At 38.6% G+C, this 144,179-nt stretch overlaps 2 protein-coding genes across 4 annotated transcripts in view; both read right to left on the bottom strand.

Annotated features, from left to right (window-relative positions):
- DNM1L (dynamin 1 like) overlaps positions 1 to 18,275 on the bottom strand; it is a 26,032-nt gene extending 7,757 nt beyond the window's left edge. The window contains exons 1-14 of one of the 2 annotated variants that reach the window (XM_018080478.2): positions 18,128 to 18,275; positions 12,293 to 12,331; positions 11,065 to 11,111; positions 9,940 to 10,011; positions 9,280 to 9,366; positions 8,506 to 8,668; positions 7,068 to 7,188; positions 6,314 to 6,445; positions 5,847 to 6,053; positions 5,527 to 5,647; positions 4,041 to 4,196; positions 3,845 to 3,934; positions 2,840 to 2,932; positions 997 to 1,053 (exon numbers count right to left, since the gene is read on the bottom strand). In XM_018080478.2, the coding sequence (XP_017935967.1) occupies positions 997 to 1,053; positions 2,840 to 2,932; positions 3,845 to 3,934; positions 4,041 to 4,196; positions 5,527 to 5,647; positions 5,847 to 6,053; positions 6,314 to 6,445; positions 7,068 to 7,188; positions 8,506 to 8,668; positions 9,280 to 9,288 (1,149 nt within the window). In that variant the 5' untranslated portion in view covers positions 9,289 to 9,366; positions 9,940 to 10,011; positions 11,065 to 11,111; positions 12,293 to 12,331; positions 18,128 to 18,275. The remainder of the gene's footprint in view (positions 1 to 996; positions 1,054 to 2,839; positions 2,933 to 3,844; positions 3,935 to 4,040; positions 4,197 to 5,526; positions 5,648 to 5,846; positions 6,054 to 6,313; positions 6,446 to 7,067; positions 7,189 to 8,505; positions 8,669 to 9,279; positions 9,367 to 9,939; positions 10,012 to 11,064; positions 11,112 to 12,292; positions 12,332 to 18,127) is intronic. The other variant, XM_018080476.2, reaches the window with a different exon arrangement.
- Positions 18,276 to 43,894: 25,619 nt separating this feature from the next.
- FGD4 (FYVE, RhoGEF and PH domain containing 4) lies at positions 43,895 to 108,939 on the bottom strand. Of its 2 annotated transcripts, none has more exons than XM_008922093.3 (17): positions 108,643 to 108,939; positions 80,437 to 80,601; positions 72,087 to 72,258; positions 68,507 to 68,993; positions 62,787 to 62,876; positions 60,576 to 60,721; positions 56,929 to 57,085; positions 55,680 to 55,818; positions 54,711 to 54,769; positions 53,954 to 54,100; positions 51,931 to 52,103; positions 49,880 to 49,910; positions 49,613 to 49,708; positions 49,078 to 49,203; positions 46,921 to 47,061; positions 45,147 to 45,287; positions 43,895 to 44,967 (listed from the first exon to the last, which is right to left on the bottom strand). In XM_008922093.3, the coding sequence occupies exons 3-17, from the start codon at positions 72,176 to 72,178 to the stop codon at positions 44,710 to 44,712; spliced, it is 2,283 nt and encodes a 760-aa protein (XP_008920341.1). In that variant the 5' UTR covers positions 72,179 to 72,258; positions 80,437 to 80,601; positions 108,643 to 108,939; the 3' UTR covers positions 43,895 to 44,709. The 2 variants fall into 2 exon arrangements, with proteins under 2 accessions (XP_008920341.1, XP_017936251.2); XM_018080762.2 differs by lacking the exon at positions 108,643 to 108,939 and adding an exon at positions 95,202 to 95,309.
- Between the last annotated feature and the right edge of the window lie 35,240 nt (positions 108,940 to 144,179).

Genomic DNA, 144,179 nt, shown 5'->3' with positions numbered 1-144,179 from the left:
TTCAAGACAGTTAAGAGACTTTTGAATTATCTGACCTTCAATTTCATTTCAGCTCCTACACTGATGATATAAAGATGAAGTCAATAAAAAGAAGGATCAAAGAGCACTGAACGCAATCTCTAGATAGCTACCCTAAATTCCCAGTTTGTCCATCAGTTGTCTTATACTGAATAAAGGCAGTATTAGATCCATTCTGGAACTTGGTCTCACTTTTAAAGCTAGCAACCTTAATGAACCAATTTCTGTCAGCTGTAGAAACTCCTGTTACAACCTTGTGAGGAGTTTAAACTATGCTCTGTATCTTTGAATACTAAATACTTCACATAATGTTAAATAACTGTCTAAAATTCCAGCTTATTGTCAGACCACTCTTCTACAGCCAGGCAACATTTTCCACGACACTTGGTTGGTTCTTCCACCCATGTATGTACCTGTCATTGCACTAATCCAAAACCTGGTAAAATTAAGCAAGCTCCAGAGATAGAATACAGAATACTGAAAATGTCACCTCCACCATCTTCTCCCAAAGAAAGCAAGGCTGCAATAACTTGCAGTTTTAAGGGTGACTTAAAAAAAAAATCAAAAGCAACCACGAAGTCATTATGCTGGCACACTGGATACTTTAAATCATTTGTTAATCTTTAGAAATCAGTGTATCTCAGCTATAAACTTAAACATGCAAGTTCTGACTCCATCTTTAACATCTGCAGGCATTTTACCCCTTACCTCAGATGACCTTCAAGTAGTAAGTGTAACATTAAATTTATAGACAAGTCTTCAGAAATGCCAGATTTAAAACCTCCCAAAAAATTGCATCTTTATAAGAAAATGACATTCTGCTTTTATCTTACGAAATTGAAGGAAAAAAAGTCAATACTTGGAAGCTCCCAAGACTGTTACTAGGGTAGCATATCAAAGTTTCCAATACTTAGATTGGATCAAGGAGAATGCATTAAACTATAAATAAATAACTAAAAAAATCCAACATTTACTTACCTTGTCTCGTGGCACAGCAGAAGGCAATTCCCGAGCTAACCTGTTACGCCTTTGTTCCTTTAAAAACAATCCAGCAAGACCTCAATTATGTATTACTCTGTATCAACACATAGGCAAGATTCATATTTTACAGACTTAACATTTTAGAGACAAAAACTAGTAATTTCATCTCGACCAGTGTCATGCAATAATACTATGGTCCTATGAAACCTTGGTTATTTGGATAAAACTACTTTAATTACCTGGTCGAAACAAAATTCTCATTATAAAAAGTTTTGCAAAAATTTTTGCAACACGCTCCATAATCAAAACCTGAGCCTTTAAAAAACAACATCAAAGCTACACAATTTGGCTCAGCATAAATACCCCTACAGCTCTCACTAAACATTAAATATTCAAAGTAACCTAAAGGATTTGATTCCGTGGCCAGCACATGATTAGCCCGAGGGAAGAAGGAGGCAAAATTCGCTTCATAGCAAAACAAGATTTGAAGCAACTAGGACAAAAAGATCTCATTTTTCTTGAAATTAAGAATTGATCGTCCAGTAAATAAGATTAGGGTGTTTTACATGGTTTGGTTCTTCAAAAATTCCATGTCCTGTTCAGAAAAATGTTAGGAAAGAACTAGTTTAAGTAACACATGATAATACAATAATTTTCTTGTTCAACTTCAGAAAGTCTTGACATTTGTACTCAAAGCAGTTTCCATACACATTGTTTCAGAACTAGATTAAAGAGCAGTCTATCAAGTCAAATTCAATTGCATACCCAGTTAAAAGAAGATTTATGCAGAGAAGAAAGTAAAAGATTAAAAATAAAGAGTTTAAATTTTAACAAACATTTAAAAACAGAACACTACAAGAGCATGTAGTGACAGAACAAGACAGAAAGGCTTCAAACTGAAAGAGAGTAAGTTAAAATTGTGTATTAGGAAGATATTCTTTACTGTGAGAGTGGTGAGGCCCTGGCACAGGTTGCCCAGAGAAGCTGTGGATGCCCCATCCCTGGAAGTGTTCAAGGCCAGGTTGGATGGGGCTCTGAACAACCTGGTCTAATGGAAGGTGTCCCTGCCCATGGCAGGGGGGTTGGAACTAAATGATCTTCAAGGTCCCTTCCAACCCAAACCATTCTATGATTCTGTGATATAAAAACAACGTGTTGGATAAACACAGAGTGAGTGAGCTCTTAGCCAGATGGATGAAATATTGCAACAAAACCAGATTGGAAGAATCAATCCAGCAGAACAGTTCTGGAACTGCTTGTACAGGATGATGACAGCAACAAGTATTATTCAAGCTGGGCTTGAAAAACAGAAGAACTACTGATGAGAGGCTGATGGAGAAAATGTCTTAGGGAGACTGAAGTTTGGTAACACAGAGATTAAAGAACAATGCCAAGAGCAAGCAGAAATTAGAATCTGAACAGACAAAACAATACTTGTATTATCCTTTCACGAATGAAAGGAACGTTATTGATACATTGTGTCAGAGACAGAATGCAGTTACTTCAACATTAGGTGGTAGTTCACAACCACAGTTTTAAATTTCCTCTTACAAAAATTTCATTTAATAGCCAGTACTCAATTAGGTGCCTGTCTTATTTTCCAGACTGAAAAACAGGCAGAATTCTTTCAATTAAACATCAACCACTGTTCCTCAATGTAACAGAAATCTAACAAATCCACAGATCACGAGAGTATACACCATATTTGTAATATATCACATTTTCATACCCCAAAATGTAGAAATGTGTTTCAATGAAAGAACTTGAAGCATTTGTTATCATTTGTTATTTTATCAATTTTGCTTTCATTTAAAGGAGTCAAAAAAATGTATTTTCTCACCTCTATGTTGTTATTCATTAAACCACAGGCATCAGCAAAGTCTGGATGTTTGGTATTGATATAAGCTAACTCAATGGCCACGAGATTATGAACCTGCAATGCAATGACATTCACAGTTCAAAAATTCTGTTGGCAAATCTAATGCTAGTGAGGAGCAATGATCTACAGTGCTGGGAAGTGTGGTCTAACTGTCCATAGCAAAAGCCATTCTCACTGCCCAAGGACACTTAAGTTCTGATCCAGAAGGCGAGAATTCATTTATTCATCACAATTCATTCAGTCCTTCAGCCACGTGGGATGTTACATCAGTTTAACTTGTTACCTTCATCAAGCTAACCCCTCTCCAGCAATAAAAAAACCAAAACTCAACAATCTAATGAGTGTAAACTATATAAAAACCACAGATAACATGTGAACCAGTGGGAGATGGCTCACTATGGGGGATAGTGAGCATACAAAGCAAATTTTGCTTTTCACATCAGAGTCAATAACTGAAACACTTTGTTTCCTCCCCAACAAGCAGCCCAAATCAGACTTTTATATTAAAACATTTTTTCTCAAAGCTAGAAGTTGAATTTTTAGTTCTCATTAGCTAAAGGGCACTACAAGTCCCCAAAACACACAGAATACGGTCTATAATTTAATTTTCATCACTGCATCCCAAACTTCACAGTTAATGCACAGCTTCTGTTACCAGGGAGAGAAATACACTATATCAGAGAGGCTAGGAGATGTAGAATTGAAGTTTTAGTAAAATTCTTTTTGGGAAATTGTCAAAGGGGACAATAAGCTGAAGAGGAATGCCCCCACCCCTTTGCTTTTTCTGAATCAATATTCTAATATAGAAGAAGTTTCAAATCATGTAGATGTTAAATAACTAGCTATTTAACAAATATAAGTTAAGATTCCTTTAAAGACCTGGGTTCCTGACACTACCAACAAAAGCAACAAGGCTCCAAAAACCACACATTTTTACCAGTAAAATTAGAGTAGATGGAAAATTACCATTTCATTTGTGACAGGAAGTCTTCTACGCAAAAGACAGGTTACTACTTCAACTATGGCATCGTGCAATTTAGGAAACCTCAGTAATTCCTGAAAACAAACCAAAAATTTGTTTGATATGACTTCCCAAAGTTCTTAAGCAAGTGGGGGGACAAACCAATGATTACAAACCTAATTCTAAAACGTGCATTTTTACCTGGGTACTGTAATTACTACAGTGCTGGATAATCCTCTGCATTTCTTCATGAACCAGCTCCACACAGCGCAGGCTGGGCTCTTCTAAACGTTTGATTTGCCTTTTTACCAGCAACTCAAATGAAACTTCAGGAACAAACAAGGCAGGACGGGGACCCTGGTTCAAAAGGAGGGAAAAAGCTGCTAAACTGTGAATTAAAACAAGATGTATTCCTAAGCAGCATCTGATGAAGCCCAGAATAAATCAGGTCACAGTGCTCACACCCAACACTCAGAACAGGTCTCAAGATATGTTACAAGAATAATTAAAAATAAAAGCTATAAAGTTGTTATCTTTAAGACAAACTCTGTGTTAAACAATGATTAACAAGCACCCTTACAGAATCTTGGGAGATTTCCAGCTACTCCTGTCACCCTAGGCTTACAACTCTGAACAATTCTTTTCACATTTGTGGATCCAAGTTTAATTGAAATTTATTATAAAGGCAAAGACATTTTCTTATTAATTTGAGAGAAATATTGCCATTATTTATTTGACACTCCTGGGCATACAATACCACACCAACAAGATAGATGGGTTTCAGTGTCACTGATTTACAGTGTTTGGGATAATTTCATTTATCACCATACAGATTAATGCTTAGCTACACACAAAACATTTTTTACCTGAAATTTCTTTTTTTAATTAAATGAGTTTAAGAAACACAAAGATGTTATATGTCACATAAAAACATGACTTCTTTCTTGTTACTAAACACTATTTTTTAATTTTAGATTTATAGAAGGATAGAATATGCACACAGATCATTGCTGCAGAGCACCTCACAAGCTCCAAGACCATGAAGAAACCTGACTGTCTATCCACACCCAACAGGACACAGGACAAAAGCAGACTGACATGTCTGACACATAAAGTCAAGCTCTAAGGAGTGAACATTCTATATATAATATTCTACAAAATTTAAAAGTGAGCTTACTATGTTAATTCTTAGCAATACCAATTCCCATATTCTCAAGAAACCAAATCTGTCATGCAAACACTGAACCATTGCAAAGTTGTGTGCCTTATACGGAATTAAAATATCTGTGTCCTAGCCCATACATCTCAGACTGAGCTGTCATAACTAACAGAAGTGCTAAATGCAATATAAGACCAGAGGCAGTCTTCCATCACCTTTTCTGTAATATATAACAGCTTCAGCACAGAGCTGCCAAAGCTGGGCCTGTGCTTTATTTCAGCCTGTAAATAAAAGCAAGAAGATGTAACCATTCATATTAAACTCATTCCATATAGAATAATGTCTCCAAATTTGGATATTGTAATTTTTCCACTTAAAGTACTAAAAAATCAGGATTCAGCCTCTTTATATTAACTCATTAAGCTGAGATCTTTAATTCACAGGACTGAAGAAGCACAAATTTGCTGAAACCTTATCTTCCTATGCAACATACAGCCACAACACTTAGATATACAGAAGAACACTCACGGTAGCATTTCTAATGGCAGTCAGAATATCAATTGTATTAAGGCCACCCAGCGGGTCAACAGATTCCAAAGTTCTTCCAAAGGTCTCATGAAAAATATAGCAGATTCTGGCTCCACCACATCTGAAAGAGTAAAATAGCAACTGAAGCAGTAAACAAGAAAAAAGTTCTAATTGCTAGCAGTTTTTACAGTTGCTTGGATTCAAAACATGTTTGAGTCTGTTATGCTCCAGTGTAATACTACTGCCAATGAAAGCCAGTAAGAGGCACTGGGTCAATCTAACTACTCAGTCAGTATTCTAGGAAAAGATTCGATACTTACAGCTCTGAAGTCTCTATGTACTTTGCTGTTCCTTCAATAGTGTTACAATATTCTGTGGCAAATTTGGTAATAAGCTGCAATAAAGTAGCACTTTTGTCTTCAACGGGTTCCCCATAGCTGTTCAGTAGAGACTGGTACTGAGCAGCTAAAACATTAATTCTGGTTTTCAGTTCTGGCAAGCAATCCCTGATATGATGCATCAGTAGTCTAAAAATAGAAAACAGTCCCTCATTAGCAGGAAGGAAAGGTTTCAGTATTATTATCTCCATCAGAACAGAGAAGAGACAAAAATAATCACCAAAGGAAAACATTTTCTCAGAAAAATTACAGTAAATTCAAAAACTGAGAATCAAAGTTTGGAATCAGAGTTTTCCTCAATGCTCTACAGCACCAAAAGAGAAACTAAAGGTAAAAAAGAAAGGTCTGCACCTATTTCTAACACATCAGTTTACAGGTTAGAGTAATACCTGTTCAGTGTTCTAGCAAGATACTTGGTTCCGTTTCGGTTGGCTAGGGAAGGGTACTTCTTTTGGAGAAAACCATACTCATCACGAATGGAATCAGCCACACTCTTCTTGTTGTTAATGTCCAACTGACTCCTGAAGGGAAAAAGCAGAGTTGCACACCGGTTAACAGATGCAAAGTAAAAAAATTTCACATTTCTGCTTGTCTGGACAGGACATCTAACAACTGATTTTTTTGCTTTACACACATAACTAACCTTCTTTAGACTTCAAAAGGTTTTATTTTTTTGTTCCATGCAGCATAGTCAACAAATCAGTATGGGGAGCAGTTGTACACAGACTAAGCAATGCTTTTACCAAAACCACATGAGATTTGGCCTTGCTAAAGCAAAAACTGAAGTGAGCAGTGCTGTAGCCATATGCAGTTAGCACTAATGTACACGGGATCTGTACTGGATCAGTGCTAATGTGAACAGCTGAGCAGAAGCATTCCTCAAGCTGAAGAACAACAGTGGAAAGAAATGGTGACACTACAGTTCTTTTGGAAGAAGTGTTTCTACTCCTTTCCAAATTAGCAGCTGGTTGAGTGGAAGAACAAAGGCTTTTGAGAAGTGAGCAACAAGCTCCTCGCTTGCTTATTCAGTTTATTTCAACACTCTCACCTTATTCTTAAAACTATGTTCATGGTTAAAAAGGTTGAAAGCATTACTTCATAGTAACACAGTTTTAAAAATAGCACCAACATGCCCAGACAGACCTATTCACTACTCCAATGATGCCAAGTTTGACTGGAATCACTCTTCCCATGAGGACATCCATAGCATCAGTGCCAGCATCCATGAGATCCAGCTTTGTGATAACAGCAAGGGTTCTTCGACCTACCAAAAGGAAAAAACACTCACAGGGATTCTTTGTTTTGATCAGAGTAACTAAAACACATAATACAGCAAAGTAAAGAAAAAAGTGACCTCAGTTCATTAGATAGGTAAATACTGCACATCTAAACCAGGAAGGAGGCTAATATGCACAGGATTTGTCTGGAACCTTAATATTTCCTGAGCTCTCGGGTTGAAAAAAAAGTGCCAAGAGCTTTTTCGTTAAAATATAACACACTTTTTGAGTCTAAAAAAAAAATAAACCAGCATCTCAGCGAAATCAGTAAGTTCTTGGGTCTTGAAACTTTCATGTGAGGCTAACTACTTTAGTAATTCAAGTTCTCCTTACATACCACTACTCCTACTGAACCTGCAACATGATCTGCCGCTCCAGACCTTTAAGTTTCAGAATTCTAGGAAGTGATCCAAAAGACACAGTCAATAATCTTTACAGGGATAAATTAAAAGAGGTCTGCTACCCTGAACTAGGAAAATTTGGCTAAGCAGACTGCCAGCAGAGGTTATGTGGCAGACAAGCCAAAGCAGATTTGGAATTTGAAAATAAACAATAAATGTTACACTTTATAGGAAGAAAAATTCGAGGGTAAAGCGTAACACTAAATTTTAGCCTAATTTCTGTATATCTATTTTCCAGGTGTACTATTCCCTATTCTTTCAAATGACACAGTGCCATTTGTTAGTCAATGGTGCTGACAGCACTTTCCAAAAGCAAAAAGCAGGCATCTAGCAGCTTCAGATCTGTTCCAAAGTAATTAGGAGGTAAATATAAAATGATAATCCTCTTTTTAGATTAAATCAAATCAGTCAGTTCTGTCACATAAATGCAGGGCATAAAAATGGATACTAACAGTATATATTAATCTTAATCTTACTAAAGTCACTTAACTGACAGCTAGAGAGTCAATTGCTAGCTGCAGAACAGGATGGTGTATTTTCTCTACTAAAATAAACAACACTGAACAATAAAACACGAAACTGCCCTAACAGACCTCTGTAAACTACTAAAACTCTGAAAACCCCCAATATTCTGTAATATCATTTGCTGCTGTGAAAACAGAAGTAGCTCTTATGACTACATGTTCAGAAGCCAGAAATCTGTCAGATATTAATTCATCCCAGCATTTCCTGAGTTGCAGACACTGCAGCAAAAAGCCTTTAAGAAAATATAAAAATCATATTTTCTAGGAAACCTGGTGACATTTGCTTTTCTTACTACATTTTGCCCAAACAACTTCAGTTTTACTTTAGGATCTAATTTAAAGAATAAGTTGAGTTACAGCATCCAGTTTTGGTGCTTACCATCTGGATCCACCTCACGTGCTATTTTAAGTGCTTCTGAGGTGGCCATGTCTGTGTTAGCGGCTGTGACTGCCAGGATAATCGAGTTTGGGTTGCTGATGAACTGAAGGATTAGCTCTCTTATTTGAAGTTCAATGTCCTTAGGCTGATCACCAACAGGCACCTAGAGAAAAGCAAAACAGAACTGTTCAAAATTGTGTGTTTATGCCTGTGTGAGACTTGGTGTCCAAGAACCACCTGCACAACTGGCAGAGTCGGGGGGGTGTGCGTGGGCAGGGAAAGTAGTCATCTTGTCATCTTCGTGTCACAGAAAATGATTCCATATAAAATCTGAACAAACAGGACCTCAACATTTCCTCTAGTGTATCCTCACTTTGTACAACTTCTTACACAAAACACACATGGCGACTTCTGGAGGAGCAATGTGGAAAACATTTTCAAGCTTGCCAAATGCTCATCTACCTGCAGGAACAGCTCTGAGACTTGGAGTGCTACCTCTATGAAAAGGAACATGCAGCCCACACAACACTTCCAATGGGTTGTATATAGAAAGAGGAAGACCTTAAGCAACTCTACTTCTTACATCAGCAAAGAGCATCACAGACCCAAATCTCACACCAGAAGACAGTGATGTGTTGAATTTATATAACACTATTTAAACCTGAGGAAAGCTGTCTATCTAACAATACAGGATAATGCCAAAGAGTGAACATGCACACCTTGTTCAAAAATACCGTTCACAGTGAGCCAGAAAAGAAGGATTCTGCACCCTACCTTTGTCATTCCAGGTAAATCCACAAGAGTCAGATTCACAACATTAGCTGAAAAAATCTTAAGATGAATAGGTTCAGGACTGATCCCCTAGAAATATATTAATAATAAAAATAATTACTGTACTGGGTTATTTAAATGCATCATTGAGAAAACCAAAAGCTGTAGTTACATACTAGAAAACTTTCTTTCATCAGACTCCTACATGGTAAGGAAAAGAAGCCAGACACATCTGTCAACTAATTTCTTTGTATTTGGCAGCAGCCCTGTTTTCTCCATCATAAAATGCAAAAAAGCTTTTATATGTGAGCGATTATACAGATATGCAAGAATAGAATACTCAATTTTATAATTACACATTAAGCCATATATGTGGAAAAATGAAAGCAAGTTTAACTAAAAGTTCATTTTTTGCACTATTATTACACAAGTTTAAAGTAAATTAACAATTCTCTGTCTTTTATCTGAAGTCATTTATCTCATGGACACAGTGAAAAAATGTCAAGATAGCAAGTAGCATTGCTTGCAGCATTGCATTGTTAAATGTTTTCACTTCTGCAAATGTTTTCACTTCTAGTTGCCAAAACTGTTTAAAAAAGGTTTAAATAGAAGTTTAAACAGCAAGAGAATTTATGGAAAGGCAAAGATGGACAGTACATTTACCTTATTATTTCCTGAAATCCTCTCCGTTTCATTTTCTATTTCCTGACGAATTTCATCAAAATCTGTATAGATCTGAAGTAAGGAAGAAACAAAATGTTTAAAAATCAAAGACAGCATCCAGTTACCTAATTGCAAAACAATGCTCTCTTCTCCAAGAGACAGTGAAAAACTCTCTTAAGTATACAGAATATGAGAAAAAATAAGAATTACTATTAGCCCTTAAGCTGATGTTAACAGGAATCATCAGAGCTAAAAATTACAGAAAATGGAATCTGTTAAACAGTATTTACTCTGCTGACTAAAACTGTGAGATGGCAGTTGTTAGCACTTTTATGCATCAGTGTCAGACACATTATTAACTAGTGTTCACCTAAAGAGAATGCAAACACTTAATTCCACTTAGAACCTAATTGCAATCATTTTAAGTTAAAAAAACATGTAGCCTCAAACCCTTCTCATCTTGAAGAGAATAAGGGCAGAGTTTCATTTTCACATTTTTCCACTCTTGTCAGAACTCTTCTCCTTCCACCAATCCAAAATAAGTTAGCACAGAGCTACCCTTGCACAGGTTCCCTCTGCAATCCTCCCTAGCTTTCCTTCCATTCCTAGCACTGTTTAAAGTAATAAACACTTATGTAATTCATCTCCCAACAAGAGTATGACTTTCTCCAAGCAAACAATTAAGCTTTGACTCTCTTATTTAAGTCCTTGGTCATCTCAGCTTCTGGTCCTCAACCCTGATGCACATTCCTTCTTTTTCATAGCTTTCTAACAAATCTCTGAAGTTGCCAATTCTTCAGTGGACTGAAATGACTTGTGATTATACATATCCTTGTCTCTGCCACGTCCGTTCTAATTTTGCCAATGCACAAAATAGAATAATCAACAAAATAACACAGAAGGTAAATAACTCAGCAGAATCAATGACCTACACAACAGATATTTTGTGTTTCCAAAAATTTTCTACTCATAAAAAGCAAAACACAAAATCCTCAATACTCTGCCATATAGTATAACAGGCAGAATAATCTCCTTTTTGGGAAAGTCAAGGAAAGATAACAGAATTACATATATATACGTTAACATATTTATGACAGTGCTACTCCATCATCAGAGTAAACATACCTTATTTTTGGTATGAAGAAATTTACCCCATTCTGCAGCATCTACCTCTGAAAACAAAGAATTGATACATGAGGAAGAGGAAGTAGATGTTTCAATAACATTTTTCCAAGAGCCTGACTGTTGAAAACTACAATGTGATTTTATTTTTTTCAAGCAGTAAAAGAAAAATTAGTTAGCTTTCTACAGTTAGATGTTAAATAGCTCAGTATAAATATATTTATGATTCTGCCTATTGAAATCTCATTACTATGTTTAATTTGTCTCTCTTACACAAGGTCCACCTTCCTAATTGTGACTGAGCCAATCAGCTGTCCTACAATCTTTCAGAAATGGTCTAGTTCAGCAAATATCAGCTTGTAACAGAAAACAAAAGAATTATTAGCAATAGCTTAAAAAACCTGGAAAAAAAAATGAGGGCTTGTAGCTTCTTTTCTTTTACCATGCAAGCGAGATCAAATTTCAGCTGAAAGAAAAAGTTAGAAAAACCTGTGGGACCAAAACCAAGCAAACAGAAAATACATAAGAATTCTGCATAACAAAGAAGCCTTAGGAGAACATGTCTCTTCCCAAATCTGTCAAGGACCAAACATCTTCTCTCTTGTCAGTCACCACATTAAGTCCAGAATTACTTGGAGGCTGTGCAAGAGCAGCCCCAGAAACAGCAAAGGAGGTTTTGTCAATTCTTGCTTCGTAGCAAAGGCAGCAGTTTGAGTCACACTGTGAGACAGTCACACTTTCACAATTAGGTTTCCAAGTACTAGTGGTAAGTTCTATTTCCAATTTTTAGTTTGTGGTCGTTTCCTCTCTGCTCCCTGACATAGCAATCTGCTCTAGAAGAGTAGTCTACTAGAAATCGGGCCATTTGGCAAACACACAGTTTACCTACAGTCAAGTCATCCTTTGAAACATTCTTTTCACTTAAGTTGAAATTCAAGATACTGATCAACAAAGATTTTTTTATAGGATTTGGGAATTCAAAGTGCAAGAAGCTCTATGAAGCAGCAACGGCACAGAAGAAAAGCAAAAATCATCTCATTCTAATGCAACAAGGTCAGAAAACTAAAAATCAATCAGATCACAAGACTCAGCAAAATAATCAATCAACACAGGAGCTGAAGTGTAAAAGGAAAAGTGTAATCAACAATAACGTGGCATGAAATGTACGTGGTTAGTGTATATAAGCATGCATTTTATGTGTAGGGAGAAAAAGCAAGTGGATAAAGGCAACCTTTAGAAAGGTGTCTTGGATTTTTCCATGTAGCAGGGTCTGCAGTTAAAAAGAAACAGCATTGAATGGTATTTAACAGTTTTTACATCATAATTAATATAGCATTTTATTAACTTTCAGTACCAGATTCTATTAGGAAGATCACAAATGCATGCAGACAGATGTAGATGCTATTCTAGTACTGATGAGAGCATGTAATATATTAACACTATGCACACAAATAAGATCTTAACTAAACACAGATCTTAACTAAACACAGATAAACGATGCGTATCAGATATTCTATACAACGAGTTTACTTGATGATGACTATTATTGCCATTCCCCTAATTCAAACAGCTCACAATGTATTTTATCTCAGCATAGAAAACAGCACCATTAGGGCTCCAAAAAGCTGAACTTCTTTGGTGAAATGTTTCTTAACACTTACTCATGGCAAGAACCAGAAAGAGTAAGAAAATATTTGTAATGTCCTGGAAGTAAGATTACTGTATGGGAAAGAAATCTGAGGTTTTGCATCAATATTTCTAAGATTCCATTAAACAATTACATCAGTTCTGAGACAGATTTAAGAAGAGACAACATAGATATGACCCTTCTCAACCTTTAATTTTCTCAAACTATTTATGGAAATCTCATTACAAAAAAAAATTATTGAAGGGTTGTTGATGAATTTACAGCTCTATTTTTATGTCATGTCTGCACAACTGCACAGAAGTGCAAGAATCAAAACAAGCTGGTGAAGATATTTTTCGTTCGTGCCTGTTTGGTACCAAATGCAAGTAGCACAGCAACAATCACCTCATCCATCTGGAAAGCTCAGAACATCTGGAGAGTTATTTTAATGTCTTGCTCAGATGACTAAGTCAAAGGCACGTGTATCATCAATGGAAATATGCCGATTCTGATGGACTGCAACTATCAAGGAAAAGCTTTTAAACCCCAAACTTTAATCCTCATGTTCCACAGGCACGTGAGCTATAAGAAACCATCCTTAGGAGGAAGCTTTTGTTTGTCTTGGTTGATAAAGAGCCAAAATTACATCTCAGTCTCCAAAGTGAGTGCAAAATGAAAGGGTTCCTTCATTACAGGTTATTGTACAGGTTTAGCTTATTTACCGTTCAGAGGAAATAAAGCAAAATGCACATATAGGAAGAAACTACAGTATCTTCAGGATTGTATTGCTCGTCTCCTCTTAAAAATTAAATCCAAGAGAGTAAAGAGAGGCATAAAGCCAGGAAGAGAAATATACAGCAATATACTGCCACTGTTACATTAGGAAGATGGACCAAGCACTCTCCTGTTCTGTCCCTCCTCAGGAGATGATGTCCTTCTCAGACAAACTGTTTCAGTCTTAAATTATTGGTTTTGTAGGAGTATAGGAATTTGCAGCTAGGTACTAGGTTTGGTTCTACGTATAAATAAATGAGTTTTTTCAGTATAATCTATCAACTTCTTAAAATATCTTCAAAGGAACAGAACAGGAGAGTGCAGTATATTGAATATCTCTTTTTTACTTGGCTTTGCAGAAGCACAGGAGAAAAAGTTTGCAATCCAGTTGGCGTCAAGGATAGAAAAAAATGGTCCAAGATGCATTTCAAGTCAGAGACACTGCATTTTAACTTGCTAACACCTACGGAAAAATTTCCCAATTGATCTAATTTAACACAAAGGATTTGCATTACTCTAAATGAAAGGATGTTCAAGGCAAGGAGAAAATATTTTAATTAGCCTACATTTGACAACTCAGTGTTCTGGTTTACATGCAGAACAATTTTTTTTATCACTAGTTTAACTGGTAAATCAGTCTTCCCCCAGTTATGTTACTTTCTGGAAGCTTTTCAGGCAAAACCTTGAGGTGAATTAATCATCTGATTACATCCAAGATTCAATGCAAGATAAAAGTGTGACATTTTGGTCATTATAAGAGTCAGTACTAGAGATTTTAAGAAATTAAGACAGCAGTTGTTAAGAATAAACAGATTCTGCCTTTGAGAAAAAAAACCCAAACAAACAACATAAAAACAACAAAAAAGAAAAAAACCCACAGGAACAAACAACAACCAAAAAACCCCCACCACATCTTCCAAATAAAGCAAGTGTCTTTATTTTTCTGGCTTTTCATATCTTGGAGTAAGACCTGAAAACCTTAATTAACACACAGGAAAACTAGACATATTACAGTATTTTTCTCAGGACTGCCATCCACCAAATTGTACTTTTTATGTCCTACGCTACAATACTCCTTTAAGAAGCTCAAATGCAGTACAAAGCTTAGTAACTTTAATTATTCATTTATCTCTTCTCCCTTTCTAAAGCAGTAGAAATGTTACTCATACACAATGGGAGCACAGAGAAACTGTTCAGGGTCATAAAAAGCCACCACCACAGAAGATTTCTTGCAGCATGAGAACTTCCCAATTACTAAATTCCTAGCTTTCTAGTTTCCATATCTTCACAGCTTCTGGATCCAGAAGGTGACCATCTGAACTCTCTTTCTCCCCTTACCCTATCACCTCATCCTTTCCTAGCTCTATTCCTCTAAATTAAAAATAAAAAGCCAACTTGTGAAAAAAAAACATGCACACATCTTCCAATCCCTTCTGCATGTTGGGCCATTTTTTCCATCCCTGACACCAAGTGGATTGCAAACTTTTTCTCCCGTGCTTCTGCAAAGCCAAGTACAACAAAGCAGGTCACACTGTTCTGCAGCTGGGGCTAAGAGATTCCTCTTTGATGTACAGAGCAAAAAAGCTGCCAAAACAGTGCTGATTTATCAAGCAACAGATCTGTATTAATTATTTCTGTGTTCCATATCAACTCTATCTGTCCAGAATTTGAACAATGTTCAGTTTCCTATCTTAGGACCAAAAAAAATCCAAAACCTATAAACACTTAACTAATTTACCACTGAATATGTTCCCTCTTTTTTTCTATTTCTGAAGTAGCGGGTCAACTACGAGAATAGGTTTTGCTACAAGACCAATTTATTATTTGACAAGACCAGGCCTAGTTCTCTGATTAAGTCCTGTTTCTCTTGCAATTGGATCAGAAAACACCCCAGTGTGGTATCACCACATCAAACACACCCTTTGTGCTGAATCACTAGAGCCTAATAATAAACAGCAAAAGCACAATGAGAACATTTCCTTCAGGCCAGATCACACACATCTCTGTGGAATATACATATCAGTCTGAAATATCATGTTATGAAAATAGAGAACTTTGTATTTAATTGAAAAATTATCTCTGTTATTTTCTGACTGTCTTGATTTATTGCAGTGACCACAGTACAAAGGTCTCACATCGCTCACCACTGACTTTGAGGAAAAAGCAAGGATGATCTTTAGTGCTGCATATTAAAAAATTAAAGCTAGTCCAACTGTCTGGCTGCAATTTTTCTCAACAATCTTTCCAATGTGCTCCCAAGAATCAAAAAAATACATTTTAAAAAATCCAAAAGCAAACCCAAAAAACTTCCCAACCAACCCAACAAAAACCCTAAATTCATACGAACTGATAGTCTTTGACAGCTCACATGCATCAGATGTCAAAATTAAGCCATTGGAGAGACACAATTTTTTTCCTCATAGCCATAAAGACAAGGTAATTGTCCATGCTTAAATGAATAGCACAGCAGTCAAAAGTGCTTTGTGTTAAAAACAGGGAAGATGCAACCACTCCAATAATGGTAAAATTTAAACTTGTAAAAATCACAGACTAGTACCTATTTCTAAATGGCTGTGTTAATATATAACACTAGTAGATATGTAGACCAAGCATTAGGATGGATAAAGGTGACAACCACAAAGCAGAAGTCACAGAGACAGTTGTATAAAAGTATCTGTACATACAGAGAGTTCAACACCAGCATTCAGAAAGCAGCATGGCAAGACTGATAGTCTCTTGTCCAATATTCAATTTGTAATGAATCATCTGGACAAAATCCTTTTCTGTAAGACTATTTCCCTCTGGGAAATCCCAAACACATATTCAACCCTATCTCAACATCCATCTCATACAAAGAAAATTATGACTTCTAATGGCATAGTGACTTATTAAAATGTCAGGCAGCACAGCCAGGATAAGAGGTTGTCATCCTTTTTCTTTCCAAGCTAATTGATCCCATCTTCTCAGGTCTAACAGGACAATCTGAACATACACTAAACCAGATCAGTGAAAAACCATTTAGACCATGATTTGCCTGAGTTTTGGAGAGAAGAGGCATTTCAAACTCAACTGGTAAATCATAAAGGTTTCTCTATTCTTACTAAACAAGCCCACATCTCTCTCACAGGAACAACAAGATGAGATTATAACACATACATCTTGCATATTGATTTTTCCCCCCCCCAAAAAAAATCTAAATGGGCCTCTTAAATAATAATTCAGTCCAACATCCTTATGCAGTATCCTCAGATCAAATGCAACCTCCAACAGAAAGGCTCTGCCTTGACTCAGAATACTTTAATTACAAAACCATCTTTTATACCTGTAATGTTGCAGAGCAGAACGAAGTAATATTTTACCCTACAACTCAGAATCAAAGCATTATGAAAAGTACTAGAAACTATACACTGCACAATGCAAGCAATGTAAAACCACATTTAGAGAGAGCAAATCTGCCATTTCTAAAAGGTTGCCCTGAGATTCTGATTCTCCACCCTTGGCAGTTTTCAATACCCAGCTGGATAAAGACCCAAGCAAACTGCTGTTGAGTTCAGAGCTGGCCCTTTTTTGTGGAACAGATTGGACTAGAGAGCTTCTGAGATAATTTCCTACAATTGTCCTACAATCTCTCCCATGGATTGCACACTAAAAGTTCTTAATTATTATAAACCCTAATTGTGTTCTCTGCTTGTTTCAATAACAAGCAGAGCTAGAGCTTAAACCTTTAAAAGGGCACAGTGTTAGTAACTGTCCTTCAGAAATCACACGCTATAAATATTGCAGGAAAACAAATACTGTACAGAACTTCTGATACCTTGACTTATTGTCACTAGAAATAAATTCAGAAAAATTTGAACACAATGAGAATTAATAATTATAGCCCCAAGTTCATCACACCAACAAAACCTGTGCCCTTTTTACAGTCTCCATCAAGGAGCTAAGATTTATCTTACAATCAAAAGGTCAATATGCCCCTGCTGCTCTTTCCTAAAATCAAGAGCACTAGTTGGTATAGAATGAGCACTGAAAGTCCTAAGGGATAACTGAGATCACTTTCTTGATCTGATGAAGGATAATATAGAAACACTACAGAAGACAAGCTTCAAACTGGACAGCCTCAGAACATTTAAAGTGCTGTTCTTGATGCCTTGGAATCCCAGTGTGGCCCAGTCAGGTGGTATCTGTAAGCTACAGAACATGCCTATTAAATCCTGTTTGCATCTACTACAAGTTTGTTTTCATTCCTCCTTCTTCTGCTCCATTCAGAAATTACCTCATTCCTAACCTCCTTCTAAAAAGTCACTCATCCTCTGAATGAAACACCTTATTTATACAGCAAAAGAGGAGGGGAAGAAAAACACACACACAAAAAATCATGTTTTCTACACTCTACAACAGTCAGCTTAACAACTGAAATGCTTTCTTTGGCCTATTTTTCTCAAAAGCATTTCCTAAGAACAGAAAAGCTTAAAACACTAAGGATACTCTGAATGTCCTAAAGATTTTGACTTCATGACATTTGCTAAATGGACAAAACAGATGTGACAACAGCTGTGTTTTCTTCCGAGCAAATTTTAAAAAATACACTTGAGTTTTAAGATGACAGCAACTGATTTTTCAGTTAAAGGAACAAGAAAGATTTTAAGTCTCTTGGATCACACTTACCATTTTCATCTCCAGCTCCTTTCCGACCATCCTCTGGGGAAACGTGCACCAGCTGCAGAATGAGGGGTCTCCGGGTGACAACTCCAGTACCTCGTGGGAGCAGATCCCTTCCCACGAGACTTTCCAACACAGAACTCTTTCCACTGCTCTGAAAATTGGAATACAGCTACGTTACTTTCTTAAACATAAAAATGCTGTGATATTTTAGTTTTAGTTTGCTTTCATCTAACCTGCAAACAGGTACTGAAGGATACAAGTCTGCTACAAATCAGTAACTGTCTAAACCCACTCAGGATATTTAAAAACCATGGGACACCTAAAAAACATGTAGATAGATATATTTTCTATCTCTTAAGGCTAAACCACATATGTAACAGTTTTTTTCAGAAAAATTAATATCCTATTTAGCATTTTCTACCACAAATATTGAACTCTCCAGATACAAAACAGAATTTCCTTCTGACCATTATAAAGCAAGCAAAATATATTATGCAACTTTCTAAAGTCTTGCAGTAAAACTTTATAAACTAAGGAATTTAACCCTCTGTTAGTATTTGTTAGAATTAACATGGGCTGACCCTGTTAGTACCAACAGCAGCATTACACAAACAGATATTATGTATACTTGAGTATATTAAGCTGTTAACAGTCTTATATTCCTTTCAGTTTGAGGTTTTGATTTTGTGGTTTTGTTTTTGTTTGGGTTTTTTTGTATAACATATTGTATCAGTTTCGTAAGTGTAGACGTTGTTTTATACTCTAAACACAGAAACAAACATTGTTTTGTGCCCTCCTACACTCTCTGTGTATATATTTAAGTATTTATAACTTAATTGACTGCAAATATCTGTCTATATAACAACAAAATGTAAGCAGTTGTGAAATACTTAAAGGCTGTGAAATTACAATGTCAACATAATACTTTGAAAGTTTGATTGAGAAGATTTTGTCTTTTTAATAGAACTGTATTAAACTCTTCCAGTTTTCTGAAGGAGGAAAGTCAAAACCTGCTCTGACAGTCACTGCCACCAGCTACGAAATGTTTCTATATTAATGCTACTACCAAGCAATTCTCTTGTTAAAAAAAAAAACCAAACAAACAACAACCAAACAAAACAAAACAACTGGAAAAAACCCACCCCACAAACCAACAGGTGCTTCTGACAGCTGGAATGTGCATTACTGCTATACAACCTCCACTCAGCCTGCCAGTTCTGAAATAAGAGACTTGAGATTTCAAGTAATGAGTATATAACCTCACATACGATCACAGAAAAGCAGGGATGAATATCTTTAAATCTCACACATTCAGTGACATTTTCTAAAAATTAAAAATAAAACAGAGTTCAAGCAACACATCACTATCAGACAGGACATTTCTACTAGTGCAGTAAGACATATATGAGAGCCTTATAACCTATTGAAATAGGACTTGTATGCAGAAATACAAAATACATATTAAAATATAAGGCCAAATCTGCAGAAAATTTGAACAACAACAAATTAAAGCCTTCTTTCATTCTATCACCTACAATATTGTATATGCTTTATGGAACAGAAAAAAAGCTATTTTATCAAAAATATCATTTGTCTCAACAGGTGAACAACAAACCAATGTGGATCATGTATATTTTTCAGTTTTCCAAATTTGACTGCAGTGAGGTCACTGGTCTAGGAGGACCAGGGAGAAGGGCAGGGTCAGATGAAAGAGAAATATAGCCTTGTAGGATTTTTTTCCCCTTTAAAAGTCTCCCCTAGAAAGTAATTAATCATTTTCTTCTTCAACTGACCTTCTCCAAATCAACTTTAGATACTTTCTCTGCAAGGAGCTTTTAACAGACCATTGGGCACTAAAGTCTTACCAAAAAGTAACTTAAGAACAACCTGACCAAAGCATGAATTAGCTCTGGAAACCTCCATGAGAGAGCTCCTGTCTGGCACACTTTTGAAGAATTACAGGTATTACAGACTGAAAAAACAAACTTCACAGTGACAAATAACAAACCACTTCTTAACTTCTTTAAAACAAGTGCAATGCCTGGTCAAAAAGATGAGGGATTATAAAGGTTCATTGGCTGCATTGAAAAAGCTCACCAAAACCAAAACCCACCATGGCTTCATTTACTAAAAACATCTTGAACATCAAGATAGATATGGCACTTGGGGATATGGTTTAGGGGTGATTACGGTGGTGCTGAACTGATGGTTGGACTAGAGGATCTTGAAGGTCTCTACCAACCTCAATGATTCTGTGATCTCTTCAGCAAGGTTTCTTACACATGGGTAAAATGATCACTCAGTCTCCAAGGGCTGGAGGTGAGATTTAGAGGAAGTGGCTTCTCCTGAACACATAATCCAAGCACATAATGGATATTAATAAATAGCTTGAGTCCTTACCAAGAACCTCATCAAGACAGGAAACCAAAATCCACGGGAGAAGCTGCTGCACTGCTCATTGGTCTTTCCAAAGAGTAGGAATGCGGGAAGCTAAAATTGGCACACACCAAACCACGTATAGAACTAACATACTGTGTCTTACACCACTCCCACAGTTATCTCTGGACAGAGAAGGAATGATCTGGATCCTTTGCAAATGTGAAGTCATACACTAAATGCAACATTACAGTTGTCCACACACCAGGAAATTTACTTCAAATTGCATTACATTCCCAACTAAAGCAATTTGTTGTTGGAATACGATACACTATCTGATGTCACACTCCTTAATCTGGGTTCCATCGACATCCATTACCAAGAATTGTCTGGGAACGCAATTAGGAAAGCAGCAAACATGAAGCTCATCTTTTTCTGCCAGCAGGAGGAAGTTAGGGATGTTAACAATACAAACTCAGTTCAGCCCATCCCTCATACAACAGGTGAAGACAGAGACTAATACTGATGACCAAGGGTACCACAGAATTTTTGGGAATGAGTCTGCAGAAGCATCGCGCTTGTTTTGGCAGCTCATTGCAATGCTTATCATGATTTTAAGTGTGGACAGAAATCCATAAATTCATTTCATGATGGGTCCAGAAAAGCATTAACAAACTCTAACCTTTCATAGCAGATCAGTCAGATTTTTCCTTAATATCTGATCTTAATTTGAAATATCTATCAGCTGTGATACCTAGAGAAACTTTATATAGACTGCTCAGAAAACAAATGGGCAAATAATACAGGAACATTTTGTGTCACTTTTTTAACCCCTGTGTCAAACCTGCATTGCTGAGTGTTTAACACTCTGCTGTGTTAACCAGCACCAGTCTCACAGATAAGCACCTGAGTTTGATGGATGGTAAAACCATTTTCCCCAGAAAACTAAGATAAGATGAGATGATGCACACAGGATTCAAGTACTTTATTTACATCATATATACTGTCAGAGTGTGTTGAAATCTTATAAGCTTTCTCACTGCCTCCTTAACACCTGTTATGCTTATTTTTGTCAACATCATCTTCAGGTTAATCTAAAGCAATTAAAGACGAAGGGCAGAATCACTGGGACACAACTGTGCACTTACCCTCACAAATGAAGAAGCTGCAAACTGTAAGAACTGTGATCCACTCCAAAAAGCCAACATTTCTACTTTTAACAGTTCTCATGAGCTTGCTTTTGCCTCCCCATCCTTCATTTCTTCTTTACTTGTCCCTGTATATTTCAATTCTGTGCACTTCAGTATTAAAAGGCATTTGCTCCCATCCATTGCACTAATTCTTATGAGAAAATGTGGGTTGCAGTCTGCTGTATTACTGACCACATTTTTCAGGAATTCAGAAGCAGCAGACAGCAGTGGATGACTTCATAATTGTCCAGCTTCATTAATAGCAAGAGATCACTTTCAGAAACACTTTAGGGTTGTTGATAAGCCAAATGGAAGAGACTATTGAAAATTTTCAAGTAACACTATCAGCAGCCATTCACATTCATCTCAAACATTTACTTTGCTGGCTTTCTTACTCTATTTCCATGTCCTCATTAACATTCCTATTTTAGGAGACTTGTACCCTATATCCCACAGCATGCAAAGATGTTTTCTCCATATCAAGAAAACCCTGGCCCAATCCTCTTGTACAGCATTGATAGTTACCCTCCACTTTGAACTCCATCTATAGGTAAAAAGGCCTAGAAGACCCTGATGGTGAAGACCAGGGCAAAGAAAGGATCGAGTACCTCAGCCTTGCCCATATTTGCTGTCACTAAATCTCCTGTCACAGTCAGTGTCAAGTCTGTATTTCCCTCATTTCTTTTTTTTTCTTTTTTAACTGATACAGTTAAAAGATACAGTTGATAAAGTGCTGGAAGTTCCTGTTGCCTTTCCCTTTCCAGTCACGTTGGCTTTCTTACTACATCTCCACATATGCCAGCAGTATTTTTATACCCTTGAGCGAGCTTGTCCTCACTTCTACCTCCTGCATGAGTCTTCTGTGTTGAAGCTCAGTCATGAGTTCCCCTCACAGTGCTCTCCTTACACCTCTGCTCATTTTCCCAAGCAAGTTTATGGACTACTGTTTTGTGCTCCAGTGAGGCTGTCCTTAGAGGTATGCCAGGTCTCTGGAGCTTGGCTGTCCTGGGTCCCACCAATTTGCTCAGCAAATAAGCCAAGTCTACTCCTATTCTCACCAAGTCCATACAGCAAGAAGGCAATAAACACAAGACTCACCTGGAGTCTCACTCATGCATGAGAACCATGAGATTTCTTATAGTCATTTGCTCAGATTGAACAGCTGACAGAGTGAAGAGTTGACTGTTGGATATTTCAAATATTATTAAATATTATTAAAATTATAATGGACTTGTATCAGCTGCAACAAACTTTTAAGTCATCTCACAAGAATCTCCTGTCTTCCTTTGTCTACCTTTAGACTTCATAATCTCTTTGTGAAGCCAGTGCACAATATATAACCCGTGGAAAAAAAACCTTTGTAAGGAAACACGTCCAATAAAGTACTGGGACACTTCCAAAATGAAAATTAGTTGAAAGGGATCTAAAAATTTGCTCATTACTTTTGCTAGGATAAACTGATAACTTTTGTATTATCTCATCAAATAGGAAACAAAGGTAAAGAACTCCTACAGCACAACAGAGATTTACTGCAGGACAGCACAAGAAAATAAAGGGGCAGTGATATCAGTATTCTCTATGACTTTTCAGTGGCACAATGATGACAAACATTTGAGAATGACAGTAAGGAACTGTGAAGTAGGAGAGATTTCTCAGTAAGACCTAATAATTACTGAAGAATTCTCTTAAGAACAGCAATGCATCTGCTTTGACACCCCAGGTGGAATGGTGGTAATTTTGCAGTTTCTATCGTACAAGAACTATAAAAGTTCTCCTGGCTACATCACGTTCTTAGCAATATATATGTAAACAATTTACTAAATTTTCATTTATTATTGGGAAATATAAGCTAATGCATTCTTGCTGGGATCTCATCCACCCAGTTAGGTGCTTTGAAAAGAAGTTACTTGCAGTAGCTACCCTGGAAGAGGTCAGCACGATATAACTAAAGAGCAGCAATATTTTTTTGTTTCTTTTCTTATTTGCAAACATGAATTACTCTGAAATAAAGGGAAATGCATGCATTTCCAGAGTAGTTCCACAAGGGAACTGCTTTGCCTGGAACAGCTATTATGACAAAATTTTCCTATTCAAACTAGGAACACCCCAAGCTAGGCTGGTTCAAAACAGCTTACAGATTTAAAAGTTTATTTACTTATCAGAAGAGAATGTTAAAGCTGCAAGCAGGGTACGATGAATCATTTTTAAGACATTGTTTGAAACAAAATTACACTTCTACAAGATGCAGAAGAATTAACAGGGTAATCTCAACTTGAGAAAGCAGCAAAACCAGCACAAGGCACCGCTCATTGTTGCAAAATCCATTCCAGTATGAAAGACCTTGTCTGAATGACAAGACTGTTGTTCCTTCAGGCCATTCCTCATTTACTTGAATAGAGAGCCTTCCTGAATCACTCAGGAAGAAACTGAAGTCACAGGAACATAAAACAGCTCAGGTACTAGTAGTAAGGAATGCCAGAATTAGCACAGTTCAGCCAAAATTCTTCAGAAATTCTATATTTACACCACATCTAACTACAGACAGGTGCCAAACAAGAGCAAACAGAGAAATGATTAGCAGATGTATTTTTTCTCCATAGAACAATTCCCAAAGGCTCCCCAGTAATTCATTTAAGAAAAAAAAATACCTCACCTACTCAGAAACAAGTAGAGACTCCAAGTTAGATCATGGAACTGTAGTATTTGAAGATTCATATTTCAAAGCCAGATAAACTGACTTAATCCTACTAAATTCATGACTTGCAGTAAAATGAACTAAAATAAAGCCAAACTGCATCTTTCAATTAAAAAGTTCTAAACAACAGAGATCTGGGGATTTTTCAAGAACTCCACAGCCATTTTCTCTCCAGATTCTGAAAAACATTTTCCTGGGCTGTCTGCTTTAATATTCTTGCCCTTCATTCTCCTGAAAACATTATTTCTTTTGCACTGCCCCTGCTGGACAACATACAAGATCCATCTGGTTTAATTAAATACAGATTTTCTAAGAAAGATAATTGCCAATCAGAAGATGAACTTGACCCTGGCAGTAAGCATCAAAACTAGTGGGGAAAAAGAAACTAAAAAAAAAAAACAAACTGGAGAGAGGGAGAAATGAACAATAATGAAACAAAAAAAAACAGAATCACAAACAACTTCATTTACATCCTTCTACAACTGTGCATTCTGTGCACTCTTCCTACTCTTCCAAAATAACTGTGCATTTGCAAACAATAAAATTAATATCTTCATTTAAATTACGTTTATTATTGCTTTCATATTAAAAATTTTATTTTAATTTATATGAAGTCTGCACATAGACCCAGTGAAAATGCACTTCCGAACATAGAAGCCTTCAGGATCTAAAAGGTACAGCTGTTCAGAACCACAAAGAGCCCATCACAGAAAAGAAACAGCACAACACTAAATGTTGTTTGCACTGTATAATATTACCAGCAAAACTTAGATTATGTCTGGTAAATGTAAACAGCTAATTAATGTCAGCCTCACTTTGCTGCTTGCCTGAAACACACACCAGAACAGTCAGGGCATGATTTGACACGAGCAAAGGATGGCAAAAAGGCAAACAGTTACGCCCAAAACCAGATTCAGTAAATGTCAGCTATCAAAGCAAACAGAAAAAAAACCCAAACCAAACCCAGAAGTTTGCAAAACATTTGGGAGAAAAACAAGCTCTCCCCAGCCAGTGCTGATGTTATGCTCTAGTTACATCCCCTTTTACAAATGTAGGTAGAAATGTCTTTTCGCATCTGCTTGAAATCCTAGGGAGGAAAAAAAAAAAAGAGAAAGAATTTCCCAAGTTGAACTTAGCCTGGGGTTTTCCTGGTTGCTTGGTACAAGCCTGAGTCTCCACCTAAAACTGTTTTTTTGACAGCACAGTGTAGGCTACATCAAATGAGCTGAAGTAGCTTAAATTTCTTTTCCCCTGACAGGGCAAGGTCAGGGAAGCTCTGTACAGTGCCTGACATTGAAGATCAAGAGGCCAGTCTCAAACTGGATGCTTTGCATCCACTGAATTCTTCTCCTTATCCCAGCCAGGACTGTTACAGTAGCTTCTCATTGCTGTGAACTTCACAGACAAGTTATCATCCTCACTGTTTAGCTTAACAGAATATACACTTATAGATATTCAAGTATATCTGCTATCTCAGATAGAGAAACCTTCCTCCTTGGCAACAAAAAGAGGTTTAGTCTTGAAATATCGAACATGATACTTATTCCAAACAGGAAAAAAAGAAATAAATGTAACATTCATCTGTGAGCCAATCCCAGGGAATCATCCAACAGAACAGCCTAGGTTAAATATTGTAAACTACACCTCCCCATTTAAAGTCCCAAAGCTGTATCAAGTGAAGACTGAGCAAAAGTGCTCCATAAATGCACACCTTAAAAATTGCACTGTGAATTTCATTAGCTGTTAGATCCATTTCCCCACAATGTCTCAACTTCAATTAACACTACCAAATGCAAATAAAGTCCAGAGAGTGTTTTTATAACGACAGTATTGGAAGAATTTTGCTACAGACCTGACACTAAAGTTTGGATATAACTAGGTTGATGACTCCTAAAAACCCAAAAGATATTACAAGAATTAATGACCTCCCCTGAAAAAAGGCAGACAATTCATTTTTACATACCTCCAGGCAGATATTTGGTTGGTTTTTTGAAATTTATTCTAAATCTCATGGCCACCTTTGTAGTGTAGACATTTAATTTTTGTGATATGTACCCTTAAAATACAAAAGGTGATAACTAACCACACTGCTTTTCTTCCTCTTGCCTCCTTTTACTATAGTTTTAATGTGTTTGGCTGAGGCACTTCAATACCACCTTGTTGTCCCTTACAAATACAGATCACAAAGCAATTGTATAAAACACATCAGAACACTGAGTATTACAGCATTATTGCACAAATATTGTTTATATAATATTCCCAGAATGGAAAGGGGTTTTTTGCACTTTAGTAATACAGCTCTAAAAATAGAACTGAAATACTGAATTGGGGAAAAAATAGAACACCTCTCTGGGAATGGCAGAAAAACCCTGAAACAGTGAAGAAAAACTGGCAGTCTGAAGGTGTCCTCTGAGTTCTATCACCAGCAGAGTCCTGAATTTTCTTAACAGATCCTGCATTAGGATCCAGAAATAACTTACACAATATTTATGTGGAGAATGAGAAGGAATTCTCATATGGCCAAGTCCTGGGAAAACAACTAGAAGTGCAAGAGGTCATTTGAATGTGTAAAATTTACTGAGAAATATTTTGTAATTAGTAACAAAAAGTATCTGGAAAGAGGAAAAACTAAAACATTACAATTGCTCAGCGCAGTAGGAAATCAATCCCAAAAGAGAGGAGGGGCAAAGGGAACATGGGAAACAGAAAACATACAAAGCTAAATTAAGGCTTATAAGCAGTTTCTAACTGTACATATTCTAGAAAAGAAAGAATTAACTTGATGCACAGAAGTAAAAATAAATGAGAACCAGAGAAAGACAGAAGCACAAAATAATACAGGAGTAAAGAAGAGAGAGAGAAGACAGGTGAGAAAAATAAACAGCAAAAACTACTCAAAAAAACATTTTTCTTCTCCTTGCTGAATATATAAAAAGGTCATTTAAGAAAAGCATCTGGTAAATTGGAAGGAAAAAAGCATAGCTCAATTAACAGAGTTACAAAAATCCTAACTGGCAGCATTTCTTTCCTACAAAGAAAAATGGAGGTGCAAAATTTAGAACTGCTTATTGTGATTATTATTCAAAGAAGAAAAAGTAAAGATAGCATATGCCAGTAGGCTACAAACAAATCGTGTGAACAAACTTAAAGGCCGAGGCCATGTAGCATTTAACCAAAAATATCTCAAGAAACAAGATTGTCTCAAGGCACATTTTAAAAAACCAAGGCAGCGAGCTTCCAGCAGCAAAACTATCAGCTCTAGGGCCACATCTGAGACATCTCCAGAAGTCTGGTCTACAATAAACTAACTTCAAATGAATAAATGAATAAAAGTTTATTTAAATTAAAACTAATTGCATAAAATAACCATCTGTGGAATTACCATGTGAGTAAAGACTTATTTGTCCCAACAACCCTGACTAAACACAAAAAAACCCCAAGATACAGCTTGCTAGAGATTTTTGTATAAATTTTTCTGGAGTCTACAGAGGATTTGGTTTTGGCATGATAAGAGATTTCATATTAATTCAAGGGGGTTAGGAATATAATGAATACAGCACTAAACAGACATTGATACTGACAGGTAGACAACTTAAGTCAAACACATGTCAATACCGTCCTAGCTCTCAGTATTTACTTATAAATGTATTTACACTTAGGAAAAGGTACCTAGGAACAAGTTGTTTAAAAGTCCTTTTAAAAAATGCCACTTCAGTGCATTTCATAAAGTGAAACTGCAAAAAATACTTTCTTAATCTTAACAGAGAAAATGCCACACCCCTGCACTGCATGTTCTGTTGCAGATCTAAACTGAAACACAGAAACAAATTAAAAAAAAAACAAAAAAACAAAAAAACACAGCTTGATTGTATAATTTTTAATGTAATGAAGATTAAATGTCTTCATAAAGCGACTGACTCAAATCAGCCACAACACCAGCCAGTATCTAACACAGCTTACCAATGCAGAGTGTCTCCCACCCAATCCAAGTATTTTAGATCTACTCTATTAGGTGGCTGACATAAAGTCAGTGAACCTACCTGATGTATACTGGGAAAAGAGAATGACTGCTGGTTGCCTCACAACCAGTTTGACACTCTAACTGGCTTTGAGCGAAGCTATTCCACGCTTCAGCAACGTGCAAGCTTTAAAACATATAACTCATGTTTTAGGCCATATAATAAAACCCCTGACTGCAGGGTAGTTGGTATTAATGTCTTTGGTAGGCAAGCCATTGTTGAGCAGCACAGCACACTCAATAGATACTGTTAATGTCACAGGAACCAGAGATCCATTAGCTTCAAGTTTTAGCTCTGTTTAACGTTTCATTTCCTATTCCCTTGTGCCTGCTGCAGTTCTGGTCAGGCATATTCAGCTGCCAAAAGTTCTGTCGGAGAACAGCAGGCCATTTGAGGAGATATGAAAGGGTCTGAGCTATCTCCGAGCCCAGCAGCAGCACCACAGGGCTGAGACACGCACGTTGCAACTGTTGCAGCCGACGGCGGCCGGCCTCGCCTCTCACCTTCACTCCCCATCACCGGCCAAGACAAAGAGGTCCCAGCGGCAGGAGAACTCGGAGCAAAGGGAAACGATCCACGCCTGCAAGATGCCGTTCCGCTGCCACATCCCTTTTATTCAGCCCCGGCTTCCCGGCGGCTGTCGGCCGAAGGGAAGCCCGGCCCGAAAGCGGCGATTGGCGGTCCCAGCTAGACCGCCACCGCTGGGCGGGCCGCCGCCCTGCCCCGGTCCCCCAGCGCCACCCACACCCCGGTGCAGGGGCCGGAGAGCCACGGTGAGGAAGGGGCCCCAGCCCTCCACCGCAAGCCCCTCCGGAGCTCCTCGCGTCGAGAGCGCCCAGGGGCGGGCGAAGCGTCTGCAAGAGACGCTGCTTCACCACACCGTCGCCGGCGGGGGAGGCAGCGGAGCCCGGGGAGGAGCGCGGGGGGCACGCGGCCAGCCGAGGGCGTCCGCCCCCCTTGCCTTCCGCGTCCCCCCGTGCCGCTGCAGGGGCAAGCCGCGGGGGCTGCAGCGGCAGAGGACGCGATGGGCGCCCGACTTTAGCCCCGGGGCGGCGAACGCGCCCGCCCCCGGCCCGGCCCGGCCCGCTCCGCTCACCTTGCCGTGCCCACCACCCACGATCTGCGGCGGCTGAATTGATTGTTCGCGCCACCCACCGTGTTGAACACGTCCTGCAGTTTGTAATGACGGGGATCAGCGGCCTCCATGGCGGCGGGGAGGGCGGACGGGCCGACAGAGGCGGCGGGCGGCGGCGGCGGACGCGACACGACGGGCCCCGGCGGCTCGCTTCAGCTCGGCCCCCTGCGCCTGCCCCATCGGGCGCCGGCCCCCGCGACACGGCCACGGCCCGGCAGGCCCCCGCGCGCCAGCGCCCGCCGCGCGCATCATGGGAAGTAGTCCGCTAACGGAGGGAGGGGCCTCTCCCCCCCCTGCCGGAAACACAGAAGAGGTAGGCGTGTGGGCGCCGCAGCACGAGCCGCTCCCAGGTTCAGGTGTGTTTTTTAATACGACAAAGCTGATCCTGTACAGGGATCACCAGTAGCAGAGCGACTCACAAGTTCACAGATTCACAGAATCAACCGGGTTGGAAAAGACCTCTGAGATCATCGAGTCCAACCTATGACCCAACACCACCCTGTCAATTAGACCGCGGCACTCAGTGCCACGTCCAGTCTTTCCCCAGACACCTCCAGGGACGGTGACTCCACCACCTCCCTGGGCAGCCCATTCCAACGTCAAATCACCCTTTCACCTTTTTCAATTTCTACCCTTGCACAGAAATTCTTCCTGATATCCACCCTAAATCTCCCCTGGCGCAGTTTGAGATTATGTCCTCTTTTCCTGTCGCTGGTTACCCGGAAGAAGAGACCTACCCCTAGCTGGCTACAACCTCCTCTCAGGGCGGTGTAGAGAGTGATAAGGTCACCCTCGAGCCTCCTCCAGGTTAAACACCCTCAGCTCCCTCAGCCACTCCTCCCAGGACATGCACTCCAGACCCTTCACCAGCTCCATTGCCCTCCTCTTGACCCACTCCAGCGGGCGCCACAGGCAGCCCATGTCGGGCAGGCTGGCCTCATCACCACACGGAGTTTTCAGCAAACAGCAGGGAGCAGCCACATTTATTTGAGGCACTACGTTTTGTAAATCCCTGGAAAAGCAGAAAGCAACCAAAGGTGTGCCCCCGCTGCCCTCCTCACTGCTTCACCGGGTGTGGCAGTGCTGCTGCCTGAATGCAGCAAGGACAGGTGCTGAATGGCAAACTGCCAGAACTTGGCAGCATCTGGTGTCACAAAGCCAACAGAGCACAAAAATAAAGTCGCTGGGGGTGGGGAAGAAGCATTATGGAGGTCTCTTAGAAAGAACAACAGGAGTGGAGAAGACCTGCTCTTACAAACTGTGCAGTGAAAAAAATGTTCTTCCATTTCTGTTCACATATTGAAAATTACAATGGACATATTTAAAACAGCTAAATTTATTCTGTTCACTTTTTCATGGATATTTTTGGTTTTGCAAGACTCTCAGATAATCATCTGAAATTTTGTAACTAAGATGTATAATAGTAGGCTTGATTGAGATATCTGGCACATCTTGGGAAGTGGGAAACTGTGTGAGATCTAATACTCTGCTGCCTTATCAAAACGATAGAATGAAACCAGAGGGTGACTTGTGATGCAAGATCACAACAAATAAGCTGTCACATCTTCAAATGTCTTTCCCTTGAGTGCACTTTCTCAAAGATAAATTATGAATACACTAGCACTGAGTTTAATTCTGACTTTGTCCTTTCTTGTAAGCCAGCAGAGTAAAAGTGCTTCTAAAAGTTTGCAGTTTTGGATGGCAACAGAATTTGTATTCTTAGTCTACACAAATTAATCTTTTCCAGTCTTCATGTCTTGAAACACTCAAATGTCAAAGAACAAAGGAAATATATTTTTATCTGTACATCTTTACAACAAAGTTTCTCATTCTTACATAAGCAATTTCACGCTGTTTGTCAGAGGGCTAATATTTTGGAATAAAAGCATAAAGATGGCTGGGCAAATTGAAACACTCAAAAATTAGTGTATTCAACACAGAGAAAAACAGTTAATGTGTGTAAAATTTGTGAAGAAGGTCCTGAATTCCCTGTTGGTGAGGGGTTCTTGTCATAGCCATACAAATATGATTATCCAGTGGTTTTGCCCATTAGCTTTCAGTGTCACAGCCGGTTGCTCTCAGAGATCATTAACACCAGAAGGCTGTTTGACATCTCCCTCTTCAGCTTCCAGGAAAATAGCAAATATTTCCTGCATTGTACATCTGACACAGCAAATAATCTTTCTAAGGGATTTGCTGTTTCCTATCTAACTTCATTTCCTCTCTCTTCTTGAGTCCCTGGAAGGAAAAGAAGAGGAGAAAGGAAGAAAAGAAAAGCACCCCAGTTGCACAGGACCAGAAGCTGCTGGCACCCAAAGCAGATAGATAACAACCAGATTATTTCTCTATGTGAATCTCTCTTCTCCTTCTGCTTTTATTTTGACATATGATCTCACGGACACCACTGTGAAATGGAGCAAGTGCATTCTGGTTTATATTTTAATTTGGGCCAGAAGTAGGACATCTCAGAAAGAATGTAGAACTGGAAAAGGGTCAGAGAGGGACAACAAGGATGATGAAAGGTGCAGAACAGCTTCTATATCAAGACCAACTAAGTAAGCTAGAAGCTTCACACTACAAAAGAAATGGAACGGGTTAGCGAGGATCAGAGGCCTGTGTAATCATTAGCAACCTGGAGCAGGTGGAAGAGCATCAGATTTCTCTACTTTCCCTTCCAATACAGGCATCTTGGGAACATCTAATGAAAGGAGGAACCAGCTCAGAACAAAACAAAGACAGCAGCCCCTCACAGGTGGGTTGGTGACCTCTTGAGCTCCTTGCCAAAGGATGTCATAGACAGTAAAAGTTTAAATTGGTTCAGATGGTGTATGGACAAGTTTAAGAAAGAGAAATGTAGTGCATGCATATAAATAGCTATGCAGGAATCAAATCTAGCTCTGGATGTTTCTGAGCTGACAATGGTTGGAAGCTGGGAGAGTAGCCTTCAGAACCACTGTATGTGCTCACCCTTTAGTCTGTCCCAGTATGGCTATTCTTAGAATTTTATCAGTGTAATACTTCAAGAAGCATACAGAGGAAATATCACTTGCAGAACCAAGTTGAGATAACCTAGCCTGCCCAGCAGAGATGTCAAAAGGCCTACCAGGGGCTGGACACACAAATGGAGAAGTACAAGGCAGATGAAGGAAGTGAATTAACGAAGAAATTCAAGAAGAAAGTACTAAAGAAGATATAAAGCTAAGAAACACCAGAACGCAAAGTTTAACACATTTTACATTTCTGGCTAAAAAGTGAGAGCCGGAAATACCTCTGCTATGAAGTGTCATGTCCTACACCAACTTACAAAATCCAGCAGTTACCTCAGCCCAGTTGAGGACTCTGCCAAAGCAATAAATATTTTACAAGCAATGGTTAGCTGTAGCTTTAACTCTAACTTTCCATGGCTGACTTACATTGTACAGAGAAAGAAACTCAAAGTTCTTATAGAAGGCAGTAGTAGTCAGACAGGCTATTTATTAAAAGTTAATTGATATGATGACACAGGAACTGCCACACTGAATCTAACCTGGTATCAATCTACCTCAGGACATCCTCTCTAAAACCATCCAGCATCAGCCATCTGGGGAAAACATAAAAATGCAGTAATAAGATCTTCTGATTCCAAAACTCTATATTAAATAAATTTGATATTGCTGTAAGATCTGAAATAGACAGTTCAATATTTCTTCTGGTTTTTGTTCCTGGAAGCTAGATTTCTTTATTTACCATATAATAGGGGTTTTGTCCTATCATGCTAAATTTTTGGCTCTAATGACCACCTCTGACAGTAAATTTAATTATTTAATTATACATCGTGCAAAAAACCACTTTGGTATGACTTTTATGTTTGTCATCTTCTAATTTCATTATAAGCCTCCTTAGTTTTATGTTTGAAATCAGGAGAACAACATTTCCAGTCTTATTTCTCCATGGTATGAATTTCTTTTTAGTTTTGCATCATTATCTGCTTCCACTTTTGCTTAGACAGCTGAGTCTCTTTCTATGGGCATACTGACAGTAATGGACAAGCCATTTGCCATTTAATTCATTTATACCAGACGAAGAAACCACAAACTAGCACCTCAGCAAAGCATATTTCCCTGCCATCCTATTTGTCTAGAGAATTATTACCATGCTGAAACATATCGAGTTTGTGCCACATACAGTCATACTGCTTCATAATGCACAAACACTATTAGCAAAATATTTCTGTAAATTATTCTTTAAGTATTGTCACCTTTTGGAATTATGCAGTACAGCAATTATATGGGTCTGGCAGAGCCTGATTTTTATGTGAAGACAAATTGCATGGTGTTTCTATATTCTCCAGAGCAACCTAATCACAGAAGTAACTGTAACAGTTTCTTGTAGGAGACATCTGCACAGCGAACACCATTAGCAGCTGACACAAATAAATTCCTGAAATCCCTTGACAGAATGACTCTCCGTTTGGATGTTCTGCACAGATTTGTCAAGCTGATGGATTCTAAACCTTGCTCTTTTTTTTTTTTTTCAGAAGAAACAGAAATCAGAGGCTTGAAATCCATAGTCCAGGGATTCTACTGAATTGGCAAAGCGTGCTCTCCTACGTGCTGCCTGTAAGAAGGTCATAGTGCTGAAAGGAGTTCCTGAGGTACAAGGAACCTGTGCTGACACCCAGTCTTCGACAAAACAAAATCATCCTGGGGCAGAGATGCAACTTTGCTGGACAATATGATGAACTAAACAACTGAGAGTTCCTTATATTCTCTTACTCTGTCCACTGGGAAGTTATTTATCTAAATTCATTGGATATTGGTGGTGTCACACAACTCCTGGTAAAACACACTTGCGGAACAGAAAGCAGTTTCAAGTTAAGGAAGGGGAGGGCACAGAGTTTAAGAGGCATAGGGCAAACGCAGCAGTCAAACCTCATAAATCAGTAACATAGCCCAAGCACTCTGGTGTTTGTAAGACATTAGGCCAATAGAGATAAAAACTTTGGTTGGAGATTAAAGTAATCTCTGTACCGTTCTTAACTGCTGCATAACAGTGCCCCTCCCCCCTGCAATGGATGTGGAAACTTCTTGAAATAATAAACACAATAGTTAACAGTTGCTTCAGTAAATTATTCTTCCCACTCCAGTGGTTTGCTGTCCAATTTTCATATGAAGACGTTTTATATTACAGGACTAAGATTTGGGGAATAAAAGCAATAGCCTTCTGTCTGCTATCAAGAAAGTAACCTTTACCACTGGACAAAATGCACACTTAGCATTCAGATAAGGCAATATAACTAGAAAAGAAAAAAAACTTATCCCAGCCAAACCTCACCTCAACCAAAACTGGCTGGTATTCATGAAGAAATTAGCTTGTATCTTCTACTTCTGGATCTAGTAGTTTAAATAAGGCTATCTCCTGTGGACTTTTTAAGATAAAATAGTATGGCAAGATGACCATTTTTTAATTTTATAATACACATTTTCTTGGGCACCTCCTTGTGTTTGGCGCAATTTTAAGTTTAAATTCTAAATGTAACAACTGAGCATATGTGATTTACATCATCATGTCCTGCTTATAAGACTAATGGATACTTCAAGTTTATCTATCTAAAGCTTTTTAGTTCAGGTCAGTATTGCAGTTCTGGAATGGAGATGTCTCACCTGCAATGCTTTGCTTTGCGTCACAGAGTTGTCTTGGAGTATATGAATGTAAGTCTTTTCACGTGAAACAGAATTGTAAGATGCACTTCAGCAACTAAAGGGCATTCAGTTAATAGGACCACCTTAGTGCTAGTCCAAAATTGAATTCCAAAATATTACATAGGTAAGGTAGGTCTTTTGTAAATGCTGTGTCTCTGAGCCTTGAGCTAAAAGATTTGAATTCCCTTTGCAAGTCAAGAAACATTCAAGTATGGTGGAACAGGCAAGGCAGGTAGTTCTACATAATAGGCAGTACATCTAAAAAGAACTACAGTTGAAATCTTATCTTCTTCCATTAATTTAATTTCACACAGTGAGAAGGCTCCCCTATTCAGCAGAGTCTAAACCCCATTTTCTGAAGGAGGGACCTTTACCCAGAGTTTGGAAAAATGAGTTAGGCATACAACGTCAAAACATGTTCCAAAGAGAGCAAAAACATCCAGCCTTGCTTCAAAACACAAACTCACAGAGATACAAGTTCAGTCTCCAGTGGACCCAAGAGAGAGTTCATTTCCACACGTTCTCCTCAGAAGAGCGCTGGGACTGTCTGGCTCTGAGACAGCAGTAGGAAGGGACTGCAGAGAACATGAGGCCACTGGAGGCCAAAGAGAGGGTAATCTCAGATTCTGCTCCCAAATCAATCTCTGTTTCTTCCACCATGTGCTCTTTTAATATTGCAAATGCATAAACCAAATCCAGAAACCTCTGGAATCTTCAATTTAAATAGGGTGGATTCAGTAAAACTAATATGAAGAAATCTGGGGATCTAGAAACTCAACTGCAACCCACTAAGTCTTACCCTAGATTCTTAGTTAAAGCTCTATTCCATAAGGAGATGCTTCTCACAGCAGAAATTTACATAATTTAGCAAACAAAAACATATTCAAGTTTGGAGTTGAAATTGTTAATGAATTTTCTTGATAAGATCCTGATGGTTGGAGGCTATGTAAATTCTGACTGGGAATAAGAGTCATTAAAAAAAACCACAAACAAACAAAAACAAAACCCCAAAAATACAAAAACCCCAACCAACCAACCAACCAAGTGAAAAACAACTGCAGAGATTATAGCTAACAACTGGAAAACTTACCTGGCCGTGTGATGAATTCTTCATAATTTAAGCCTTTAAATCAGGGAAAGTAAAGTGAAAGATATGCTGTAACAGAAAGAAATGTAACAGTTTGACATGACGGGCAGGCAGCACATCCTGCTCATGACACCAGTGTTATGCTTTTGTGACAGAAACAGCAACACAGACATGGTGCAGACCTCAAGCAACCAAACTTTACTGTGTGTATCTTGACTTATTACATGAACTGGGTCTGGTAAGGCTAAATATTGTCATGGCTGCCTGGTGCACAGGGCCAAGCAGGCAGAGAGTAACCAGCTCCCAGACAAAAACCATCACCATCGTAAAGATCCCTCCACTTTTCTGTTAGAGACACCACAGAACCCTCCAGAGCAAAAAATTTCTTTGAAGGAAACGAGTTCCAAGTACTGTGTTTGCCAAGGGCTGGTATGCCATTTCTCTCCTGTCAGGAAGCTCATATAATGCCAAGAACAATTCTGTGGTAATGAGACAGTATTAGTCAGGCTCTTTGGGAGAGCCAGAGGAGACAACGCCTGTGCTTGATGGGCTCCTGGACAATTTGCTACCACCTAGAAATATCAGTACTTATTAAACAGTACTTATTTAAAGGAATTAAGTAGGAGCTGTGATTGCGGATTTCCTGTAGCTTGATTTTTTTTAATTGTGTTTTCTTGTTAAAGCACGTTGTAGGGTAAACTCTGTTATTTTGTCTCCATGAAGAAGGCAGGGCATTGTGTTTAATGGGGAAAATAGTGGGTTTGGAACAGAGTTAATCACAGTGGGGGGAAAAAAACCCAGAAAAATTAGTAGGAAAAATTGCATAAATGGAGAGGGAAGCATTACTCGCCATGGTCCGTCAGTGCTGATTTCAAATACTAATTTGTTTACTGTGTTTCCAAAGAGAAGAAGTAGAAACTAAACAAAATTCTTGTATGCAACTCCTTCCAGATAGGAACTAACTAACAAGTACTACAATAACTTTTCCTCTCTCTGTTTTGAGAGAAGTCTTTTCTGCAACACCGTGCCCATCTGCAGAAGAATACCAAGAATAAATCAGATACAATCAAAACAGGTTTAATGTGTACAGATAATTGAAACTGGAGGCAATTGTAAATGGTTCTGGTCTGTTAAACCACATTTGGAAAAGGAGTAGCTGCAGCTTAAGTGGCACTTCCTTAAACTGAATGTATGCTTAGCCAGTGAAGAAATTTAAAGAATCCAAGTTGTTTATGCTTAGGATGATCATCCAGCTAACTAACCTGATCACTTTTTGCTTTGAAGCACCACTTTAATTCGGTGCACAAGAGATCATGCCGAGCAGCTCACAAAATTTACTGGTCACATTCCCACTAAAGAAATCTGGACCTAAACTCAGGATTGCAGGGACCACACCTTGTATCTTTCCTAGCAATGTCATAGCATTATATCCACCCTTCATAAACTCAGAATATATCTTTCATCGACTTAGCAGTACTTGTGAGTAACCAGCACTTCAGCAAATTAGATAGAGTGTACCAAAACAGATAGGTCCTTACAAGCACACACACAACAGAAATATGTTAAAGATTAAAGATTTGATCAGCAAAGAGAACAGTAGGTGGACAAAACAACCCAAAAAACCAAAACCAAACAAAAAAAAAACCAAGAAAAAAAAAACCAACCAGCAATACTTATTTAATTATGCTTTTATTTTACATGATACAAATTTCTTTTCTTTTTAAGTACTCAACATGAATTAAAGTGCTTAATTTTTACAATCTCCACCCCCCCTTAGGACCAAATATACATATATTACATAAAATATGTACAATATCTTCATTTTTTTACATTCATATACTTATTGACCATAAAAATGACAAATTTGCACAACTTACAATGGCATTTAAATTTCACCTTTTTAATATTATTCACTTTCTGGCAAAACCAAAACAAATTTACACCTCTTCCAAATATTAGTATTTTTTTAAAAAGGGGCTTTTGCAATTAAAATCAGAAATGTTTCCATAATGAAGGGAAATTAACATGTAGAGCCTGTAATTCTGATGTCAAACATTACAGCTGATCCAGCTCCTGCTAAAATTAATGTATTAATCTGCTGTGAGGGCTGAAGAACAGAAAATTTACTGATAGAAAAAACAAAATTTCTATTGCCAACTGTTTCCTATATGCAATAAAATTTGGCTTCTTAAACATACTAGGGCACATACATGGAAAAATGCTTTGACACAGTTCCCCCTTTTCTGAAGGTTTCCACCATAAATAGTTAATGAATCTACAAAGATGAACTATAAACAGAAATAGGCTGGTGTTATGCAGTGGTTGCAAACATGTTTTATTCAAAGAAATCTGCTCGGGGATTTTAATAGAGAAAAAAACGTTTTACATTCATTTGTGCTAGAAAGAGGAAGGGGGGAAACAAAATGCCATAGTTAAGACTGGGAAGAAATTTAATTACGAGGTTTCAAAGGAAGCTGATTGAATGCCTTACTGGAATTTGCATGTTTGTGGGGGGTTTTTTGCTTGCTTTTTTTAGGCTGAAATAGTAAACATGCCACAACAGCAGATCTACTTCTGTCAATTTTTTTTCTTCTGAAAAGAACACTCAACACAGTCAATACACATTCTCTTTTGAATGCAGCACAGTGTATTTTTTGATTGTAAAATACTGCTTGAAAACAAGTCATCTGAATAATAGTCTCAAATATAAATACACATATATACATATACACACATACATATACATATGTGTATATACACACAGATGTAACCATTAAGTTAATGTTATGTTCTGTTAAAGGAAAAGGATTTAGGAAACAATCTGACTAGCAGATTAAAACTTCTATCCAAGGAACATACTTCACTACAGTCCCACAGGTCAGAACCAGCTAGGTAAATTCCTCACACCAATAGGGCCACAGACTAGAGGAAAAAAAAAAACATTCAACTCCATGTATTTCATTTCAGATTTCAAATAACAGCACACCACAGACTAAGAATGAGGCCCATTTCACCAATGGATTTATCTTAGGGATAGTCAATTCTGCCACGAAATTATTTTTCTCCAGTCATTTACTTTTGGATATAGATTTCCAGCTGTTTACATACACCTTTACATCAATTACCTCTAACTGAAACTCATCTGAAGTCCACCTGACCACTGTGACTCCAGATGAGACATAGTAAGTCAGCAGCTACCAAACTGGTGAAAGTTTGATCTTCCACAAGTGTTTTTATACATGTAAGGCAGATTCTAAGTGAATTTAAATCACTGAAGGTAGAACAGCTCCAGCAGGTCTATGCTGGTTTATACCAGCTAAAGACCTCTAAACAGATTTATGGAGAAAGCCCCTTTGTTATTGCTTAGAATTATTTCTACATGGAACGTTTATTTCTTTCCTGAAAGCCTTTCCTTCAGTATAAGGAACCATTACTCCCTGTTAATTTTTATTTCATTTTGTCTTGAAATGAAAAGCTGACCATTTTTTATACTAGCTATGTGGTGATGAACCAAAACAACCTGTCAAATGGTTCCACATCTTTCACACTTGATTTTTTTTTTTATATATGTATATATATTTTTTTCCTTCTGACTCCACTTGGAAATCTTTAGAGCATATTTCTATAATCTCACCTAAATTTTACTTAGGTGGTAGTGTATTTATTCTACATTTAATCAGTGCCTTGTCTTCATCCATAATTTGAAAACACAAAGAATAAAACCCCTCTTTCCTAGGATAGGGACTTAGAATCTTTGAGGAGATTTATAAAGCACTTTGAGATGGTTTTGCATAAAAAAGGTGCCACTATATATTTACGTGCAATTAAAGTGGTTTAATATTCTACTCCAAATAGAAGAGGATGTTTTGTATTCTCAATATCTATTTTGCACATATAAGTTAAATATGTTCTGGAATAAACAAAACTACTCAGAGTAAAGGGATTTGAAAGTACTAGATGATCTAGGTTTTATAGCAGCTCTTCAACCAAGCAGGAGTACCTGATACCCAAAAAGAATTTTCAGAGGGTTTGGACAAATGGCACAGACGTGCAGATGTCGTGATACACTATTTTCCCATGATGGGGTGATGGGGGGGAATAAGTAATTTCAAAAAATATATTACTATGCTCCAAAAAATACTAATGATAAAATTAAGCCATTGTTCTGGTTGAACACAGACAAAATCACACAAAATAACTTTTGATCTGCTTTAAATCGCACAGAAGACTGATCACTTTTAAAGTGAGAAACAAGCATTTCTTGAACACAAGAATTGCAAAGCTTAAGTAATTCAGCAGAGCCATTCACATACATTCATGTATTATGAATGAACGCTCAGTTACAGTTTATTCCTTACACACAGAGCTTTATGCCAAGAAATTTAATGCCTTTTTTCTTTTCCTTTAAGAATTTAACAGTAGAAGTGGGAACAGTTTCTACCTTGTTAGAATGATGGGTTTAATTTGACTGCTTTGGCCATAACACTTAAGCCACAGCAGTTACGACCTTGAATTTGTTCCTCTGCAGTCATAATTTACAATTTAAAGTTTTGGATGCTGTAGGAGGGCTTGTCTGTGGAGAATGAAGAAAACAGGGTGGTTAAATTTAAAGCAATTTCTCCATCTTCTGATGCCCTTTAATATCTGTAGCACATATTTTTCCTACAAAATGCACACAGAAACACATATTTGAGTGCCAAAGCATTCTGACTCAGAAGAGAACAATTCTGACCAAGCAACTGATTATGAGAACATGAAATAGGTCTCACTAGGGTAAATAAAATACCCTGTGCTATATAAATTTTAATGGTTGAGAGTAAACATGAGGCTAACATCCAAATAAATAACTCCCAATAACTTCATTTCAAATAGTTTATGCCCAAACTCAGGGCTTCATCTGGGAGATGCTGCAACCATTCAAGCAGCTTCAGCTACTCAATACCACTATAACAATAAGGCAGCACAGAAACTGCTGCTTCCAATCATTTTCCTAATAATTTAGCTGGAATAGGGCTTCCTACTTGACTTAGAATTCAGTTTGCAGGAGCTTAGAAAACAGAATATACTACACAGCACCAGTCTGTGCAGGATGTTGGTCTGCTGGAGGATAAGAAGGCTCTTCCAGGACCTGGAAAGGCTGGATCAATGGGTCAAGCCATCTGTATGAGATTCAACAAGGCAAAGTGCCAGGATCTGCATATGGGTCACAATAACCCCAGGCAGCACTACAGGCTTGGGGAAGAGTGGTTGGAAAGCTGCCCAGTGGAAAAGGCCCTGAGATGCTGGTGAACAGCCGCTGAACACGAGCCAGCAGTGTGCCCACGTGCCCAAGAAGGCCAATGGTACCCTGGCCTGTATCAGCAATAATGTGTCCAGCAGGACCAGGGCAGTGACTGCCCCCCTGTACTTGGCACCTCGAATCCTGTGATCAGTTTTGGGCCCCTCACAACGAGAAAGACATTGAGGTGCTGGAGTGTGTCCAGAGAAGGGCAACAGAGCTGGGGAAGGGTCTGGAGCAAAAGTCTGATAACGAGTGACTGGAGGAAGGGGGGGTGTTTAGTCTGGAGAAAAGGAGGTTCACAGAGGCCTTTATTGCTTTCTACAACTACCTAAAAGGAGACTACAGTGAGGTGGGGGTTGGTCTCTTCTCCCACATAACAAGCAACAGGACAAGAGAAAATGGCAAGTTGCACCAGGGGAGGTTAAATTTGGTATCAGGAAATATTTCTTCACCAAGTGAGTGGTCAAGTGTTGGAACAGGCTGCCCAGTGAAGGAGTTAAGTCACCATCCCAGTACGTATTTAAAAGACATGTGGCACTTAGGGACATGATTAGTGATGGACTTGGCAGTGCTGGGTAATTGCTGGATTCAATGATCCTAGAGATCTTTTCCAACCGAACCAATTCTATGATTACAGTCATCCCATCATATTATTTTCAGTATAGCTCAGTCCATCTTATCTGGGAACTCTTCTAAGGCAACTTCTTCCCTTACAGTCTACAACTTGACCATGGGAAACCGTTTTTTATAAATTGACATATGGTAAGACAACTCTCCATATCCCACAATTGCACTGGAGGCTCTTGTAGAAGATACCCAGTTTGGGGAGATGACCATGAAAGAAAGATAGCTACTGAGAGTTCTTCTTGCTTACCTGAATGTTCCCCCATCCCTTGCCAAGGTATGCACAAGGTGACATGTATTAGCTAGGGATACCTTGGCAAAGACCTGATGGTACTCACCAACATGAACCAAAACAGGCTTGAGCTGCCTATTAATAAAGGTAAACACAGCCGACAGTAGAAGTAACTTAAAATCTCTTAGAGAATTACAGAAGAGCTTGCACATCAGATAAAAGTAATACTAGGGTATCATGCAGAATAATCTGGACACACGGAGCACCCAAGGAAGAATTCAGAACTGACATGCACAAAAGTCAGCTGCAGAGTTAGTACTCTACAATACCATGTCCTGATCATTACTAACACTGGTGTAAAGCTTTGAAATTTAAAGGCTATGGTAGATTTTGGATTTGTGCAGGTGAGAGCAAAATCCATCCTACTAACATTAAGTTGCATGACATTCTTCTTGTGAAGGAACAATGGACAGTGCATGCTCATGTACGCTTGGAGCTAAAAATTTAACAATCCTTTGTTAAATGCAAAACAAGTTGGGGTTTTTTTTTTCCCTATAATGTCGCAGAAAGAGTAAAGTGGGAACAGGAGTTCAGTGAATAACTAGTTTGGCAAACTCGTTGTAAAAAAGCATCAATTTAAATCTGCCCTCATGTTACTAATAAAACTGGACTTGAACCTGAGCTCTTCAGCTTGGCAGAATTTAAAATACAGATTGCAGATATATTGAGAAGACTCCTGAATGGTCTTATGACAAGTTGATTGTAGAAGTTACATATTTCCCCTCCTCTAAGGGTTCAGAAAAGGAAAGACAGCAATGATCTTAATTGTCTACTTGATAGTCAATCACTACTTCTGAGTTTTTCATATTTCATCCAAGGATAATTACAGCAAAAATTTTGGGGAGGTCATTTGCCTCTGTGTATAAAAACTCTAACAGGAATGAAAGTTCATAAGGAACTTAATATTGTAAAGCTAACAAGTCCTTATTCACAGACAAAGAAAACAAATAATGTTAGTTAACACAACTTGAGATTTGCAAGCTCAGACTTCATACTGAACTTTTATAAAGCAGGCTCCACCTTACAACAATAATCCTTGAAGACTGTTGTCATAAATAAGTATTAGAGGATCTAATCTTCTGCAAAAATTAAAAAACTTAAGTTCAAAATGTTCTTTTGTTTCGATAACCATAGTAGCAAATACACACGTTCCCAGCAGGTTATTAGAATCTGTTGCTTTTCTCAAACCACATATTGCATTTGAGTAACAAACTACTGCACTCTTAAAAGCTACCAGTGATAGGACACCAAAGAAAAGCGACTACTCGTTTAAAACACAACTGGAACTCATATGTCCATTGCATGCCACTTACATCACTGCTATTTTTTTGATGCATAAAAATATCAAGATCATTAAGTGTCAGCTATTAAAACAAGTCACTGAACAGTATTTTTCAATTTAGGACTGTGTTTAATTTCAAATAGAAAACATGCTTTTTTAAAATAAATTATTCACTAAGAGGAACCCAGAATCATGAAATCAAAGCACAAATCAAGTATTGTACATTTTTAATACTGTACATATATTATATATAGTTTTCTCATATTTTAGGCATTTATTTCTAGATTGAAAATCATTAGATTTTTTTTTTCCTTGAGAAACTGAAACCTTAAAAGCCAATATACCAGTGAAAGAAATTTGCATTATTTTAAGTAAAAAGAGACAAGTGAATACAACATATGTACAGATCTGTGGAAATCAATCTATAAACTACGTACATTAAACCAAACTGTCCCTGCATGTTTAAGTACAGATCTATTTTGGCAATGTGGAGGTATATCTTTTATCCTGTTGCAAGTCCTAACATGTAAGTAGGAAGCTTAAAATATTTGCATTCTTAATGAAAGTAGCAAATGTTAACTGAAGAGCAACTGGATTCTCAAAAAAAAAAAATTGCATTATGACAAACAAGTAGTACAGTAAAGTTAGTAAGTATTTTTAATAGCATTCACATTTTTTTAAAAAGTCTCTTAAATGAACCTGTACATCTCTTTTATTGACAGAACATAAATATAAGAAAAAGATCCCTAAAAAGACCAGAATTTTTCCCAAACATAAAGTGCCAAGATGTGTATGGTAGTAAGAAGTTTCTTTTTCTTTTTTTTTTTTTTTGCTTTTTTCTTGATTGAGCAAATAAAGGTTAACACAAAGGTTAACCACAATTTCAACTGAAATCTTTTAAAAATGTCATGTGTTCTCAAGCTTCAGCATTCAGATCTTTTAGAAGATTCAGGCTGCTCTTCTAAATTCACTTGCAGTTCATTTTGACATTCTGGTGTCTCACCTTTGACAGCTAAATGGATAACTTTTAGCCATTTCTGTTTCAGTTCCTCATTGTCAGCAGCAAAGCTGTGCACAGATTTAGACTGGGTCAGTTTGAAGCTGTGTGGGAGGTCAGCACTTCTTGGAGTGTCATCCACTGTATAGCCCAGAAGGGGAATTGTAGCCAGAGCTTTAACATCCTAAGAAAAAGAAGTTCTTGGTTAAGAACAGACAACTAATCTGCCCACTACCTCTCGTTTGCTATACAGGCTGGTGAAAACACTTGGATCTATCCTGCATTCCCAAGCTATTTGACTTCTCTTCCTCAGATGTCAGTGACAATAATTACTAAAACCTTTTCCATTTTCTCTGCACGTACCTGTGGAGCACCATACATGTAGAGCACAAGAGCTTCCTGTTTAGGTATAACACACCAAGCTTTCTGCCAGGGCTTCGACTTTTCCATGTACTGAAGAAAGCTACATATGACACTGTTTCCAGAGACTTCTGCAGATTCAATCTGGGAGATAGTACAAAGCATGAAAAGGAACAAAAACTTTCCTTAAATAAAGATTAAAAATATACAGGCCAGAAACGCAGAAATTTATCATCATTCATGTAAAATCTTGGATAGCATCTGCAAAAGAGCTTCAGGAAATACCCAAGAAAGACCATGAACGACCAGATTTATGGAGAATATATATATTAAGCATATACAATCACAACATGTATTCCCTTAACATGTGTAATCTATTCCTTTCTTCATCAGCAATTTTGGATTATAGACTTCTAGATCTCTCCAAAATTCATTTTGCCACCACAACTAGCCTTTCTCTGTATCTGAGTATCTACAACGTCTGATTTCCAAAATAACATCATGTTAAGCATTGAAGTGCCACTAATTATCCAACATGACAACCAATCTATTTTGACAGTCAAAATATTATGACGGGATCAGATCCAAACACTTTTCTAAGAATAACATAAGCATGCAAGCACTAATGCTAGAGAAAAGAAGGCACTCTGAAGACAGAGTGACATGCTACTCAGGTTAAATAGTGAACCTGAGACAATTATAAAGTACACAGTGACTATGTGTTAAAATCTCCTTGCATTGACTTTTTTTCCCCTCTCAGCAGCAGTACTGTCTAAATGCTGCAACATGGTACCAACCACTCTGTTGTCAAGAGATCCAGCTTGCAGACAAACATTTCTGAGACGCTCTGTATCTCCTTCAACTGCCTTAAAAAAGCCATCATGCCAAGAAACAGCAGTATCTCGACTCTAAGGGAAGCCAGTGGAGTTCTGCGCTCCTTACTCTGTCTTGCTGAAGAGAGTATAGTTGATCCATGTTGGCTTGACTACACTTAAGAACTGTGTATGGAATTATAATCTGTATTTTAATTTTACCTTCTTTCCTTATTGGCATTTAGCTCTAGGGTCAATTATTCTTTACTAATTCCCAATATAAATATATGTCTTGACAAAGTTAGGATGCTCTTTCTCTAGTGTATGACAGGAATTTTAAAAGGGCCTATCAAAGGGCATTTAAGAAATGTGGAAGTTAATTACAATTCTAAAATGCCTCGTTCTCCCCCGATCATAAGAGAAACATGGTTCTTTATTGTCTGCTCGAGACCTTGAATTTTTAGATGTCAAAAGCTGAGAGCAGCTCGACAACTTAAAGGTACATTGTATATACTGATCAAAACTATCTTACTCCTCAGACTCTGAAGAGCAAAATTCTCCCCCATTCTCCTCTTTTCCATCCCCAGTTCTTTCAGTCTGGGTATATGTTTTCAAGAATCACTGCAGTAGCTGTGGGGTTTGTTGCTGTGAAAGCTTTAACACAGAAGAAGAAAACTGAAGATTTATAAGGAAAGGTAATGTCTCATCACAGGAGCTGATGTAACCGAAATAAGCAAACAACCTCCACGGTCTGTAATTCCCCCTTAAAAAAAGTTGTAAGAAACAAAGCAGTATTGCAAAGGTGAATGCTGAAGGCCAAAATCTATTGGACAGGATGAGTTTGATCCACATGGTTTTTATTTCTCAAACAAAAAATAAGCCCTGCAAGAATGCTACCATTTTTCACCTACTGATGAGCCAAAATCATAGCATCCATACATATATAGTATTTTTGAATGACATACCTCCAAGATGCCTTTCTTCTTCTTTTCTTCACTGTCTGTACAACCAATTATAACATGATAACAGTCCTTACAGACTTTGTTCAATTTATTGCCATCATATTCAAGATGTGCCTTGTAATCAGAACATTTCCAGCAAACCACCTTAGAAACAAAAAAGATAACATACATATAAAATTTAAGTATTTATGAAGTTTTATGAAAATATAATTTAATTAAAGTTAGTATTATTCTACTTTGTACATTTTTAGTTATATTGAACAAGATAGATAATGCCTTTATAACATGTCAAAAATAACTTAACTGAAAATAATGATTTTACAAATTTTTGCCATTACTTCTTAACTAGAAGTGCTTTTTACTATTTACTTGGCACAAATTTTGTAGTTTGCATAAAATCACATTAGGCTTGCAATTACATCTGTAGATTAAAATTGGATATAGAATCAGAATATAGCACAAGTCATGCTGCAGGAAGAAAATCAAACAGTTTCTTTAGACGCCAATGTGAAAAGGTAGATTTACTATATGGTTTTCTATCAGAAATGAGGTTCTGTGAATGAATGAAACCTACAATTGAGATGCCCTTTTAACGATTAAAAAAATATGATAGAATCAGAAATGACTAGTTGTTTAACCTGCTAATAAATATTAACAGGTTAAAATTTATATATATATAATTTATACTTTTAGAATTGATAAGGCAATATCACACTGATTTTTCCCAATTTTTCTTTTCACTACAGATATAAAGGAAATGCAAGAAGGATTTGAGAGAAGTTCTTTCATGAGAAATATTTTTCCACAGAATTCTTTTTTCAGGTGAAAAAAGAAGCTCTGAATAAAAAATATGAGTGTGGTTATTTCAAAAAAGAGAGGTAGGCAAATGGACTTGAATCAGTCAGACACATGAAGAGAATTTTATTGTGGGCCAGGGCTTTGCAGCACTAATCTAGATCAGTACCTTCAGCTAGTAGCTCTAGGGAATACTAGTGAAGTATTCCCCATTAGTTACTGCTGGAAAGCCATTGCTGACCCAAATTAACTCCCACGAAAAAATGTTTTAAAATTAAAGTGCAAGGAGATGTGATAGAATGGCAGTAGAGAGAAGCAGTTAGGAGTCAAAACAAAAGGGGAAATAAAAAGGAAGGGTGCAGTTTTAAGATTAATGGAGTTTTAAAACAGAATGACTGGGGGGAAAAAAACCCAGAATCAATAATTCGGAGCTTCTGTAAAAGTCTCAAGTGTCCTGCAAAGCTTAAAAGCAGCGTTATGAATGCAGTAAGTCTTCATACCACATAAAAACATTAGAAAGAAATCACACAAATATTAAACCTGGGCTTGTACCACCCTCTGGTGGAGAAAGGCATAGCTGCTGGATACCAAGAGAAGGAAGTTTGTTTCCTCTTCTTTTGTTAACTTCTAAAAACTCTCAAGTCATACCACTATTTGGATATGTTACTGTAACATCCTACACGGAAAGCAGCAGCAATACTCTTTCCCCATCCTAACATTCTCGCCTTCCCTGATGCACATGTTCACACAGTTACACAGTGAACCCAGCTGGGAAGAGCTCCAAGTTAACTCAATGAATAACTGCAGGGTTTCATGGTCTTCTTGCAAAGAGAAGAGAGGATGTAGCAGAATGGAAAGAGGAGGCAGACAGTGCTGCCAGAAATAATGCTGGATTATGCCAGCTTAATATGGTCTTGAAACTGTTCATATTAGTGGAGGCCACTCAAAACTAGCAATACAGTATGTCCAGGGACTTGGGGCATTTTACACAAACATGCATCTTCCACTGCTCCAAATTACTTCCAAATTTAGTATGCCAGCTAAAGCAGACAGAGGGTCCTTTGTGCTAATGCAGAGCTGCTTCTTTCAGCTACAAGTGCAGCAACAAACTGCACAGCAATGGAACAGGCTGCCCAGACAAGGTAGGGATGCCCCATCCCTGGAAGGCTGGATGGGGCTCTGAGCAACCTGGTCTAGTAGAAGGTGTGCCTGCCCATAGCAGGGAGGTTGGAACTAGATGATTTTTAAGGTCCCTCCCAACCCAAGCTATTCTATGATAACAAGGAGTCACGGGAAGTCAAGCAGATGCTTGGAGACATTCCCAAGCCTGCTGACCAGCTACAGGCAGTAGGGCTTTGCACTCACATGTCCACATGCTCGGCAGTGGTGCCTTCTCCTTGTCAGGGCATTAAATGGCTCCTTGCACTTCATGCACATGGTCACTTCGTTGTCCCGTATCCACCTCGGTGCTCTCTTCCCAAGCTCGGCGTTCTGAAACAGGGGCAGGAGGAGGACGAGAGAATAAAAAAAAAAAAAAGCTAGTAAAAAGTTGCACAGTGCTTGAAATAGAGAAAATAATTATTCTCTTCCTCTGGAAAGGAAATGGCAAAACATAGCTCAAGATGCATTTTGAAATCTATAAAAGAAACAACAAAGGACCCAGTCAAAAATCACGATGCATCACTGAAGGGGTGCTCTGTTACGAGTTTCAAGAGAGAAAGAGGCTTGTTTATAGGATTCAGCATTATGAAGAAAAACAATTACCAACAAGATGACTACTCTGTAATTACTCTGCTATAAGAACAATGAGCTTGAACACAAAGTTTCTGCCAAACTTTTTCCACTTACTGAAGAACAAAACGGGTACTAAGAAGGTTACAAAGGAATAACAGCAACTTACAGAAACCTCAACAGGCATGTCTTCATATTCTTTAGCAATAGCATTTCTGAAAGTTTCATTCCTCTGCTGAAAAACTTCAATAGTACTCTGAAGTGCCTAAGGAAACAGTGGAGAAATTCCTCAAACATGTTAAATTAAAAACAGACTCGGCATTCTGACCAGTTCTTGATCAGCAGAGGGAAGGTACAGAGAGAAAATATGAATATTACTTTTTTGATTGCTTCAGTGAAAAAGTGGTTAGAAAATAAAGAAGGTAGATGAATTTACCTTTATCCATTCTTCTTTATCTTGTTCAGAACTAAAAGAAATATTTTGATACATTAGTCCAAGACTGGCTCAGAAAACACTTCAATATCAACAACTTCTTGCAAAAGCCAAGTAATTCTGAAGTAATTCTCAAGAATTTAAATTTAAACAATATTAATTTTTTAACTGTCAAACTTTAAAAAAACAAACCAAACCAGAAGGCAAAACCATGACCTTAGGCTTCACAAATTTGCAACCACTAAGAAGTGAATTCAAGTAATAAGTTAAATGTCAATGCATTTAAAAGTAGCAATAGTATTTTCATTGTTAGACTTTTGTAATGATTATTATTTTTTAAATCAGGATAGAGAGGAAAAGAGGACAATGCACAGCTTAGGTGTGTCTTTCTCCTCACATTTCATCACTTATAAGTTCACATACTAATACACATTTCTCCTGTGTACATCTTAAATCCCACTCCCTTCCCAAAGTGATTTCCTTAATGCTTTTTTGTTGTTGCTGTTCTCAACAGTGACAGGAATTGCATCCAATTAAACTAAAGGAATATTGTTTTAATATTGTAAACCAAACAGCAGAAATGTCCCTTTTATGCATCAGACCAGATACAGATGACTTAACAGTAGTACAGATGAGATAAACAGACAAGTCAAAGATAAGAGAGGAAGCATATCCAACCCTAATCTTGTATGAAAGCTTTGCCTTTAAATATATCAGCAGAACTTTGACATTCAAATCTTTGGAAAGGCATCTTATATCACAAGTAATAATACTATTAGAAACTACTGGCTAGTGCTAGTAAGAAAAAGTTTATCTGCAAACATTGTGTTAGAAACATGAGAACTAACACTTCAAAAGTGGCCTCCTCCTTAGATACTGTTTGAAAACAGTAATTTAAAATGTAATCCAATAGTAGTCTGAAAAGTAAATAGAAGGTTACTAATAAAAAATACCCTGAGAGTAAACTAAATATGCAATATTGTTAATGCAAGCTCATGAATTAAGGATATTAAGATATAGCATACATACAATACTCATACATTAATAAAGATTATTCTAATATATACGAGTAAGACCTTGTTTGGTACTTATTCCTTCACAATTTTGTACAGACTTAATGCCTTCCAGTAATGATCATAAAGCAAAAGATTAAAAGGTGGGCTTCTCACACCCAAAACAAACTAGTTCAATAAACTTTCAATTACTGCTAATAGAGGAAAGTTAACAAAATAAACTTCCTTCACTGTATAGTTTTTCTTCCGATTAAAACAAGCTTTACAGACAGTGCAGCAAGATGCCATCTTTCACCACTGAAATGGGTATATGGCACAACAACTTGCAAAATACTTAGCAAGATATCATACAGCAATTTACAGTGGATGTGATTGATAGGCATAAACATGTCCCAGAAGTCTTATAGACCTTAGTGGAAAGTTTTTTTTTCCTGTCATTTTTCAAAGTTTCAATTTAATTTCAAATTCAGTGCTAGTGTAGGTAAATATCTACATTAATATGTATCTGTTATCTTCGCATATTCACTGCTGTAACTCTCATTAATTTTTAAAAGGGTTTTATTTCATAAAGGACAGTCACTTGCAAGCTCATGGGTTAGCAAGCCATGGTTTGTCCCCAAATACATGGTGCCAACACAGAACTGTATCCACCATGGACATCTTCCTGCTTTTTTAACCTTCACCTCTCTGCAACAAAATCCTGACTGCTAGGAATAGGATCTTGAAGCAGGTCCAAAAGGAGAGGTAGAACACCCGACTTTATTTGAAGTGGGGCAGTCTAGACAGAAAAGATTTAGTCTAGGCAATGCAAAAAGGTAATGGGAAGGTAACTCAGCAAGAGCAGGATACAAGCACATCTTTGTAGATGCATCTCCTAATCAGAGAGATCCTTGGACTGACAATTTATGATTTTTTGGCAGGCTATTTGCAAAACAGTGATATTTTAATGACATCCACTGCATCTTTCTCCAAATCTATTAGTCCACTCTTTTGTGTGTACATATTTAATCCTCAAAAAAACTAGCTAAAACGACTGCTTACCTGGCCTGCAACTCCAGTGTTCGTTCTTTTCCAGACACTTGAAAAGTATGTGGATATTCTTCATTGTGAGTTTCTATAATTTTCATACCATCTATGCCAACTCTGGTTCGAACTGAGAACTTTGATCCTACCAGGCTGAATTTGGGAACGCAGTAGAGCAACATATTGTTAAACTGGGGAAAAAAAAAAAAACACACAGTTTTTAATTTAAAAAAACACAGATAAAGACACAGTTTGGACACTGAGAGCTGGACAGTATTGCAAAGCTAGACTTGGTGGATGAGGAAGCAGGCTCCTTCCTGATCAATTGATGCATAAGAGCTTTGGTCTTCTCATGTAACACAACTACTTTTTTCTTATTTGTTTAGAAGTAAGATTAAAGGACAGCTTCAGTGACTATAAGAATAATTGCTCTGTATATGCAGCAGTCTTCATAGCATTTATTGTCAAACTATACTCAGACTAGATATTATATACCAATGTAAAGCTTTTCTAAACAAAACCCCCATTCTTATGCCCCAACGCTGCAAAACCTACTCTAAACTGCAGAATAAGAACTCTTCAGTGTATACATTTATATTTATCCAGTTGGTTTTGTAGAAATTGTAACTACTATTATTTGAGGACATTTTTTGTCTCTTATCCAAGATAGAAGAACATTTCTTAGAGGTTTTATTCCCTGAAACCCTCCATATCACAGGGAAAAAAAAAAAAGAAGTAAGTGAGTAGGACAAAGATATATTCCTTTATTAAAAACTAGAACTTTAATAATGTTTAAATGTCTAAAGCCCCAGCCTGGAAGCACAGTTATTAAATCATATCTACAGTATTTAATTTTCTCACATTTTTCCTCTCACATTTTTCTCCAAATTAATTATTAAAAAGAAAAACTCACTTCAGTTAAATCCTATGTCATAGAATTCCTGTCTAGCCTATTGCCTAGTCTGTATCGCAGACATAGCACATTTGAACTTGTCATCTCTCATATGAAGAGAACATTATTTTAATCAGCTGTCTAGCTCCATTTGAGGTCTTACTATTCAATGATTTCTCCTTTTGTTTGAAGCACAGTTAAGCAGGAGTTGTGCCTCGATGACTCATTAACAGGCTTTATTAACCAGAAAACAGGCAATGCCAGAGGCCCATAAGCAAAAATGCATCAGCAATTTTTAATGCATGGAAAGCAATTAACTACATCAAACCTTTTCCAAGGGAATTGTAAGGGAGTATGGCTGCAGCTTGTGAGTTCCAAGACAGGACACAGGCACCTGTCGAGAGGATGACCTGCCATGCTAACAAGCTCCCAGAGGACCATGAGCATTACTGGAACCTCAACACACATCAGGACTAAAATCCTAAGCTTTTACACTTCAATTTAATGAGAATGTCAAAGTTCTAATGCTCTAGGAGCCACATTTATAATCAACAGCCACTTAAATGTTTTTCTGGAGGGACTTGGGAGATACCAGGAGAACATCATGGAGCTGCCAGGACAGCATGTGCCAAGAAGTCGGAAATAAATGAAGCCCACTGAGCATAAGCCTGTTCAGCATGGAGTCACCCTGAGATAACATTCTAAATCTGGCTATGAACTGGCAAATGAGAGCTCTGAAACCGCAGGGACTGCAGCGGGCACAGGAAAAGGAGTCTGGCAAGTGATTCATTTCAACCTCCGTGAACATTCATAGGTTGGATCCAGTGCAACACCAATCTCCCAGCACTGGAGCAAGGCAGGGTACCTCTGCAGCCATGGAGTGTACTCAGATGAGCTTGTGTCATTTGTGTCACTGTCACTTGTGTCACTGTCAGTGACAGTGACCACCATCACCTGAGTCTGTCTCCCAGCTTGATGGGCACAGCCCACAGTCACCCCATGACCCCGGGCACCACAGGCCACGTGCTCTGCAGAGCAGCACACCCACCCTAGACATCAACTAGAGAGGCCTTCCCTTTCTCTTTAGTAGTTCTTTCAAGTCTAGAAAGGTATACAGCCACTCCTGCAAACACAGGCCACTGTACTTACTAGGAAGAGATACCGTTCTTGAGCAGACGTATTGCGAGCAGCGAGTTTAAGGATCTGGCCTTCTTTTATCAGTTCATTTGAAGGGTTCACAATGTCTTCCTCTTCTCCCAGCATCTCATATATCTCTAGCAACTTCTTTAGATTCTCCTATACGGTGAAAATACAGTTATAAGACTTACTAATTGAAAGCACAGATCTTTAAGCATGTTTAAATTAAATGATAGGCGCTTGCACAAGTTTGGAGAACGTTACCTCTGAAAAACAAATATACCTGGTATGCATGGTCTGACTGATTAACTTAGTTGATAAAGTCAGATATGTTATATCCTTGGCAAGTTAAAAAATGCAGTTATACATAGACTCTGCATTATTTCTTCCCCAAACTTCTCACATATTAATGAAGTACCTACCGTGCCCACCCAATAGGTCAGAGAAACAGTAGCTACTCTTTACAAACATTATCCTTACACCGATAGAAACAGACAAAACAAAGTTAAGAGTTCAGTGCAATATCAGTTATTTGAGCCAGGGGAGGAACTAAGTGTCCCACTTTCCACTTGAGGGAATTAAGTGCAATGCCTGATTTTGCCTATCATTCTCAGGAGCTGTATAAACACATTAAGTTGGAGCAACCACTTTGATCCAGGAAAACAATTTTTGCCATTTTAGGGAAGATTTGCAATTCACACTTCCTAGCTTCACCAAATACTCAAATACAATATATTGAAAAGTGAACAGGAAAACAAAGATCATTTACCATCTTTCTAATTGCACTATTCGAGTGACTTGCTGCAGTGGATATAATTTCCAGGGATTCTAGACAGAAGAAAAGGAAAAAGTATCACCAAAAAGCTGCATTTTTACATATTTATATATTACATGGGAAACAAAAAAAGGAGTCATTCTACAAAAATATTTGTCATTTTTATGTAAATTACAAAGTACAATAAATTTCTTTAGTTTTCCATAAAAAGAAAACAAGGTAAAGTGGACAGCATAATAAAGTAAACTACCAAATAGATATTATAATCTGTAAAGACCAGAAGAGAATTATTGCAGATTACTTTAGTGCTTCAGCACTTAGTCACATTTTTTGTGACAAGAACAGTCACGGTCTCTCCCTTCTTTTCTCAAAGCAGTTCAGAATGTCAAACTGTATTTTTCATTGAAACAGCTCATTTTACAAGTGTTTACTGTAATGGTACTAACAATGAAATATAGCAAAAAAATATCTGGCTAGTGATTTTGAACAACCCACGGAAATATCTTGAGCTGTTCTAGAAATTTAAAAGTGGACTGTTCTTCTTCCCTGAAGAAGCTTAAAAATACAGTGAGGCTAACTTCACTTTTTTATAAATAACAGTTATACGTTCCAAATGTGCATAAAGCAAATCAAAATGCCAACAAAACAAAACAAAACAAAAAAAAAGCCTCCACTTCAAGCCCTGATCATCTGCAAAGCAAACAAATCAAAACTTGTGTGTTACTCCAAAACTAAGGCAAAACTTCTGTGCTCCAGAAGGAGAATACTAAAAGGCTTTATGGTTTTTACATTAATTTCAATTCAGACAGACTTTTTTCAAATAATCCTATGAATCCCCTGAAGAAATTCCATTATTCTTTTCACAGTTACTTCTTCACTTTCCTGAAGGAAGACATCTTTAGTTTACAGTATCCTCTTACTAATATCTTATTACAGCTCTTTTAATGGCCTGAAGATATTTACTTTCAGCATCTTTCCAGTCTAGAGAATCCTGAGGCAATTTCCTTAGGTAGTCCTTTAGAAGCATCTCGTAGCGTGGAATGCGTTGTACTGGTTCTAGCATGTGATGTTGCAATGTCAAATTTCCACACACTTTTTCCTTCTAAAAAATTGTAAACATATTTCAATGTAGCAGGCAAAAAATGTTATTACGATATACTAAAATAAAAGTTATGATTGATGAAACATAATGTATTTTGAAATATGCGTGACAGACCTACTGAAAGAAAATAGAACTACTTTACCGAAGCAAATAATTAGAAAGTCTTTCCTAAAAATAACTTGCAAAACTTCTCTAAGTATCCAGCAGTAAGTATACAATCCATAAATAAAAGTCTTACTAAAAAAAAATCTCCTAAACATTTTAAATGAGGTTTGTAATAACACAAACAAGAGAATTACTTCTGAATTAATAGGAAGAGTTCATGGCCAAATATTAGAAACAATCACTTAATTGGGCTACAAAGGTATATTTTACCTATCTGAGGAGGGAATGCTTCCTTTGAGTTTCATTTATAGTGCAAACTCCCTCAGCGGTGCTTTAAGATGTAAATCCATTTCCATAATCTTTGATACAATTAGATTAGGGAAAAAAAGATTACATTAAAATACACATAGTTTCCTTCCCTGGCTTACAATCACGAGACCCCATAGAGCAGTAAAATTTAAGTAGATATGCTTTCTCCTATTTCTAACTGCTCAGTCTGCAGTAGAACACATACCTGCCAATTCACAGAGACACCCACAGGGAGCACTAGAGGGTATGAAACGAACCTCTGACAAGGTCGATGCATTGCTGGACTCTCAAGCTTTCTTAACCTTTTGCGGTTCAGCATTAGTGTGAGCCAACACAATATCATGGATTCAGAGCAAGGATCTACAGTTGCACTGATAGGTCACTTATCCTGAAACATTGCTTACTTTTGGTATCTACAACAAAATGCAGCATTTTTTAGTCTTCACACGCTACAACCTTTATACTTTGCTCCTCTATTTTGCAGGAGAAAAGTCTGGATTTTTGTGGGTGGATTGTGCACACGTGAAGGAAGAAGGAGAAGAAACAGAAGGCAGCGCGAAGTTGACGAAAACAACAACCCTTAATTCTAGGGGATCTGGTATTTAATTTTCTCTTTAATCCTTTTTTCATCCACAAACCTATGTATTTTTATAAATGCTTGTATTACTTGGAGATTTACATTATTCTTCCCATTACCTGAATGTCTTGAATAATGAATTTGAATTGAGGTGACCGTTCAGTCCACGTTTTCACCAATTCCATTGCGTTATCAAAATTCTTCACATACTCTCCATACATCTTGAGGAAAGGAGCTAACTTTTGCAGAATATCTCCAATTCTAGGGGTGGTAGTCCTGCAAAGTAAGAGGGTGGAATCTCAGAGCAAACAGGAAAGAAAAAAAGTCACACAAGGTTATAAAAAGTTTCAAGTCTTTAATAGAGAATCCTTCTGTTTGGGATCACCTCACATGGAGTTCCAAAGTAACCATTAAAACTGACCTGAATTAACATAGGAAGACTGTTTGTATCATCTTTGGTGATGTATAAGCATTATAGGTCATGTAGAGCACTAGAGAAACAAAAGCTAGATATAATGAAAAACTTATGTTTATAAAACATAGCCTAATTTATTTTATTTGCAGTTTCTTAAAAGTACATTATCTTTCTTTGATTTTAACCTCTAAAATATCTAGCCTGTGGTTTTGTTTGAGGACTAAATCCATGCTGTACAGCTTCCCTTCTGTGCCTTATATAAACATATATATTTACAATTTTAAAAAAGTATTATTTCTCTAAGATAACATATGAAGTAGAGAGAATCCCTTGGATTCCAGTCTTTTGTGAGAATTTTCCCACATTTTTCCCAATTCATGATGGCATCTTCAAATAAAACGGAATAGTAAAGCAACTGATGGAGAAGCTGAGAGAAGCTGCCATCTCAATGCACACAAAGAATGTGGAGCAGCACACATACATCTCCGAGGGCTAAAATAGGAAGCACATTTCATGTCTCATTTTCAAGGACAGACTCAGAAACTCAGTATCTCTGCATTTCTCAACGTTGTTATTGTGGTCCGAAGTGAAACAATCCATATTATTTCTACAGTCTACTCCAACAAACCACTTCTCCAAGAAAAAAAGTGTGCAGAAGGGAAAAGTTACTTGAATAGTGGACATTGCAGGACTGTCAAAAACTGGTCCAGCTCCAGCTGCCTCTGAGAGGGCAGAAAGTACCTATGCAACACCTGGCAGAGGTCTGTCCTTCTGCTGAGCCTGGCAATTAGGGGACAAGACAGGCTGAAGTCACCAAGGCTCTCCACCCTCACTTAGCTTCACACATTTGTTCAACCACTCCACATGCAAGCACACAGATACACTTTCAAAGGCAAGGTAGCAATTTAAAACAACTGCCCTTTGATTCTCCTTTGATTCACTGAACCATTTCTCTGGCTTGTCAATTTATGGTAATATAGCAATGTAACTTTTAACTGAAAATAAAATACAAATCATGCCAATTCCAACAGAACTGAAGGAAATGTACATTTATTTCCGAAGGTCAAAAGAAAACGAAAAAAAACCACAAAAAAACATAGACCTTACTAATCAAGGTTTGTAGCATCTCATTTCAAAACTGGCTGCAAGAAAACTAAGGAAAACTCTCTAAAATCCACCACAGCAAAGGTGCCTACAGAACAACTGCTTCTTCTTCCAACATACAAATTAACAGACATCCAACAAAACTGAAAGTTGCAGTTTCAAAAGCAAAACAAATCATATGAGTAGGTGGTGTCTAATTGACACAGATTCCAAAACTTTGTGTTGAAAGAGTGAAATAATTTCTTCGCCACCACCATTACCCCAAGAGGCTATCATGCTGTGTCCTTATATTCTTCCCAAGTATCTGTTTTTGGTCATCCTTGGGTACAAAAGACACAAGGTATTTTATCTCGTTATTTTGTTTGATAGTCCAGTGAAAGGTACCTCTGCCCTCAGCAGTAGGGTTGGAACTAGATGATGTTTAAGGTCGGTTCCAAACCAAACCATTCTGTGATTCTATGATGTGGGATCACTGTTATGCTCTGTTATACTCTTTTTATGGGAAATATATTGCTACAAGGCTGTTTCCAGTGTTTTCAAGGCATATGTTGTAAAAGAGACTCAGTTCCAGCTGTTGCTCAACTCATTCAAAATGCAACTACCAGAGAATTTCATTTTTACCCGATAAGCTTAGATTCACACTGCCTTTTCTTCCAAGAAAGAATCTGCTCCTGATCTGCTTTCCCAGTTGCAAACCTACATATTTTTACTGTAAGTTTTCAAAACAAATCACAGCTCAAGGGAAGTGTCAGAAATTTTTATCCAGTTATTTTTGTTGGAAGTTAAAGAATAATAGAAGCACATAAACCTACTCATAGAACTTACTTAATTTTCTCTGTCTAACAAGAGGAACTGCCAAGAAAAGACTCTGTATTTGGCAGAAGCTTTTGTGCCAGACAATTTCAGACTGGTGATGGGGAGAGAAAGTTATCCCAGATTTTTCTTTCAGCAATGATCAGAAAGAGTTCTCTTCAACTGCACCCTTTTTTCTAATGCCTCCCAAAAGCATGTTTCAAGGACATTTAAACAGGCGTCTCAGGTACAGCACAAAGGTTGTTTTCAAGCAATGTGGTAAAGATAATATCCTTGTGATGAGATTTATTAGCTTTGCACCAATAGTCAAAGCTTATCTGCAAAAGCATTTTTCACCCTTTGAAGTGATATGATTATACACATAATATTAGTGAGCAATGTAGCATTTTGCAAATATGTAAAGTACTGCAACCCATCTTCTGTGCTCCATAAAGTGTCTACAGCAGAATTTGAAGACTGCATCATGAATTTAATTTCAAATATAAACAGCACTGCCATAATGTAGTGTAAGCTGTTTTTCGAACACCTAAACTCCACTGCTCATGAACGTGCACTCTGTTAAAATCCAGGCATTTGTATTTCCTATCAGATTTTTTCAATTGATTAAAAGTAAAGGTTTGGCTTACCTCACATAGTCACTCTGCAACATAAGCTGTAAGCTTTCCTATATTTCACAATGACTATATTTTATTTATTTTCTTGCATTATAGACTATACAGAGCTACCATGTGTTTGTGCATGGTAACTATTCTATTTTAAAGAATCATCACTTTAAAGGGTAATCATCTTAGAGAGTCAGAAGACATACAGTTGCTGTCTAAAGCACCAGTGTATGGTCTGAGATTTTCATATATGTCACAAAAACATTTTTAGTGTGGGTTTTTTGACAATAAAGAAGTTATATGAGAGTGTAACTAGAAATTATATATGGACAAACACTTGAATCCCTCATAATAAATTCTAAGTAAGATGGAATAAAGGAGTCAAAGAGCTGCTAAGGCAAAACAACTGGATGAAACAATATTTTAAAATGTATCCCATCTTATTACAGAAAGCAGTAATGACAAAGGTTGCTGTGCTTCAACGTTAGCATAAACCACACATGTGTTATTTATCTCAACTTTGTATTCTGTACAATGAATTCACCAGGTAGCAAAGAATTTTAGTCTGAACCCCTAATTTAGCAAGGCATTTGATCATGAGTAATCTCACTGGCTTCAGTGAGATACATGTCCTTTATTTTGAGCAAATGATTCAAGTCCTCTGCTGAGTCAGATCCTGATGAAGAGTGGAAGAGCAGCTGTTCTCCTACCCACAGTACTTCCTGGGCCTGGAGCACTTAATTATGAAGGTACCTTCCCTACCTCAACCCTGCAATAGGGTTTCTACAGACACAGTTTTAGTAGCGTATTTAACCAGTGAATTGCCTCTTACCATTCTTGCATTCTTTTTTCAAGTTCTGGAAGTAAGAATTTACTGTGGAAGGCATTTATTGACGAAATATTAGAAAATATTTTATTAATCACTTCAGGTGGAAACGAACCTCTGTTGGCTTCCTCAAGGAGTCTGGAATAGAATACCTGCAATAGAGAAAAAGAGCCCCAAACCTATCAGGCCATTATATTTGATCAATGGAAGACCACCTATCCACCCCTCCTGCTACATCTGAGGCAACATTAATATTTCAGTAATAGACAGGGAATGATGAACTCATTTATTGTCTTTCCTTCACCAGAAGGGAAAAGCTTCTCCGCCCCTTACACACCACTTTCTTTCTCGTAAGCCAGGAGAGCACTGCAGGCAGAGCAGACATAAGGGAAGCCTAACTGAAGTATACCATTTTGGATCAACTCCAGACACCCTGTCTGTTTTAACAGCTAGATCATCTCAGCTTTCCCAGTCTTCCAGTCACATTTTCCACTCTTCCTTTCTTTTCAATCAGCATGCTGTCTGATCATGATGTTTAATCACTGTTCTTATATGCTCTATCTCCTTATCCTTTTGAAATCAAAGTAGCTGGCTGACTATGAGTGATACCCTCATACTGTTTAGAGTATTATATTAGAAGGAGCCCAGTTCTATATAGTCTGCTATGTTTCTTTAAGAAAACCCATATATTCTTTCCCCATCAGTGAGCTCTGCCTGACTAGACAAAGCTACAAAATGGCTAGAGACTTGTGCATCTGTTAATATGCACATCAAAAAAAAGTAGTTATGGGGAGTTGTTGTCCCTCTATCTCCTCCTCCCATGCTTGAACAGACTGCATCTCCCTAGAAAGGGCTTCAGAAGTTTGGGTAAGGACTTGCAAAAGAGTCTGAAGACAGGAATTTTGATCACACAAACTGAGACAGTAGAAGTGTCTTAAAAGGAAAAAGCACACACTTCCACACATACTTTAAAATATGCTCAATTTGCTGCATCTCTGAGAGGACAGGTAGTTAAATTTTGACAAGCTACTTTGAAGACCATAAAGATTACACAACTTTTTAACCAAGTTTAGAAATATAACAGTCCCTTCCCAGTCTTCTGCTTTCCTCTCATTAGCAACAGTTGAGCAGCTGTGTTTGAAACTCATTTTTCAGAACTCCATCCAGTTAATATTTGGAAAGCAGGCATAGGAGTAAGGCACTTATGAAAGCATCAAGGGAAATAATTGTACATTACCCATCAGAAAAATCTGTGAACAAAGTAAACACTATTCGTTTTTGGTTTTAGACTTCTCTAAATCAAAGATTTTTTTTTCTCCAATACTTTGGCTTTTAAAAGTTGCCATATATCCATCATAATGTGGATCTGCTATGTAAATCCACTTTCATAAAAACAATTACTTAGATCCCTAAGCAGCCTGAACAATTATTGTACAAGTTGAGGCTTTTTGCTTTTCATCAACTGCTTGTACAAGGCCTATGCACTGGACCTGAGAAATTTAAGCAGTGGTTTCTGTGAAAAATATCATGGAGTAAGACAATGCAAAGCTGGAGGTATCCAGGTAAAATGTATATGTGTTTTGTTTATGCGAGCAAGTAAACAAGACTTGGAAAGAAAAACACTCAAGAACTAAAGACTTTAGCATTTAAGAAAGATCAGTTAGATTCTACAAAGCATAAGAGTCCAGCCCTTTCCTTGCAGGGAGAGTAATTTCTGTTCATTCAGTATGACTTACTCAAAACATATAGTAGAAAAAGAGAGGATGTACCATTTGGAATGGATCAACTTATGTTCTTTAGCACTAAAGAAAAATTCTGATAGGGTGGTTGAAATTAGAAGGATTTAGTAATTTTCCAGTGAGTGGGTGATTTCAGCAGTATAAAATTATACTCCTCCAAATCATAATAAACCAAGACATGGTTATCCATCCTCTTTTTGGAAGGGCTATCAGCATGTAATACTATTGCTTATAGTGACATCTACACACAGAGAACATTTTGCATTAATATCCAGAAAATTCTAATCCTTTTTAAAAATGTAGTGTTCTTAAAATAGAAGCATAGGCAAAGTCATGTGGCAAGAGCAAATAACTGACTGGAAAATCAGCAAAATGTGAAAAACATACCACATCTTACGTCATTTATATCTACACTTATGCATTGCCATTTGAGTGAATTCAAAGCAACACAATAAAAGCAAATTCAAGAAAAATGTACCCCATCTAGGAGGTCAAGTCGGCTAACGTAGGCTTTTTCTGTTTGCAGAAGCTCACTGGCAATTTTGTGACGTTTCTGTTCATCTGTCTCCTGCAAGAAAATAAGAGCAGCTCTTAGGGATATTTAAGAAAAACATAATTTAAATACTAAAAAAAATTGAAAAGACTTATGATTACCTCACAGTTCAAAAAAAACCTGAAATGCAAGTTTCATGTTCAGTTGTGAAGTAGACACCAATTTTGAAAAACACACACTTTCCAGCAGTTTAATCAACCAATACAAATGTCAGAGAATGATAAAAATCGTGGAGCAAAATTCAAAACCTAAAAGATTTAGTATTTCCCAGTTTGTATAGGGATCTTTGCCAAAGCACCAACTCCCTACTTAACAGATCAGCTCATATCCTGGTAATCGAGTACCACTGACCTTTCAGAGCTGGAAGAACTGATTTGCAGAGTGAGAGGGAACAGATGGGAGTACTCAGTGTTCGCCTCCACCCCCATTTCAAAAGTTGTTTGAACTGTATGTTCTTTGCACAACAAAATTATTGAAAAATACCATACAGAATGTTTTATGTTCATCAATACACTCATTGCTGAATAAGTGTTGACTGCAATTAGAGGGCTCCTTCATTAAGTCTTTACAGAAGCCATTTTAGCATCTTAAGGGAAGTCTTCATTTTAAAGCCTTTGATTCTACGATTCTACAAAACATATTTCTGATTCTTTTGCTGAACAGAAACTTAAAACATTCATTCAAATTTCAATATTAAACTAAATATGTTAGAATGTATAATTATAAGTTGCTAGGCAAAATTACTTCAAAACAAACAGTGAAAGCACAGGCTTCTACAACATTAAAGCATTAGGGAAATGCCTCAAGCCTGCAAGCGTCAGATTCAACAAAATGACACTTCCACTACAATATTCTTTCTCCAGATCTCATGCCAGTCTGTTCACATTTAACAATGCCCAAGTTTTTCCTAAGTAAATGACAGTCTTATCAAAGTGCTTTTGGGAAAGTGGTGATTTCTAGGCAAACCACAGAAAGTCTTCATAAGAAAATTAAAGAGGAGAGCGAAAGAGTGATTTCTGATTTCAAACTGCACACTGCTTTCCACAAGGGTGTGATAAACATTTGCAAGTACATTGATAAAGACAGTTTGTGGAATACTGAATAATAAGGTACAATCTTACATTTCAGGGACTCCAGTGGCTATTTTCCTCTTTTCAGTATTCTATAAATATTCCAAATTTCAACACAGTTCAGTTCTAATCTGCAGTGTTAATGGTCATGCTGCTGCACGGCAAACCTCCTTCCTAAACACAGGCTTTCGATAGTGACTTCAAAGCTGTTCATTAAATCTGTTTAAATCAGCATAGCAACCACAGTAACCTACAGAACAGCATTTTAAGTGCTGTCAAGAGACGTTGCAGGGAGCTGGAGGATTAGCTATTACAGCTACAGCTTGCTGTTTAGTGCAGCCCTTTACAAAGGATTTCACATGCGGACTTGAGGCACAAAACCACGGAGGCTACTGGTTCCTCGACAATTTAAATTTCTTTTTCTCACCCTGGAACCCCACTGTCTCCCTAAGCACTGCTACAGAACCCATCCAGAGTTTTCAGAAGAACTTGAACTAACTAAAAGAGGGGAAAATCATGCATAACAGACACAAAAATACCACATAAAAAGAGCTGACCCCAGCTTTCCAATCCTCTCAGTATCAACCTTACATGTCTTTCTAATTCTTGAATCTCAGCCTCCTTTCTACAATTGCACTACCTGGTACAGAGATCTTCTGTGCGGGGAAAACTGCACGCCACGGATGAGTTATCTTTTAATCACAGTGGCATGTTCTTATTCCCGAACAAAAACACCCACCTACAGGGTTAGATCAGTGCAAAAATACCACAAAACCGTACTACTTTTCTTTTAAGAAGTTCTCAGGGTGGGGGGTGGGAAGGCAACTTCTCAATTATTTCAGGGAACATTTCAAACTTCTGTGACAATCTGTAACACACGGCAACTCAACATATAAAACCAAGCAGAAATGGTTAGTGTGCTGTACAGAGGTACATGATTTCAACTGCTGATATGAGAAGCATAAAATAGCAACAGGTTCATGAGGAGGAACTGCAAACTTGCACCTCTATACAGATGCTTACAGTAAATATTTCAGCTGGGTCTAGTTAGACATTCTTTAGTAGAAAGCTGCACATCAGAATCATTACATTACTGTGGATGCTCAAGAAATTAAATCAAGTAATTTTTAACTCTGAAATAAAGAAGAGGTATGAAAAGTGCTGCTGAAAGTATGAACTTTTTGTTCTCATTTCCTAATATTGTTTTTCAATTGTCCTGAACTTGAAAAAAATGTTGCTGATTTAAAGCAGCTTTTATGTAAGCTGTGCAAGTTTGGAGTTGGCTTCCTGCCAAATCTCCGAAACTCAACAACAGGGTCTCCTTCCCATAACTTAACATCCAAAGAGGAGCCATCTTCTGTCAAGAAAACTATACCTGCCAGCATGACAGTGATGCTGTATATGATTCACTCTTATTCAGGCACAGACCTTGCCCCAAGGGCTTTGATGGACTATATTAAGCAACATAGACAGGGTGAGAGATGTAAAGCATGAATAAATATAATTTAATTTAGATTGTGCTTGTTTCTTGCTTGCTTCTTGCAACCAACCAACTTGCTTCAACCAACAAAGCAGTAAAGATCCTGGTATCTACTCACAAGAAGATTTATGCATTTATATTGGGCATTGAAGCTATGGAGCTTTGTCCAAATCACTGTTGCTAAAGAAGACCAAAAAAAATTGTAGAATCAAGAAGTTGGTAGAACCTCTCAAGTGTTTCAACAGTAAAACATTTCTTGGCAGAAAGTTAACTTTGCAAGAAAAATTTCACCCTATTTAAATCAAAACTTCACCTTACATTTAGAAATATAGGATCTCCACCAGGTTTTGCATCCGAAACATCAGAGCCACCAGCACTGCCATTAAAAGAAGACATCACATGAGGACTTTGTTAAGGATGCACAGTGGATTCTTTTCCATCTGTGGCATGCAGGCAGTCTATATGCCCATTTCCTACCAGTCTCACAACAAACACTGAAACATTTGTCCTCTTGTCTTCACTTAGCACTGGCAGCAGATTTCCCACATGTTATTCAAGGAAGTTAACTGATGGGATGTTCTTGTACTATTCAGCCTCCGCAGTTTAGACAAATCAAAGTTTATGACAGGAGATGTTTCTGCTGCAAGGCAGGAAACTTTTCACTTTTAATTTTCTCTTTTTTTATTATGCTTCTGTTTCATTACTTTCAAGCTAATTCAGCAAATAAGAGAAATAAAGCATGCACTACTCTGGTCATTTGGGGAAGACATTTCAGATCACTGTCAACTTTACTAAGTCTTGCTCAACTTTTCCAGAACCTGCAATAATCTGTCTTTAATCAGATCTACAGTGATAAGAGGGAGAAAAACAATTGTAAGAACAACACTATTTCAAAATAAGTCTTCTTTTCCAAGTCTGAAAAGTAATCTCTGCTCTGGTTTTGCACCATTTCCCGATTTGATTCACCCCTTCTAGCAGTGGACTTCAGATTACTTCTGCTGTACATATACTTATTTACAAAGAGAAAGCACCACTCTCTTCTCTTCCCTGAATTAAGAAATATGGCATGCAAGAGACAAGATACTTTGCATCAGTACCAAAATACATATATCAGATGTATAATTTAAAGTTTGACTATGATACACGTGCATCTGCTCCTTTCGCTTTTACTCAATTGGACCTACACTTTCTTAATTAAAAAAGGCAGAAGACTGCTGTTAGCCTGTGCAGTGCAACTTCAACTGGACTGCATCCCAGTTTTAATATTCTATAATGACTAAGTGGGCTCTTAGCAAAATCACAGATTGTCTAATGCTCTTACTTCTTACCAATGCCTGCTTGGATGCAGAAACAGCTTAAAGCTCCACCAGAATTCTCTTGCTCATCACCCTTTCCCTATTCCAGACAGCATGGCAGCAGCTACTTAGGTCACCACAGGGCTGATTTCCATCTATAGGCTGCATTAATCCAAACTAAATCAGTGTTTGATTCTGGAGAGGGTGGCCCTTAGGTCGTTCTGTGGCAGACAGGCTTCTTAACCTCACTAGACTAAAGGGGATGTCCTTGTTGCACAAGTAAGCTGGCATTTCAGGAAGCACTGTTGTGACCCAGTTCGATTATATAGATTCAGTTCTACACCAGTGCAGACTCAAAAGTCATCCTGCATGGGTTTGGCTTGTTCTGTTTTTTTACCCTTCAAGCACCAGTGAACAATACATCTAGTAACAGTTGCATTACACTTCACAAGTTGACTTTGTCAATACAAGACAGATCACGTGTTGGTTCCAGCAGCTCAAAGACAGATTTTAATGAGATTTCTGCCATCAGCATTTGCCCAGTTCCTTCCTTAACTTTACAACAGAACTGCTTCTCATTTCAGCTTTTTCCTGAAAATGCTGCCAGCATCTCACCGCATGACTTGGATTCAAGTTTAACAGTGTTGCCCACTGAGAATTCAGCACTTTATGGGCACAGAGAGGGGAAACAGGCACTACCGAACAGGAGATAGAAACATAATGAGAGGTGTGGCAGGCTAAAGGTGCCTTGGACCATGACCAGGCTTATGCTTAGATGGGAATCATAGCATTCATTCATTACAGGAAAAAAACCGACCTTTAAAACAAACAAGAAAACCCGCACAACCCAGCACCTTCTTGTCATTGCCGAGGATATTTCATCCTAAAATGCATGAGAATTTGAGACCCACCTTTCCCACTCACAGAATTTGCCTTCAAGCATGTATGTATGTGACCCTTAGCTAACCAAAGTCAAGGGCTTGGAGAGGTGTGTAGTTAACTGATGCAGGTGTACTCCCGACAGCAGTGAGGAGCTTTATCAGCACTCAGCTGTTTGGCTCTGTGGTGAAGAGGAAGACCAGGAGGGTCTGCCAAGCTCCCCCTCCCATGAGTCACACAGGGCACAGCTGGACCAGAGCTGTTAATCACATTCACTGCTTCAGTACAAGAAGGAAAACTGCATAAGCAAACTTTTATAAGTGGAAATATGCACAATTTTTCAGCAAATTATTTCCCAAGACAGATTTTTCTTCCACCCACTTACTGCTCTAAAGTATTTAAAACCTTCCTTACAAGGAAGTTCAAATTCATCAAATATAAGTTCTCCTTGGTATATATTTAGTATACTCTGAACATTGCATCTAGCTGATAGCTAGAAGACTGCCACTGCCTTTCAAGCTTTGACTTGACAACTACATCCAAATCATGGATTCACACAACAGTCCTGCCTGAAGCTCCGTCATTGCAGTTTACTACATGTGAAATTTTATTTTATATACGCCCCTAACATGTCTCCCTCATAGTCTGGCACAGTTGAAGCATAGGGTCAAACATGTCCACATATTTCAGTTTCACTTGTTTTTTAAACTTTAGATAGCTAACAAGGAAAGAGCAAAGGAGGGCAGGAGGTGGGGAAGAGGCCAGCAAAACTTTTTTTCCCATCTTTTTTTTCAGAGGAAAAATAACCAAAAGAGTTTCAACTTTCTGATCTGCTCTTGAAAGCCTCATTTTGTAAATAAAAACCAAGAGAAAATACACAAAGTAATGATATGTCAGGAATGAAACAATTTCTCTTTTTACCTTTGTTTCTACAGGTTGATCTTGTTTACTGATTTCCTCAGCTGGTTCTTCCTTCACATTACTATTAATTTCTGGAGTTTCATTTTCAGATGGGAGCAGTGTATCACTACTTGGAGTTCTGTAGTAGCTGTTAAGCATCTGTTCTTCACAGGTAGTCATACTTTGTAATGACTCCCTGCAAGTACTTTCTCCTTCCCCATTTATCAAGCTGCTGTCAATGACATCATCTGGAACTGGAGTGGACACATCAGAGCCACGATCTGATAATCTCCTGTCCTCATCCTCTGGCTGGTCTTGTGCTACTACTCCGTTGGCTGTGTGTAGCTGTGCAACCTGAGTTTTGTCAGTATTGTTGTTTCCCTGTTTTTGTAGTGAGTGCTGGGAGGGGAGTTTGGGCTGAGGTGATGGTGTTGACCCATATCTTCCTTGAGATTTAGTAAGGTGGAGAACAGAGGAATCTTTCTTCAAATCACTAGGATTCAACGAGCTAAAAACACCAAACAAAAAAGCATCAATGAGAGAAGAGTTAAACGTGGACTTATAAAACATCCTGGTACGGTAAGTGGGAGAGTTGCACCATATAACCAATTCCTCCCAAATAGTTTTTTTTTTTTTCCTGTGTTAATATTAGGAAGTTCAGACCACTGAAACCTGGAATGCATTGAACGACACACAAACATGCATCTCTTACTAGAAACCCAGGGTGCCGTTCATACCGATCCATTGCATCCTCATGTGTCTTGAATCTCATTTGTAGGGGAGATTTAGATTGGAAATTAGGAAAAATTTCTCCATTGAAAATGTTGTCAGGCATTGGAACAGGCTGCCCAGGGAAGACTTTGAGTCACCATCCCTGGAGGTATTTAAAAGACATGTAAATGTGGCACTCAAGGATGTGGTTTAGTGGTGGGCTTGGCAGTGCTGGGTTAACAGTTGGATTCTATGATCTTTTGCAACCTGATTCTATTATTAGCTCCATATAACAGCCAAGGTAATCAAGAAACCGATGGATGAAGCAACTGGCCCAAAGTGTTCCAGAAATTACTGGCGGAAATGGAGCAAGACCCGTGGTGTCCCAAGTCCCAGTCCACTGCTTAAAGTAACAAATAGCCTATTCCCTACCTGCTCTTTAGTTATAAAAAGTGAATTAAATGTGTCCAAGAACCTTTAAGCATCCCTTTCCTTAGTTCAGCAGATTACAGGAGGAGCTTTAAATTTTTATCCCATTTCTTCCCCTGCTTCCTTATTTAGCAGTGTCCTTCCATCATGCTGCATCTTTTCTGAAAGTCTTTTTCCTCCATACTTTATGTCTGCTTTAAACACATTATCCTTTGCTCATACCTCTCACTCTCTCTTTGACTTTTAGGCCAATATAAATGCTGTAAAAGCATTTGGATTCATTATAATTCAGGAAAAAAAACAACTCATTGGAACCTGAAGTACATTTAACAAGCCACATTCAACTTGCTATAAAGTATCATAACTGTCCTCTAACACATTGTTCCTAGTATGGACCTCCATCTTCTGGAGAGATGCTAATTGCTTACAAACTGTATGTTTACTCCTTATTTATAGCACAGTTTACACAAATATTGCAAACACATTCTGCATTTTGACATACAGAGCTCAAAAAAATAACTTACATTAGCTTTACCTTTTTCCATCATATAACAAAAAATTTAAATCAGTTTTTCTTTAGTTGTGTAAAGATTATGCCTTTTTTTTATCCAGTAAGCTTAATTGCAGGACAAAATTAATTCACATTTTTCAATTGTCTTCACAGAGCAAAAAGGTTTAATTAACTTTCTACCATGCCTACATGTTTGTGGGCTGTACAGACTAATGAAAATAAGTTATCATAACTGACAATCACAGTTTGTACTTCATGAATATGCTACCTAGCCATTTCAAGACCACTAATTAAAACTGAAGATCCAACTACACAGAAGATATATTTTGTGAGTTGAGCTCATTCGAAAAACAGGGATTGCCTCCACTGTCAAAGCAGGATATTCCAGAACTCAGCATTCTAATTATGGAAGTTTCTCATAAGCAGAGATCATATTCTTGAGGAGAATTTAGTCATTAGACAGATATTACTGGGTGTGCCTAATGAACAATGTTGCCCAAAAGCAACTGAACTTCCCATAGTTCACAAAATGTCCCTACTTTTTAAGGTCTACGGACAAGAAAGTTTTCCTTGCTTTCTTTATAGTTTCCTTTTATTGCATAATATTGTAAAAGTTACTTTACAATACAGCAGGCACATCTAGCAGGAAGGAATGTAGGGCTCAGTGGTGTAGGACACAATGTACCTGAGGAGTTTCCTTTCAGAAAGGGTAAAATTGTTTTTCTAAGAATATTGCACTATTTAAAAAACTGTGGAGGAAGACTAGGAAACAAAGTTGGTAACAGAGACTTGTGCTATAAGAATTCACAGGACTTCCAGTGCTGTAGTAGTCTCTTTTCCCCATCTATAAGCTCCTGCCATGACTAAGTGCAATTAAGTGTCTGCCTAATGACAGAAGTTTCTTGCAGATGAAGCTTTGAAATGATTTCTATTCCAATGGATGAAGATACTTTTACAATGCTCAGCTGCTTCCATATAAAGGATTAAATTTCACCCATCTTGAGGGGAAATTCTTTCAATGGAAGTCTTAATAGTCTGGCTCCTCAGAAGCTTATGTTCTATTGTACATAATGCATTCATTCTCACAGGGGGCATTCCTTCAGAACACCAGTATCCCAAGGAAAAATGAGAAAACCGCATCCAAAACTTGGAGTACTCAACTGGCACTGGACTGTTCCTTGAGCTGTTCCTCTGTCATGGGCTTTCTGGAAAGTCACTCTCTTTATACAGAGCAGACTCCTTTCAAACCTTCTGTTTCAGAGCTTATAATACATCTTACTAAAGATGCATCATGTGCATCTAATTAAAGACACACAAGTAACACTATTTTGTGAAAGCATTATTCACTGTGGTTTATGTTTCCCACAGTTCCAAATGTTTTCTGTAGAATGTAGTATCAAAACTCCAGAACACTGAGCTATTCCAAAATCACCAAGTATTACAAAGGAAACCATTCAGAGAATGTATGTCATATCAATACATATAACTCGTAGACATCACCCTCTTCACATGAATGATCTAAGAGGTTAAAACAGTTTAAAATGAAAATCAGGATTTCAGGTTGTTCTATTTGCTTATAAAAGATTTTTTTTTCCCTGCAAAACCAGAAGAATTTAATATTAGCTGCAATGTTTCATTCTAAACCCAGCACTTATTTCAAATCCCTACCATTTTTGGGCATGCTTTAAAAATGCTAAAAGTTTGTTTGTTTCCTTTTTTTTTTTTTAAAGAAAAATTAAGGCTAGCACCTCATGAATGAGCACACCTTGTACAGGCCAAATACACAATTGGCTCTCACCGTTTCAAAACGTGCAGTTTTGCCACCAAGTCCTCTGGCAGGCATGGGTGTGAGCACTACTGTGGTATCAATGTTCTTCCTCACACATTCAAGTTCCAACAATCCACATACAACAAACAGAGTTACGAGCTAATTGAAATCCTCTTACATACCTGCCTCCCTCAAAACGATGGATGAGATCTGACACTTTACTGGACTTCTCCCTTGCAACACTGGAAACAGCAGCGGGCGCCTCTTCCTCCATCCTTGGTTTGTGATTTGCTAAAGCTTTATGCCTGGGGGTTTGGTACGTTGCCTTCTGCAGATGAACTGGCTTTGGAGGCACTGCAAACAACAACAACAACAATCACTCATGTTTCTTTGAGCTGCCAGAATACAGAATCATAGAATGGTTTGGGTTGGAAGGGACCTTAAAGATCATCTAGTTCCAAACTCCCTGCCATGGGCAGGGACACCTTCTACGAGATCAGATTACTCTCACATATGAGACTTTTGCATAAGAACCTACTGCAGTAATGAAAAAGGAATGCCCATGGCTTTAATTAACATTAAAGCTGCTTTATGAACACAGGGACTTCATATAGTCCTTTATACACTGTTTGGTATTGGGGATCTTATTACATTTCCTGACTAAAATGTGAACCATATGCTATTTGACAAGTTAGAAAACTAGGAAGTTTTCTAGTTTGTTTGTTTTTATAGTGTATTGTAGTAAATACATAAGTGGCCTCCATAAATGCAGGCTTTATAATAAAAAAGAATTGAGCCCAAAGGACTCAGCTGTACTGTGAAGCTCAAGACAGAGATTTAAATTGCTGCCCCAAAATTCCAGTGCTCTCATTCTTTACCTTATCCCTTGTGACCTCAATAACAATTGTCAATGGAAAAGGTATTTGCCTTCAGCTTTAAACTTCCTTTACTCACTGAACCTTTGTCTAATTATACTGCTGAAAACCTTCCCCCCTGAAAATACTTTTTATTTTTCTTGCTTTTTCCCCCTCCTTTCCATAAGTCCTTCTAATTAGATTGTTAATGATCAGTCACTGTTTAATAAAGCAGTGACTAGAGCACAAAAGACAAGGTGACACATAAAGCAACTAAAGTCACACGTACCAAAGATCTTTAAATTAACTTTTATCCCTTTAAGCAATTATGCAGCATTTGTGGGCAGCAAAAGCACATCACAGACTGGGCCCAAATGTGTTCCACTATTGGAGTAATGCACGTCCAGCTCCATCAAGAAGAGAGACTTAAAGGAAAGGTCCTTAATTCCCAAAAACACAACTCTGTTCAATCCCACACATATTCCCAAAACATACTGTGATGGAAGTGAAACCATTTGATATGAAATTGAAAAAAGATTTATTAAAAGGCAGGCATAAATTGGCAAGAGTAGGTAATGCCCTGCCAGTAGAACCAGTGGCCCCAGGGGCTTGGCCACTGCTCCACAGACAACCCATTCCAGCGTGCCACAGGCACTGGCCCTCCAGCAACTACAAAGACCTGCCAGGGAGCAACCATGAAGGGAAAGAGCACAGGAGTCAGCATTAGGAGTCATGTGCCATTCTCATGGTAGAAAAAAAAAAAAAAAAGGCATCAGTACAGGGTACACAATAGATGGATATGAAAAAAACATGTTCTTCACATCGCTGGCTTTAGGATAGCTTACTAACTTACCCTGGAAAATCCATGCACCACAGGAATGAGCTTACCTCCCATCAACTGACAATTGAAAGGAGTGTTGAAAAAATTCTTGCAAATATACTAATCATAGACTATGACATTCAAGTGTTTCTTGCAGTTTAAGGGCAATTTTCCATCTCTACCTTACGTTAAATTTATAGGAAGTAATATTTGTGTTTCCAAGAATGTAATTGCACTTAAGTGGGATTGTAGTGATTGCTGCAGTCTGAAAAGTACCATGAGAGAATCTATAAAGAAACAAATTTACCACAAAAAGCTTTAGACTTCAATCATATCAATTACAAATGCAGATAAATGAAATAATCAGAGGGAGAAGGAAGACAATTACTGCAGATCAGATGCTTTTGCTGTGCATATGTGCATACTTGGTTCTTGGAAGCTTTATATTTATTAACACAAGCAAGAAAAGCGAGTTCGTGGGGGATGCAGTACAGAAAGATGACTCAATCACTTTTGAAATAGTTATAATGCAACCCTGAAACAAGCAGACTATTAAATTGTGTAACTGCTTCAGTATCTGTAGTAACCGAAGTCCCTCCTGAGAAGCCGCATGCAATCGCTCAGCTGCAGTGCAGTGGAGTAGCTTTCCCTACGTTCCCTCTTCTCAGGGAGTTCGGAAAAGGTCTGGCAGAATTAGGCCAATGAGCATCAGATAATTGTCCAAGCACTGAATAGCTTGCTGTGCTGACAAAGGCAAGGGGACAGCGGAAAAAGGTGACACGAGCAGGCTGGGAAAAAGCAGGACACATAATTGAGCGTAAGCGCTGCCATTCCCTCAGGGGGGAGATGGACAGGAAAGGGGTCACCGAGTGGATTTGCTGACCAGCACCACATGAGTTTGTAGGAACACTTCTTGCTCTCGCAGTGGACTTTGTATAACCCCCATTCCTGTGAAATCTCTTATGTAATGGACCCGTGCATCTCTTCAATTCTTTTGTACATCTCATAAAATGTTAATATCCTCACAAGGATATATTAAAACTACTGAACTATAGGGAATTAATGTCTACTGATAAAGCAGAAGGAATTAGTTGGAAGTTATTTTTATACTGGGTCCACAGGGACAAAAATCAAATTCTAGGACATTCTGTGGAGGTGTCACACACTTTTGCAGCTATTACTGAAAAACCACAGCTTAGCAGCATTTACGTAGGGCAAGCATGAGGAACCTCTGGGCAAACTGGGCAAACCCCGCATACTGAAAATCCCCGTAATATCTTCAGAAGAGAACAACAAACCTAATAGCCATACCGACTCATTTATGCAAGATTTTTCATGCTTTACTTCCTACTAGCATCTAAGAGAGAGCATTTCCCCTAATCAGCTGCTGCTGTAGCTACTGTATGGTTTAGAAATAGAGCAATGGAGAAAGAATAGTCACAAGATCAATGGAAAGAAAAGAATCAGTAGCGTAAAAAAAACCTCAACCCTCAAACCTTCCTGTAAGGTCAGCCTTGTTAACAGGGATTATGGAAAATAAATTCCATTAACTCTCCCCTCAATGTACTTCTGCAGTGTTTTGTTTTAATCAGATTATTTTTCAACGTGCATACAGCAAGGATCTTAAGAGAAAGAAAAAAAAAAAAAAGAAAAGACTGGCCCATTGTAGTAACCTGCATAATACAGAGCTCTGTTTGAGTCTATAAATACTCTTGTCTCCATACTGTAGAATTTTGAGCTCATTAGGAGACATGAACTGCCCATTCTGCTCAAAGAAAACCCCTCCATGTTCTCAGGTAGCTGGCACTGTATACCACTAGCCATAATCAACATTTATGCTGCAGTGCCTAGCTGTGCATTCAACTTTGCACAAATGCATAAGGAAATGGGAGATAATGCTACAAATGGCTCAAAAGGCACAACCACCTTTGCAGACTCCAAAGCATATTAGACAAGGTCATTTATCTCTTTCCTTGGAAAGCATCACGTGTTCAATCTCCATCCATGTGTTTAACTCACAATGGCTAAAAATGCTACCGTGCCTTGACTCCATGAAAATACACTTAAAAGTTCCTGGGGCAAACAACTATAGCTCTCCTGGTTGAGTCATCCATCATCACCTCCTTGCATGCTTCATCACCTTCAAGAAGATCAAACAAGCACAGCTGGATAGATGCCAAAGATTTACACTCTTAAGAGCAGTATGAAATAACTAGTAACCTAGACTCAGTAGAAAGAGAGAAAAAATATCTTCCAATATTGTATTAAGAAAGATGACCAATATTAATCAGATGTACTTTGTTCTCTCATTTGTCTTCTTCCCAGAGATAATATTTGGGATTTGGCAGTTTTGCTGATAAAAGAGACTTTGTAACAGGTTTCTTAAAGCACCACTGAGAGTGAAGCCCACTTAGCAACAGCTCTCAGCTTTAGTTCAATTCACCATTAACTGTACAAGTTTGCTAGAGAAGCACAGTCTACCTTTCAGACTTTTAAGAGTTTTCTCAGCTTTTTTAGGCCCAAGCCACTGAACATTTTCAAAACCACAGAATATATTATAATTAACTGAGAAAGGAAGACAGGACTGATGCTACACAGCAGACAGTCAGCTAAAACTGACTGCTGAAGTCTATGTGCTGAATGTGTTGTGTCCTCATCATTTCACAGTAGCACAAACCAGCTTGTCTTTTGGAGTGGAAATTCATCTCCAACCCAAACAAAAATGCCTCTTCAGCCTCAGCAGGAGATTCATAAGAACTGCTAAGCTCTCATTAGAAAAATTTAAATGAGCAACTGATGCACAGTCTTGAACTGACAAGACAGTTCACTGCTTTGAAGAAGTGTTGACATTTCAATATATTTTGCATCCTACAATAAAGCTGCCCGGTACAGACAACAGCTTCGGTGCCCAGTATTTAGTAACTGGGCATCACAAAAAAACTCAAGCAAGAGGTTCAAAAAGCAAGGAATAGAAGAAACTTTTTTCTTTTTAAAAAAGAAAAAGGTCAATTTTTACATGCCATTCTACGTGCATTCTGCTACTGCTAGCTTCAGATGACTGCCTGACTATTTGTAGGTACGGGCACGTTTCAAATTATTTAACAATTTGCTTCCTCTCTCACGCATCATCTTCGTCTTGGAACCTGGTAGCATATTTTGCTATTTCCACTGATTATCTCCAGTCTGGATTAGTCTACTCTGTCAGAGAATGCAGTGCACTGGTGCAAAGGCAAAGCATCAGGTTCCACAGCCAGTACAGACTGTGACTGCTTTGCTCCACAGTCCTGATTTCTTTGCTTAACTCCCTCATCGGCCTTCAGCCAGTTTCAGGCTTTGTTCCAAATTTGCAAGGATTTTCACGAACCAAACTGTACTCAGGACAGAAATCTGACATATGAATTGCTAAACTGTTGATGGAAGGAACAAAAATTGGTGGAAGGAATTACTGGAGAACAAAATTGTTCTTTACTGCCAATGTATCAGACAGATTTTTTTTTTTCTCACTGAAGTGCCAGGGTAATAAATGAAAATGAAAAGAAAGAATTTTATATTGGATTCTGTGCAGAAATTTATTCACTTGACCTAGCTACCCTAAGTGAACTGTTTCCAGATATTTAAACTACTTCTCAGAGACCAAGTACAGACAAAACAGGGTTCCCTTCAAGTGCAAGATTTTGGACCTTTTTCCTCTATATTAAAGCTCTATTTCCTCTAAAACTAAGTTTACTGAAGGTAGCTGTACCCTACTTGCAACAAAACCTCAAAGTAATTTTTTATCTCTCTCATTTTAATTATATGCATTCCAGTAGGTTAAATGGAGGTCATTTTGCAGTTAGTTCATCCACAATCAAATATACTGGCATTACAATTCAGGTCTGTCATCTTGTTTCCTCTCACTATGAAAGGACATTTCGTATTTGCATGACTAGAACAACAATTTGGAAGAACATTTCCTACTGCTATAAACCAAAAATATTTCTGTACCTGTGCATGAAAAGCTCTTTAAAAAAAATATAGTGACCACTTTTAAACCAATAAACTAGAACAATCTAGTCTGCTTACATCATTTGGACTCCCAAATACTTCTCTCATTAATTATATTCTGGTTTGCTTGAATTCAATTAAAAGCAAAAAAAAGATATACTATAAAACTTCAATCTGATGCACACATTTAATAGGAATAAATGGAGCAAGACATAGGCTCATGAACAAAGCAGACACAAAATACCATTTAAAACAGTATTATTAAATATAATCTACGCAGCTCAATTTCTTAGACTACAGCACTATTCCTGGCTGTGGCACAACTTGGAGTAAACAGTATTGACAAACACAGAAGTCATGGCTATGGAAGAGCAACAACAGCTGCATAACTACTTGAATGAATGGGGTCTGATAATATAAAACTCCTAATTTATCTAATGGCTAGAATTTGTAATAAGTGTGCTGGCTTTGTTTTCGAAAGGCTTAAAATCTTTTTATTGATTGCCCATTTCTATTTATCCATTAGCAGATTTCTAAAATATTTTTCTTAGGAAGAACACATGTTCTCTTGTTAACTTTGCTGCGGAGAATTTGTTTCAGAGACATAGGAAATGGTGCAGAAAGGCTACTCAGATAAGTAATGTTTATACATAACTGGCAAAAACATCTTAGTTTACTGAACAATACTGGCAAAAGTTCTATAAAAATGAACTACACCAAAAAATAACACCTTTATTTTTCTCTCATTCTCCTGAAGTAAACAAAACTTTCTTGACACCTCAAAAAATTGCTTCCCTCCTTAACTCTAGGATGAACTCAGGACTGATGCAAAATCCTTCAAGATGCATTTTCCCATTAAGTGATACACAGATTGTTGTATCCACTACAAAATGACCCTGTGTGATTCTAGTTTCTATATGTGATTTAGATGGGCTCCAGTGTATTTGGTTTGCATGGCCAGGTTTCGGTAGCTGTGGAGGCCACAGGGGTGGCTTCTGTGAGAAGCTGTCAGAAGCTTCCCCCACGTCCAACAGAGCCAATACCAGCCAATACTCCAGGACAGACCCGCTGGCCAAGGCCAAGTCAATCCGAGAAGGTGGTGGCACGTCTGTGATAACATACTGAAGAAGGAAAGAAGAGTTATTGCACAGATGTAATGGCTCTCAGAGAAGAAAGGAGTGAGAATATGTGAGAGGAACAACCCTGCAGACACCAAGGCTAGTGAAGAAGGAGGGAGAGGAGGCACTCCAGGCACCGGAACTGAGATTCCTGCTCAGCTCGTGGTGCAGATCATGGTGAAGCAGCCGTCCCCCTGCAGCCCATGGAGGTCAGTGGGGGTGCAGAAATCCACCTGCAGTTCATGGAGGAGACCCACACTGGGGCAGGTGGATGCCCAAAAGAAGGCTGTGACCCCATGGGAAGCCTGTGCTGAAGCAGGACCTGAGGGCCCGTGAGGAAAGAAGCCCTTGCTAGAACAGCTTTGCTGGTAGGACTTGTGGCCCTGTGGGGCACCCATGCTGGAGCAGCCTATTCTTGAAGGACTACACCCCATGCAATGTTGGAGCAGTTCATGAAGAACTGTAGCCCATGGGAAGGACTCACAAGGGAGAAGTTCAAGGAGAACTATCTCCTGTGGGAGGGACCCCCACACTGGAGCAGGGGAAGGACTCCTCTCCCTGAGCAGCAGCAGAAGCAACATGTGATGAACTGACCATAACCTCCATTCCCATCTCCTGCACTGCTGGGGGAAGGAGGCAGAGCCCAGGAATGAGGGAAGGGGGGGGGAAGGTGTTTTTAAGTCTTGGTTTACTTATCGTCATCCTGCTCTGATTTTGACTGGTAATAAATTCAATTAATATCCCCAAGTCAAGTCTGTTTTGCCCATTGTGGTAATCAGTTTGTGATCTCTCCCTGCCCTTATCTCAACTCATGAGTCTTTTGTTGTATTTTCTCTACTCTGTCCAGGGGTACAGGGGAGAGTGATAGAGTGGCTTTGGTGGGTACCTGGCATCCAGCCAGGGTCAAACTACCATATCTAGTTTTCTATAAGTAATTCTTGTTTCTGTTGTATCAGCACTGTGTCTCAGAATCCAATTCCCTGAACAGCATCATGATATTAGTCTTCTAAACTCACTCTTTTTCTTTTAACTTTTAGGATGAACAAAGTTCCTATTGCATGTCACTTCTAAAAGACATCAGTCCAGAGCTGCTTTGAATTCAAGATTTCTGGAATGCAGTGACTCTGTTACGATCAACTTCAGCAGAATCATTGATATTACCAAGAAGACCACAAAAAAGGATGGTTTGTGGTGGTTTGAATCAATATATATATTGTCTTTATATCTATATATACAAAGTATATATAGATATTTATACATATATATATATATATATAAAATATGCACATATAAAGTATTTATATATACATAGGTTGACCTATGTAGCTTTTAAAAGATACATACTTATGGACAGAAACAGGTTAAGAAGGGACATTTACTTCTACTCTGCATACATTATTGGTCAGCATTTACTGCACGAACATGGAGTTCCCATCTTTCCACAAACTCCTGCAGAGCTAGAACTCCAGAGGTCCTGAATATCCTCCTCACCAATCCTGCCCCAAAGCCGGTCTGTCAAATGCTCCAATTCAAAAATAGTGCCAAAACCTCCCAGCTCCAATGCAGCAATACTTTTGAAAAATAAGTCAGAAATTACAGAATCATAAGGCATTTACAGAACATTTGTATTTCAATAACAAGCTTTTACCCTACGGTTTTCCTTCTGACAAATACAGTTCTTTCAAGGTGCTCTGTTTCTCTCAGAAGTCTGAGATGAAGAACAACTTTCGTAACAAAAATATTTGAGACTACTTACCTTGTGGCTTTGGATTTGAAGCTGAACGTGGGGATTGTTTGACTGGCACGCTTCCATTTATTCCCTGAGCCGCTTCATTGCGTACATTCTGCTCAACTAGTCTGGTTGTGGCACTCGCTGTACAAGTTCTAGACAATATTAAGGACTTTGGACAGATGCTGCTGCCTGAAAAATACACACAAAAAACCTGAGAGTAAGAAACAGGATTAAATATAGGATATAACGAATACAAACACATTTATTAGAGTGCTAACACTTCTCTACAGAGAAAATTAAAATATTCATCTTCCTTTTAAGGGTGTCTCATCCTAAAAACACATTTTACCTTTCACTGAAATTTATTATGTGGTTTAAACCTTGAAGAGGTTTTAAACAATATTTGGATATTAAAAAATACTTCCACCATGACTAGCCTAAGTTCTTCTAGAGGAAGATTACAATCTCCAACAGAGAGATTTTTTCTTATCTGAATTGTCAATGAGCTTGTTCAACAGAACTGTAGAAAACCCAGCATTTTTGTTTGGCTATTCTACTTCTGCATTCCAAGTCTGCACAAAATGCTATACATTCAAAATTTTATTTTATTAATGATGGTAGGATCCAAAATTATGCAATTTTTGTTGGTAGGAAAAGGCTCCTGTTTTAAGTATTACGGAAAAAAAATAGAGCAAAGCACAAATCCAGCCAACTCTTTCCTAGCAGGATGGAATTTATTCCAATTAATAGGATCTGAAGAAATCTGCTATTGGTAAGAAATCTGGAAGAAAACATAAAGGAAGGCATATTCAAACAATAGAAACTGTCATAAAAGCACTTATTAGAATGTGATTACTGAAGTCGGTTGCTTTGGAGTGTGAAAGCAATTGGTTCCCTAAACACAACCAAAAACTTCAAATAATAATATGAAGGACCTTGAGATGTCACTTAGGTCAACATTCATTCAACTCTGAATCAAAAAAAATCCACAACTTTTTTTGTGGGAGGAACAAGGGAAAGGAAGAAAGCCCACTGTTGTCATAATTATTTTCATTTAAAAACATTATTAGGGTAAATGTTGGGCACCTCAATTTATTGCTATTATTTGCCACCATTTTACCTTTTCTTGGCTTTACTGGGGTTTTCTTTGCACATTTCTATAAAAGACAAATCCAAAACTCACTTAACCGTTCCATGAGTTGATCCTCTGATGCCTTCTGAACAACTGGTCTGCAGAGTTTGGACACTCCGATCTAATCCAACTCCCTCTCCCATGGCAAAATCCACCATATCAAGCCATTCCTAGCCAAGCCTGTTCTTTGTATAGCAATGGAAAGAGACACCATAGCTATTGCTCTGTGCTACTCAGTGATTCTTCAGCCTTCTGTGGATTCCAACAATATTTTTGAGTATTTATTCTTTACTTCTTAGAAGCTTATTTTTCCTATTAAGCACTGAGGTACACCCAGAGGCTGCCTCTACAAACATGGAGGCTTGCAGAGGTCCATGGTGAGGTCAGCAATCCATACTAAAAAAGCACCAGTACTTGGATGACAATTCATGCACAACATCCACAGTTGCAACATGGCATTTTCCCTCTTCCATTTCATTCGGTTAGCAAGGGATCTTCCAGGAACATAAGGATGGCTACTTCCAGAATGATGAGGATAATCTAGCAAGGTCCAGCATGTACAGAAACTTTTCAGACATCTGCAATCTGAGGCAGAAATTCCTCTTTCCTTGGGTATCACCCCCATACACAAAAAGTCGTATTGTACTACAGCAGTGGGAGCTCTGTCCCACATCATTCCTCAATGCCTAAGAAGGTATTTTCAGTGCCATATCTGTCTCCCCTATGGAGGCAGGAGTACTGGAAGCTCTGAGAAAGACCAAGGTGATGATACAGAGAGTTGCACCAGCAAGTTTTCCTGGTCTCCATCAAAGAGCTGACAGGCTGAATTTCCCTTTCCCACAGAGTCCCATACCATACTGTAGCAGTTTACACTCTAATTGAGGAATCCTAAATTCAGAAACTCATTTAAGAAGAGTAACTCCTGTGGGATCGGTACGATGCACAAATTGGGTAGGCAATTGCACGTAATTTATAAATCTACATTCAGATCACACTTATAACTTTGCAATGAGGGTGAAAGCGTGACGTCTTAGACCTTTCTGAAAACTAATTTGCTTGCATATTTGACATCTAATGTGCTCCAAAATCTCCAGCTCCCAGAGTGCAGCTCAATAAGGGGCACAGCTGCTGTCAACTGCTCAGGCCAAGGTTAAAAATGTCCATCCAAGTGGTACTTTATTTGTTAAAAGGATTTCCTAACGAAACGAGAAACTTCTGGGGTCAGAATAGGAACTTATTTTACACACACAACTTTATCAAGCTGCTTACTCCCATTTAAGGTTATCGCTCACAATCACTTTAAGCCGAGGCTGTTGCAGAGCTGCTGCTGAGAACAGGCTACTCTGTGGTCAGCCACTTGTCCTCCCCTCCTTGTCGCCTTCTGCTCCAGCTTCTGCTTCTGGCTACTCCTTCCCCTGTGCCAGCAGCAGCAGCATTTCAGCCACACAGTGAGATGAAGAGTAGAAACAATGCAGCTGAAATCTGGACTATATTTTGGGTCGGTTTAACCTCACAGTCACCCCAGCATTGCTGCTCACACACAGGAACAGCCAGGAATATGGCTGGGGAGGGACAGGACAGCTCCTCTCAGCAGCAGCCCTTACTTAGATCTGCCTGATGAGATAATTTAAATGCAACTCCAGTTCCTCAAGCAGATATTTAGACCTCAATTCCACTTGGTTTACAGGTGCACACACACAGCCTTAACACAAAGTCCAGCAAAACCAGAACAGCTGAAAACAAACCTTTGATGCAAAAACATTAGAAGGCCTTAAGAATCAGTTTTGTCAGCATCACATATCCCCACTAGACTTGGTAATATTAGTTCCATTCAGTGGGTAAAAGCCATTTTGTAAAGCTTGTGCACTGTAATACAAAACTGTAACACAAGCAACAGAAAGAGTGCTTCTCTGTAAGGGGATCTTTTGCAACTGCTTACAGAAAACAAAAGCTTCAAGAGGTGTTATGACCTGAGACCTGCTCTGGCTTCACACCAACAACTCAGCACATGGGGGTGTGGGGAAACAGGAAATTTTCAAATTAATTATTGTTGTACAAGCCATTAAACATATTACCCATCCTCTCTGGAAGCCATATTTTCTGGAGATGGACACGTTGCAGACATTTAACATATACTTCAAGCTAGTGATTCTGTTAATAGTGTCACATCTTCAAGCCATGTAAAGCTCGAATGGAAAAAGATAATGGAAATCTAGCCAGAGCATACTTCTATGCAAAACTGAGCAGTCAAATTCTCTGGACAAAAAGCATCATTTAACATCTGTGCAAGTCTGAGCCCTGGTTTCTTTACAGTGAACAATATCACCCTCCAGGTGACGTAGACAAGAAAATTGTGGCAGAAATACAAACTCCTGGTGAAAATTCCTGTATCTAGTGTATTGTATGCAAGTGTATTATAAGGCCATAATACATTTTGTTATAACAAAAGCCCAAACCATGTAAAATTCTGCCAATTACAAAATGCCAAATACTTGCTCCACAATCAGCAGCATACACTGCAGGAGGGCTTCTCGATTCTCTCCACCTGAGTAAGGAGTTACACAGTCTACCTTTACAAAATACAGTCGTTGCCCTGTAAATAGAACATAAAATCCCATTTGATTTGCAAAAAGGCAGACATGCTGCAAAAACCTGCAGCTTTTACTGGGCTAAAGTAAATTCCCATTATGATTATTTCTGACCTGGTTAAAGAAGCACTTGCATATTTCTTCTATTCCTATGCATTATAACAACTGAGAAATTTCACCTGAGGTCAGAAGTGCAATGCACAACAAAATACTACCACCCATTTACTGTGTTGACTAGTACATGATTAATACCCCCATCTTGTAATCAAGAATGACTAAATACGCTGAAGAGGAGAGAAAGGGGGGAAAAAACTCAAGTAAATTTAAAATGGGGGCAGGCAAGAACGTAAGAGAAAGAGAGGTAATAAATAACTAACAGAAAAGAGAAATAAACACTGCAAACTTGATAAGCACTTAATTATTTTCCTTATCATTTGTGAGGAAATGAGAAGCTAGAATGCTTACAAACACGCTTGCATCTGCAAGAATGTTTGAAGCTAGGTAATGCATTATCTATTTTTTCACAGCATTCCAATTAGAAATAACTTGTAGCCATGAACATTTAGACAAACAATCAGCCAGCTTGAAATGCCAGTAACATGAGAAAATGGCTTATTTATATTCACAAAGGTTACACTAATGTTTTAGTATTGGATAGATCCTTCATCAGCAGTTTCATAAACCAGTCTCAACACCATTAAGTCTTCTGTTATATTTATTTTTATTCCCACTTATAAGCACACAGCACATCTATACTGTTCCAGCACTGTCTAATTTTACTGCCATTGTGATCCCTCTTCTGATCATACATTCTGAATGAAAGAAATCCAGTATTTCTGGATGTAAACAAAGTCTACAGGAAAAGGATTTGTCTCTTGCACCAAGAGAAAATTCAAGTATCAAAATTACTTCTCTTAAAATTATACAGTTAGGTATACCTTGTGTTAAGTCCCAAAACACCTGCCATAATGTCTGTGGTCTTGATGTTCTACTGCTACATCTTTTCATGTAACATCAATACAAAGCTTTATGCTTCCTATCCATCCCTGGGCATAGGTGGGGGTTCAGCTAATACACTCTCTACCAAAGTACTGGTTCAGGCACAGTAACCAAGCCATACAATCTCCTGATCAGCTCAGGAGAGTGTTAAGTAGCATTGACCCTTTCAGAGGTGAATTCAGCCCATCCACTTACTCACCAAACACTACAGGAGTTGTAACAAGGAACAGAACAAGAGTGAGCAACAGCTTCCTGACCACAAACAAGAAGGCAGAAAGTGACCTCTCACCCATGCAGTTATATCTCCACATGTGTTGAGGCCTGAGCAGGAAATGCAGTACACTGAGTCACAAATTTTGCCCACAGTTGTGCTCAAACCTGCCCTCAAAACTAAGTTTCTATTAACTAGGTACCTACCCTTCATTGGTTTATCCTTTTTGTGAGAGGACCCAACATGCTACTAAGATGCTTATACTGCTGATGTACAACCAAACACATGTCAATAACAACTGGACTAAGCTCAAACTATCTGAAAATTAGGAGTATGGAGGAGGAGAGTTGAGAGTCTGGAGGTCCAAGTTTCTCTCACCAAAAAAAATAAATCTACCTTCCTCAAATTTCTGTTAAATGCTATCCTTTCAAGTTAAATACAGATTTGTGTCTTGATGTATATTCACCTCTCCCACTGCAGTAGTGATAGAGTTGTGAATGGTTTGCAGCTGCAGAAAAGTACAAAAATTTTATACTGATATTCTGTTTCACGCAGATGAGCTCTAAAGGTCAAATATCAGTCCAGCCTTTACTGTGGTGAGCCACTGCTGAGATACTGCAAATAGCTGATAGCCCAACACTGCAAAAAGAGAAAAAAATAGCTTTTGCTGAAGTCAGGAGGGTGGTCTCACCAAAGAAATTAGTTTTCTTTCTGCAAGAAGGTTCTGGCCAGAAAAATAAGTGGCAAATAACAGACAGTTTAGAATTATCTTTGAAAAATGGAATCTTGGCAAAGTGTAGGGGACAGATCAGGTTCTATTAAAGGATTACTTCAGATACATATGCTGACAAAATGCAAAAATGTAGGGGTTTTTTCTTGCAGAGCTATTCTCCAGACACAGGCAAAAACATTCTAAGATCAACAGAACACCATTTTCTGGGAATAAAAAAGATGCAAAGCATATAAGGCTCTTATTTCTCAGTGCACATGAACATTAACAGAACTACCAAACAAATATTACCCTCAATTTCATAACATTTAATGTGTGAAGTAAGTAAATCTTCAAGTTAATATGACAGGTATAAATTGTAGATTGCAAAAAAGTGTGCTTTTATGTGAATGCACTCACAACATCTGATGGTGAAGTTAAACAGGAAACATTACTGAACTTAAAACTGGCAGGCCAACCACCACACAATACTTGCCAAAAACTAGAAAATATTTAACTTCTTGGTAGATATGCTACATTACATAGTAACAGAGAGTAGAGGTTTCCAAACTTTGGTATCCATAACACTCAGAATGTGAACCACTTGCAGCAACACACAGAGCAGTAACACAGAAGGAGAACCGAAACAAATTTCAGTAAGTTCAGCTGTGCACAACACACAAAAGATATTGTAAAAGAAGAAACCATTTTTGAAACAGTTTCATTTCTAATAAACTCAAGGAGGATATGCAGGGCATCAGGGACAGAACCAAACACTAAGTAGAAACATTGTCATATCTGCTTGGTCTAAGATAAGACAATACTGCATTTGTTTGGTTTGTAGGTATTCATGAGACTTGAGCATTCAGTATTGCCTTTCCTGTGTTTTGTCAAGGTTTATAGTTGTTCTGACTGGAGGAAACCATGCATCTTTCCCATGGTAAATTTCATTTTTAGGCTGAAATACAGCTTATAGTAGTTGCTACTGAAAAAATAGAGTTCGCCATGTCACCAGCCATGGATGCCATTACATTTAAGTAGGATATCTATTGAAGGTAACTCCCTCAAGTCCAAGCTTTGACAGGATATTAACAGAACAAGATTTATCAATTCTCCCCCGATCGCAGTCTCAGCCTACTGTGTGTCATGCAAAGTAAGGGACTGAATGATGAATTCCACATTCACTACAGATGTCTTGCCAATGCTGGCTGCAGCAAACAGACCCAGTGTGCCTTAGAATGTTGTCCTGTCTGGCTCTGATCTTTGTTCTTTTGGCTCTGGTCTAATAGTCAATTCCATGCAGGCAAACCTGGGCATCTGTTGTGATTCTTATTAAAATGAGTCAAGAATCAATGGAATTATCTTTCAACATTTGTTTAAATTTTGGATTAGCACAATAATATAACGTGCACTGCTGATGCTGTTCCAATAAAACAAAAAGCACTCTACAGGACTCCAAATGACTGTGATTTGAAAGCAGTAGCTTATGACTGAGGTCCTCCAATAAAACTGCAGTATTTCTTACACTAATTTCTTATGAGTGTTCTATACTCAGGGACAGTGGCTTTGCTGATGGTGGTTGTTCCTCAACTATTTAATGAATAATGGAGGTTTCTTAAATGAACAGAGAAAAGAAATGTTCAAACCACATCTCCAGACATATGAAGGGAGAGTTCTGAGCATGAGGAGTTCTGTTTACAGGAATAAAGCACTGCTCTTTCCACATACTTGGTTCCTGTATTACAGTGCATTCCCACAAACCTTTATTTTCACTTTCATCTTTGAATATATTATCAAGCCCAAAATCTAAAGAGAAAATATGCATTAATGTTCTTTTACTTGTAAAGACTTTTCATGGCTTGTGTTTCATAAAATAATCATGGAATCACAGAAGCTGAACAGTTGGACGGGACCCACAAGGATCATTGAGTTCAACCCTTAGTCCCACACAGGACACCCCAAGAATCACACCATGGGCCTGGAAGCATTATTCTTCTTGAACTCTGTCAGGCTTGGTGCTGTAACCACTTCTCTGGGGAGCCTGTTCCAGTGCCCAACCACTCTCGGGATGAAGAACCTTTTTCTAATATCCAACCTAAACCTCCTCTGACACAACTTCAGGCCATTCTCCCAGGTCCTGTCACTGGTCACCACAGAGAAGAGATCAGTGCCTGCCCCTCCTCTTCCCCTCACTAGATGTTGTAACTGCAATGAGGTCTCCCCTCAGTCTCCTCCAGGCTGAACAGACCAAGTGACCTCAGCCCTCAGCTTCCCCTCAAGGCCCTTCACCATCTCCATTGCCCTTCTTTGGACACTCTCTAAGAGCTTAATATCTTTTCTATATTGCAGTGCCCCAAACTGCACACAATATTACAGGTGAGGTCGCCCCAGTGCAGAGCAGGACAATCCCCTCCCTCAACCAGCTGGAGATGCTTTGCCTGATGCCCCCCAGGACACAGTTGGCCCTCCTGGTTGCCAGGGCACTGCTGACTCATATTCAACTTGCCATTGAACAGGACCCCCAGGTCCCTTTCCCAGCACTGCTTTCCAGCATCTCATAATGTCAAAAAAGAAAATGGGTACAATAAGTAGCAGCAGCTTCACCAGTCCAGGATTAGGCAGGGTAAATTGACCCTGTTGCCCACAACAGCTACCCTGCTGTTACTGCTTCATTTCTGTAACAGGTAACTCTTCGGGTAATTCCTCCTTCCTTATCAGCATTGCCTTTTCCCCCTTCCATAACACACAGTGGCAACTTTCAGCTCACAAACTCCTTCTCACATGACTGTATTCCACAAAGTTGCAGGAGAGTCCTGAATATATATGTCAACTTCTTCCCCCATTGTGATAATGGGAACATTGGTGAGCCTTGTATCCAAGGGTCACTTCCACCCCTCTCCTTCCCCCAAGCCCTTTACAGCTTCCTACATATTTGATGAAGGAAGGAACTGAGGAAGTTTTATGTGGCTTTCTTGAGTTCCAACTGAATTAATAGCTGATTTGATTATGAATCCTAGCACAAGATATACACCTCCACCGAGTTTTCCCAAAATTATTTTTTCATTCGAGTTTTCTGTGTAGAGCTGCGTGAAGTGAGCAGTGTTCCTTCAACTATTGTTTTAAGTAACACTGAAATTTTTCCCTAAGTTTTTAATTGTCACCAGCATATTTTGCACAGATGGTAATCATTTTTTTCCAAATGTCCCAAGCTCCTATTTACTAAACAAAACACCCCATTTGTATAAGCAGATTTACTGATCACAGAAGAATCACTTGTCTGGCCAAGGGTTGTAGCACCAAGCCTTGTGTTTCTTTCACTTTATTTGTCAAGTTTTAAGATGATTTATTTGTCTTTTTCCTTTTTATCATATATCGGATGACACCACGCTGGGCAGCACAGTCTAAAGTCATATTAAGGAGACCACCTGCAATACTGGAGTCAAGTGAATGAAAAATGCAGCTATCTCATAAAAACCACTGGAATAATTCAAGACAATACATTAGCATTTACTTACCAGGCAAGTGCAGTGATTACTCAGACAATAACAGAGACCTCCCCTTCCATAATTCATAAGACATTATAAAATAATGGTGTGTACAGATAAATTTGATCTAACTACAGATTTCACCATTTTGCTCAGTATACATTGCTTCTGAACTTCTCTAACCAGTCAGTCACTGACACTTCATCTTGTTCTCTGCCCAGTTATCTGTACAGGTCATCTCAACTCAGAGCTATTTTAGAAACTATCCATATGCTTTGAGACATGAAATTAGCTACTTCTGTAGAAAAAACGACTAAAGGAAAGCATTTTTAGAAACAGGATGCTAAAACAACTCAAAGCAAAAAGCCCCCACAGACCCAAAGGGGGAAAAAAATAAAATACCTAATTACAGAAGGTTGAAACAGTAACTGATGTTTTATTTCAGAAGATCTGAGCAGAAGCTGTATAAATACACACACTCAGAGTATTCACATAATTTAAAGATATAAATGCATAATATAGTATATTCAAAATGCAGAACAGCCAAAGATCCAAACAGAAGCCAATTATTCAACACAAGCCCATAAAATTATCACTGATAGATGGAAACTGTTTCCCTGATCCAACTGCTGAGGCAGTCCATGTGTCCCGCCAGCATCTGACAAGCCAAAGCTCATCCAGCAGCCAGCTGTCACGGACACAAGTTGTTCCACCCACTTCCCTCCCTCCTCCTGGCTGCCTGCTCCCACCACTTTCTGTGCACCAGTGTTGGCATGCATCTACCCTCAGGATGCGGTCTGGAAAAGTTAAGCCATCAGAAATGTAATCCTGCCAAAAAAAATTAAGCAGCCAGTTTCATGCATTCATTCACCTTAGATGCACTGAAGCCTGGGCAAAGATGCAAAAGTATTGATAGTCAAAGGAAGACAAGATTTCCTTTCCAGAAGCAAGTAGCCACTATATAATATTGATTTTGTTGAATCGTATCTCAAGGGGGTTGGAGCAAACGGTAGGGAAGGAAAGGGAAAAAAAAAATTAATCAAAAAACTATTATCTAAAAATGGATGGCTTGAAATATGCCCTAATTATAGAAAAGGCAGCAGGGTATTAACTGCACAATAGCATGACAACAGGCTACCAGGCACTACTCCCTGTTACATGAAAGATTACAAGAAAATATAAAATCGTGCACTTCAAGAGCAAAGCGCGGGTGGAAAGGAACACTCGGCCCTTCAGAGCGGCACCAGCGGTGCAGCTGTGCGGCACCCCGGCTGCTCCATGGTGAATGCCTTTCCTCCCCCGGGCCCGGGGCAGCCAGCCTGCTGTCAGGCTCCCCGAGCACTTCAGTCTCCCTGCCAAGTAATTAACAACCGTCATCTACGAAAGAGAAAAACAAGCAGTTCCCTGGGAATGCTCGCTGCACCAAACCAGAAATATAAAGGACCCAAAGCTGGACACTTCACAAGAATTCAAGTGCTTCCTGCTTTTGACCTGGTTGAGGGAAAAAAAGTGAAGAATAGCCACAAAAAGCCTCATTTAAGTACACTTAGAGCCTTCCTGTGAAATCATTCAAGAAGGACCTTCCGTGTCCAGTCCCTTTAAAGCCTACCACAGTTATGCCAGCTTTTACGCTGTCTCTTTTCCGTAAGGAACAAGAGACCAATCACCATTTCACACTTACTCATCGGTTTGTAGTCATCCCTTACGTGAGAAAACCAAATACTAGTTGTCTGAAACCCAAATAGGGAAAAACCCCTTGGCCCTAGATTGCCAGAGATGACCACTGTTTGGGCTGTCCACAGAATTCACCCCAGACTAACAGACCGGCACATGAATATTCAAATTGCCTCTTGAAAATTATACATATTGAAACAGCTTTACACTTAATGCTATGAACTGGCTGAGATTCAAATTCAGAACTATTCTACTGTTTGGTCCTCCCTCCTCTCTATTCTAGACTCCCATTTAAAAACATTCTTTTTTTTTTTTTTACAGAAAAAGAACAACTGTATTATGAATTTTGCATGTAATTTCTTAAAACTTGTTGAGAATTCAAATATTTTTGATGCAGACTTGGATGAATATTTACTATACTGTTCTTAAAAGTTTGATACTCATAAATATATATCTTTGAGTGTGCAAATGTATTACAAAAAAAAGCAGTCATGCAATGCAAAAATACATTAAACACAACTACGCCTCAGGAAGAGAAATAATTTTGTAATGGCTCCAGTATCATCCAACACATCTCAAGGATGTGCAACCTTTCACTTTGCAAACATTTCAGAATGAAAATGTTTGAAGGCCCCAGGACAGACCAAAAAAAACTCTTCTCCCACTCAAACCTCAGCTACCCCAGACAGAGTAAGACAGCCCTCCACCAAAACGAGAAAGTTTCATTCTCTCCATCCCTCCACATCCCCATAGCTCCCACTGCTCACTTCTTACCCGCTCTAGGGCTTCTTGTGTTTCTCTCCAGGCCAGTGTAACCCCCTGCACCTCACAGCAAGTCGATGTGGGCTTCAGCACCAGTTTTGTGCCATGGGAGTGAGCTGAACTGCTTCATCTGTGAGACCAAAAGTCTGGGAAAGTCCCAGGGAGGGACTGGGCAGCCTCTTGGCAGCAACTGCCCACTGGATCACTTCAGCTGCTCACAGATCTTCAGCTCAACAAAATGTTGCTGACTCCTATGCAATATTTACTGTTTTCCTTAGAGCCTCATTTTTGGCATCAGAAGAAAGAGCATCAAAACATTCACTAAAATAAGTGGATAGCTTGCATGTTGGGGAAGAAAGTTTTCCAAAACAGAGCAAATAAAATCTACAAAATTACTCTTAAAAAGCAACATTTGTTTAAGGTTAAACATTTAATGTTTTTTATAATACAAGATTTGGCAGTACTACAATCCCTCTCTACCTCACATGACCTAAACCAGCTGCTGCCTCCCCTTCTTTTTCTTTCCTTTGTTTTTTTAGTGACAGGTCATGACTGTAAGGGCTTTTTCACAAGCAAGCAAGAGCACTCATAACGTGTTAAATATTTTATGGCAATCTAAGGGACAGTTTCCTAACTACCTGTCCTTCTTAAGGTCAAGCATTTACTGTTAAACTGTAAGAAACACACAGGCACTAAATTTCCAAACTCTTAACAATAAAGAACTTTAATCCTTCTGTTTTATAGTAATTATAAACCCAGGGCAGAAGGGAAGAGATAGAGAAGAGGAACATTCCATAAATATTTTGAATTTTCAGTAAAGACTCAACAAATTCACTGGGTTTACAAGCGATGATGTAAACTAATAGACTGTCTGTCTCTGTTTATATAGCACCTACCACATAAAAGACTAACATAAGACTCAGTGCTGCAATCACAAAGCAAAGCATAGAGATGGCACTAATGAAAACACTGAAGTCCATTGCTGACTTCTGGGTCACGGTATCAATGGACCCTTCAAAACAACATTGCTGGAAATCAGTTTTCCTTATAGTGAAAACTAATATTATATGTACATATATATATATAAATCTATAAAGTTCTAGTCTTCAAAAACGTCCAGAGAAGGTACGTTCTACATATTTTCCATATTTGTTATGGGCCTCTAGTACTCGGAAAAACTGCTTTGCTCAGGTACCTGGACACACTTAACTGCTCATTGTGATAACAATGAATAAAGTGCCACGTGAATTTATACCTTCCCATAGACACTGTCCCTCCAGGCATGCCACTCCCCTCTCACCGGCTCCCAGCACTGGAAGGATTTCTTTCCCTTTCTGACTGGAGGCAGCCAGTGCTTCAGCAAGCAACTCACTGCTTCTCTCAGATACTGTTTAGGGGAGTTCAGGGATATTTGCCCACTCCATTTCAAACTTACACAGATTGGAACTACTGCTGTCAGCACTTCTCTGCACACTGTCTATATCCATAGGTCTCCTACACCGTTCTGTTCTGAGAAGGTGACACTAGGAGGTATCTATATGCTATTCCACAGGCTGGTAAAAGCTCAAACTCTTACCCTTCAAGCCAGGAATTTGCAACATAGTCTGTTCCTGCACTAACTGCTTTCATACAGCTTCTAACTGGACACTTGGAAATACGCTGCCTGGAAAATACCACGATAGTATAATCTATGTCACCTTAAAGCATACACAAATATACCTGTACTTCACGTAGTTAATCTCAAAAAAAATAAAAAAATAAAAATAACAAAAAAAATCAAAGATCACAGCTTCACCATTGTATTTCTATAGTTGACATTCAGACTGCCACTGTTAGATGTGAGTACACTGTAGGCCTCAGCCTCTGTAAACTGAAAGTAAGCCAAGGGGTAAGAGGAAAGATGAGTTATACTACCAAGAATAGTAGTTATGGCACCACATTATACTTCCTGAAAAATCCATAAGGGTTTATTTTCTCACTTACAGGAAAAGAATATGCATTACATATCCTAGAAAACAGCCCTTATGGAATAGATCAGTGAAAAAAAAAGTTTCCTACATCCACATGTAGATTCAGCAAAATGACACGTAAAGAGCAGGAGGAAAGGTATGATTCCCATCCTTTTGGTTGATTATTGAAAGCTGGAGGGAGAAGGGCAGTTTCAAACCTCATCATAAAACAGGTAAGGAGCCAACAGAATTATTTGAAAATAAGTATTCTTTGATACCAAGAAAAATCAGATGCCCAAAAGTACTGAATTTAGGAGAGCTAGGGTAGAACTATTTGCATGCACCTACTCCAAGCTTCTCTGGTAAATCTCAATCTCACTCAACCAGTGACTCCCTTTCCTCTCTTTAGTCTCAGAGGGCTCTCCAGAGAGGGAGACCAGTATTCTAAACCCAAACTTCCCACAGATCAGCTTCATCCATCTCTCTGTGGAAAACTCTAACTCAGAATATTTACTGTCTTATATTAAACTGTTAGGGTTGGGTATGGCTTTTGATTGAACTTACCCTAAGCTGAATGTTTTCCAGAACTGAAAAATGTACTCACAAGTAAAGCAGTATTTTCAACAGTATGCTTTAAAACTCATGAGTATATAATGGAAAAAAACAAAACCCTTCACTGGGTGGTGCAATAAAAGAAAGCATTCTTTAATTCTGGAAGCCAATTCCATACATTAATCGTGGCATAAGCATCAGTCAAATGGGTTATTGTAACAGCATACATGAAAGGTTGAGTAGAAGTCACAAGTGCGCACCTACTTCCTAAAAGAGTGCAAGATATAAATCTTAGAGCCAATGCTTACTTACAGAAATGTCCCATAGAAATCTATGAACAGAGGTCATATGTTACAGCTATGAACAGAGGTCAATGAATCTGGCAAATAAGCCAGGAACTGAAACCACTTATAAACACCACAAAACTGATCTGCTTTTAAGGAAGTCTTGAGCTGATGAAAGCAGCAGCAAAACAATCCACAAGCAGCAGAGTTCTTGGTGTGGCAGATGTATAGACAATCAGTTCAGGAGACTTCAAGCTCATTTACTGAGAATAAGAGGAAAAAGTCACCAGAGCATTCCAGCTGTATTGCATCATAAAGCAGCTGATGTTCACCGGCTTATTTGCTTCAAACTAGAAAGTTTAACTCTTGGTGTCTCTGAACACAAACGTACCCCAGAGTCTTGAAGAGATTAAAGTTTAACAGAAGGAACCTGTTCAGTCTTACCTGGTTCAGAAGACATCGTTTGCAAATATAATCCAGTACCACTGCAGCAGAAATTGATTTTGCAATGGTAATAACCCTAGGAGAGGCTCACATTTATCCTATTTACAAGCCCTGTAAGTTGTTAGAAAAGACTTCTCCCCAGATGTTTGGTATATGCTGACAGTTTACATGCTGGGTCTTTCAATTACACTATGCTCCTCCTCCTTGAAGGCGAGCCTGTTTTGAGAGGAAAAACGTAAGCATGCAAACCAGTCCGCTTAGAGAAGAGAGTGAACTCTGTTCACGAGTAAAGAGGAAAAACAAAGAAATCAGCTTATGTAACCTACAAACTGCTGGAGAAAGGAGGAGGAGGGACTACTGTAAGTTGTTTTGTCTAATACTTCAGCTACTATGAAAGTTTTGTCACTATTAGTTGCATTACTGTTTGAAATTAAAGCAGTATCAGGGTTAAAGGACAAGTTAGTACACTTTCTGTTTGGTGCTTTGTTCTCCCTTTTTATTGCATGATGCTCATTTTGAATCATCTTTTGCATTTCCTAATCTCTATTTAAATTTATGCCTAGAATGAAAAACATACAACACACAGGATACCAGAGCAGTGACCAAAAGAGTCTGCATTAAAGAATTGTTGTGAAAACATTAGTTTATTTGGCACAGATTAAAATCAACTAAAATAATTTAAAATCAATTTTTAAGTGGCATGAACTAGATATTGTGCCCCAGGGTACAATACAAAGATATTAGAGTGAATTATGAACTGTGAAAATGCACATTTTTAAAAAGCAAAAGGATTAACTGAAAAGGGAAGTTACTGCAAGTAACATTCTTTTATTTTTCAGAGCTCCCACACCATGTGATCCCTGGCTGGCACACTTTCATCTCAGCAGGAGAAAAACTGGGATTTAAATTCAGCCCTGTCAATTTGGATAATATGAATCAGAATATAGCAGCCAGCTTGCCATTTGCTCCAGCTGAGGTCATCTTCAACCTCTGCATTGGTCCAAACCACAGCTCCCACATCACCAGCCACTTGTGGTCCTCACATTCGAGGCTGTGCAGGAGCACAGCGCTGCAGAACTGCTTTGAAGGACAAGTACCAAGGGTTACGGGGAACACACTTGCAAAACAATCCATGAATATCTGTTTGTCACCCAGGGGACAGCCCTCTGGAACAGGACAGCTAATTATTTCCTTTCTATTACAGATGTTGAATGGCAGGGGGTACTGCCAAAAACAGCCAAAAAACCCCAAGTACTCCTCCAGTTATTTCAACACTTCGGTCTGTTTTGTTCTTGAGATGAGCAGATACAAGCTCCCTGCATATGGATTTGAAATCTAAATGGAACTCATTTTTACCACTTTGGCCAAGATTTGCAAGTGTTGTTTTTGTTTTTAAAGTGTTGTTTTATTTTTACACTGCTGGGCTAGGAAGATGCATTTCCCCATGCTTGATACTCCTAGCCAATAATCCCAGGCTCCTTAAAGACACATACAAACTTTGTTCATCCAGGCCATCATCACATCATTAAAACAAAAAAAATAACATTAGCTGAGTTTCATAACCAACTAAGAGAACTCCAATGCATAGGTTATATTTCCATTTTGAAGTTCACCTCCAGGAGTTCAAAGGCTGCCTCCCTTGCTTGGGCTTGCATATGAAATACGTCTACAAAAGAAGACTTTATCTCTCCAGGAAAGACTCGGTTGAGAAGATAAATTTTCTGTTCAGTTTCCCATACTTGAAACAAATCATTTTCCTCACGACCCTGTTTTATCCATCTGCCAGTGAGGGCTTTGTCAGCCTTTCTTCAGCCTGGTATACTCTTTCCAGCCCAGGAAAACCATTGATAATGTCTATCATACAAGGATGTGACAGACTTTAAATTCAGATGGGATCAGCAATACAGTTTTCACTTTTCACACAAGCAACACAGTGGGTTGGAAAACTCGAAGACAATTGGCTACAAAAGCAATTGGTTCAGATATGAAGCTACATAAATGGTTACTGACCACTGCAAACAAAGAGGAGTGAAGGGGTCACACAAGGAAAAGGAGGGGCCAGACAAGAAATCAAGTCTCCCCTCTGGGGAAAGGTATATAATAACTGTTAGGAACTTTCAACATGACACGTGGGAGGGATGACATCTGAGCTACCAAGACACTCTTCTCCCTCAGTCCTTGCCACAGGGACAAAGCAGAGAACAGGCAAGGAGTCAGAGCTCCAACCAGCCATGGACCACACAGGCAACCCCCCCCAACCCACCACAGCCCATGAAGAGTCACCACAGTTCTGCTGCCACTCAAGGAGAGAGAAGGAATTTTACACACATGAAGGAAACTGGGGATTTTATTTCATTTCCAGAAGTAACAACATTAAAACAGCTATAAAGAAGTCACCAATGCCAATCTTTAAAACACATGCTTAACCTGTTCTTTTTTTTTAGAAAAGGTAAAAGAGTAATTGTTTTATCTCTATTTGATTAGCTAGCCAATAAGGGGATTTGGGAGAGGTTAAAACTGTTAGAATGAGAGCATCTCATTAACCTATTCCTCTGGTTTCACATGTGCTCCATCCCCAACTTTGCTTACTCTTAAGAGCAGGAACATGCAAACTGCACAACACAGTTAAAGTGGCAAGTATTAGTTGAAAACTCATCAACAATAGGTGCAGCTGTGCCTTACCTGTCACCAAAATATGCCTGTGAACTTTGAAAAAAAGTTAATTAAAAAATAAAGTTAGTTTAATTAATTTTCTCTAAAAAGCAGATGAAGAGGAATGGAGAACAACTAGTTAAATAAAATGTTGTCATTAGTGTGTAATTAAAACCATACTACTAAAATCAGTAGTTGCTGTCATTTAGTATGAATGGAATAACTACACCAACCAAACCCAGTAGGTTTTCAGTCCTTACACAGCAGACTAGTTCTATGAAACTATGTTATCTCACATCAACATTATTGCCTCATGTACCACTTTATTACCACCAATAATTAAAAGTTTTTACAGACATCTGACAGTAAATAGACAGCACTTACTTTCTTTTCCTAGCACCTTTCAAACTAAGCACCACAAGCTTTCTCTCAGTACTTTCCCCATTTTGCAGACAAGGAGACTCAAATTATATACATAAATAATTTGAATATTCTTAATGTGATGAAGGAGGTTGAGAAGGAAGTCACATGAGTGCTGTTAGGAGACCTGGAAAGCTGAACTAAGTATTACAGAGCTACACGGGCATCATGTCCCAGTGACACGCACAGCCCCCAAACCAAATCAGTTCATGTGACAGTGAATCACAGTCCAGCATTCAGAGTGGCTGTGGTGGGCTGTCTCCTCCTTACTGCAGTCTCACTTCAGGCACAAAGTGTTTGAAGAGGTTTGCTGAGGATGCTGCATCAGGACATGATACACAGTTTGCGCAAGCCAGTGATTGTCTCATCCAAAGGATCAGTAATCAACCTGTCACCCTGACACAGAATGCAGAATGAGCACTTCTGAATCTCCATATGAAAATACCTCCCACCTTTCTTTTTCCCATGTAGGATACCCTTAGACATCTCAATGAGTCGAAGAGAGGAAGGCCCCTTTCACAGGACTCTCATACAGTAGTTGTGGTTGACTCACACTGACCTACCCCTCTCCACTTTCCTTTACGTCCCAGTACTTCAAAAGCACAGCACTTTGAGTATGGGTAATAATAAAATCATGCTTTTTCCTCAGCCCAAAATAGTTCTGAGATGCTACTGAAAGCCTCTCTCAAAAGCCAGGCAAAGGGGTTCAACTTGGCTCCCAGCTATTCTTAGGGCAATGGGATCAGCTACCGAGACACTACACACTCTTGTCCCGAAGTGACCCTCACTTCTGTCAGACCTTCCACGTGCTGCCCTTTTCATGACTCTTGGCTTAGTCTAAAATCAGTAACAAGTGATTTTGTGCAGAAGCCTGGATGGACATAAACTGTACCTTAAACAAAACACAAAAAAAAAAATCCAATGCACACAACTTAAGTACTGCTGTCTTGTTAAGCTGCATCCTTCAAGCTTTGCCACACAGGCAAGTGAGGAAGGAAGAAACAGTCATACGACAACTCAAGATTTTCAGGTATATAATGAATATAAGGATGGGGGAAATTCTCTATTAAGCAAGTGACCTGCAGAAACTAGTGACCACCAAGAAAAGTAGGGAAGAGGAAAAGTCCACACAAAAGTGGGCTAGGCAGAGAGGGACTCTAGGAATAGGTATTCAGGACTGCCACAACAATGAAAAGTAACAATAGCACCTTAAGAAGATGGGCAACTAGCCCCCAGCAAGGTGAGAAACACTTAAGGGATACTCAGGAACTGCAGCCTAAACAGCAACAAGTCTGTGGAAAGGATATTTTACCCTCCCAGTTTTGAAAATCAAAAACTCCATCACTCTTCCCTAGCTCTCCTGGTTCACATGCAATGAGATGCAAAACAAGCAATCTCAAGGTAAATGGAGTAAACAACTACCATGTCATAAGTAGAACGTAAATAGCAGTATTTTTCCATCTTTTTTTTCTTTTCTTCCAGTTCAGCTGTATTATGTGCCCCAAAGGGAAAGCCTGTGGTTGCACAAACAAACATTAGAAGTTCTTAGGGGAAAACAACTTTTTGTCCTATGTCTGCACAGTATTTGTTGTTGAAGCATCTTTGTGTCTGCAATTTAGTCCAAGCATAGAAGCGATACAAGCAACTGCAAAACTCTCCAAACAAATAATGAAAAGGTTGCAGTTCTACAAAATCAGAGAACTGTATCAAAGATCACATCACTTACATCTATTTTATTAGCATTTACAAAAGGACTGCTTTTGCTATGGCAACTGTATGTTTTACACTAACCATACAAAGCTGTTTTTCTGTAGCTTAAAGTATCTTCCATACTTAAAAAAAAAGTATAAATCCAAGAATCTGTGGTTCATTCTTCAATTAATCTTCTTTAGTCAAGAAAGATCATCAATTGTTAAAGGATTTCTAGTTTTAGACATGAAAAGTGGTCAAAGGCTTCACCTTGATCAACTGGGTTTGATTTGCCAATTCTTCTGTTTAAAAAAAAATTGGTTTAAGAGTTCTTATTTCTAAAACCTCCTTCATATATATAGATATAGATATACACATGTATACATATAGATATACACACTATAAATATACATACTACAAAATTGAGAGAAAGCATCATGTTATGATTTAGGGAAGAAGAAATTACTATTTATAGTGTTATCCATTCTATTAGGCTAACACAGAGTTAGCAAATACCCACGAAGAGAAGACACTCTGGCCCTGCAACCCTGCTTTTTCTCATGCCTTCTTCATTGCTTTCTTCTCCCAATACCTTCCTCCTTGAGAAGGATGCTTCATCAGGCCTCCTGCCTCCCACACAGCTGCTGCCTTGTCCCCAGTGACAGTATTACCTCTGATGGTGACATTCCCACCTGCCAGTGCACTCCCCTGCCAGCCAGAACCTACAGCCAGGCCAGCAGACCAGGTGGTAGAGACCAAGAGGGCAGCTCTGGTCCCTCAACAGCTTGGGGTCATGATGCAGTTGTTACCATAAAAACGCATACTCTTCCTTAAAGAAGAGTGGAAAAAAGCAAGGAGGAAAAAGGCTATGGTCTACCCTAAAAGTGTGCCATCCACCTTTACACACCTTCACACATCAAACATCATTTAACATATTTGCAAAACAGCACAGACTCATTTTCCAGTTAATTTAGCTTTTGGTCACACATAAACACACAAAATACACATGTACCCCACAATAAAACCCCACAACCCAAACGAGGAAGGCCACCACACAACATTTTCCTAAGATTCTGCAGTACAGTGAAAGACTGAATTCATAATTTAAAAATTACCTCTGCCACATTAAAAATCCAGACACTAATGACTGAAGTGAAGCAGGTCAAATTGCAGAGACCGTGATTTCATGTCCATATAAAAATCAAATTTGGGCAATGCTAGATACTAAAAATAAAGTACAAATTATTCTTGGTTTGAGTTAATAAAAAAACTGCATGGCAAATTCACAATGAACATAGTAGAGTAATCAGTACATTTCTGGGGTAGGTAAGAGCATACACAGCAAGGTCAGGAAAAAAAAAGAATAAAAAAAACATTCAATAAAAAAATTCTGTGTCTGACAAGAAAGAGTAGCAAATGTTTGGGTAACCCACCCAGAAGGCATCAAAGAGACAACGTGGCTTACAGCATCAATTTATGCACCACCCATGTCAGCAGATGCATTTGTGTGCAACCCTACTTTACCAGATGCTCGAAGCCGTATTCACCATGAATTTGTTTAGTCTTTCCCTGAATCCCATTCATATTTCTTAAGCAGAATATGTGACAGTACAGGCATTTTCAATCTATTCCACCTTAGCTCTGACTTTGTCCTTTCTGAGGAAGAGAAACTTGAGGGCACGACACATTTCTCCTTCCACTTTTCTCCAGCCTTCTTGTCACATTTTAGAAAGCGTCAAATTAACTTTGTCCATTCTGAAAAATCACAGAACCATAGAATGTTTTGGGTGGAAGGGGACCTTTAGAGATCATGCAGTCCAGCCCTCCTGCATGGGCAGAGACATCACTAGATCATGTCACAGGACAAAAAATGTCACTATCTGTTCACAACTATTTCATTCTGCCTCAAATATATATACAGCTTTAGTCTCCTGAGTTTGTCCTGTTATGACCAATTTGATCTAGCACTTAAAGGATAGTCAGCTAATTGGGACCTTCTTTGCAGAGCTTTTTCTCCTCTGCCATTAATACGTAGTACTGCTTTTTTCCAGTCCATCCAACCTTACACATCTCAAGTGTCCAGGGAAAACTGATCAAAAGGAATTCTATGAACCAATTTATTTCAAAAAAGTAAGGTAAAAATACACACAATGGTGAAAAAATAAGAGAATTTAGACACGCATTTCAGCTTTTGGAGCAGTAAGGGTGCAAGATCAGAGACATCTGCGACTGTTTTACATAGTGAAGTTGTGCTGATAGTTAAACATAGCCTTTGAGACCACATCAGCACTAATGAAACTGTAATTTCCTTTAAATTATTGCCATCCATACACCAGACCTCATTAGCCAGACAGTAATAACTTTTCATCATTTATTTCAACACAAAAGCAATCAATAAGCTTTTCCCCACAGTTCTTTTACTGCTATCTCTGAATTCTGAAAAACCTAGAGTCAGAGAAGATGCCAGCTATAAAACAGACACAGTCAAGTTTCATTGTTGTCTTTCTTACAGAAAGAGATTCTAAAACACCATCTGATTTTGAGATAAACTGGATTAAAGCAGTTTCAGTGCAAGGAAAAATCTTAATCCATTAAAACATGATGAACAGACTACATTATCAAAGAACAGTAAGTAGATCACATTGGATTGAGAGGCTTTTCCCTCTCATCATTACAGTGTCCTGGGCATTGTTTTGCACTGAAAATGTTTAGTATCAGATTGTGGGAATAGCACACTTCTGTTCGCACAAGATGAGGACACTCCATGGAAGACACACACATATACACAAAGAACCCACCTCAGCTACCAGTTGAAGTTTTACCCCTGTGTTAAGAAGCAAGTAGAAAAGCATTCTTCAGTTTTCAGAATTTTTCAACAGTAAGGAAAATTTTGGAATATTTTCAGGCAAACCAGAGAAACATCAGGAATAAGACCATCAGTGACAAGACAGGTCTGGAAAATTTAATTCAATTGTTCAGAAAAACTATATTTTACAATAAAATCAGCTTTATAACCACACACACACCAAAATAAAATGGTCTGCCTCTTACAGCAGAAAGCAGGCCACAGCTTGCAGAATAAGTGGTAATATGGGGGGAAATTGGTGGGCAAGGTGCTTTATCTACAGTGTTCCAGACTAAGATCGTAAAAAGAACATTTACCCAAAATAACAGAATGCTGCTAGCAGACAACAGAGGAGTGCAGCACTGCTGACTTCACTAAGGGCAAACAGTGCTCACACTGCTAACTGAATATTTCATTTTGTTAGATTTTAACTGTTGTGTTCTGGTTCTTAGGCAAAGCTCCAATTCCACCCCTAGGCCTTCAAACGTATTTTGGCTTATCCCAGCTATCTTTAAGAGTGTTTGTAGCAGCTTCCACAGTTAAAACTGACTTACACACAGAAATCTTGACAAGCCAAGGGACTAAAACACTTGCCAGTTACATTATGGTGGGTGGCCAAGTCATAACAGCAACATAAGGCTCCAAGCAATGGCGTGAACAAGAGCTACTGAAGAGAGCAGACATCAAAATTAGTCTTGGAAACTGCCTTGTCACATAAAGCTGCCAGAGAACTACTTCAGTGGTAAAGAAAAGTGGCATAAGATAAATTTAAGGAAAGACAGCAGGTAATCTTATCTAACCCATGAACCCTTTTGATATTTTAGGAAGCTGAACAATACTCAACCATGTTGAACACAAGTACAATGAGCATCAAATTATTTATTCTAGGTATTAGATCTTAGTCTCAATGTAACTGCTGCAATCATAGTATGGGAAGCCATAATACTATTTTGAATTACAAAAAAAACCCACTTCATGCTTTCACTAATCTTCCTCAGCATCACTGACATCCTTAAGAAAGGGAGGAGAATAAAAAATATAAAATAAATATTAACTTGTGTACAAAATGGGACGGGGGTGTAGGAGCACACAAAGGATGTTGGGATGAGGAGGAGATACTAGGAAGAAAAATTCCAAGTGAGAAGTTCAGGTCTTGCCCTGCAGGAATAACTCATTACAGAATCAACTTGATCTTTCATGTAATTACAAGCTCTTGAGCTAATTTTCCCTCTACTACTCAAACAGCAGATATGCTTGGTACCACTCCAGGGAATACACCACATCACCCATGGCATTACCCAATGTCTACAAAACAAAACCTTCGGTTGTAGAAGAGACTGTAATTCAGGTCTTTTGCAGCCTCAATCCCCAGTTCACAAGCCCTTACTGAAAAAGCTTTCATGATATTTTGTTTCAATATTAGCTATCAAATCCAAAACAGCTACTCAGAACTATAACCACACCACCACACAACTGGGCAGCTGAAGGTGGAATTTTTTTTTAGTAAGTGTTACCACAAGTAAAAGTGGAACAGACAAGTTGCAGCACTGTTTAATACCAGGGTTAGCTTCATCCATGCCATCTTCGTGAAGGTAAAGTGCTTCTGAGAGAAAACCACAGCTAAAAGTACAGTCTGAAGAATACACAAGTCAATAAATGTCTACAGATAGTCAAGAACAAGTACAAAAAGACTGCACTGAAAGTTCCTCCAAAGATCAGCAGCTGGAAAAGCACTTCTACCACCATCTGTCAGGACTAGATGACTATTCTTCCCTCTGATTCAAAATCTGGCTGCTTTGGGTTCCCATTTTTCTGAAGCAGTGGAGACTGACTGTGGCTATTGAGTCCAGAAAGCATCACCCTGCTAGTAGAATTAATGTCTCAAAGTGTCTGCTTAAGTTTTCTACTGCTAACAGAAATCTCATGACACTGGCAATGACTTCAATCTTTCCTGCACAGTTTCTGAAGCATAGTGTAATATTGGCTTTTCATCATTTAGTACAGTTTAAAGTTCTGCCTAAAGTTTGCTTCCATAGCCACTAACACTCTGCAATTCGCAGTGTGCCAGAAGAAAAGCCTGCTGAACATCTAAATGATGTGTAACTTATATGGCTACCTGTGACTGAGGGAAAAGCCCCCACAAAAACCCCTCAGTGACCAAGTGGCTCCTTCCAGTCCTGAGCTCCACATTCCCAAGTGCACTCAAGGACTTACTTTGTTGAGATAATCATCAAAAAGTAAACAATTCCCATGTCTCTGTCAGTCCAAGTAGTATTTTTATACTTAAAATGAACAGCTAATTATATAGTAAGAGCAACTGGATGAACTGGGGAAAAAAAAGTCAGAAATAATCCCTCTTCAAGATATTCTGTTGCTGGCATGCAGCCATTTCTCCCCACCCTGTTTTTTTCCCAACTTTGAATAACAATTACCTGGGAGGAATATTTTCTGAAATCATTTGCAGAAGAGCTCTGAGTCTTCAAGTTCTCCAGTTAGGCACCTCAACAAGATGGAACTTCTAGGAAGGACAAAAGTACTTCTGTACTAAATGCAATCCCCCCTTGAAAAGGTTAAAAAACATACCACAATTCCCAGACATATAATAAATCTGGACATTGCCAATCTCTCCCATTTACTTACTCATTGTCTCACTGCACTAGTTTAGTATGATGATCTGCTTCAGAACGAATTCAACAATTTTGGTGTTTGCTAAAATCTGGTACAGCTCTTTGCAGCATCAAGAAAAAAAGTGTTACTGCCTGCATTTTGACCCCGCCCATGCAAAGCATAAAAGGCACCAGTAATTTTACATGACTAAGGCCCGGAGAACAGACCAACAGCAGCAGTGTCTGTGTCAGCAGGTTTATCCTCCCACATCCAGCCCCGGGAGAACTCCATTATTTGATGGGAGCTGCAAAGAGAACAGTTTGTAAACAGGCACCAGGACTTTCTAAAACAGTTGGCCCTTCAAAGAGAGCTGCAGGCTGAAACCTTTAAGTAGCCATGCTGCTGTAAGGAGACAGTAAGGAGCCTGGGCTTGTTTGTTTGTTTGTTTTAATGTTCACTCTACACGAGTAAACAGCAGGGGAAAAAAGTGTACTGAAAACCAAGCACATTTAAAACCTCCACCAAGCAGCAGCCCAAACACAATGTATAAATAAATCCAAGTCATGTCAAACAGCATTCCACAGTCATGTGTCAAGTGAAAAGCAGAAAGACTTGTCTGTTTGAAGAAAACAATTGTGATCGTTTATGCGCAAGCCAGCTTCCTATATATTGACTCAGGATTTTACCATTTAATGACGAGTGTCCTGAAAGCTTAGTATGTAAGACATTATAAACAAGATTATTATGAGCCCACTACATACTTGGTTGTGTTTCTAGACACTATTTAGTTGGGAGTTTATTAGAAACGTCCCTTTTTTTTTTTTTTTTTGTGAGATGAACTACCTAAATGTAGCTTACACTCCTAAAAAAATCCAAACCAAATCACTACTCAGTATGACCCATCACCTCTGCTGGTCCCCAAAGCCTGTATTTTAGAATAAATCTTCTTCAAGAGATCATGTAGCAGATTACACTGACAATCATTTGTTTGCATTAAGCATAAACATCACAGCCACTTGTAATAATCTACCAAAGATTAAAAAAAACAGTCTTTAAAAAAAAAAAAATCATTAGTTTCCAACAGACATTTAACAACTCCTCTGTTACACGGAAATGGGATGTCTACTATGAAAGGCCAGATGTACAAATGGATTAAAGAGTGTCTAGCCTTTAAATCCTGCATCCACAAATCAACACTGACCTAGTGACCTAAAGTAAAATTTAATAATAAAAAATAAGTAACCAACAGACACATGCACACCAATCCAGACAGAAATAAAAAAAATTGTTTGCTGAAGACTATTTGGATATTTGCATGGTGCTTATCAGAGAATATAACAAGAGCTGGAGCATGCAGAATGCAAAGTCCCCTATTTATCCTTGAAACAGGTTTAGCAAAGTCAGTGGAAAAACAAGCTTCTCAACACACCACCAGTTAGCAATCAGGAAAAATCACCTCTGGAAAGGATATACAAGCCTTTACCTTAATGTCGATATGATTGTTGCTGTCTGTGAAGACTTGCCAATGAGACTATCATTCACACACACAGCGACAGTGAACCCTGTGGGCAACAGCAACCTTCCTAGAAAGACACCAGGGAATAGAAACACATCCCACACCAGCATAACCTTGGGGTGGTTGCCCTTCCCTCCAGCTAGGTCCAGCGTAGCATCTGAAGGGTGAAAGTCTAATCTCTTTCCAAGCACAAAAGCCAATCTGCCCCCTGCACTCTTTTTAACAACGCAATTCCAGACCGGTGACTTGCACGTGTGAACAAGTCCACTGCAGCCCATTAAAAGCAAGTTTTGCATAAATCACCCACTCAAACGGCAATGCAATAGCTAAATTTTGGGAAAGGAAGGGGTTAAAAAAAGGTGTGGGTGTTTTTTTTTTAATTATAAGATGATACAGCTTCTATTTAGAGTGCTCACCCAGTTCCACCAACGTGCAAGCGTAGCATAAAAGTCTGAAAGGACTTCATGCACATATACCAGCCTCCCACAAGCGCAAGAAAAGCTCACACATCACAAACAGTTAAAGTACTCAAAGAAATAAAAACCCCCTCAATCTCCCACATGCACTTTTGTGAGGCACCAAGACTTGGAAAGCATCTTCTAGGTTAAAAATTTATCCAAGGCAAATATGTTGCAATCGTGACTTATTAACTCTCTTAGTAACTTCCCCTCCAGACTCCAATATACCGACATTTTCAGTGCATAAAAGCAGGGGGCAAATAGGTTGAATTAGAACTGACACAGTTTTAATTAAAAGCCTCTGGTAGTGTCCTCCCCTGCACCAAATAAAAATGGCAGTTCTGGCAAGAGGGATGCAGCATAAAACCTTTATCTGAAAAGGGAAAGCCCATATGTGACTAAAAACATCTGCTGAAGTAACATTTTGTCTATATGGGGTGCAAAATTTTAATGCTCCTCGTTTAAGTCAGTAATTTGAATTGCACTAAAATGTTCATCATTCATTTATTATGAAAAGAAATAACACTCCTAGCTCCTAAACTACAACAAAAAAAAGTCTTTTATAGGACACAAAAACCTTATAAGCATATACTTCTAATTTTATTTTCCCCTTTAAATGAAATCCTGCCATCGAAACAGTCATAATATTTGCAGAGTATTCTGAAAACTCCTGACAAGTCTCCATACAATTAAGCTCTTTAAGAGAAATAGTCCGAAGTGTTTGGTCAGTTGGTGAGTTAGAAAGAGGGGCAGAGGGTGGGAACGAAGAGTGGAAAACCTGCTCCTGCATTCTGTCTCCCTTACGCTGCTTCCTCTGAGCAAACTGCATAAAACACCCTAAACATCCATTGTATCACCAGCTCTGTTTGAACATTTCTCCCTCCTCTCACCCTTCATGCCAGTACGAAAACCAAACACGTACCACATCCAAAAAGATATCACTCAGACAAAAAGCAATTAGCGTGAAAAGACGTGAATCAAACAGATTTGGCAGCAAACAGCATTTCATAAAGACAAGAGGTACGAATTGCTCCATTTGTGTCAGTTCGGCCAGTTATTGTTCTGACTTACTACTTTAACAACCCCAAATTAAACTGCTCGAACTGAAACAGACAAACAAAGATCCTTAAAACACAGTCCCCCCACACACCCTCTTAACAATAAGCATTATTTCCGTGGTGCTGCCATCCTTAAATCATAAAGCCACCACACCAATTAAAAATTGCCTACGTAAAGAATGAATTTAGTACTGACCTTGCAGAAAAGCTTACTCCTCTTGGCTAGAAATCATTAATAGTTTTGATAAAATCCTTTTATGTGCTCCTCCAGCTAGCTAATTCCAGCCTTCCATTAACGCACTCCATTGCAGATAATTGCCGACAGCACACGCTCCCTTGCTTTTGCTGGTTCCCAACCCAGCGAGGATAATCACATTCCAGCAGGGAGCGAACAGATGGCAGCCTCCATGGTAACCAGTCCTCCCCAGCTAGTGGTAGCACTGGGAGACTCCCGGGGACTGGGGCAACAAGCGCTCTTTGTGCTCCAGCCTCCCAAAGCCTGAGCGCAGGGAGAGCCGGCTCCTAGGGCTGACTGGGCATGCCTGGCAGGTGCCTTGCCTTCGCAAGCAGGCACGACACCTTAACAAAAGCTTGCGACCAGGTTTAACCTTGACACTGCCTATTCCCGCGTCGTGCAGGGGGAAATGGGGGTAAAACACTCGCTAAGATGGAGGTGAAGCCAGCAAGAGTTCTATTTGCTGTTAAAACAGAGCATTCAGAGAAATTAGCTGGGATCTGCTTTTCCCCTGACAAAATGATTTTCTGAAGGCAGGCTTACTTCCCCTGAATGGGTTTAATTTCAGCACGATGGAAGCCTTTGCTGCCTGATCTCTACCTCCTGGACCTCGAAACTGTTCCCCTCAAGAATACTATAATCTATTGCTCAACAAGAACTGCACAGACCCTCTGTTTTGGTCTTAGAGCTTCTGCCAGGCGTATCTGCTCCACATCTGCCAAGATCAGTGCTGATTCAGCAGCAGGCAAAACCACCCTGTCTCTCTGCTGCATGACCAGGCTGCCAGGGGAGGCGTGTCTGGAAAAGCCTTTTTCTTTTTTTCCCCCCCACATCAAAGGTATGCATGAAACCTTTGCTCTCACTGGGCCAGATCCTGCACAGCCACACACCTACAGCAATGATGTGAACCAGCTCAGTGAATTCCCACTGATGTTGTCTGCAGGGAAAAGGGAAATGGCTTTTTAAGTCCAACTGATAATGACCTTGTCTGCAAAATAAAAGGGCTTTGAAAGAACATATTAAAGCTTTTAAATTCTGTTGATTTGCACAGGACCACATCTCTTTAAGGTTTCAAACACTGGATGTATAACAGCATGCAGCACAGTAGCCTGTTGACTCACTCAAACTTTCTCTCCCTCACTCTCAAAACCACTCAGTGCTTATGACTAATGGTGTGTCAAAAAATTGTGGGTAATTTTACTTAAACCTGAGCCAAATTTGGACTTCAGATTTCTGCCTGCTAACTTAGGTCTAGCACACTATTCTTTTGAGGAAGGGAAAATGGTTTCCTTTCTACCTTAACGACACCAGTCTTGTAGCTGGTCCTGCAAAGCAGTGTTTGTTTCTGTGAAAGACTGAAAACCCCTTTGCCAGAACCCACCATCACAAAAACACCTCTTTCTCCCATGGGTGGCTCCAGGCATGGAGCTCAAAAATTTCCTCTCTCCTTAGGCCCAAATTTTCAGTTTCCCTCATCCTCACTGCACAAGGATGTTAGTTTTGTTTCACAGCAAGCTCAATGAAGTTTATATTGGTAAGAGGCATCATTATTAAACTGCTGGGTGCATTAACATTGGGAGTTTTTCAGATTACTGCTGACAGTGTGTATCTGTAACCCATCTGAGAGTCCCCATCACAGGGAGCTGAAGAAGACTCAGATTTCAGAGGGGACTCAGAGCTCACAAGATACTGGTGACTGGCATGGGACCAAACCTAGGTCTGCCAACTTGCCTTCCACGACTAGTAGACCGTCCTGACTCATGCTGGCTCATAATTTGAATCTATTTTCTTCCCTTAAATAAGCAAACTTTACATCATCAAAAAATTCTTAAGCAAACATGGCCACCAAACCTAATTACCCAACAGCAACAAGAGTAAAATAAAGTAAGGAAAAAAATCAATATCCTGTTTAACTTGCCAATTGTTAATAATAAAAACTTTTCAGCATTTAAGCATCATTAAACACCAATAGCATTTCTCGTTTTGCCTCTTAAAAATAAGGACCATGGCTCAGAAATTAGTTTTGATATACTAATAGATTTTATGTATTTATGCATTTCTGGGGGGAAAAATGGAGCAATTACAATTCTTGGCAAACTGACTTCAAAATTATAGGGATTCAGGTTCAATTTCAGGTTTTTTTCCTTCATGAAAGAGACCTCCTACAAAGCAATTGTCTAGATTTATGTTAATTCTAACTTTGTATTTAAAAATTATGTTGTTTACTGAAATATTATAAGCAATTTTGGCATTGGAAAACCTGTTCCCTACACTATAAAAACCCTTAGACCATCTGTTCTTGAACAAGTACTAGCTGTACTCATTACAGGAGGATTGCTAGCAGAATGAAGGGCAACAGCAGTCAGAATCCATTTCAGCTTCTTACTTGGATTTTCTTAATAATTAAGTCTGATTTTACAATGTACAATTGAAAAAAATTGAATAAACCATATGGAGTAGCCATCACACATAGAAAGGGGCAGTGGGGCACACTACAATTTTTGACAGAAGCAATGGATAAGTTATATGGAGCAAAAAAGTATCCTTTGTACATATGACAGAAGTTTTACTCAAACTGTTTGAAAGACGGAGAGGAAAACAGCACATCCAAAATGATTTTGAGGAGGGGTGGACAAGGAAAAGAAAATTTAGCCATCTCCCCTTTTGATCTGGCCAAGCCTGAGCCAGATAGACGTTTAGGAATAAATTGGTTTTAGCTGGAAGATATGAATGGAAAATAAACAACATATTGACATCCTGTCTCCTGAATTGATTCCATTGAAAGGATTGTCTTTTATAACAATGACACCATGTGCTTCAGCTTTTTCCAGCCCCAGCTGCCATCTGATTGATCAAGACTCTGGCACTTTATTCAGGTTGATGAAGACTCAAACTAGGCTTTAGAAATGTATGTTTTTCAAATTGGATATGGTTTGGGGTTTTTTTGCTGATGAAAAAAATGTATTCACCTAAAACAAGTTGTGTGAAATTAGAATACAGCATAATGACAGCAGTTAGTCTCCATTCTCTGCATAAGATTTGAAACCTTTATAAATAAAGCCAACCACAGCATCTATGTAAGTGACACCAGGCCTCACACATGCATGGGTTTGAATTGTTGTCCACCTGTCATACCATTTTTTAGAGTTCTACTGAAACAACTTTGAAATTTCTGGCAGTTGTACCAACCACACATTACTGTCAGACATAAAGCAAAACAATAGACCATTGATCTTCTCTATTACAGTAACACCTTTGTTTCTAAAAACAAACCAACTTAAATATGAACACAGACTGACAGAATTGTTTAGGTTGGAAAAGACTTCCAAGATAGAGTCCAACTCTTAACCCAGCACTGCTGTATTCACCACTAAACTGCGTCCCCAAGTGTCACATCCCCACAGCTTTAGAACACTTCCAGGGATGGTGATTCCACCACTTCCCTGGGCAGCCTGTTCCAATGCCTGGCCACCCTTTCAGTGAAGACATTTTTCCTAATAGCCAGTCTAAACCTCCCCTGGTGCAACTCAAGGCCATTTCCTCTTGTCCTATCACATTTTACCTGGGAGAAGGATTGATCCCCATCTCACTATAACCTCCTTTCAGGCAGTTCTAGAGAAAGAGAAGGTCTCCCCTAAGACTACTTTGCTCCAGACTGAACACCTCCAGCTCCCTCAGCTGCTTCTCATAAGACTTGTGCTCCAGACCCTTCATCAGCTCCACTGCCCTTTCTCTGGACCTGCTGCAGCACCTCAATGTCCTTCCTATAGTGTGGAGTTCCAAAGCTGAACACAGGATTCAAGCTGTGGCTGCACCAGTGCCGGGTACGGGGCACAAAATATGTATGTATTTCTTTTAGCTTCACACCATCTAGTATTGAGGAAGTTCACTTCAAGAGAAACAGGATGTCTACATTTTCAAGGGTATTAAAAAAATATTCTGTAAGCAAATATAAGGGTTGAAATTTGAGAAAATTTCCTCTTATTCTCCCCAAATCCCAAGATTTAACTTTTTTTTTTTTTTTGGATAAGCACAGAAGGACTAAGGCTTCCACACTGGTCTGAGATGCTCCTCCCATCTTACCTCAAGTGCACCTAAAATCCATGGTGCCTTGCAGAAGGAAAGCAATGAATTCAGCCCTGCAGACAACAAATGCTTCCTCAGCAGCTCCTCTGCAGATAACACAGCGAATGGAGACCTCGTGCCTGGTGAGTTGCACTCTCTTCACACCGTGTTTTCAGATCGCACAGTTTCACATTGGCTCATGTTTCCTCAGTGTCACAAGGAACAAGACTGTGGCATTTCTTTTCCCTTCAGAGGGTGCCCACATAACCTGTGAGGATGTGTGTGCTGGGCATGGGAGAAGGGGCAGCAGCTGTTTTGCTTTTGCTCTTACAGACACTGTTTGATGAACATGCTGTCAGTGTTTCGAGTGATAAACCTTTCACTTCCAAACTGTTACTGCTTACAAAAGTGGGATTTGCAGCAGGGAGAGCAGCTATCTCCTTCTCACCAGTTCAATGACACGGACTGTCTCCATCCACTGTAGCAATCATTCTTCCAATATTACAACAGCTGTTTCTGTGGACGTTTATTTTTGGCAACTGTCATTAAAGGACAACAAAGAAACATGGACAGAAGTTGTACTAGGCCATCTTAGTGACCTATTTAGTGTACAAGCCTGAAAGTTATCCTTCCTTCATAGGCAGTTCTCCAGAATAACTTTCAAGTTATGAAAATGAATGCCTTATAGATATAGAAAAAACAAGACTTTTACTGTTATGTCTCCAAAGATAGTTATTTTCAGATCAGGCACAGCATCAGCCCAATACAGTTACACACATTCCATAAACCAGAATTGCTTTAGTTTCCAAATGGTTTATGGCACCACTCCCATTGGCAACAGTGCCTCCAAGTCAGTAATGCCTGCAGAAAAGAGATTGTTTCTTCCTAAAGCCAATACCAAAGTGTATCTGGATTTAGCCAGGCACATCAATTAACATAATTTTCAAGTATTATGAAAAGTAAATTATGTGAAATGTAATTTAAAAAAAAAAAAAAAAATCCATCCATCCCAAGGCTTTAGATGTGAATCTTTTTCTGTAGTAAAGAAAATCTTCTTGGAAATTGCTGATTAAAAGATACAGCTAGTTAAGAGAATTTTTTTGCTGTAAACACTGAGTTATTTTTACGTCAACAGTAAAATGTAGTGCACAGAAGAGTTGTTAAGGAGAACATACAATTGCACGGTCTCCCTCAAGAGCATAATGCAGCTCAGGCCTTGCACATACCAGGCAGAAGACAGATCATACTGGTGGTAACTACCCAGCAGGAAGAGGACAGGAGCTGTTTCTGCAAGATGTGAACAAACAGAAATGGAAAGGCAACATCAAGAGGCTCGTATTACAACAGTAAAATAAACTGAGACACTATTGCATCCAATCAAAAAAAAAAAAAAAGCAAGAAGGATGACAAAAGCAGAGAGGATTTCAGCTAAAAACTGAGTTTGTCTAGGTGGGACAATTCAGTTCAGTGTCTGGAAGCATCCAACAATAGGGCACAGCAACCTCCAGACATGCCTGATTATTTCTGCAATCTCACAGAGTGTTTCCATGGAAAAGCAGCAGACTCCTAGGTTTGACATTCAGCGTCTGACAGCTGAGCCAGCCAAAGCTCAAACTCACAAGGCTCAAAGAGAGATCACAGACAGCTCTTTGGACGTGGTTCTGAGCAATGCAAGAGTAAATCCAGCTCTGAGGGAAAGTCTATTTACTAGTTCCCAATGAGAGCAGAGCAGACATCAGAGTAGCACATGAGTGGGAACTGTGACCATGGGGCTTTCCCTTCTCTTTAGGCTTTACTGCAGGACTGCTCTTCAACCCTGGCTTGGACAACTCCTGGCAGAACTTGCAAACCAAAGATAGAAATGGTGTCTTTGGAATAAGAATAGCCTGTACCATTCTCTCCTCTGTATCCTAGAATGTAGACCACAAACAGTAAAAGAATCAGGAAATGTAGAAAAAACAGTGCTACCATAATTAAATAATTCAAGATGTTATGGGTATTCAGTGTGCTAGTCTCCTTCGTGCAGCTACAGGAAGCTCTCATACTCCATCAATTAAACTCAGAAAGAAAAAAGTTGTTTTAACTCCAGAACTCGAATGTAGAGGTAGCCTGAGGTATGCAGCAGGAGTGGTGGCATTGGAGCTGTACTAAATATTACATCAGCATCCTTAAGCTTTAGCCCACTGCAGGTGGCTAACTTATTAGTGGCAAAGAATACAGAAAAAAATCTCAAAATGAATTTAGCAGATCCACTCATATAACACACATTGATTTGATTTACATTCCTCTCCAAACTCGTCAGGCACCACTTTGCCAGAGATTTCTATGGTCTAGAAACACCTGTGCTAGATCCAACACAAACAAACACTTTCCTGAGCAGCCTCTAACAGCCTTCTGAACAACAACATACTCATTTTATGATACACCTTGCCCTTCTCCAGCCAGAATCTCCTTCTGCAGGTCAATAGATCATCCAGCAGGAAGTCATCTAAAGAAACCAGGCTGGGCTATTTGATAAGGCAGGCAGACATGGAGCACGCTCCTTCCATGCTGACAGCTCCACTGACAAGTGGAAGGAAAAGCAGCATCACAGGATTTACTGGTATCTACCAAGACAACACCAACAAACCCAAAAATTCCACCTATCTCCCATCCTAGCTGGCATAAGAGAGTTAGCTCTTTACAACCCAAATTTGTAGTACCATTTAGGCTGACAGTAACTATGTACTCCACTGGAGTCACCTAAAATACTCCTGATTTTATTGTGTTTATATTTCAATGGCTCAGAGATTTCTTTGCAGTCTATCTCCTCCCACGAGAATAAGAAACCAGTTTCACAGCTGACAAAAAAAAAAAAGAGGTTTTATCAGAAACTATTTAGAAAAGTCTGATGAATGCTGGGGTCTTGGTCCCAGCTGGGGCTTTCAGGTGGATACATGACAGATGCATGGCATTAGGGGCATGCAGCACAACCCCACAGGTGATCTTTATTTTATTATTTTCAATAAAATTAATCAATCTAATATAGCCTATTACTGTACAGCATTTCTTGCAGTAAGCACCTCATGAAGGCTTGTATTACTACTGCCATTAACATATAACAAAGAGGGATCTTGCAAGGATTTTATTTTGCTATTAGGAGCCACCAATATTAGAATATTATTAATATTCTTAATAATAAGAATATTAGCACATGGGTCACTCCAGTACCTTGAAAGGTCATAGTTTATATTAAATTGCACCTTGAAAAGTCATAGTTTATATTAAATTGCACATTACTATACATAAGGATAAGGGAAAAAAAAAAAATAACCAGAATGTATCAAGACATAGATACAAAGAAAGACTTCTACACATTCTGAGAAATGAGTAATGGCTGACACATATACACACAAAGCAGAACTAATAAACCGATCTTGCTCACTGAAAAAAATTTTGGAAACACTTTTGAGGTTTTCATTGTCTTTGCACTGGTGAGCAAAATGAGTCAAAAGAACGCAATACAAAACAGGGATAAACATTTAACTGCAATTTTATGCTCCTCAAGTAATACAATGTAGTTTAAATGTGTGTATATAATGTATATATGCACTATAGCAAAATACTTTCGATCCAGTCTGCCTGTACTTACATTTTAAACAGCCAGAATATAGGCACTCTAGCAAATGGAAGTATTATCTAAACTTCACTTTCAGGAACATGGAACATTTGACCATGCACTGCGAGGTAATGATGTGGGGGGCCGTAGTGACGGGCACTCTTTCTCTCCCACCCATAGTTGCAAAGATCATCACTACTCCGAGACTGCATGTGACAGAAAAATGGGAAGGAGTGGTCAGGAGAGCGTCAGAAACTAAGTTCAGATGTGAAGACAAATCCATTGCGTGCTATGAGGAAGGTCACAAGGTTCTGTTTCTCTTCGTGGGGATGGCTGCCTTGGGTCAACACACTCTTGTTCTGCTTCCACCCCTGCTCACCCAAGTGATGAGAATTCAGTTTAGTGCAACTGCCCTTGGACACCAGCAGATGACTTGTTCAACAAAAGCAAGAAACAAGCTCTACTGATATGAGCAGAAAACCTAGATCTAGACTACAGAATGCACTCCTGCATAGAAAAGTTTGATCACAGGCTACTAGAGAACTTCTTACCTCCTGCTTATTTCTGATTCTTTAGAAGAGACCTGTACGTGTATCAGCTACAGGCCAGGATGAGAAAAACTACATAGATCATGATTTCAGATACTTCTGAGCCTCTCCCAGAGGACATATATTTACTTCAAACACAGTAAACTATTAAGGAAAAAAAAAAAGGAAAAAAAAAGACATCTACTTACAGTTGCCCATGCCTTATATAGGAATGTCATTACTGCGAGCAGAAATCCTTACATTCCAATGATTTTGTGCAAGTAACTCTACTCATCTAAGAGGTAGTCCTTACACTGGACATAGAATGAGCATTATCAACTCATTCTACAAAAAAGGAAGTTCTGAATTTCATAACTTAGTGACATAGCTCAGGAAATAAGCAACAAAAAATATTTCAACACATACTGACAGCAGATTGTATGAGTGGGCACCTAAGTCAAAGGAAACTTATCTTTGAAATGTTTCCTTATAAAGAAAAAATCCTTACACGTCAGGACTTGCTTCTCTCAGTGCCATCAAGAATAGCTATTTTCTATTCCACATCATTGTAGCTATATTCTAGTCACATCTTCAAGACCTTTTAGGAACCCTCACTTCTTAAGAAGGTATTGAGCAGCTCTGGCAATGCAGAATGGCTGTCACTCAATGTAGAAGAGCAGTTCTGTATTTTAGTTTGTAAGGAACTAGAAGCACATGAAAAAAATCCAGAGAAAGGATCTGTGTAAGTTGCTTCTACTTGTAACCTTGCTATTCTTTTCACAGTAATAAACTGTCTAGTAGGGAGTTATTATTTTCCAGTAGTGGGAAACCTGCAAACAAGACAGTCTAATGCTTTGCATTTGGTGCTCTTCCATTTTTGCTTCTCATTGTTGTGGTCTTTATATCCAAATTCAGCAGAACGCCTCCGACTCTTGTACTGCTACATATTTGTGCCATGCAAAATTCAGCACAGAAACAAGTAAGCAGTGACTGCCAAAACCTCCTGACTCTTTTCTGCATTGAATATTAAATTACCGAAATGCCATTAGAGAATTTCCAAGCAGAATAAAAAGACCTGATATTTTCCAGCCTACCTCAATTAAAAAGACTCTTAAAACAAAATCCCAAAGCATCAGGCATGGATGATGCCTGAAGCTTTCTAGACTCACCTGTCACACTACCCACTCCATGCAGCTTCTTTAGAAGACCATTCCTCAAATTGATTATTTTTTTTTAAATCAGAAAGCACTATGAGCTAAAACAAAAAGGGGAGCATGTGTCTACTGCACTGTTGCTTTCGTGAAGTGTGAGAACTTATATTTCAGAAAATTGACATTTAATGATCAAAAGAGAGTCCTATAAATACATGAGTGGAAGAAATAATAGGAGACAGCATAGTCCAATGCTCAGCCCTGAAACATAACTGACATGCCTAATTCACCCTGGGAAGATGGCTGTGAGAAGACTACATCATCAAAAGCATGACTACACCTTCCTCAGCTTAATAGAAGAGAAAGAAAAATACAGTACAACCAGATGGTTCAGTTAAGGAATTTATACATTTTTTTTTAAATGGTTCTTCAGTAGAAAGCCATGTGATGCTACTAGTGTAAGTCAACCACTCTCTCATTTTCTCCTAACTGCTAGCAGGGCTAAGATCCTCAGCATTCCCATAAAAAAATGGAGTTTAAGCATTATCATCTCTAATGCTGTCCACTCCCTCAGCCAGAAACCCTTCTTACCCTTTCCTTCAAGCCCTGAAGATATTCTTTGAAAGCTCAGTATAAATTATAATGATCTTTTTGGTCATGTTTCTTCTAGCAACCTCCTGCAACTTTAGCAGCAGAAACACTAAATTTTCACGCTCTTTCTTCTTGAAACTTCAGGTTATAGGAGGAAATGGTAGCTGAACAGAAATTAATAAAAGAAAAATTGTGCTTTTCACTTTGTAGAGTTACCTTTGATTTCAGCACTATAACTATTAGCAGTGATTGCTGTCATCAACAGGAAAACAGCTGCAGCCAACAGCCTACAAAGAGCACTTATTCATCTGGACCACAGTTACTTAGAATACAGTAGCATTATGTCATATATTACATTGCCATTTATTTAAACTTAGGTTATTTTATTTAAAGTTGCATTAAGCCTTTTATGACAAAAATTAAGGCTACATTGTTAGAGTGTGATTTTTTTTCTCTCTTGAAATAGTGAATTTCCATTGCTTCAGTAAATTGTAATCTAATTTTAAGGAAATCTCATAGTGTCATGGGACATAAAATAGCAAAATCTGTAATCTGTCAGGTTTCAGATTTAGTTTTTAATCAGTCCCTCTATTCCATAGCAAGCAGAGACTCTAATAAGTTGTGACATTCATACCTGGAAGCTACAAAATGGAGACAGAGCACCCCAGAAAAGATTTTAAAACTCGGTCCTACATGAGGCAAAAGAACCAAAGAACCAAAAGAACCAATCTCCCAAACGCGTCCTCAACTCAGAAGAAATTTATCACACTCAAATTTAAAACATGCAGTTGTCACGCCAAAGACATGTACATTTGTAATTTATCAGAAGTGATGCTAAAAATGGGTATAAATACTTCAGCTGACTCAACACAGCACAGCAGTAGTGGAAGACTGCCAAATTGACCTCAAGTACATTCCTCTGAACACAACAGACATCCTGTACCTTTACCACCTCCCTCTAAAGCAGCAGCTGGCAGCTAGAAACACCTGTGTTGCTTATTCAGTGGAGGGAGAGAATGCTCAACATTTTATTTAAAAAGGAAAATTCAACCATTTTGTTTTCACCAAGACCTCAGGTAACTCTAAAGAAATAGCTGAAGGAGACTCAAGTCACAGTTATTTAGACTATGAGGACACTGTAAACCACAAGAAGCTTTACTGTGTTCCTCAGCAGTCTGGAGATTTGAGAGATTGTGCTATTTAGATGTGGAAGAAGAAAGATCTGAAGTTCTTTCGGGATATACAGGAAGCCTATGTATTAAGTACAGTACATGATGGTAAATATTCTTGCTATTTTCCCTTCCCTTTTTGACAGGATATATCTCCACTGAATATTGAAACAAAAGTCTGTCAAGGACCTGTATTTTGGGAAGGCTGCCAACCTCTAACCTAAAACAAGCAAAAGTGTGTTCAGAGGAATGTTTTTATGTTCACACCACGGTCTCTCCCATTTCCAGAGAAATAATAAAACAATGGGTATGTTTTTTTATATTCAATAAACTTTCTTTTTAATAAACAAACAAAATGAGTATTTCCTTTTTAGATTGTGTTGCTCATACTCTACATCACAGCTAAGGGACAAAGCTTCAGATATTCTGGAAACAGTAGCTTAGCAGAATTTTAGACTCCTCTACTCAACATCCAGATACAGTAGAGTCACCAGTAAGAAAAAAAATATTAACTTCTTGAAACAGAAAAATTTGGGAACAAAAACTGAAGCTCAACCAGTCCAATCTATAATTTGGCTCAGATTTGCAAGCAAGAAAGCTAAAGAGGAGCTGCTAGAGAACACCAACATGCAAACAATCACAGAAGTTTTTTCATATCAGGGGAGGTGAGTGTTTTGGGGGTGTGGTGCTGAGTCTGGTTGGTTGATTGGTTTCAAATCTATAAACAAGCTGGGCCCTGCAGAGTTATTATTAATCATGATCAAATCACATCAGGTTGTCAACATCTGATTGCCCTTCCACTTGTACGTTCTGCATGTGTCTCTCTGAATTAAAATGGTAAAATATACATGAGCAGTGGCAGCATACAAGACCTTTTCTTGCAGCAAGAGCCAAGTAAAGTGGAAATAGCTCTCAGACCTAAACAAGCACAAAAGTTCTTCAAGTTTACTTCATGCCAAAATCTTCATGCTGTGTATATCACTATACCAGCCATAGACACTGGAAATTTTTTTTCCTAAATTTGCTTTTAGGTACAGAACTGTTTAGATGATCAATGACATAAAAAAAGCAAACAAACAAACCACACACACAAAAAGATACCCACTTTAATTTGGATCTCTCTACCTTTACTGCAGATTCTGAACAGCCAGCATTTTGCCAAGTCCATGGCCACATACACCCATGACTCTGACTCACCATTTCAGACTGCAAACACTGCTACTTATTCTTCAGTTCCTTCCTAATTTTTTTTATGGTTTAGGGCATTGCATCCTCATTATGACTTTGAAATCAATTGCAGGTGGAAGGACATACTGCAGCCAGAAGAGCTCTGTGGTATACACTCACACCTTTAAAAACTAGAAATAAGAAAAGTGTTTGCAAACCACCAAAAAAACCCTTAAAACAAAACAAAAAAAAAATCCAATAACAACAACCAAAAAAACAGGTCAGCTTTGCTTTCTCCAAGGATCTCTTTGATCTTTTCTGTACAGGGTTCGAACATCTTTATGGTCTTGCAACATGTCCCAGGCATTTGTCAATATAGTTTGTTAAGCCTTTCTATCAACTACCATGACTGACTTGAGATTGGAAAAGGGGCAATTGGGGGGGGCGGGAAATGGTGGAAATGATGACTTTTTACCTCTTCCAGAACTGAAACTATTTATCTGTATGATGATATTCTCATAAGAGTCTTTGAAAGAATATGCCTGAAGCTGGAAAATAAATTCAAAAATCAAGCCAATAAATACCCAGCTATAACAGGTTTGTGTTTGCTGCTCCCACCCGAGGAATATTTGCAAGATTTAAATCCTAGAGCTATTATCATCTTATCTGGTATTTTATTATATACCTGGGCACTTAGAAGGAAAAATGAAAAAGACTGATCAAGAATAAATTTTATATTAAATTTACAGTTCCTTCAGGACAGAAGACAACAGTAACTAAAAGACCAAGGAAGGTGTCTAAAGATATAGTATCACATATTGTATTATATATTCAATGAGAATATAATTTAATAAATACTTGCACCTACCATGCTGAACTGGAGGGAGCTTCATGACCACAAAACTCTGCATGGTTTCTTTTGCTATTCAAGACAAAGGAGTTTGCGCCTCTTTTTGTTCTACAGGAGGCAAAACAACTACTTTATCTACCTTACAAAGAACAGCAAGCAACAACAAAGGTTACTTCAGTGAGGACTTACTTCAGCATTGCCCCTCTTGTAATACATATTCTTCCTGTCTTACTGCTGTGTGTGTTATTGCATATTATTGAAAAAAAAAAGTAAGTAAAAACCTCCATCTGTAAGCTTTGGGAGGTTTTCATTTCCAGTTAAACAGTCAGGCATCTACACTCTTACAGGGATAGTTGCAGATCATAACAGGCAGTCTAATGAGCATTGTCAGACCCTGTCTGATTCCAACTACACCATCCACTAATCTCACCTCATGGAGTAGTTTAGTTTTGAAAGAATCATAGAATGGTTTGGGTTGGAAGGGACCTTGAAGATCATCTACTTCCAATCCCCCTGCCACGGGCAGGGACACCTTCTGCTAGACCAGGTTGCTCAAAGTCCCATCCAACCTGGCCTTGAGCACTTCTAGGGATGAGGCATCCACAACTTCTCTGAGCAACCTGTTTCAGTGCCTCACCACCCTCACAGTAAAGAATTTCCTCTTAACAGCCAATCTAAACCCACTCTCAGTTTAAAGCCATCAGCCCTTGTCCTATTACTGCATACCCTTGTGAAATGTCTTCTCCATCATTCCTGTAGGTCCCCCTTTAGGTATTGGAAGGTGCTCCAAGGTCTCCCCAGAGCCTTCTCTTCTCCAGGCTGAACAACCCCAGCTTGCTCAGCCTGTCCTGGTCTAATGCCCTGCTCAGAGCAGGCCCAGCTTACATCAGGTTGATTGAGGTCTTGGCGATTGAACTCTGAGTGCCTCCAAGGATGGAGATCCCCCAGGCCCTCTGGGCACTTCTTCCAGTGTTTGACTACCCCAATGCCAAGCTTTTCTTCTCATTTTTAGTTGAAATGTCATTTCTTGCAGGTGCATCTGTTGCCTCTTGTGCTAACTGTTTATCTCTAGAGTCTGTCTCTGTCACCCCAGTAGGTAACATAAAATAGTAATAAGTTACTCTACAAATATCTCTTCTGGAAAAAACCATTTCTGTCAGGCTCTTACATCATATGTGATCCTCTTAGTCAACCAGACTTCTTCCATTCCTTCCTGGCACCAGGAAGCCCAGAACTGGAAACAATACTCCAGGTGTAGTTTGACCACTACTAGGCTCACTTTCTGTGACCTGACACAGTTGGTCCTGCTTCACCACAGGGTCACACTGCTGACTCACATTCCTCTTCAGCTCCCCACATATCTGCACTGTTCCCCAAGCTCTAGCTTCTACTATTGCACTGAGATTTTTCCAGCTAGATACTAGAACTTTATTTTGGCCATAATGAACTGCATGAGGTTTCTCTCAATCCATTTTTCCAGTCTGAGAAAGTTCTCCTGAAAAGCATCCCTGCCCAACCCTTGTCAGCTGCTCCCACTCCATGTAATATCATCCCCAAACTTGCTGAAGATGCCCTTCTTTCCATTGTTGAGGTAGTTAATGGCAACATGGAACAGCATCAAAGTCAGTGTTAACCCAGGAAAAAGGAACTCCTTTTCCTTCCCTGGTTGCCAGGACTGCTAAAAGTGATTTGGGAGCCAAAACCATCTCCAGAATTACTGACCATTTTGTCCATAACCAAAGGGCAACATTCCAAAAATGGAAGTACAACAGCATAAGGTAGCTCCTCCTCTAAGCTCAAATACCAATTTACCACTGGGCAAATTGCTTTACTTAGAATATAACTTAAACTACAAGAACATAATCAGTAACAGTTAGTCATTATCTTTTCCCATCTGCTAAGTTTCCAAGTGTTTTAAGATTTTTTCCCTGCCCTGAACTGTTTGTGTACATCAAAGAAAGAAGACATAAACAAGAAAGAGACAAGAACAACTTTGCAAAACTGTTTTGGTGGGTTTCTTTCCCAAAGGTCCTTTGAAGAGCTTTAGAGTTGCACAGCTTAAGAGAACGGAAAGAATTTTTACATTTTTGGTGTATGAAGGCATAGCACAACTATTTGTATAAAAATAAATGGACATATTAAATGTCAAACTAACATGTTAGGTTTGGGTTCTTTGGTTTTTATTTGGAGACGGGCTAGGATTAAGAAAAAGGAGGAAAGTATAAATAATAGAGATATCAATTATCATTATTCACAGAGAAAAAGTTTGCAGACAATTTCCATGGATGAAGTACAGCATCACCTTGGACCTTAGCTATATTCATATGCAAATTGGTGACGCGTGGTGCTCCAGGGCATTTGGAAACTAACAGTATTCACAGCTGCTAAACTATCCCATAAAACAGTGCAGTTCATATCTCAGAAAAAGACTAATTTGGACTCTTTTTCACTCATCTGGTTTTGTATTTTTGGCTAATTATTAATTCTTAAGCAGTTTATTTAGGGTAGAGAAGAATAACTTACAGGAGTACTCTGGAACAATAGAGAGATTAAGTTCAGGCAAGAGATCATAGATTATTAAGATGATACCACAGAAAACATGTACAGTTAGTTTAATAAACGTTTCAATTCAGGCTTCACCTTTGACAAGATAAATAAGCTCCGTTAAAAACTAGGATGCAGCTCAGGACACATTACTCTGATTCAAAGAGGGAAGTTCACCCACACCAGTGTGTCTTCCTCACATTCTAGTGCAAAACCAGTTTAGAGATATCTGCATTTGTCATAGAGATGCTTTGAAATAAAAAAAAAAAATCCAGAAAACTATTAAAGAAAAAAAATGGAGAAACGTGGTAATCCAAACAGGAACCACTGATGGAATTACTATATTATATCCTATATGGAGAATTTAAAGTGTAAAAAATTCCTATGGTAAGCCATTGAATTACTTCAAGAAATCTAAGTTCAAAATCTTTGACTCTACAATGAATTTTTTGTCCTCAACGTATTCCTTAATTGTCCATGCAGACTTCTCTGTGGATAACCCTATCATTAATAATCCCACCGACTATGAACATAGAAGGAGGAAACAATCATTAATTACTTGAGGTCGTGCAGATATTTATAAGGCAAGAAAAATGAACATGCAGTTCTTGATGGCTCCCGTGGTGTTTTTAAGCAGTTACATGACAGAGGAAAAGAAAAAAGTGACTCAGGAATCAAAATAAAAATCAGACTTTGTTCTAATACGGGACAGAGGAAACTGCTTTCCCATTAGAGGACAAATAAATATCACCAACCACCTGATACAAAAGGGAAGAGGAAAACAACAGGAAAACTTTGCCAGCTGGGGAAAGCAGTAGTTAATTGCCAAGGATCATTTTAGGGTTGCAGCTGCTTGTCTCTGCCAAGTTTAAAGAGTTAGCTGTTCTAAAAGTATATTCGAAAAACGCCACTAGGGAGTTTAAATACTGACCTTGTAAGGAAAAATTCCACTGAGAAGACAGCAAATTTCCAGGATCCCGGGAATTTTGTTAAGAGTCATCTCACGATTTCCCAGGTTCAGTATCAAAACAGCTATTCCAAAAATGCAACTAATGTTGCTTTTTTCCTGCTCACATCCTTACCCGCAGAGTTGCCAGTCTCCCATGTGCCTGTCTGGATTTAGTTCTGCACATCCCACTCCAAAGGGAGCAACTTCTAGACTGAGTGTTGCTACTACTATATCATCACAAATCTATTTTTACTGGGTGATGCACAGGGCTTCTGGGAAGATAGCAGATATAACATTTCTCTCAGTATTTTAGGACTATTCATGTACGGGGTTCTCAGCAATACTATTTGCTGAAATTTTAGAGAAGCATTGGTGATAAGCTTACTTCCAAGTATTTCAGGACTTTAAAGGGCTAAATCTTGTTTAAAAAGACCAACAACAAAACAACCCAGGAAAAAAGTATCAAGGTTTTCCTCATAGAAAAGGGTGTCTATAAAACTGACTTTTTTCAGATTTCTTTTTTTTAAACAGGAAAACCTGTCTGTATGGCATAGCATTGATATCAAGTGACATGGAGGATGATCAAAGCACCTTTCTGGTATTTCTGAGAATTTAACAGAAACCCCCTTGAGCAGACGATGAAGGAAGAAGTGACATAAAGGTGCCCAAACCAACAAAAAAAGTGAATCATTATAAAACATCTGCACTTAGGTTTCATATACATCACATGTAGTATCAGCTAGAAAAAGCATAGCAAAGGCAGGTGCAGGAAGAAACACAGATCCATAAGAACAGTGTCATGCCCTTTAACACCCCCAGAATCAGCTGACACTTATCTTAACCACTCAAGACAACCAGGAAACATTTATTCCAGATTACAGACTTTTAGACAGAAATTCTGCTACCCTTTCTCTTAAATCAGAAGCAACTGAATGATCTAAACTCTATCACTTTTGAGGGAAAAGGCAGATTTTGTTCCTCTGTAGTAACATGGGTGACCAATACTACTCAGCACTGAAGGTGATAACTGGCCAGAAGACCAAATGACTATCATTAGGTATTGTTCTAAAAGCTTGAATATCTATGTAACAAGCATGACAAAAATGTAGAAGCCGCTGGAGACCACAAACATTATACCAAAAAAACCTCAGAATCCTACTGCTACCTGACAGCTCATTATTTTCTAGCATTCCACTCCACCATTATCCCAACAGAAGCAGTTCAATCATGGTTATTGTGTTTCACTGCTGTTTCAAAGTGATCAGCGTGGCTGTTACTTTCAGTGACAGACAAATCTCTAAGGCAGTACACACTTCCTGCTGAAGAAGTAGCCAGCCAACCATTTACTTTTCTATTTACGGAACAAACTGGCTCACAAAACAGGAACCTCGAAAATCTTACTTCAGCCTCAAGAGTCTTATCGAGTGACACAGGAGAGAGAAAAACTAAAGATAGAATAGGACACCAAAGAAGTTTGCTGTAAGTACAGAGTGGCTTGACTACATTCAAGAGTAACTAAAAAAAAAACTAAAAAATTTAGTATTCACACTGAACAAGTCCGTTAAGAACAAAGGATGTGTTTCTTAGTTTCTTAGCCAATTCTTTCCCTCTGGTACTAATATATCTACAACAATGATATTTAAAGGTCAAGTGTCAAGATGTGTAAAAGTTCAAAGAAAGTTTATCAAGTTTACAATTGCCAATCAGATATCTGTTATATCTTCTGGAGGTATCAAGATACAAACACTTATCTGGAATACACGCAGGACAAAGACGGAAGCTTTAAAAATAAAGCTAATTGCACATATTGCCACTGGCTCATCAGTTTCATTTTGACTATTATAGCCAGATATGAGGAACATTTGCCTTTTTTTTTATTATTTATTTATTTTTTGTATAAAACTGGACACGAGTTTCACAAAAAAAGCCAAGCTTTTCTGTGATATATGTAGGTGATCAGTGGGATCCTTCACTACATAAAGACTTTATTTAATCAGTTCTAATTCTCATTGCAGTTACGGTGCTCTGTACCACAGCTTTTATGCTCCATGAGTGGTTACAATGCATTCTGACACACAAAAAATAAAAAAACCCCAACCAACCAACCACCCAAAAATAGAATTTAACATGAGCTATTTCTAGGATCCCAAAAGCAAAAATGAACAGGAAGATCACATATCATGGCAGTAGGCAAAAGAGTACAGGGCTAGAACTTCATGAACTATGGCAGACATCTCAGATAAAAGGACTTCCAAGAGTCCCAGGAGACAAGGAGAGAACAGAAACAGAGAAAGCAACATCTGGCAAGCTCTGAACTAGATCACAGAATATGCTAAGTTGGAAGGGACCCATCAGGATCATTGAGTCCAACTCCTGACCCTACGCAGGACACCCCAAGAGTCACACCATGTGCCTGAGAGTGTCACTCAAACACCTCTTGAACTCCGTCAGGCACTGTGACCACTGCCCTGGAGAGCCTTTTCCAGTGCCCAACTGCCCTCCAGGTGAAGAACCTTTCCTGATATTCAACCTAGACCTCCCCTGACTCAGCTTCAGGCCATTTCCTTGAGTCTTGTCACTGGTCATGACAGTGAAGAAATCAGCGCCTGACCCTCCTCTTCCCCTCACTAGGAACTTGTAAATGCAATGAGGTCTCCCTTCAGTCTCCTCTTCTCCAGGCTGAACAGACCAAGTGTCCTCAGCTGCTCCTCATACGGCTTCCCCTCCAGACTGTTCATCATCTCCATTGCCATCCTTTGGATGCTCTCTAAGAGCTTAATGTCTTTCTCACATTGAGGCACCCAAAACTGCACGAAACATTCAAGGTGAGGCCACCCCAGTGCAGAGCAGAGCGGGACAACACCCTCCCTCAGCCAGCTGGTGATGCTTTGCCTGATGCCCCCCAGGACATGGTTGGCCCTCCTGAGCAGATTGCAGACAGCACCATCCCCCAGTGCAATGTGGGACCCTTAATTTACAACCTGCTTAAAACCTGCACTCTGAATTTGGGTAGAACAAGCATTTTTCCTTTCCATTTCTTTTTCCTTCTTAAAACTCTTTATGGCTGCAAACTCCAGTTAACAACTGCGGTGTTTACAGTTTTACCCATTGCAGGCCCCTGAGGTCACCTACCTGACTAATTTTGAAACTTAGTATTTCTGGATTCTCTCTCAAAGTTAATACAGAAGTAAGAGGTTCTTATTACTAAGATTTTTGAAGTCCCCATTTGATAAAGTTTACAAAAGAAGTGAGTATAGGATTGGCACAAGTGGACCTTTTTAAGATTTTCTGACTGCAAGTAGCTTGGTTAGTTCTGGTTACTTTAGACACACAAGAAACAACTTAGGAAAATGGGAAGGTTTGGGGGTTTTTTAAGTGTTTGACAGACAACACATCATCCAGAAACAGTAAATGTATCAGTCATCTATGTTTTTTTGGATTTACAAAAACAAAACTGAACTCCCTCTCCTCCCCCAGCCTGGCTTCTGTAAACTTTACAGAACTGAAATTAGCAAGATAATTTTAATACACTTTATTCTAAGCAAATATTTTCCATTGAAAATGGTATTTCATACACAGAACATCAGCTCTTTACACTGTGTTCCCAGAACTCCTACAATAACACAAATGCCTTGTTTAAAGCATATTTTCTTCCCTCCTTACTTCAAAGCACACACAGCCCCATTAAAAGAGGAGGACTTCATGGTTTCATCAAGGCAGCAGAGAGGAAATATCTGAATCTAAATAGTGCTTTTCATTTGTCAGACCAAACAGATAGACCCAACGTATCTCATTCTTTAGGTCATACAAGATTTGTGCTTTGAGGTTATGCCCTCCCAAACATGGTCCCATCTGCACTTCAAGTTAAGTACAGTGAGCAGATTTACTGTAGAGAGAAAGAGGGGGAAATAAGTCTGAACAACAACATTTGATTTTGGTGAAGTTCAGTGTACCTACCCAGATGTACCAGTGCAAAAAAACCCCTGTGGTTCCTGCCTGGTTGAAATCATAACCCTCCTTGAGCACAGAAGCAATATTTGCAGAAGATTCCACATTCAGATCCCACCACACTAAGTTTAGCGCAGAAAATGTAAAGGATTGTAAACATCAGCACATAAATCACCTCCAAAAAACCCCATTGATAAATAAACACCTGGATCTGGTTTCAATACACCAGCAGGTCAACCCCACTAAAGTTCATGTGGCCAATGTGCAAACAGCACAGCAAAGAAGTTTTAAATGCCTGATGGATTAGGCTGGTAATCTAAAGCCCACTACTAGTACCAGTGGTTTGTCACTGCACCATCTTGCAACTGTTAAGTTAGAGCAGTCCTGACAGAAGTCCCTTCCAAATAGGCTTTTCCATTAAAACACTAGGTAAGCTATTAAGTGATCAGTGTTACCAGTGTTAATTGAGAAATAAAACATTTTCAATACCTGAGGCTTTTTGAAAGAAGAAATGAATCCGTATACATTGGTGCAGGCTTCCAAGTGATGGATTCAGGAATCATGAACACCGTGAGCCCAGGAGTCAGCAGAAGGAAGGAACGGGAATGTTTTACTTTACATGGAGTGGCTCTGAGTACTGAGTACCCACACATTTATAGGCTGAGGCAAGACTTTCTGAGAACAGCCTTGATTACTACCACATCATGTTAATAAGAATAAAAAGCATGATAAATTGAAGAAGGGGAATTTGGGGGGGGTTGTAACAATTTTTTTTTCTCATGGCAGCATAGGCATCATACCTACACTGAATAAAACTGGTTAAAATTATTTAATAATGTTTCACAGAAGAACTCCCAAACGTTCTCCCTTTCATTTACCTTGCTCCAAAAGGAAACAAGTAGTATTTCTCCTCTTTCATGGGAAAATGAGCAGCTCTCCATCTTTGATACTTTCTTCTGTAATTGTGGAACTAAATAGCATAACAAGGACCTCAGTGACACTTTCTTCATCTTCAGCCAGATTTAGAATAGCCTTAAAAGAAGTGCCATGCCAAGACTCCTTTTCCAATAGAACCCCTTTCTCCATCTTTGATCCTGGCAAACTCGCTCTGACAGCTACAATAAAGAAGAGGTTACCACCACAAGCCGACCATTCGGATCACCTCCTGGAAGCTGGCACCCCGGGAAAGATGTATAAAAACAATTCATGGGAACAGCACAAATAAAGGAGTGGACAAAATGGAAATTCAAGGGCAGTAACACGCCTGGCTACTGCATAGCCATGCCATACAGTTAATGGAGTTAAGTGGCAGCATTTTTTCTCAGAGAACTAAATCACAAAAAAAATTTCTGAAGCTTGTCTGCCAAACACCTAAATTTCATTTATTGTCCTTTCACAGAAGCAAGTAGTTCACAGACTAAACCTCCCTCCTTCAAGTTATGAATAAACCTTTTAGACTGAACTATTTACCAAAAAATCAAAAGTACATTTAAAAAATAATGTGAAAAATTGTTCTTAAAAGGCAGCTATTGGAGCTTGTAAATCCTACCAAAAAAAACTTGTTATTGCACATACACATAGTGTACCCATACACCTTGCAGTCCTAAGGAACTTATATTTTCCTTGAACTGTTTCCAGCACTTTTGGAAAATAGGTTATTTATTCTCAGAGAAAGCATGTCAATTATTCCATGGATGGGCCATGCAAGCAGAGAGTGGCTGCTGTAGCAGGTCAATAAGGCACTGCAGGAAGGGCAGCGTTGCTTTGCTCCCCCCTCAAAGACATATCACAAGCACTGCCTTCATTAACAAGTATTGACTACCCTCTCTAATTACTGCATTCTAGACCTCACATTATCACTGCAGCACAAACCTCAGCTGTCCGCAGATGCCATTTGCTCAGCTTAGATTTTGCTTTAGCTGACAATTTCATACTCTGAAAAGGGGTAGGAACAATTTTTTTTGATACATAGGGACTTTTCTTGGATTTCAAAAAATTGTCAAAATACCTAGAAATGTACTTACTGATAGTAGTCTGCCAAATTATGTACCTGAATCTGTTGGTTTGCATGCCTAAAGCTAGAAATAAAAATCCAATATTCAGACTTGTAAATTAATGAAGTAGTTTTCAGAAGAGCTCAAACTCCATACCTCAGAAAAACAGGCTATCTAGCTGTTATGCTTGTACATAAAATCCTGGCTGTAGAATGGACAACTTTCACACTTGTTCTCACAACTCTCTGATTAACTCCACTGAGCAATATTTTCACTTTCCCTATGTACAATTTAGAAACAGAAAATCAATTCTACTTAACTGCAGGCAGGCATTTAATTGTGAATAGAATACTGTTTTTCTTTTTCTTTTCTCCCCCTTTCTTTTTGCCCTTTCATGTTTCTCAGTAAACAAATCTCTGACTATTTTTTTATTAAAATATTTGCTGCATTAAATATTTGCCTTAAGAAAAAAAGCTATATGGAAAATTATGACCCCCATACCCCACCTCTATTTTGTTTATTAGCAGTAATTTATTTACTTACCAGTGAAGACATTGAAGAGCATTTGTTAAGAAATTATGGATTCACTTTTTCTCCTTAGGTCAAAAGATTTTTATTTCTACACCACGGGGACTTCCTGCTATATCCTCAGAGCTGACACCCAAGGTGGTTGCACAACCTACACATTGAAGGGTTCACAGTCTCTTTTACTTCCTTTTGTGGCTTTTAAGGCCAAAATGAGATGGAGATCTTTTTTTTTCCACAAGAATATTGCACTCTTCAGTTATTTTATGAATATGTGATTGTTTTTTAAGTGAGAGCTTTGCTCCTACTTTTCAATTCATCCTCTCAGACTAATCTGCTCCTAGCTGTGGATGCACAGAAAGATGGCAAGACCCCAGAAAAGCTTAGAATATCTCCACTTCATTCTCATGACTCTGCATGCATAACATACTCCAGAAAGCAGATACTTAAGTGAACATTAAAACCTCTGTCTGGATAAATGGAAAGCACACTACTGTGGCTGCCAAGAGAATACATTGTTAGACTGCACTTCACCATTCCCTACAAAGCAATTTTGATGCCTGCTGAGCATTGCCAACCATTTCTATAGGAAAGCCTGAGCTGACATCAATAGCAAGTGGGATTTTTGTCACCCATACACAAGAGCCACGTCTTTTTCAGACACCTGATCTTTACCAGTTTATCTGTAAAACGAGGCATCCACACGGAAAATACAAGATTGTTATAAATATACTTCATCTTATTTCAGTTATTTGGCAGAAGGAAGAAATCATTTTCATTGGAGATCCAGGACACAAAGAGATCTCAGCTTCCAGCAATTTCTTCTCAGTTTCACAGGTATAGTAATATAAAGCAGTTTTGTAATAGTCCTGCAGCTGAAACACCCTGTATTCATTTTCTATTAGGTCAATGTTTTGAAGGATCTCTTCACCACACCGCTGTTCAGGCAATCTCAGTATCAGCAGAGCAGATCAAAAGCAATAACCAGACAAGTAATTCTGGTTTCACTAATTTAATAGTCTGTGGTGTAAAAACACCCCAAAAAGTGTATAGAAGCATCACCCACAATCTCATGCACCATACTCTTTTCAAGTGGTTTATACAGCAACATGAAGCTTTAATAATTATTTGTCCAAGGAAGATACAGATATCAATCAAATAAATTATAGTAGCTGCCTCCTCTTTCTGAAAGTAGAAGGAAGGCTAATGATCCTTTAAAATTTCTTTTGCACAGAAGGCAATTCTGGAGTTAAAACTATACCTGTTAAACAGAGTACAATAAATAGGTCAAAAATATTTTATCAAAGGAAATATTTGCAAAACCTTTGGAGGCTGATGATTTGCTCCTGAGATGAAAAATACATATACAAATGAGAACATTACAAATGACACCATGCAGGTTTTGAAGAAATGAGCTGTAAAAAGCCTCAATCCTTTCAAAACTGCATTACTTGCTATACAGAGCTACTTGAAAATAAAATAAAAATGTAGCTATTTTATAAGCAACACGGGCCCAGCAACAAATCAAAATCTTGGATATCTACAATAGGTTGCCTTTTTTATTTTTAACAGAATTAAACCATGAAAAAAAAATCTGTTTGAAATAACAAGACATTTATTTTAATGAGACCAAAAAATACCGGTTTTCCATTTCACTTGAAAAGTAATCCACAGTTCTCATTTAGAATCCCAGAAATCTAACAGCAGCCAGACAATCTTCAGCTGCAGACAAATAGATTTGTCTTGTGAAATGATCAGCCCATGGTGCCATCGATCTCAGATCACTCCGTGTCATCTTGAAAGCCACAGTCACTGTACCAAGGGCTGCTGCTGATCACTCAACGTGGTAATTTAGTAAAACCAGGGCTGACTTTCCCAGTCAGGTCAATTATTTGAAGTGGGCAACAAGATACACCTGGGATAAATGAAATATGATAGTGGCTTCAGTGTAGTGGCACACAAGTCAAAACCATGAGTCAGAGATTTTTTACTAATTTTGGACTCAATTCAGTACAGGATCCAGTGTGTTTTGGCCTATGACTTGGCAAAACAGTCCTAGAGATCATTTGCTCTTATTTAGTTGGAAGCACACTTGATAAGTACATCTGTTTCACATGTCCAGAAAAATACAGCCAATACTTTGTACGTCATTTCTTATTATGCTGCTCAGTCATAAGAAGGAGGGACAGGAAAGGTTGCTAAGACAAATTTCGCCAACTGTCAGCAGAGTCACTGATGGATTCAGAGTGGGTTTACTAAGCTCTTCAAGCAGTCTCTGAAGGTGAAGTGTTAAGTTTCATAGAGACTGGGAAAACGAGAAGCGTAGCTGCAGTTGCTTCTTTTTTTTTTTTTTTTTTTTTTTTTTTTGTAAGGGTATCTATTGCCATGGAAGCAGAAAGCAAAACTGAGTTTTAGAAAGGTTTCGCTATTCAGCATAAGTAACCACGCTCCAGATAGCAAAGGAATAGTGCAGTGATTACAACAAAAGCAATTCTGATTGCTAATAGGTTAAGGGTCTTTTGCCAGCAATAATCATCTTTATCCATTTCCACAGGTAATTTATCCTCTGTTCCAAATTGTCATCATTGACCTCCAGCTCCAAGTTAGCCACTCTCAAAGAAAGAAATGTGCGGGTAAATCACCCTGTTTTCATACTAAACTTTGAAATAAGGATAGAAACCTATCATGCTGAGCTACTGCTAAATGTAGCCATTTTATGATTAATCACAGATTAATCTGTGAAAGAGAGATCTTTTGAGTGGAGTCTCTAGGAAACAAACCTATGTTCTACCTGCTCACATTTCTTTGATCCTGAACACAAAAAAGACCAAATTTGATTAGATATAAGTATGCAGCTGATAGGTTAGAAATCTCCTCACCTTTCATATCACATGGCAAATTTACTCAGCACAACCATTTCTTATTGAATCACAGTACTACAAGGCACGATGTATTTGCAAATGATTCATGTTTAAACTAAACCTTAGAGAAACCAAACCTGGTTTACTGGCTGCAGGTCGGTACTCAAGAGTTTCAAAGAGTTGAAAAAAGTTCAATGTATGAACATTCATAAAATCAAACCATTATTTAGGTTAGAAGGGACTTTAAAGACCATCTAGTTCCAACCTCCTCCAGCATGGGCAGAGACAACTAACACCAGACCGAGTTGCTCAGAGCCCCATCCAACCTGGCCTTGAACACAACTTCTCTGGGCAACCTGTGCCAGTGCCTCACCACCCTCTGACTTAAGAATTTCTTCCTTATATCTGTTCTAAATCTCTCCCCTTTCAGTTTAAAACCATTCCCCCTTGTCCTACCGTTATCTAATTGTGTATCGGTTCTCTTCCATGTCAATCAGTTCGCTGTTTTGTTTCCTGAAGTGAGGAATTTCATCTGAAGATACATATAAAAGAAGATATAGGAAAGCATGCACAAGAGTTTGATAACAGACACATCCACCTGTTGTAATAAGCTAGAGAGCATGTTCTTCCACATGGTCACAGGCACTTCATATATGACCAGTACTGTTACCAGGTCATCTTTTCTCCCTGGGTATGAATAGCCCAGAACCTCTAAGGAGTTTCTCTGCTGTTTAAAATTATGCCTCTAGACACTGCTAAATCAAAACACACTCTGCAGCCCAGGCCCATAATTGCTAGTGGGAAGGAAAAACCAGTTCAGCTTTGCTGAACCACAGCCAGCTGGAAATACAGCAGTAGCCCCTGCCGTCAGAGCACAGCACTGCCACGGCCGCCACCCCACCAGCTCCGGACCAAGGAACGGCAGCAGGAGCTGGAACATTTTCACAGTCCGACCTCTCAGTCTTGCCATCCCCACTCCTGTGTGCCCACAGATGCTGTGGCAAACATGTAGCACAGAGAATGAACCAGGCTGCAGCCTTTACATCCTGGTTCCAGCACAGAGGCAATTTCTTCTTTTTTTTTTAGTATAAGTTGGTGGAGAATTCAGTGAGCTGCCTTGAGGGAAATAAGTGTTTAAATTCAATTACAAAGTGAAAAAAAAAATGACTGTATTTACTTGGCCTTCCTGTTTTGAGCCTCATAACTACAGGATCCCTGCTTAAGTCTGTGTACCAACACAGAGTTTACTATTCATCTCTCAAGACCTGCATACATATTGTTTTATTGATATCTGTCCTACAATGTTTTATTGATATTTGTCAATAAAGAGCAATATGCAGCTGCTCATATTTTAAGAAATTTCCATAGTTATTATGTACTAATATTGAATTTTCACATTTTTAACACAGCAAGGCACAATTCTGAGTGTAAACCAACGTGGTTAAAGTTTTGAAACATGTAATATTTGGAAGTTGAATAAAGTTACTCAACTATAAATTGCCTTATTAACTTTATATTAACTTTATATTAACTTTATATTACCTTAAGTGAAGTCAAATAAAATTCTGCTTTAGATTTCAAAACTCAGATGCTTGTCATATATATAAGATTATAAATTACCTTCATTTTAATCTCCAAGGTGCTGTAAAATACAGGCGTACTTTTTTTTTAATTCAAACATCTGAATTAGAATTAATATAAAAATTCACACCTGCTTCCTGTTTTTAATATCAGATAAATGAATCCAAGAGGACATGCAGACATTCTTCACAATCCACTAATCAGAAAACAAGCATTACGCGTCTTTTCAGAAAGTTATTTTGCCTTTATATTCCTAAATATGTCTACTAAGTCCTAATTAGGGAACAGGATAATATTTAAAAACAACAATCGAAAAACCCACCCCACAAACCCAACTCCCCCCACCTTCCAAGTTAATAAGGAGGAAAGAGTAGAAGAGTTGGCTTTACTCTCCTCATGTTGTTTTTGCTAAGGAAAAGTAACCACAGGGAGCAGTGAGCTGAAGGACAAAACAAACCAGTCTAAGGTCACATCAAAAAAAACCTTCTCATTAACTCCATATGCTGTGCTAGAAGGAACTTCAACTTATTTTTCTTACATTATAGACATTGTAGGAACCACAATAGCAGAATCTAAAGAAGGCAGGCTATAAATTAAATTCTTGGCAATTAATTCATTGACCATTTCTTATTGTACCCAGATGGATGTCTACCTCATCATGCTATGTAACATACCCAGATGGATCTCTTCCTCATCATCCTATGTAACATAACAGCAAAATAAGAGATGATCGCTCTGCAGAAGAGATTATTATATTATTGTGTTTTGAATACTCATTCCATTTGTTCAGAACAGAAAGAACTTGTTTTCTTTCTACACTGTGCTGAGGAGGCCATGAAGAGCACGGGAACAGGAGAATCTCAGTATTAAAAAAATGGCAACTTGATTCTGTCCGTTGGTGCTTGCAGTGGCCACTGTGCTAACAGGGTAAGCAAACAGCATTACTTAAACATACATGAGGGCAGGAACAGAAGAACGATCTCTGTGCCACCATTTTCTGTGTTACTCCATAAAGTAATGACATGGTTATTTCCAATGCAAGACAAAAAGCAGTAAGTGAAAGCCTCTGAATGAGCTGGAGTTAAAAAAAAACCAAAACAAAACAAAAACCCAAAAACCAAAAAATTCAAGTTAGATGTGGCTAAGAGCTATTGCTCCTGATCTTTGCTAATATGAAGAGGAGTAAGGCAGCAGTAAGTCAGAATAAAAAAAGAAAAATCACACCATACAACTGAAGGTTTAATAGTCGAAGGCATTAGCCATTACATATCCTAATGCTTGGGTCCAGTACAGTCCATCAAATCCCATCTGTGATTAGATTCGCCCCCTGCTGTTTAATACACAGAGAATATTTTTAGATTACCAATAAAATCTCCTTGGAAGAGCTACCTAGTCTGCAATGCACATGACAAAGCCAATGCTTTGGGAAATCAGTCTCTTGGCTACAACAGTGCAGCACCTCAACTGGCTGAAGCAGCCTGTGCAATGAGTGCTGTGAGCTGGCAGACACTTAGCATGAGAAACATTCTCCTTAGAGACCCTTTATATTTGCATAATCACAGGTTTTTAGTTCCTTATTTTCTACTTTACCTTTTGAACACGTTCCTTATTTTCCAGGAACTTTTAGGTAATATCTGTGTAGATTCCCATTACATCCCAAATAGTTAAACACTGGCCCAATGCTGCTTGTAAAAATAATAATTAAAGAAAAAAAAAATTTAAATCCTTTTTTTCCCTACAGTAGTTTGCCTGAGTTAAGCCACATATAACCTTTTGAAAACAACACCACCACCATCAATATATGGATATGAAACCTCTTCATTTTACATAACATTGAAGTCTCTCAAATGACCTGCAAGTTCAAGGTTATAGTCTCTCAAACCGGCCCTCCATTTGCTAAAAGATTTTTAACTGAAGTTATTTTTTAAAAATATCATGTTTTCCATAACAGGACTAAAAACTACCAACCAAAAAAAAAAAACCCACAAACAAATCCAGCCAACACACCCTAACAGGAACCATTAAGGACCACACTCACAATCCCCAAATAATTAATTACATAATCATGCAGATCTTCAATGCTACAATGTCCAAATATAGAAAAAAAGAGAAGAAACCAGTATACATTCCACACAAAATGTGACTCTATTTACTTGAATGTATGTCATTAAAGAGTTTATGGTTAAAAAATGGAGGTTCTTCTTCATTAGTACAGGATTACCTAGTTATTTTTTAAGTGGCTTGTTAGCAGCTGCTGTAACACAGTTCAGAAGTTTTCATTTAAAGTTTAACATGCTTACCAATTAACCAGGATTCTCCTTCCTTCTTTTAGTGTAAGCCCATGCACCAAGAAAAATAAAGTAAGAAAAATAAAAAAGGAAAAATCCTCTGGATAAAAAGAGTCCTTTCAGCAGCATGCAGCCAGCTTGCAGTCCTCTCTCCTTAGTTACTAAATAGCTTCTGCTTTTCTAATCCCTTGTGTACCACACCTGAAAAAAAACCTTATCAGAAAGCTAATCCTGCTTCTACACCCTGAGCCACAGTAAACACTGTATTTTAACTTCAAACAACCTGCCCTTCCATACATACTAAAAAAAAAATAAAAATAAACCCAAGTGCAGGACTTAAGATACCTCAGCCCTGTGTATTTCAGTTTCCAGCTCTGCCAACCTTACCCACATTTACTGTTGCCTGTCACCTCACTGACTGTGATAAGCATGCAGTCCTTGTCAGTCTTAGGAAGGGTGATATTTTCTCACTTTTCATATTTTAAAAGTATTTTTCCTTCCTGAAACTGAAGCTAACATTTGACAGCAAACAGCTACTTTGTTTGATTTCTTGAAGGAGGGAAAACACATGGGGAAATTCCTCCATTTCCATCCCAGACTATAGATTCAGGATGGTACGTGGGCACATATATCTACCTCAGAATGAACATATGGAAAGCAGAGAGGGGTTACCAAACAGAGCTCAGCAGAGCACTATGGAAAATACATGATTACTAAATATATGCACTCCCATAGTCTTCATAGAGAACAATTCATCTGCTTCTACTCAGGTCTCTGATCTCTTTCCCTGCAGCAAAAGGAAGGAAACAGTGAAAGTTGGTTTTTTTTAAATTAAGCCAGCATCAGTGTGAGCAATAGCACTCTACACCACAGGGTAGCAGGGAGAATCAGATGTTTTCTTCCCTGCACGAAACTCTCTCCAGAAAGTCTCTCTAATAGAGAATTTCTGTAATTTTTTTCCTAATCCGTGGAATATCTCCCAAGTACCTCTAGGCAAAAGGAAACAATTGGAAAGCCTGGTCCTGCAAAAGGGCACTTGTGACACTTAGTGGGTCTGAAGTTTTCGGTTGCACTGCTCTATAGCCACTTCTCTGCAAATGGTGGTTTGGATTCTGTAACTTCACCATATTTGAGTATTCATTATATCACACACATGAACTGGAAAAGAATTATGTTAAACTGTTGTGCCCCAGAGCTGTTCCCCATGCAGATAATTCAGCAGCCTTATCAACCCAGCTTCTAGACACCCGTCATTCTTCTCTGTGTCAGATTTAAAACCACTGTGCTATTTGAAAGGACTATGTTAATATTCTCTCAGAAAGCCATACTGAAAGTCATGGACTGTAGTGAATAAGAGTCTGAATTATCTGGACCAAAGAATTTTTAGAAGACTGTGAAGACTTTCTGATGCCTTCTACAAGAGGATCGTAGTCCTGCTCACCATTGTCAGACACTGTATGCTATTTCAGATGAATGCAGAATACAGATGCCCTGACTCCAGCAGAACATGACCAATCAATAAGGGCTTGGCAAATGCCTTTAATCATCACTGTTTAACCTTGTGGGGATAAAAAGTAATCTGAGTATTTGAGATGCATGTGACACCCCTAGAAACACTCCTGTTTTCCAAGTGACATAAATCTTTAAATCAGTGAATCGTAAGACATGCACAGTGAAACTACTTAATCCCCTTCTCATTTAGAACCTACCACTGTCCTATCTCAACATTTTCTGTAAGCTACATGAGGCACAAAACCCAATTAAAGATTCATTTGAATTAGGATCTAGTCCCACACAATAGCTGAATGGCATTTAGGACATAACAAAGAGGACAAAATATTCATGGTGATAAGATAATACAAGTTATGTACCACATTCCAACACCCTGATATTACTCAGGTTTTAAAACAAGCCTACTTTTCTGTAGCAGCTCAACTGCATTTGTGGAAAACAACCCCAAAAAGTCCCTCATAAAACTAGTGAACTGTACAGTTGGTATTTGCCACATAAGAAAAGCAGATATTAAAGTGTTAAAAGTTAACAGTTGTTAAAACCAGGAAGTAATAATTCTCCACAGTTAGGATGAACAGACACTTGTTTGTTTAAGCTCCACGTAACTCATTTGGGTTTTGAAGTTCCTTTTAACTCCTTATTCATACACACAATGCAAATATTGTTCTCACTTCTACTAACAAAAAGCTTTTAATATGTCCTGTGCACATGCAGTCCTTATACAGAAAATAAGTAAGATGAACACTTAAAGAGGCAGTTCTCCACACTGAAGTTGAAGACCCAGGGTAGCCCCCACCAGCACCAGCCAGGTCTCTCACTGGCTGTACACAGCAGTTGGGGGGAGAAACACATCCATCAAAAATGTTATTCTGAAGATTCCCTCTATGCTTGATACAGGACAGGGAAAGAACATCAGGAAGTTTAGAAGCACATGCACAACCGAGCACTCGGGTTGTTGCATTTTGAGTTGCTTACACCCCTCTGCTAAACCCACTCACAAAAGCCACTGCAGAGCACCACAGCAGTTACCTCATGCTACCTGACCTGGCTTGGCAGGCTTAAACAGCACATTAACAGCCAGCTCAGGTGTTAGCATGCCCTTCATCTGTGAGTCTGCTGAGCCTATTTGTCCACTGGATCAGTTATACATTAATAAATTGTGAACAACACCGTTTACTGCATTATCATGCATAACTCAAGAGCACATGGGGGTAATAACAGAGCAAGAGTTGGGTCAGATTGCCAGAGCCTGATGAAAGGCAACTTAAACTGTTGCATTAACAACCATTGTGTTTTCTGAAATGGACAACTGTTTTTACTAGTAAGTTGATGCAACTAGCTCTCATTTTTAATTATTAAGTATTAAATATGTATTAAAATGCATCTTAATAAAATTCCCATTGATCTATGTTCAAAACTACAATGAGCTAGAACACAAGTGCTGAATAACGTCATGCACTGATGGCAATTCTGATTTTATCGTACGTACCACAAAAATCAGGTATTTTGCAAAGCCTTCCCTAGAACCACACTTTCACACAAGAATTTCCAAGCTTTTGTTTTAAAGACATAAAAGCCCTCTTTTAAAGTTTTAAGAATTAAGAAGTTACAGGCTTTTGAAAACCATCCTTAGGTGTCTCATCTGGCATGACTCTCTTGAATGGTATAGTACTGCTAGCCCATAGGAGAAGAGTTGAAGTACAAAAGGATATTCTACCTTCACAGATGAAATGCAACTTCTTAATGACAAGAGTTAGTGTCAGACAGAGTGAAAAGCAATGTACAGTATGTTTGTATTAAGATAGGGACATTTTGGTAAGAGTCAGTTGAAGAAAAGGCCAGCAGCATAATAGCATAAAACTGGAAAAAAGTTTCAATTCCACCAAAAACAATTTATTTTTTCTATATCAGTGACTTTGCTTTGATTCTTAAATCACCAGTTCTGAGAAGAGATCTAATTAGCCAGTAAGTTTAATTTCCTAACTCAATTACTGATGTTAATATAAATAATGAATATATATTAATATTCAATTAAGGAAGTGAAGTATCACAGCCAAGATAGCAAATGGTGGTGAGAGCAAAGAGGAAAAACATTCTGATTACTCACTGCAAGAAGTTGTCATCAAGCTCTTGTGATACAAGCCAAGACATTTAAAAAGAAACCTGTCTTCAAATATTATTTGCTTTAAAAATTTTACAATTCTAGTAATTTATAGAGCTTGGGGTTTTCTTAAGTCTGCTGTAGACCCTAACTTTGATTTTTTTTATTCAAAATATCTGTTTTGTGGTAGAAAAGAAACTAAGAGCCTGTTCTCCTATGGGTTAGCATTACTATAGCATTCAAGAAAATTTTGTGGGATGACAGACGACTGAGGATGGCTTTCAAAAAGCTTAAGCAACCAAACACCTCAGCCTAGTAGGACTATAAAGGATAGCAATATAACCCTTAAGTAAATAAATAGAAAGCCACCCTACCCTAGAATTCTGGCTGGAGTTTAAAGACTAGACAGTCCCTACAAGGCACAGTGACTGGTCGGGTCAGGATCCTCAGCCAGAAGCGGGAGCAGTCCCAGGGAGCTTTACACCCTCTCCCTCCATCTTCTACCTCCAGAAGCCACCCAGTATGGGTGGGAGATTCTGCTCTCAAGTTTTCCAGTTCAAGGCCTCTTGTTCTTCACAGAAACAGAAGACAAACCGAAGACACAGTTAGAAACTTCTCAGTTGACTTTTGCTTCTCAAGTACCACAAAGTCCCCAAAGAGATCACAGAGGAGCCACATCAGGAATCCAGCTGGTCTCGAGTAAGAACACAGCCCTAACCCCAGAGTTCAGATGGCCACTCACAGCCCTGGTACCTGCAGCACTGATGCTCAGGGGCAGCTCAGACCCTGCAGGTTTCAAGTACACAAGGGCTGGACAGAGTCACCATGTAACTCTACAGCTACCAGTGTAGGTGCTGTTACATCACTGCAAGTCCCTACCGTGAGGACTTGGTCACAACAGCAACCAGCAGAGTCTAGCACAGAAACATCACACGCTCAACGAATAAAAAGCCAAATCTTTTAAAAGGCCAGAAGAAATCCAGCCATTGAATCAATCAGTGATTTTTAATCACTGTTCACCATTTTCTCTCTCCTATCCTCATCTACATCTGGCCCCACCAGCATCTATGAGGGGAAAGCTAGACCTCTAAGTCAGCTGCATTGTCCCCTCTGCTGCAAGAAAAGTTTGGTTCAGAAGTCATGAATAGATCGCAGGATTTCACATTTCCCATTAAAATTCCACCACATTTTTCCTTCTTTCCAGGCTATTTAACTTGTTTTACATTAACATCTGACATGCTTAGCATTAATACTTAGATTGAACACTATTTCACTGCTCTGCCCTACCTTCCACTCAGTGTCTTTTGCCTCCAATTTTAATAGATTTTATGCTCCATTTTACTGAGTTTCAGTGTAATCAGAGGTGTCAAACTGCTCCAAAACTCATTAGAAATACATTTCTTCACATGTCTAGCTTTGCAGACTACTGTAGCAGACTACTGTAACAGTTTAATTTTCCTCCTGTCCTGCTTTTACTCAATTCTCCATATGTTCTGATACCACTTCACTGCTGTGCATTGGCACACCAGGACCACATCTGATTTCTACACAGTTTGTCAACATTTCAACAAAACTCCATCCTCCTTCCCTACATTTATTTCAAAAGTCTTTTCTTCTGCTACAGCCATCTCTGCAAAAACCCTCTTTCCATGGCAGCCAGTTGAAGAAACCATTACAAATTCCTCTTTCAATTTTCTCCTCTGTGCTTGGGTTATTGACAGAACCTAGTGCCCTGGGAATGCCCTCTCTAAACAGCATTCTCTCTCCCCTTGTCAAAAGTACAGGAGTTTGTTGATAACAGCCTGAATATATCAAGCTGTCCACTGCTATGCATTTGATTAAAATGTTTTGACCATCAAGAGCTGGAGGAAAAATTTATTTACAGATTTACCACAATGAAAAGGATCATTCTGGTCATCTAAGTGCAACTATTAATCCTGGATCACCTTATATTCAGGAGAGCTAATACATACAGTATCTCATTCTGGAAGAGAAAACCATTTTTCCCCTCATAGGAAAAAAAATACAGTTTCAGCTACAAGATGCACAGTCAGCAATTTGATTAAAATACTGAATT

Source organism: Manacus vitellinus, unplaced genomic scaffold (genome assembly GCF_001715985.3).
Source record: "Manacus vitellinus isolate BGI_N305 unplaced genomic scaffold, ASM171598v3 scaffold_5_pilon, whole genome shotgun sequence".
NCBI classification, from domain to species: domain Eukaryota; kingdom Metazoa; phylum Chordata; class Aves; order Passeriformes; family Pipridae; genus Manacus; species Manacus vitellinus.
Note: the sequence above shows the minus strand (reverse complement) of the source record. Positions and strands in the feature narration are given on the sequence as shown.

Bases quoted from the DNA above. Each gene is read 5' to 3' on its own strand.
- FGD4 (XM_018080762.2), bottom strand. The intron at 57,086-60,575 runs GTAAGAGGCAAT...CTTACTTTGCAG, and splicing joins GAAAAAAGAATGCAAGAATG to GACTACCACCCCTAGAATTG. The intron at 47,062-49,077 runs GTGAGTGCAAAG...TTTGTTTCTAAG, and splicing joins ACTGCCGAGCATGTGGACAT to GTGGTTTGCTGGAAATGTTC.